A 139682-nucleotide genomic window follows, 5' to 3' on the forward strand; every position below is an offset into this window, starting at 1 on the left:
GTCTTCGAGTGGCAAGACGACAAGATAAATCTCCAAGAATCGAGTAGGATCGCTGACTATCAAAATGAAGAGGAACACAAGTTTTGTAGCACTTCGCCACAACTTTGCAGTACTTGTGGTGTGAGGGTCCAGCTCAGTATTGTGGAAGACGGTACTGCGCGAAAAGCGCCCAGAGGTGGTACTGTTCCAGAGAGCTTGTGGATGCGACTGTTACGCTGTGAGCAGACGAATAGGAGTTCTTGAGGGAGGAGTCTAGCTGAAACAGTTACTGTACAGCAATCTCACTCACAATACTGTCACTGTTGCTTCAAGATGGTGTTGATAAATTGTGATAATGTGCAATGATGTGAACCAAGTCTCTCTCTCTCTCGTTCTCTCTCTCTCCATCTGTTCCACTCACTTGCCGAAGGTATGATACTGTTCTGCTGTCCCCAAGTCCTATGCTGTGAGAATGTGAGGTGTGAACAACATATGCAGGATGAAGGAACAACATGACAATAATAGAACCAATATTGCAAATAATTGTATACTGATGTGGTGCAGAATTACATGTAGTCTTTCTGGTAAATTCATCTGAGTGTTTTGCGTATATTGATACAACCGATATTCTAAACTTTTTGTGCCTGCAGATATGCTTATAACCTCGAACACACCCAGGTTCAAAAGACTTGAATTTGCATAGTTAAGGATGAATACTTTTGAATACGTATGCCTATACACACGCTTAAGAATACCCCTCCTTTCACCTGTCTTTCTTTCTCCCTTGACTCTCTGCTCTGTGCTGTCCTTGAAAACCCTACTGCAGGCACACTGTGACTGGAATGCAAAAAGGTACAAAAAAAGCTATATTTAATAAAAGACTACAGGGTAACGCAGGTACAGCTTTCTCATGGATCACATGAGGTCACTCATCAAAACAACAGGTTCAAGTTTAATGAACAACGATTAAGCTTTTCACATCCTTTATATTTGCTTGCAGACATGTACAGTATGATTGCTGAAGTCGGCCATTTACTTCTAAATTAGAGTTTTATACTGTTCAGCTGACTGACGGAGAACTAAAACCTTGCTGCTTTTTCTTAAAAGAAGGGATCCGTCTATCATGCTGGGGTGTGAGTGTGAGAGGTTTGGCGCACACCCCTACACACTCTCACACCTTTTAATCACTCTTGTTGCCGTGGCACCCCCTGAAAAGGAAAAACTGCCAGTTGCAAGGTTCACTTCCACAGTGTATGTAAGACTGTGAAACAAAAACAGAGGTTGTATTTAGCCCCAAAGCTAGTAGCTCTTAAAGACAGAGGGGGATGGCAAAAAAAAACAAGTGTGCAAAAAGAAATAGAAAGACTATAATTTTCGCGCTCAGCTGCTGCTCATGACCAAGAGAGTATGTGTGGGGGAGATGGGGGGTTAATTATGTGAAATGACTGGTCTGCAGCCCTGGGATGCGCTGTTAATGGGCTCCGTTCTAATGCACCTTATATAATGACTCAAATGGTTTCCCCAATTTCTGAACAATACACTGATGGTTCTTCATGCTTGTGCTAGTTTTATTTAGATACATCTGAATAGCTTGACAAAATCACTGTTGTGTCTGGAGTTTAAATCTGGCCTTGTCCTTTGCGTATTAATGATCCAAATGATGACGTAGGAGAGAAAAAATACAAAATACCTGTTCAATGACCAAAAGGCAATGATGCCTCTTATCTTAATCCACCTTCCCCAACCGTTTTTGTGAATGCCATGTGACGATGGGCTCTCATCTGAGGCTTTTTAAGCCATTCTGACCTCGCCTGTCAGAGCCTTTGCCATCTGTGTGTCACAGGTGTTGCTTCTATAATTATCAAATATACTAGATTCATTACTTTCTGTAAAATTACTTAACAGAGGGTCAGCCCCAGTTTTGATTTAATTAACTAAAAACAGGATTGGCCTGTGAAAAGTGTATATTAAAACTACATTAAAGCATCGGGAGGTGAGGCATTTTGTGGAGTATTTGTATTGATATAATGCACTATAATGTAGCTAATGAGGTCATACATGATACTATACACTAAACAGCTATCTTCTTTCTCTCTCTCTCTCTCTCTCTCACACACACACACACACTTGCCAGATATTATCTATTGAGTGAAAGGTCTTACACATTAATTTGGAGCTTATTGAGTAGTGTATTAACTATAGAATGGACTCTTTCTGTAAAACCCAGTGAAAAAAATGTAATGTAATTATGTTATTATATCTTGTTATGTTTGTAAATGTTATGTTTAAAGTAATATAAACATAAATCAAATCTATAAAATATTCTGTCCCTGGTACCAACAGCATAAGCCTTGCAACTGATATCATCTGCCAGAATGCATTTTATGCAGACAGTAACCCTACCGGGAGCCCCATGGAGTGTTTGAGCTGGATTACCCCTATCTCAGTCTCCATCACTCTCCAACCCCAGGACCAGAGACTTTTCCTCTCAGATGAGGGTGCCTATGTTTAGCCCCATGGCATTCTGTGGTCATGCCATATTTTTCTGAGCTGAAGGGATTGATTTGTAATAATCACAATGGGTAGGGGCACAGTGGGGCCCCCAATCAATTCAGAAGTTAACTCAATGGAATGGGAGATTTTTTGACAGTATGGCCATAAATCTTAAAAGAGACATGTTTTTGGTCACACACAGAATGGCTCTAACTGAATATCGGATTTAAAAACAAGTATAAAAGGCCATTATTGATTACCATGAGGTGGAGCAGAGACGATTGACTCACAACTGGAGAGTTCAACAGCTTTTTTTCTATAAGAACTTTATTTTTGGGTTTCTAAGTTAAGCTTGTGCGAATGACATCCTGGCATTATTGTTCACTGTCTAGCAGAAGGCAGAGTTGAGGTGTGAATAGTAGATGCACTATTGCAGAGCAACGCTGAATATGTAATTCTTTCACTGCAAAGAAAATGTGATTGCAAGCAAATAAAAGGCTGATTATGACTCCCCTTAAGATTAATGTTCTGTCATATCTTATTATGTTACAGATACATTCCAGATACAGAAAATGGCTTCCACATAATCTGAACAAAATAACAAAGCATACTGCCTGTGCAATGTAAAATCCATAAAAACTGCCATCTGAACTAGATCAAGCAGTCATCGTGACGTTTGCAAGTGAAGGGGGTGACATCCTCATGAAGGTAACGTTTCAGGATGTTTTGAGATCTTGTCGGTGTACGAGATCTGTCAGGCACACATTACTAGAAGTCACACTTCACTCCTCGCAGGTTTCATCACCTCTCAAAGACTGAGCATGTCAGAGAGCAATTATTTTTAAAACGTGTTTTCCTTGACAGATGTGATGGTCCCTGCATGATAAGTGTGAGAGGGGAGCTGCCTGCCAGCAAAACTCTACTATAATCGCTTACAGTACTCTAATACACTAGTACAGTATACTACATGTGTTACCATGATCTGCTCTCAATCCAGTTTTGAGGAGCCATGGCTGTGACTTTTCAGAGCATTTCAGTAGATTGCAGAACAGCTGTAGAAAGCAAGAAATTCAAGCAGCCACTGCAACGAACGCACATCGACCCAATGTGAACCATAGCGTACGGGACATGCTGTGCCACCCCACGCAGACTGTCTGCTGTGGAAACGCAGCGGGAAGATAGATAAATGTGTTAAATGAATCTCCTAAGAAGCCGTGTCTGTGCTAATTAAGTCAAGCTAATGAGATGTTTCAAACCTCAAATCCCGGCAGGTCATCTTACTGATGAAATACGGGGGACTAATAGGCTACCTAGTGAAGCACCGCAATATAGGCTAGTTCTCAAAAATATACCCAAAATATTTAATACGAGTTTTAAAGCCAACTCCAGGAACTATTTTCTCAATCCGTATTTCATCAATCTACTTCCACTAGTACACATTTGTGATGAAAGTGGCGATACAATAATTTAATCTTGTGTTAGTAATGTCGTCACAGCCAGAAATCCAGAGTTAAAAATAGAGTACCACAACACATGGAAGTAAATAACATGCTACAAGTGCACTCTGTCCATCACGAGAAACATTTAGTTATAAATGACAGTGATGAGCGCGAGTTACTCTTATTCCTGGGAGCCCCTCGCGTGTCTACTGTCATGACGCATGACCAGCCCCCCTATGACCGCGCGGTCGGTTCCGCGGCTGGCGGTCATCCTCTCTGTGCACCAGGCAGCGTTAATGAGGCTGCAGACGAGAGCTAAAAACAGAACACAGCGGCTCTTGCTCCCCCGCCTCGCTAAAAGCATTTCCACGCAAAACTTACTTACGCTGAGCTGGGAGCCTCTCCATCCCAGTGAGCTTGTGCGCAGGCACACAAGGGCCTCTTGCGCCTTTGTGGCCACACTGGTGGAAATGTTTTAGGGGGACTGTACCCATTTCACAGCATTTTAAGTCTCAAAAGGAACATACCTTTGTAACTTCTGTCGCGTAGGGTCTCCTTTCGCATAGAGATAAATGTTACGACCATGGTTTTGTCAGTGGGATGACACATGCTAAGGAGTCTACTATTTGAAAAAAAATACAAAAAACCTGACATATACACTGGTTTCACTATAGGCATTGCATGAACGGAAAAGCAAACAGACAAATCATAGGTGGAAAGGGACTTGGCATATTGGAATAGATCTGCAACGTAAAGCTGTCCCTGGGTTATTAATAGAACCCCTGCGGAGTTGAGCGTTCAGCATCCGGAGTACCCAGGGATGTGCTCTAATAACCCTTATCTAAACCCTCGCTAATGATCCCATGATATGAGCAGCAGCATACCTTTTTGTGGGTATACACAGGCTTACATGCAATAGATTCTTGTGTACAAAGTTTGGACTGCAGGTGTCTAGAGATTATGAACAGGATCAGATGTTACTGTCTAGTCATCTTCACAAAAGGGAATATTTTACTTGCATGTTAAAGAATTTATATAGGAAGGCCTAACCAAAATCAACAGGACTCAACAAGTCGTTTTAAAGCTGCTTGTTGGCTGTAACAAGACGTTTACCATATAAGCAGTAAACTGAATCCACTCTGATTCCAAGTATGATAGAATGTCCTAGCCCTGCTGTACTAAATTTGCACAGAAATGGACACAAACACATGGTCCAATATCCTATAAATAATCCTGTGTCACAAAGGCATGACTCATCTGTTATTTGTTCTGATGTAATAAACTTCTAGCCATTCCCTATCATTCATATTGTATTAGGGCTAAATTTGCTCTTTGGGTGCATCTGGCATAAAGTGGATACGTATGAGTCAACTCTGGTGGTAAGTGCTGTTGTTTGCTGGTTCTTGCTGTTATGTTCCTTAAGCACCGTGCCTGTCACTCTCAGCAGTATTGGTGTGAAGCTTAATTTGAGGTTATGTGTTAATTTGACTTGATATGATGATGATATCGTGCCATTTAAAGAACATGGAAAACTAGTACACCAGGCCCATTCAGGGACATAAGAAATAGACAATAAAATAAAAAAAATTATGATTATTGACACAAAATATGAGATATACTATATACACAAAAGATCGATGAGATATACTAAAGATGCACCACATATGGATGTTGTGAACTACAGCAAAAAGATCAGCTCTGGCTTCACATCGTATAGCACACCTAGCCATTTTTAGAGATGCGCCTTTGACAAGCCACAATAAAGCACAACCACCTGCCTTTTCTGGGAAAGTCTGCTCTCGGCTGATAACTGATCACAACGTGTGATCAGTGCTTGGGTCAGGGAGTGGGAGGCTGGGACGCGGTGAATTCCTCCGGCTTGCTCCCCTCTCCCCTTTGATGGCAGAGGGGAGGCAGCTGGCTCCGTAAAGTGAGCTGGGGCCCAGCCAGGCCCAGCATGAAAGCAGTGGGCCCAAATCAGGCTCTGAGCCACAGAGGTGTGGTGCTAATGCTAACGCTAACGCATCCAAGAGGAGCAGGGGGAGAGATTGCCCAAAATGGCTCTGTCTGTGTTGAGAGCTCATGCTCCAGTTAGCCAAGCAGATTTGGTGAAATTGAACGCCTTGAGCTTGTGCTGATGCTTCAAATGAATCACCCGAGAGGAAACGCCCAAACAGGAAAGCTGAATGGAAAAATCTGAAACACCTGTAATGCAGTGGAACGGATCATGAAACGCAATGCTGTGCGCTAAAAAGTCATGACTACGTGTTTAGGGTGTGCTGAACTAGTTCCTTTCTCAGAATCCAGCTGGCACACAGACAGTTACAATTTTCTGTTTCATTTCCAAGAGTCTTTCGTGATCTTTGTACACAGCCCAAAATAGACCATGCAACACCTGGCCATGCCTATAAATAAAGGGACCACTTGCTGTTCAAAGGTGAGGTCTTTGGTCTTCATTTTGCCCGTGTCTTCCTCCTCTATGCCAGCCCTGCTGTCAGAGCAACTCCACGCCTGTCTCTGTTCCTGACATGTGGTGCTTCAGCTCCAGCTGAGCCTAAATGAGCAGGGGATCAATGCCAGCATTCCATCCAACTGACATTTTATTATAACAACAGATGGAGGGATGGAGGGAGGGATGGATGGAGAGATGGATGAATGGCCAGATGGATCACAGATTATGATTTCAGCTTGTAACATACATGTGCTTAAAATGGATTGTTTCCTTTCAGGTGCCCTATAAAGATATCCAACCCAGAGCCACACAGGAGGGTGGGCGTCTGATCTTCTCCCTTATGGTTTCTCACTCGCCTCACTGGACAGCACAGAGAGACAAGGAGATCTGGTCCTCCCACACGAGCAGACTCACAAAGTGGAGGATTCCACGCAACCCCTCTTTCATCACGTCAAACGTGAACAGCCACATGGGTATATATACACACGCACACACCCACACACATATAAACACGCACACACACACAAACACACCCACACACATTTAAACACGCACACTTTCATCACATCGGCCATTAATCAATGACTGGCTTTCCACCCACGGCCAGCACAAAGCCCAGAGAGTGACCACAGAGAGCCAGCCTGGGGGCTGCCTGGACCTCTGAAAAACACAAAGTAGCAGAGTATGACAAGGGCAGCTAAGGGATAAGGGCAGTGAGGCTAAAGCACACACCCATCTCACTGAAAGGTGCAGACACAGACACAGACACAGACACAGACACAGACACAGACACAGACAGACACAAACCAGTGAGGAAGGGGTGAAATAATTCCCCCTTACAATTGGCTGTCTAATTACAGTGTGCTGCTTCAGTTATTTTTCCGATCCGTGCCATTGTTTAGCACAGTCAATGCAGAAAGTGAAACACATCTGGGGAATGTTATGTTATTTCATTTGAACGGGGCACATTTTAGCATGTTATGTTAAAGAAAAACAGTGAATATTTTAAAACAAATAGTTAAGCTGAATGAATTAAGAATGTAAATGAAGAAAGGCTCTTCTTTTGTTGTTCAGAATAATTATACACATTATGCTTTGCATTGGAAACATATGGCACAAAAGCATTGTAGTGACACAAAAGCACACTGGAAAGGGAGCAATGCTATAAATAAGATGTTCTATGGAAAAAGCCTTGATTGTTGTTTTCTTTGTGTTCAAGTGAGTAATGTGTTGTGTGTATTTATGTGTGCTAGTGTGCATGAAGGGTGTATTCCAAAGGCTCCCTACGGAAACCCATCTGTGCATCTTTGTTAAGTGGTATCCACTTGGTTGTGGTTGCTATGTTACCTTCTTTGGACTTATGATGTCAGAAGGCGAGAGAAATCCCAAGGACATATTTAAGTGATCAACCATTTTGTTCAATCTGTAAATGATGACTGATCCAAGGAAATGAAATGAAATGGCATTTCGGTCGGCATACCAATGTCTTGTCAGGACCTAGCTGAATGACTATATATGTATTATTACCATCTTCTTGTCTACACATAGCACTGTGACGTTCACTGAACTCCATCCCTAGAGACAGGGAATGTACCGACCAAACCATCTATGCCTGGTATGTCTAAATTGGCCCAGCTTTCACATCCATTACCAAGAATTTCTTTGTAGTCTCCAAAGGAATCTATGGCAACCAGAATTCTGTGACATTCATGAGGGCTGTCAGGTTCAGGCACTAACTGATTATCAGTAGATTCTGTCCTCTACCCATCTCTGTATCATAAAACCATGTATAAATGTTCCGATTTAGGACGAATTTAGGACATATTCCGAAACAAATTCTCATTCTCATCCAACATTTTAATCTATTCTATGCTATGATAATTCATATTCATGATATCTCATGATATCTTTACTGTAATTGTCTACTAATTGCCAATTGAATTTCCTGTTTTATTTCACTGTTCATCAAACTTGTGATGAGGGAGTGGTGATGTGTTGAAGGGATGCCAAGAAGGAAACAAATGTGGTTCAGTGACACGTGCTGAGCAGTGGCCCTCATATGAAATCAAATCCTTCTTCTCCTGTTAAGTCGAACCCCACCATGTCCTGACTGATGCCTCCACAGAATGTCCACACATCAGGCTCTGACCCATGCCCCAGTGGCTTTCAAATTACATTTCTTTTCGAATTTCAAATTCTTTCAAATGTCGCAGTCATTAGGTTTACACAGAGCAATTCTAGGACTTGATCCTTTCTCAGGGAGTTCATCAACTTCAGGAAAAAACTAAACATCACACCATAAAATCAGTTAGACAGGATATACTTATTCTCATACCTGTAGATTGGAAGTGAACCGTATGAATTGTTGGTTGATAAAGAGAACATGTTTAGCAAAAAATAGATGTAAATGTCCTGTTAGTCAAGTGGACAAAGATGAAACAACCACCATCCTTTAGTAGGCCAGGTGTTGAACCACTACCCCTAGTGGTACAAGTTCAACTATGTTTGTGCAGCCGCCTCACACATGAAACTAGTTCACCTACAATCATCAAATGTGAAACTAGTTTGTTCTCAGACAAATCCTGCCCCTAAAATCAATTCACGCCTTTTTTAGTCACTTCAGCTTGGGGCTGGCTCTGGCTTTTGGTTCAAAACCTGGTTTTGAATGTTCAGATGTGTGAAGACACCCTCCCACTCAGCACCGCAAACAGAGGCAGACTACATTATCAGATCGGATGATTTGAACAATTCATAACCTCACAATCATCTCTCCGATGCCGACAGATTATCTAAGATTGTGAATATTGCATGAAAGTGACCCCAGAGGTCGCTATTTATAGGTTCCCTAACTTGACATTGTGACACGTGGCTTCATTAAACAAACTCTCCACAGACATCTCCCAGCAGCTAAAATAGACAGGATCCGCTTCCTAGAGGTGAGGAGTGACAAAGTAGGCCAAGGACTCACAGAGAAAATAGACTCAGAGTTGCAGATGGCCTGAATCAACTCAGGCCTTCAGGAGAAAAAGGGCCGCACAGAGAATGAGGTTAACTAGAATCTTCAAAGTTACTGATACCTCCAGGGAGAGAGGGCCTAAACATGACTGAGGGAAAAGGGATTGGCATGGCCAGTAGCAACAAGGTGTATCCTCATCCTTGCCTCAGGAGAAATATCACGGCTCTGCAGCCCCATTCAACATATGAAGGGAATGTCAGGCAGCTCATTCCCGTAGCTGTGACTTTATGTTGCACACACAGTGCTACAGGTAGGGAGCACAAATTAGACAACCATGAGGGTCTTTAGGATTGCATTTCTGCCATCTGTAGAAGTATATTATTAAGCATATTGTCTCTTAAACTATACAACCTTTAATGTGAATATTAATGCCTATATAGAGGACCCAGGACATGATTTTACCCTTGCATTGAAACAGGCTCTATTGGTATAAGGATTACACCACCTTGTGGCCGCAGGCTATCACTGCAGGCTAAAAATACAGTGACCCACTCTTAATTAGTCTCTCAGAGACTGCCCTTTATCAGAGTTGTGCAAGACTACACAGTCTTCATTTCCACTAAGTCGTTTCACAAAGCAAGATAAAAACAAGTCCAATGAATTAAAACAGCCAATTTTATTTACCCACAAATGCAAAGATTTACAACAACATATTCATTGTTGACTAAACAAAACATAATTTTCACTGCTTCATTCCCAGTAAAAGATGATAGGTCCAAAATAGTTGAAACATAGTCAAAGCTGCCTTCATGATTACAAAGCAAAAAGTACTTTACAATTCATGATCAGTCTTGGTAAAACTATGAAATACCTTCATATTATAGTTTTTGCTTTGCAAATCATCCTAATGCAACTACAGATCAAAATATATGTTGTATTCAAGTTTCTAGTTATCTTTTCAAGTTTTCTGAAATAACTATGCAGTTCTAAACCAACATGTACCACAATGAAGTCAAACAGGGCAGGCCTGGTTCAAATGATCCAACAGTCTCACACCTGCCTCATACAAACTGAAATGATTTCTTCTGAGGCATCCAGAAGTAACAGAAACTCAAAAGCAGTCAACAGGAGACTGTTCATGAAGTTCCATTACATGCTGCTCCATTACATAACGTGTGTTTGCACAAAGCCTCTTCCAATGAGAATCCAGGACCCCAGGACCCCAGGCTATGTCCTCCATTCCTTTCATTCAGAACATATCATGGGGATCTCACTGTCACTTTAAAGCATTCTCTGCTGACTGGTTTGTCCAGTGGCGTTTTCATGTGTACTCCTGTGGACTAGAACAGAACAGACTTGCACAGAACGGTTTCGAGTCCATCCATATTCTTGATAAACTTGCCTGATAAACCTTATTCAGTCAATTCAGAGTTTGGCAACTACCTAATGAGACCTATTAGATTTGATGAAGATAATTAAATATCCCAAGGTAGAGGATTGGCAGACAGGTAGGTAAGAGCATATTTCATGTGCAGGTACCTGTAACATACAACACTATAGTTCTAGTTGCACACCCTCAACATGTTTCAGAGGGTAGTTGTATTATGGTGATAGTTCCTCGTTAGCATATGAAAAATAAGCCATTCTGACTAAATTCCATTTATTTAAAAACAAACTCAACCATATGGTTGGAGTGAAATGACTTGTATGTTCTATAATGTAAGATGAATACAGGGCAGCGGGCTCAGGTTATAAATGTCACATCTCAAAGGTTACCACTAAATCACACCGCGGAAGGAACCTTTGGTCATATGGAGAGGCAACCGCTTCTAAAGTAAGGCAACAACAGACCAGACCAGACCAGACACAGACACACACAAATTACACAGGCTTTTATGTTGTCTCAACAGCTTCTTTTTTTTGTCATGGCACACATGCAGTTTTGCCTACATACAAACCACAAAAGAAAATCTCCACATTCTCCACAAGGATAACCCCATGGGCTGACTACACAGGCAGCATGACAGCAGCACTTCTTAAAAACAAACGGCACATCATTCACTCCGTACAATAAGTGTAAATACATATACATATATATGTATATACATACATCATCTGCAGAACTCAAGCCAAAGAAAAGAACAAAACCATATTTTCTTTCCAAACACCACAGCAAACAATATGGGTCACATTTGACTGATGTCCTGCTCTAGGTTTCACTGTCCAGGTCTGAATTCTTGTAGGCAGCAAATGCTTGAAATGTCAAAGGTTAAATTCTAAGCTTTCAGGATCTACACATGGTGCATATGAAGAATAATAATGTAGAAAACATCCCAAATGAAGGATAGGGAAATGGAGATTGGATTAAAATATGTATGCAGCGTTTTGCAGACAAACTCACCGTGGTTGGGCAAAGTAAATGGATATAGCATCACAGCACTCATCATTTCTGACTACACTCTATACAGTCTGTAGTTTGTATATACAGTTTCAAGTATGTGTTTTGTTTTTGTTTGGTTTTTCTTAAAAAAGGGGGGAACTCCACAAATAAAATAACATACTGGAGGCAAGAAAAGGAAAATAACGCTTTCTTCCGATTCTGAAGGAGGAACAAAAAGAAGAAAAACAAAATGGTCATCAGTCACTGATTTTGTAGGGCATCCTCAACCTCAGGCATACTCAAATGGGTCTCATCTGTCCAGACCACCTTGTCAGTGCTAGGGAGAGGATCTGCATCACGAAGAAGCGATTAGAACCTAACTGCTATGCAGGACTGAACTCTACAGTGAATGATGGGGGATGGGATGGGATGGGGCATGACCGGATCCAGTCCAAACGGCTGGGCAGAAACAAACTGAAAGACTGGCGCTGTGACACCTCCTTCCTCTAAGGATAATCTGCAGTCGGAGGGTATGGAAGGTGGGACAGGGAGTGTTGATCAAGGAAGGAGAGCAGTCCTAGCCCCCGGTTCCTGTGCGGCATCCTAGAGCTTGGGAGGGGAGGGGAGGGCCACAGTCAACCCGCCGGAGAAACGATCAGTTGAGTTATTGGGTTTCTGTGGGAACAGAAGCAGAAACAGAGAGCACATAAGGCACTGGCTGAGCTTTACTGATGAGAACATACTGCGCTCCATGCAATGGACGTTTTTTTTTTACTATTCACATGGCAATTCATTGTGCAATTGCCATGTTTTTTTACCCTCTTTAATCAAATGGCCATGCATATACGGCGAAAGAGCACTCCCAGTCATTACATGTCATCCAGCTCTTTTGGTGTCAAAACTCAATTGAGAATGCAATATCAGTCCTCTCATCAAGGCGGGTCTTCAGTTAGGATGTCACTTCCTCATTCACTGACTTGGTTCACTTGAAACCATTCAAGGCCGAGTCTGCGATTCTGGTGAAAGGTTGTCGATACTAGACTCAATTGCAATCAAATTACAACCCACACTTCCAGGCTTATGAAGCACCGTGTTGATTGGTTGGCTGGCTGGCTGGAATTGTTAATGGCTGGGTCCGAGCCACTATGCTTCCCATAGAGTTTTTTGGAGCGCACACACACCAAACAGATAGCCTAGCTAGATGACTGTTAAGAGCACTTCGTTGAATTTTACAAAGTGTATTGGATTAGATTTGCGGACTGTACTGCTTCCACTTTGTATATTGCAATGCCGACTGCAAAATGCATTTTCAAATTGCACATTGAATTGGCAATTGCAACATGCATTGCAATTTCAATAGAGGCCATAAAAACGTACCCATAAACACCCACACTACATATACCTCTCCTTTGTTCATAATTTTGCAAAGCCCAAATGTATTATATATATATATATATATATATATATATATATATATAAATAAATAAATAAATAAATAAATAAATAAATAAATAAATAAAGGCTACTTATGTACACTCAAAACATTTCACATGCATGAAACTTCCTGAAGCCTAAATTCTCCTAAATTAAATTAAATTAAATTAAATTTCCATTAATCTCATTACATCTTTACACTTCTAGGCCATCTGGTCGTGGAGGTGGGACGGGGCTGCTGATTTCCGACAGCTGGAAATCCACTCCTCTGCTGCCTTCAAACAGGTATGCCTCCTTTGAATATCATGCAATTATGGTAACCGCTCCGGTTAAAGCTTATGTGGTTGTTATCTACCATCCACCAGGACAACTGGGTGACTTCGTCCATGAGCTGGACACCCTGCTGTCATCCATCCCTGAGCATGAGTGTCCAATACTCATCCTTGGCGACATGAACATCCACCTAGACAATCCCAACTCAGCTGACTTCCGGACCCTGGTTCACTCTTTCGACCTACAACAGGTCCCCACTCCTCCAACTCACAAAGCAGGGAAAGAGCTTGACCTCATCCTTGCTCGGAACTGCACCACGGACAACCTAACGGTTACTCCTCTGCACCTCTCGGACCATTTCTTCATTCGCTTCGATGTTCGGCTCATTGAGCAACCCTCTGTCCCCCCTCCGATGGTCTCGTTCCGGTGCAACCTCCGCAATCTCTCTCTCACCCACTTCTCCTTTCTGGTTTCTTCTGGTCTTCCACCTTTATCTACTTTCTCTTCACTAGGTGTCAATGATGCCACAGAATTTCTCTGCTCCACTCTGAGCTCATGCCTGGACAGTTTGTGTCCACTTTCCACTAGACCTGCTCGATCTACCCAGTCTCATTCGTGGCTGAGTGATCCACATCGCGTCTGTCTCCAGGTCGTGCCGCTTCGCGCTATACAACCCCAGCAAAATCAGGCCGTACCTAACCCAGTATGCCATCCAGCTGCTGGTGCAAACCTTGGTGAGTTCCCGCCTTGACTACTGCAACGCCCTCCTAACGGGCCTGCCGGCTTGCGTGGTGAAACCACTACAGATGATCCAGAACGCGGCGGCGCGTCTGGTGTTCAACCAACCGAAGAGGGCACACGTCACCCCGCTACTCATTGAGCTCTACTGGCTGCCGGTAGCTGCTCGCATTAAGTTCAAGTCACTTATGCTTGCCTACACAGTGCCTGCTGGTTCTGCTCCCACCTACGTAAATGCTCTTGTAAGGGCAAATGTTACACCCAGGACGCTTGCAAGCACGGCAATCCAGACAATCCTGAGCAGGGGCGTCCCTCTCTACCTTCAAGAAGCTTTTGAAGACCCAACTCTTCAGAGATCACCTCCCTTCCTAAACTGGCACCTTGACTAGTGCTTAACTTGCACTTCAGCAGTTACATTCCTGCACTTCTTTTTCTTTCTATGTCGTTTCTCTATTTTCTTATGTAAAGTAGTATTTATTGTTACACCAGGTTTTTATTGCTCTTGACTGTTCTCTCCCTTGTACGTCGCTTTGGACAAAAGCGTCTGCTAAATGACTAAATGTAAATGTAATCTTTCAAAACTTGACTAAACTGTCCTACTAGGAGGACACAACTAAACATGGAAGGTGTGCTGCACAACTTACATGGAGGGAGGATCTGGGGCAGAGGACACAGCCTACTTCATTTACACCGTGTCTTCGTCCTTCAGGACGAACTTCTTCCTCAGAACCTCAGAGATCAGGGAGGCCGAGTCCTCCTCTCTTAGCGAGGTGCATCCCCGATTGTATCTACTGAGAGGCAGAAGACAGAGTTGCTATGCATTATCAACACAACTTATGGAAATGGTCAAGTACACATGCATCATTAGATGCATAAGAGGACACACTACTGTAGCCAGACTGACCTGTCCTTGCTCATCTTCATACGGTTCATGTCCTTCAAGATGTCCCTGACGTCAGCAAAGCTGGTCGACTTGGACAGCGACACCGTGTCCTCCTCTGCCTCCCTAAAGTCCATGCTGGGTCTGTCGAGGTCAAAGGTGGCCGAGGCAGTCATGGAGACAGGAGGCATGGGGTCGGGCACCAGCTCGGACACATCCTCCTCATCTGGATCCTCCTCCTCTTCTTCCTCCTCCTCCTCGGTGACGTCGCTGATGACGAAGGATGCGGTGGGGTTGGGCTGGAAGGCGGCTGCCTCAAAAGGGGCCAGGGAGAAGCCCACACTGGTGTCATCTGGCGACAGGAGGTCTGGGGTCAATGGGTTGGAGCCTGAAAGACACGGGTCACATTTTTTACTTGTTGTTTTTATAATTCTCAGCATAACAAACCGTTTGCTAAATACTTTCAATAATGTTCACACTCTCGAAGATGTTTTTTTTGTTCAGTTGTTTGTGACTGGCTGATGGTCACTAATAGTGATATCTTTTTGTTTCCAGGAAGATTTTTAGTATGACTGGCAGCGCTTCTATTGCAGGAAAACAACATGAACAAACACTGTGTAATCAGTTCCACTAAAATCTCATTGAAAAAAGCGGCAAGACCCCTGCACAGTAAATGAAGACCACCAAGTGTCCAACCTGATTCAGTTGCAACAAGCTTGGCGATCTGTGCCCGCAGTTTGCTGAGCTCATCCTGCAGTGCTGTGGTGCCTTTCATGGCCGTCACTCCCGGCTTTCTCAGACCCTCCATGCGCTTGCCGGTTGGTCGAAAGTTGGGCACAGAGGAGTTCCTGTGCAGCACCAGGAGAGGTGTAGGTCTCCACTCGTGTCGCAGAGGACGTGCGTCGCTCCTGATAAATGGGGAGATAAACATACACAACAGATCATGATGTCATGATGAACATCAGATGCCTGCAGGCGAATTGCAAATAGTTGATCCCAACTAGACATGCACATGTCTTGTATAATAAGCAAAGAAGCAAGAGGTCTGCCATCCAGCGAGGACTTGGCAGATGCTTTCAGAGCGTCACATACCGTACTCTTGCATAGGTTTCCTCTTCATCAGCTACAAGCCAGGCAATGTCGGCCAGGGTGGGGACCATGGGACCATCCGAGGGTCGCAGAGGGGGGAGACCTGGGAGTTCCTATAGGGGGAAAACACAGAGACTGACTTAATGCCGGTCAACAATTACAGTAGAAATTCAAATAATAGTGCAACACTGTCAAAATGTACCTGAAAACATGCACGGGTGGGTGGTTTGAGTGCTAGAGTTGAGCCAATTCTTCTCACAACACTTCGGGTTGATCCATGTGGCTTATTCTGCCAAATGGGAATCACCTCCTGAAAAAAAGGATAGCGTTAACACATTACTCTTCCAATGTCAATTATTTCAGATACTAATGGTAAGGGAAAAAAATGTATAAACTGTTTCAATGCAGCAGGAGCAATTGGTCTTCTTACCGCCCCAGAATCCATGTCGCACGGCTGTATGAGAAGTACAGCTAAATGTATGACCCTGGATGTCTCTAGATGTAATTTTTCGCTTAGCAGTTACTGGTCATGTCGGAGAGTATGGAAGTCAAACGTTCTTCAGTCAACGACAGCTGGATCAATCAACGTCGAAGAAAAACAACAATATAGGTTACTTGTAAAAGAAACTAACTGTCAGTCAAAGAAAACACTAACTTGTTTCAAAATGCAGCTTTAGCAGCATTCTCCAGTAAAACAGGTGTAACAGTTGTTATAAACACATGTGAGTATGCAGAACAATCAAAGGTTAACGTTAAGCCTGTTTAGTTAGCTAGCTAGATAAGTTAGCTTTACGAAATTGCAACAATTGCTGGATAGGGATAATGCATGCCTTTGAGTGGAATCTCAACCATGGAATTATACGCCCTTGACTTATAACACTGTATAAAGTTAAAGACCTTTAGCCTCAAAATTGTAACCACTAACGTTAGCTTGAAATGCATTAGATAACATTAGCTTGCTAGCCAAAAAGCTAGCGTCTGTTCAGCTAGTCAACTAGGGCAGCTAACTGTCCTAAACCATCAATGGTGAAAGCTCCGGTCACACATTCGCCATAGCACATATCCTACCGTTGATAAGTATCAAGTTATTCTGGATAAACTGAACAAGATTAATCATTACAACATAATTACAACATTGTCGAATATATTTAACGTTGGACGTGCAACGTAGACTATCGATAGCTCACGTTTAATTAACGACCCTGTAAATAACTGTAACGCAAGCTAAGCTAGTTGTCAAAATCTGCTAGCTCATTTAAAGCGTCTTGGATAGATAGACAGAATAGTGGACACTGTATTGCAAATCACTGAAAACAGCAAAGACGGTACTTAATAGTATTGATGCCTTCAAACAATTGTAAAATTGTGTGCTCTTTTTTTATTAAGAGCCTTCATAAGATGCATTACTTGCTATATACTGTTGTAACGTCACTAATTGTAAAGAGGAAAAAAAAAGTTATCTGCTAGCTATGATAGCTATCACTAGCTACATTAGCAGGTCAGGCAACACAAACAAACTGCAGAACGTTACAATACTTGCTGGGCTAGCGATTGCATTTCCTCCAATAACAAATATTTACCATGCAGAAACTGTATCAATTGAAAGCGTTAACAAGCTATGGTTTAACACACGTGTCCAAAAGACGTCTGACTTCTGTCCTATTTGATCTATCCTCGGTTGCAAATTTCTCCCCTTTTCACCAGTGATACCCGTTGTCCTCGTTAGCTGCCTTATCCAAAAGACAATTATTTCATTCTATCTTCTGATTGGTTACTGGTTTTCTCACAACATTTGAACTACCAATAGAACGCGAGGAACTACGATTGTGGAGGTTCGTCACAAAGCTGTGACCTCTTCCAAAGGTTGATCAAAACACAACAAAATTCTGTTATATTGTGGCTCTCCCGCATCTCTACATGTATTTATGTGTGATGAACTAGCTACTGAAATTAAATTGAGCTGTAAATGCATTTAAAAGGCTTGGTTACCGTTTTTGTTTCAACAACAAAATTGTCAGCTGCAAATATACTACTATTGACACTATTACTAGAAATGTACTACTATTTATACTATTTTGGTGGTTTGTATGTTATTTGTGTTATAATCCTTAGAAATGCGGTTTGGTATGCCAGGAATTCGAATAAATCCAGCTCTACATATGCTGTGTCTTTAAAAGATGATCAGAGGGGCGGAGTCTGTGTACTGAACTTAGGTGTCCACAGGCGGCTAGGCTATGTATTAAAAAAATCACAAAACACCGCAACATGGGGCGCATAATGACATCTGTGACAGCAGGACACTTTGAATAAAACATAAGGTCAGTGAATGTATATTACATTTTCTCCCCAACACTGTCTTTGGTGAATGTACATTACGATGTGATGCAAATCTCTGACTCGTGTATTAGGAAATGGGGTGCATACCAACATTTGAGGCAATGAATAAACGATCTGTAAAACATCTGATTCATGTAAACGGAACTAAACGGAATTACCGTACATACGACGTTATATGGAGAGCTCAGAATATATTGTTTGCAGGTCCCACAGAAAAACTGGCTATGGAATTTTCTAAATGTTCTAGATCTGTAGGAATTTGAGCTTGAATGCTAGCTACCTCGTCGCAGCAGACGACATAGGCTGACTTTGAATTTCATGATGTATAACGTCCTCATTTAAACTGTTCTATTATACTATACTACTATACCCAACTGAGAGGCGACTAGGAGATATGAGACACGACTGGGCCTGTTCACAAGTTAGCAAGAGGCTTTTTGCGAAAGAGAAAGTGAATTATACAGTGGTTAGAATCCAGTATTTCTGACGTGTGAAGCCTTAACAATGTGACACTGAGTCGGCCTAGAGAAGAGTTGAGTCAGCCTGCATGAGACTATGCCTCAGTTCATTTCACTCTGACTGTACTGGGTGGGGAAATACAGGCTGGATTTGTCAGGTACAGATTTTTGTGGACAGCAATAGGGCAGTTTACTCTTAGGCAGTTGTATGTGAAATACCATATGTAAATATATCCTCTCTCTTGTTTTCAGCTATATGTAACAGGAAGGGAACATGGGTAGAGATGAAGAAGAAGAGGGATACCTGCTGAATGTTTTTAACTCACTGCTACTGAGCATATAAGCAGCCTGTTCTGGACTAGACCTTTTTTCATGGATGATGGATCGGCAACAGCCAAAGGACAAAACTAGGTCCGGCTACTTTGGGAATGTCAAGAACAGGTAAGGACTGTGATTAACTAAGCAATATATATCATTATTAATATGTGTAGTGGACATATCTGTAGTGTTGGTGGTTCAAGCCACGGGAGGTCTGTAGATTTTTCTGTACTCTCTTAGTGTGGCGTGTATAATAAATTGAGCTGCTCAATGCATTTTTTTAGTGAGTAGGGAGAAGACTACTCCTTTCTTCTCTCTCTCTCTCTCTCTCTCTCTCTCTCTCTCTCTCTGTGTGTGTGAGCACCATGAAATGTTTTGACCGTATGTGCCTGTGTGGACTCACTTGTGGGCCTAATAAGGATAAAAAAAAATTGGTTCTGTGTGTGCCTCGATTCTCATCGTCACACACAGAGCTCTGTGTTCAGAAGTCTGTGCTGCAGGTGCCCCGAAGCATTAGCAGGATTGATTTGGCATTAGCTGCGCAGTAACACTGGATTAGGTCCTAAAGAAAAGTGTCAGAGTCAGTTTTGACCTCTCTGTAAGTCCATGGATGCGTTGGCGCATTTGCATGAGGAGGAAGTTCAGTTATAGGAAGCAGCATTCAAATGAGGGTATAAAACTATACAGCTTCAGGGGTGCTGATATTCACTTCCCACAAGGAGCAGATGTTCCACAAGCCAACATCAGGTATTAAGGGTGATTAACTTAAGAATGTTGACAAGATTTATTCCCTTGTGTTCTCAGGTTGGGGTCCAAGCTTCCTGCCGGTGTTAGCCAGCCTCCGGGGTTCAACCCAGGTCCATGGAAACCAGCATCCAGTAGCACACAGACCCAGACAAGGCCACCCAGACAGACCAGGGACACAGCAGCACACAAAGATGCTGGAGCACCCTCTCACCATGTTCCCTTCATCCGAAACCCCCGACTGCGGCAGTACTATCTCAACGGTAAGGGGGTGGGGAAGAGTGACTAGAAAAAAGGGAAGCTCCTTTTTGGAGTGGCAAAAGTTGCGGATGTAAGCAGTGTATCCATCTATTGATTCTTCAAAGCACTTACCTTCCTCTTGTAATGTGCATTTTCAAAGAATACTGCAATTGTGGAGGATGGGGGTTGCATGTCAAAACGAGAGTTGGGGAAATGTGGGGAATGTGTTGTGTAATAATCTGTGTCATTAATCATAAAAACGTCAGAGGAATGTATGCACGTATGCAATGTGAGACGTGCTAGAGATAACCCTACCACAGGCCTGAGATCTGCTCTAAAATATGTCTGTGCAAACACACACACACACAAACTCAGAAATACACGCACAAACAGACACAAACAAAATCAACAGAAACATGTGACTTCGCTTGTCAACTATGAGTTACAAATATATAATAGCACAAATGTCAGAGAAAAAATACAGTGCCTTCCCGAATTATTGGCACCCTAAGTGAACATGAGCAAAACAGGCTATGAAAAAATGTCTTTGCTGTTTCTCCTCTTGGTCTTTCACTTAAAAATATTCACAAAAATCTTACCTTTTCATAAAAGTAAAATTATGGAAAGAAACATTTTTTTGACATTAAATAAATATTTTTCTCCAAAACATGTGTGCCACATTTATTGGCACCCCTAGGAAATCTTATTATTAAAATCTAACTGAAGCACATTTCCAGTCATGTTTTTCATTTTTAAGTTCACCTGTTTGATTAGGAACTCTTAAGTGGTCAACCAGGTCTTCCTGTTTCACTGGGCTATAAATATGAGGTGACACAAGCCAAATTCCCTTAGTCATTCATCACTATGGGAAAGACCCAAGAACACAGTGAAGATGTGCGACCAAAGGTTGTTGAGCTGCACAAATCAGGAAATGGACATAAGGAAATCTCTAAATAGTGTAAAATATCCATTTCCACTATCATAGAAATAATTAAGAAGTTTAAAGCGACAGGAGATGTTAAGAATCAGCCTGGAAGAGGACGTGTGCGTACATTGACCCCACGCACCGTGAGGAGGATGGTTCGACTGGCTAAAGAATCTCCAAGGATCACAGCTGGAGAATTGCAGAGGTTAGTTGAGTCTTGGGGTCAGAAAGTCTCCAAAACTACCATCAGACGCCACCTACATAACCACAAGTTGTTTGGCAGGGTTGCCAGAAAAAAGCCTCTGCTGTCAATCAACAACAAACTGGGACTTTCAATGGGACCAGGCTATATGGTCAGATGAGACCGAAATAGAGCTTTGGGCCGTGGTTGGTCCTTCCACCAGGACAAACCCGAAGCACACCTCAAAATCTACACAAAAATGGTTCACCCACCGCAGAATAACGGTTTTGCCATGGCCATCACAGTCCCCCGACCTAAACCCCATAGAAAATCTGTGGGATGAGCTGAAGAGGAGAGTCTACAAGCGTCGACTTCGGAATCTGAAGGATCTGGAGAGATACTGTATGGAGGAATGGTCTCAGATCCCGTGCCATGTGTTCACCAACCTCATCACGCATTATAGGAGAAGACTCAGAGCTGTTATCTTGGCAAAGGGAGGCTGCACAAAACATTATATGAAGGGGTGTCAATAATTGTGGCACACATATTTTTTTGAAAAATATTTGTTCCATGATAAGAATGTAATGTTTCTTTCAATTATGTTACTTCAATTAAAGGTTAGATTTTTGTGAATATTTTGAATGAAAGATCATGAGGATAAACAATCAAGAATTTTTTTCGCATCTCCTTTTGCTCATTTTTACTAAAGGGTGCCAATAATTCTGGAGGGCAGTGTATATCAGTAAAACAATAAATTAAATTACAAACGTAAATTAAAGTATACTGTATATAAAAGAATGTAGGTTTTCAGGTTTGGATGTTGATCAAACATCTTGAATTACGAAGGTATAGTCAGTGTAGGAAGAAGGACTTAAATCTGTGTCAGTGTACCTCTTAAAAAGCCTTTTTGAAAGTTGTTAGCTCATGCGGGAGTTTCAGTTCCTTAATAAGCATTCATACATTCATAATGTCTTTCATGTGCCTGGGAAGAAGGCCTTGTCTGTTCATCTGGTTAAAAATCAAGACCAGGCCAAATAGAAGAAAGGTCGGCCCAGAGGGACGTGTAGATCATACACCCTAAAGCAATCAGCCTGTCAGGATCAAAGAGAGAATCGGGGGAGAGAATAGTAGCACAACAGCAGCATACGGGGATTGACAAACCTTACTCATGTTCTGCCATGTTTCTGCACTTTGCTGTCACAGAGTCTGCCTGTATGCTGGAAAAAGCAGGAGCCAAGACACCAGAGGGAGCTGACTGCAAGGGAGGCGACACGGTGAGTTGCGTTCTTTGCAGAGGTCGCCTGTACACTCCCTCTTACTAAGCTTTCCCACCCTTAAGATAAGAAACAGCAGCCACCACAAATATTACTGGTCGTGATTACATCATGTAGGGATCGAAAGGCTAGCACAGGGAACTTGTTCAAGGGTCAAAGACTCAGTGTGCTCATGAGGTACCTAAAGGAGCAGACATTGATTTCCAGTCATCATGGATGTACACCATCTGTTTCTAAAACTTCACAATGTCTTCGACAGGAGAGCGCTACACAAGAAGGCACTGGTAAAAAATAAATTATACTTTATGAGGTCTATGGTCAGTTTTGTATCATGTGGACTGAGTGAGAGATTCATCACCCGTTTGGGCATTGGCTTGAGGTTAGCTGGAGGCTTAATTTACACTTAGTGTTCTCTGATCATCTGTAACCTACTTTAAGTGACTTCATGCCATTAGTGAAATAATTCATATCTAAGTTGAATTGCCCTACATACTCACAATGAGAAAATACCATATATTTGTCCATGAGTTATTTAACAGAACTGAAGCCAGTTCAAAAGTTATGAGAACTAAGTAATGTTTAAAGTAATGGTTAAATATTTATGTCTTTTGCTTTTAATGTAATATATAGTGTGTGCTCATTTGGAACTGTGTTGATTATTGGATGGAGTTTAACACAGAGAAGCTATCTTTTATCATTTGTATGTTGTAAATTATGGGATTGTTGTACCTTATGTTTGTATTGTGTACATCAGGACCTGAAGTGGACTAGAATCAGTTACAATAGGCAAATCCCTGACACACTTCCGAAGTGTGTTAAAAAAAACCTTTTTATCTTAGCAATGGGACATTCACCAACCCTGAGTAAATGTCTTTGATCTATAATAATTGATGACCTACACCTTGCACCATGGGTAAAAAGACACACACACTTACAGTATATATTTATTAGTTTACATATGCTCATAAACAAATATCTATTTTTGAGTAAGAACTTGGGCATTTCTCAATATGGAGTGTGTCTAGTACGGTCTCCCGTCTTGCGAATTCGGACCTGGCCAGTTTAGCTCGGGAGGACGGGAGGATGTGGCACACAACACAGTTCTCAGCTCAGATTGGTTCTAGAGTCTAACATGCATTTTCACTTCTATCTTCACTATAATTGATATTTAAAGTACAATGAAATACAATGAAAACATATACGATAATACATCATTCACTTAAAAATGTTGTATTAAAAAAACATTATATATTCACAACATTATGTATTCATTGCCTATAAAAGGACCAGTGGCAAGAATAATTGTGGGACTTCATAGTTATGGTGGAAGTAGTTTTTGCTGAGGGACAGAACAACAGTTGTAATACAAAACTGGTTTGTTCCTCTGCTGCCAGTGCTGCTACTTGCCTCTACTTTGTGTGAAATGCGTTCTGAGATATTTGACAACACAAGCCCACACAAGTCACCCCCTTATGTATCCTTGATTTGAATTTTAAATTTTTTTTTTAAGAATCGAGAACACTTCCAGGTATTTGTACTTGGCTAAATGTGAAGTTGTGAATTGGAGCAGTACTTGAGACAGATTCACAAGTCCATGGGAACGCAAGTGCAGAGAACACATATTGAGAAACACCCCTTTGTTCCTTTCCAGACTGACCTAAATCAGGCTTAGACATTATTTAGGCCATTCGGTCCATCTGTCAATAACAGGCCCTAGGGGAAGGTAACTGGCCAACGTTCAGGGCTGGTCAGTCAAGATGGCATCATGCACGACTATAAATATATATTAAAAAAAAAACTAACACATTATAAAACCGTAATTACTCTAACATAAGTTTATGTTACATTATGACATAATATTTATTTTTTTACAAATGTGTCATCTTCATTGCAATAAGTATAGCCCTGGAAAATCGCTCACTTACTTTTTATTTTGACTGTATGTGAAGCACAGTTCGATACTTGAGGCCAGGCATTCATTGTATAAGTGGTACATTGTGCTAAGACTTGAGGGGCAAGATTAGATATTCTAGGGTAATATCAGAACTTATTTCATGGGTATAAATATCAGTGAAGGTTTTTTTTCTAATAATAAAAAAATTATGTTTGTCTTCGGATACTATTGTTGATTCTTCTTATGCTTGTCAACAGATCCAGCATGATGACACAGTGTTCAGCATTGACTCTCAGTGTAATGCCAACATTCTGAACATGACAGAAGATAGCAAGCCGCTGTCCTCCACATTTACCCCTTCACAAGTAAGAACACATCGGGACCCTCCAACTTCATTATCAAGTGCATACATTTAGCTTCTACTATCGTTCAACACGTCCTGCAGTGTAGGGCAGGCGTATGTTTTTTTTTGTTGTTTTAACTTCTTTTTATTTCCTTTTATCAAATGCAGTCATACAGTACATCACATCCAATCATTTTTAACATGAAATGAAGTTCCACGGGTACAAGTCTTAGGCTAGTGGGGTTAACAGTCCATGGATGTCTTGGGCCCCAGCCATCAGGAGCCAGGCATATCAGCATTGAGTAACACATTAACATTGTCCACAAACACAATACATCACACATGACATTACATTAGGACAATATTCCGAAAGAGAAAGAGAATGGCCTGCAAATGTCCATTGCTTAAAAGGAAAAACAAAGAGAAAAGAAAAGAAATATATATATATATATATTCTGCTTATCATATCAAATGGAAGTGTAGAGCAATGGGGGACCAGTTGCAGGCGTATGTTTTATCAGCACTTTCTAGAAACTGGGCTGTGAAAGACCTTCAGTTGTTTCAAGTGATTGTTACCATTTTGTGGGTTTCATCTTGGGTTTTATTAAAACAGATAAGATGGCATGGTAGTGTGGTAGCACTGAGGAAGTGAAAGTGCTCTGCCCCACAAATAGCTTCTCACATTTACATGGCTTGTAGATCAGTCCCCTCCAGACGCGACCTGGTAAACAGGCCATAGAAAGGCTTCAGAGAGAGAGAGAGAGAGAGCGCGCGCTAGAGAGACAAAGGGGATGTAGGAGTGGCCAGGAGCTGAAGTGGGAGAAAGAACACTGTATTTCAGACATGATTTCAAGGTGTTTTCGTGGGTCATGACATCTCTCCTCTTCTCTTCTCTTCTCTGGAAGCTCTGTGTCCCTGAGAGCAGGCCTTGTGCTCTTAGCTCAGCCTCCCAGGCCGCGCAGCCTGAGCGCAACCCACATCGGGGCCTGGAGCTGTCCGCGGATCCCCCTGCGGCCTCCGCTTCCTCCTGCATGACCCCCGTCTCTCCGTCCACGGACGCGGAGTACGACAAGCTCTTGGTAAGAATTTTCTGGAAAGTCATCATCAGTGGTGTAGGTTAAGACATCTGTCTGTAAAAAGACTAACGTCTGCCTGGCTCTGCATGTACTTCACTCTTGAGAAAAAGGAAGGAAATGGACTTTAAATATAGGCAACGGCAGCTAAAGAACCGTATAGAATGGAAAAAGACGAGCATTCAGTCCAGCCCATATCGGCAGTGTTGGTTTGGACGGTCTTGACCAATGAAAGTGCTCTCTCTTACATGGCAGCGCTGATTTGATCTGAAATTTGCATGCACAGCCACTCAGCCCTGTGGAAATGTGTCGGGTCAGTTGATCCCCATATGAGAGGATAAAGTGGTTGATTTTCTCAGGACGTGGAGGCTGTGCCAATGCCTGATGGGGAGCTGTGTCTGCTGGCTCTCCCACCGGAGTGCTCCCAAGGGGAGGGGCCCAGCTCCATGCAGTACCTCAAGCTGTGCAGCCGCTACATCACGAACCGCAAAGTAAGCACATCACACTTCTGCAGTATGAGAAAGTCAATGGAAAAAAAACCTACAATATTTGAAGAACTGTCTCTGGACTACATTTCTATACATAGGTTTGTTGTGCTAGGTGATTTTCAATGACGTTTGTGCTCAACAGCCAATCAAATTGCAACCCTCCCTTCCATGCTCCTGAAGCAATGTGTTGATTGGTTGGAGCAGTATATGGCTCTGTCAGAGCCACTTTCTTTGTTTTCCCATTTACAGAGCCAGGACTGTACCTTTAAATGTAATTTAAAAAACATGTTTAAAAGGTTACAGTGCTTGTAGCACAATGATGCTTTTAGAAGTCCCGCTCCAAACAAAGGGATTCTGTGGTTTATTTGGCGCTGTATAAATCTGAGCTTCTGACATCCTTTTCTTCCCCCAGGGTGTTGTGTCTGGAATACTGCTGGTGACATCCAATAAGATCTTCTTTGACCCTTGCAAGACCCACCCACTGGTGATAGAGCATGGCTGTGAGGAGTACCTGCTCTCCTCTACTGTGGACAGCCTGGCTTCAGTCTCCTTCTGCTCAGACATCTCCCACGTGCACTTTACTGACTCAACACAGAGGTTAGTACCATCAGCACCAACACACAGAGATCAGAACCACTGCGGGCCTTGGGGTGTTCTTTGGGATAATTCTATGCAGCAATGACTAGTCCACAATGACTGAATATTGTTTCTGTGGCCATTACGAACATTGCTGTCACGTTTATGTTTGTGGTTGTTGGAGCTAAAATGATAATCTAATATTCTAGATGGAAAGGGAAGAGAAAGAAGAGTAAAGGTGAGAAGAGCAGTACCAAACCTCACCACGGGGAGGTGCAGAGTACTGTCTCTCAGCCCAACAAAGAGGCCTCTGACCTCAGGCTGGCCCTGGGGATCAATCGGGAGGGCCCGGAGGGCGAGGAGGGGGGCGGCGAGAGCCGGGACATGGCCGAGGCCGAGCAGCAGCTGAGCGGGAGCCCGCTGGAGGGGCTGGCCCTGCAGACGAGCGGGGCGCTGGGAGCAGCCGTGCTGAGTGGCGCCGCCGCCACCTTCTGCTGTGGAGGGGAGGAGGTGGGCAGCAAAGAGGTCTTGCAGAAAGACACGCCAGAACAGCAGCAGCAGCAGCCGGGTTTGAAGCAAAAAAGAGCAGGTGAAGATTTTGATTTTGTACAACATCCAAATCTGTGCACAAATCTTTAAGGATTACAGATTTCAGAAGGTTCCTGTTAAAGCTTTTGTGGACAGGAAAAGGTTCCTCAGACCTGAAACTTATAGTCATAACAACCCAAACAATACTCTTTTTTGACAGGTTGTATTTTCAGGTTGTGTATGATGTGGCTGTTACAGTAAAGGTACTGTATATACTCACTAACTTTCCTCTTCTGTCTGTGTTAAGGCTCTAGACCCTCATCAGAGAATACGGGAAAGCTGATGTTTGTGCGCTTCAGACACCAACAGCCTTTGCGGAAGAGGAAAGGCATCTCTGGCCTGGAGATCAGAAAGCCCAAGACTCCACCCCCAAGGGATTTATGGTTTACTCTCTCACAGGAGAGGTAACTGACAAAACCGCTGTCATCTATTATTTCCTTTCGAAAAATGCACAGTCACATTTCACCACATGTGCACAACTCTCATTCAGCTGTTCCTCGTTCCTCCATTTGAGTGTTGTCATTTTCAATATCTTCAGTCTCACGATTAAACGATTGTCATGTTTTCGGTTTTAATTTAAACAAGTATCAGTGTCTGGCTGTCACATCATGGAGTCTAGTCTATGAGTAGGATATGGACATTTACTATGAGAACACTGAGACCTCTCCCTCAATGCTCTTCACTGTAGCTCTGACGAGCTGTATGCATACCTGAGCCAATGCAGGCCGGACCTGTGTTTACTGGAGGGTGGGGGGGACGAGGAGGACGAGGAGGAGAGGGACGAAGAGGACTTTGTCCTGGTGGATAACAGAGAGCCTCAGCCTGACGAGGAGAGGGAGGAGGAAGAGGAGGAGGAGGAGGAACAGGGCTCAATCGCAAACAGCCGAGCAGGGGAAGACTGGGAGGTAAGTCACTCCGTTTCTCGTGCTAAACGATCGCAGAAAAGAAATGTTCTAATGTGATTTGCAGTCAGGGGGAAAACAAATGACATAGTGGGGTGGTGAGGTTTGGCATTGTGGTAATGTTGTGCAGACAGAATGGAATGCTGGTTATGTCACTGGTTGACGTTGTGTTTGTGTGTGTGTGTGTGTGTGTGTGTGTGTGTGTGTGTGTGTGTGTGTGGCTCTGTTTTCTTGGCAGATGATCTCTGTGGAAGATGAAGGAGCTCGGGGTCCAGTAGTTGTGGATAAGGAACCTGAGGGACTGCGTGAGATTGTGGAACAGAGCCGCATTCTGGAGGCCTCACATGTCCGAGAGGTAGGTGTGCGGTGGCAAGAGAAAGAGCAAAGAAAGTTTGTGAAAAAAAGGCACTTATTCGAAAAGACTGGAAAAACAAACTTGCAGTTGAAACTTGCGGCAATGATTTATGCCTGGCTCTTTAATCTGTAAACCCTTTTGACTGAGTTCGTCCTCAACACACGTCACTCCTGGTTAACCGTCAGACCTCTTGATGTAGCCCAGAGCATACGTTAACTATCTGGAGAGTGACCATATCCCTGCCTTCCGCAGCTTGCCAGTGAACTGCCCCCTCGGACCGTGGGGTACACGTGGCACCTAGCCTACAGCACCTCACGCCATGGTTTCAGCCTCAAGTCCCTCTACAGGAAACTTAGAGGCATAGACTCGCCAGTCCTCCTAGTCATCAAGGACTCCAACGATCAGGTGATATCTTTGTCTCTAGAGGACCTTGTGATATTTTGTATCAGCTGGCATGTGTGAGGAACTGAAAAAAGGGATCTGGTTTCAGAATCTGTTTCAACTGTGGACCTCAGGTTCAGCTGATTGTGTGTGTGACAGTTTATAGATAAATGTTTGTGAGCATCAGCTGGGCCTGATGTGTGATGTGTGATGTGTTCTGTTTGGGTTTCCCCCTGGGGTTTTCAGTCAAAGTTTTTTTTGTTGGCTTACATAATGTTTTGTTTGTGTGTTGCAGATGTTTGGCAGCTTCCTCTCTCATCCCCTGAGACCGAGTGACAAATTCTATGGCACTGGGGAGACTTTCGTTTACTTGTTACACCCTAGGTTTAAAGTGCGTTAACTCATCATCTAGACAGCTGTCATGATTATTTGATTTGTTTTTATGTGAGTGTGAAGAAATAATTGAAGCAAAACTAGCAAACTAAATATCCTCAAACAACAATGTTCACATTAATATGAAAGACCTCACTTGCAATGAGAGTTGACAGTTTGGTAATGTTATACACCTACTGTGCTCTCCATTCCAATTAGTGTTTCAAGTGGACTGGAGAAAATTCTTTCTTCATCAAAGGAGACCTGGATTCCTTTGCCATCGGTGGAGGAAGGTATATCAATTATTTGATCTTTTTTGCAGGTATGTTAAACTTTATTTTGTATTTCTTTATTATCAACATCACTGAGTACAATGTTTTCCATTCCCCCAGTGGGCATTTTGGTCTTTGGCTGGATGAGACCCTGTACCTGGGCCGAAGTAGCCCCTGTTCCACCTTTAATAACTGCTGCCTGTCTGAGACTGGTGACTTCCGCATCATAGAACTGGAGGTGTGGACATTCTGCTGAGGTCATCATCGTTTGGATCGCCTGGAAGAGGACACGATCTCTTGCTCGGATCAATGTTCTCACAGAAAAAAACTCTAAGGCACAGGCCATACTGCCTACCTCACCTGTGCGTGATGGTCGTGCAACCTCTTGCTTTTCATTTCGCCGCCTATGTTAACGGGTTAGAGCAGCCACACGGCCTGCATCTGAAGCGCGGCTTGAGCCCTGCGGTGGCGGCGGCAGCAGTGTGGCATCTAGAGTTCCCATGCGTTGCCTATTTTTCACGTGTGAGGCGCGCAGTTCTCAGCGAAAATAGTCAATAGAATAGACAAATCTAGACAGGCTGGCAGTAGCAGCGCCACAGCAGCAGCGTAGGCGGTGTGGACACAAACACACACGCACGAGCGAGCTGCAGCAGTTCAGCGAGGTAACCGTCGTGCACAGGTGAGGTAAGTGTTATGGCCCCATCCATCCATCTTTCATGGATGACTCCCGCCTCTCCTCCATAGTCATCCCCTGCAAAATGTACACTTTTACTGTCTATTGTCAAGGTGAATAGATTCTAATATTTATGTGAAGTAACTGTATGCTGTTTCCTACTCAAAGTGAACATATGCGACGTTTTGAATGGCCAGATTGCTCTGGAGATGATTTGGCTGGGGTGTAGGTTTCTTTTCTGTTGTATGAAGAGCAGGTCTGTTCTTTCATTCTTTACGCCCTGTCACTGCAGCCTTAGCAAACAATCTTAACTTCAGACATCGGTACTGTATATAATATTGTATAATAATGAAACTGTTGGCTCTTCTCTGTGGGATATTAACAGCCGATTGCATGCTCTTGCTCCATTTGTGCCACACTTGAACTTCAGTGATGCAACAACTGGACTCATCTTCCATTTTGCACATAGACTAGTGTACATGTTAAGTCTCAAAGAAACCAGGCAAAACAAAAGACTTCTAACAGTGGAAAACTACCATTCTTTGGGAACTCCACCACTAACTTCAACGACATGATAATCCGCAGCTTTTAATATCCAACAGTTGGTTTGCATTAGTCACCCTATAATTCCTGTTCATTTGGCACTGAATAAATAAAATGGACAGTGGTTCTAAATTTACTGTTGAACCCCTTTCTTTTGGCTAACAGCAGAGTCTGAAGCACACACTCAAGGTTACATTTGAAAACGTCAACATTTATTCAGGCCACAATTTTCATGTCTGCTCGTTGGCCTCCTCTCTGTGGGAGAAATACTCACCAGTTTTGTTGTACTGCCTACGTCAAATTATCCAGACGGAAAACACATCCAAGAAACACTTGGCAGCAAATGTTTGTCCAAACATTATTCCGACAATTGTGAAACCAGATGTCATAAAAAAGTAACATGAAAGTACATTCCTTTCCAAAAGGAGCCTTTGCATATGTAGACACTTTAAAAAAAACAGTTGTGACCGCCTTTTCATTGTATATAACTTTACATCGCTATAGTTTTCATCTTTGGTTTACTTAAGACTTAGCCGGTCCTTTATTGCAGAAAATGTCATATAGATTTACACGGTGAGTCGTTTTAAGCCCTGTGGTGTGTTAAACAACAAGCCTCTGCATTGCTCTCCTGTACGGACTGATGACTCCCTTGGGGAAGAAGGGAGGTTAGCGCTTTCCTCGGCTTCAACAAAGACATCAGGCCGGGCCCCGCCCACGTGGGCCTTTCGGGCCAGGCCGTCACAAATAGTTCAAGCTCAGAAAGCATCAACTCCACCTCTGGACCAGCTCGCTTTACACACACTGCCATGAAGATATGCCACAGAATCTATTAACTATAAATATTACAAATAGTAGTAGTGGTTGCAGTAGTTGGGGGGAAAAAAAATCATAAATAGCAGAAAAGCTCAAACTATTTGAGCAATAGATATTATCCATGTCCATTAAAGTTAGGTACTGCATTGCCATTTGAGTGGTCTATAAAATGTGGGATTTTAAAATTTAACTTGGACGTATATTTAATGGACGGATATAAAAACAACCCCTTTTTAAAACTGATTCTACTGACAGCATCTGGACTGTTCACAGGCAAAAGGTTTAACTCAGGCAGATAAGTGTGACGAACCTTAACTCCACAAAGTTTCAGAGCATTCTTTGGGCCTTATCTTTGATTTAGTACTTCAGATGGAGGCCACTCTTTCTGTAATCAGGTCACTTCCTCTTCTTCACCCCTTGTCCTCCCCAACACCTCCTCTCCCACATACATACAGCCTCTATGGAAAGTCTTTAAGATTCCAGATACTGCTTTGCCTTCTCCAATCCTTCTTGAAGGAAGCGAATGTAAGTAGAGGTTGAAGGATCCTCAAAACCAGCAGAGAAACTAAATGGAGCTTCATCTTCTGGCTTCATAGATGTCTGATCCAGAAAATTATTGGCATTTATATGATGGACCTGGAATATGACATAAAAGAGGTATTTGTGTCTGCTCAATCATATACCACAGAATCTGTGGTACATTTGATGATACATTTAAACACATTTTACTTATAGGGCTATATTTTCAACAATATTTCCATCATTTGAGTACCGTAAACATACAAAACATTCCAAAGACAGAATGGCCGGTAAATGGGCAGTTTGTCACTCACCACTGTACCGTTGGGCAGTGCTACGATCATCTCTACTGGGAAGTTATACTTCTCCAAGTGTAATTGGGCCTGCTGACTCAAGACCGGATTAGTCACATCAGCCTGAGAGGGAAAGACAAATTACAGGATAAAGTTAATGAAAACCAGACAAATCTGTTGGCAAGGCGAGTGCTAATTGATTAAACTATTCCACATTCCAGTGGTACTGGACAAAAACAACTTGCGATAAATTATGCAGCTAAATTGTCTTCAGCTTCAGCTACATATCTTCAGTTTCTGTGACTAGACTGTGACATACTTGCAGGTCCTCCAGCTCCTTGACTAAGGACCAGCTGCTAACGAAACTCTGGTTCAGCAGGGCCAAAACGGGCGAACTTTCCAGGACTGTCTCCCGGAGAGTTCGCCCCGAACCTGTGATGATAAAGAGAGAGAGAGTAGGACACATTCTGTGGGTTCAACAGTTTAAAATGGTTGGCACACAAAATCTTAACATAGTTTGGTCTTTTAGTCAGTTCCATCAATTTAGTAGGTGAATTTATCACAATCCATAGTGTAAAACTTTCAGATTCAGATTACATTTTTTATGAAGTGATGTATATATCTTAAGGACATGTATGTACAAAAACCACATGTACAGTTACATGTATTACCTCAGCAGGACTGGTCATCCAGAGCACCCCAGAGAAGTACGGAGTGGACCAGCTTCTTCTCCGCCTGGGCTCTGCTGAAGGCCTCAGTGAAAGGCAAATATGAAACCTGATGTAGGATAAAAGCAGGACATCTGATGAAGCACACAATAAACTGCCATGAAAAAGACAAAGCAGTCTGAAAAGATATACAATAATGAAAGAAAAGAATCTTCTCTTGTATCTGCAGTACATTTACGAGATTTGTTTGGGGTTCAGTGTGTCACAAATATGCAATAGATTTCATCCAAACATACCTTTTTAAAAGGATAGAAGGTGACCTCGATGTTTCGTGTAGCCTCCTCTCTGTGGATTTCTGATGTCCAGTTGATCTCCTCAAAGACAAACTGAATGGGCTCACTGCCCTCTTGGCGGCTGTCAATCACATTGCCATTCTCATCTTGAATGACTGTGGGAATAGATGGCCCTGTTGCTTGAAGTTCCATCTGAAGACACACAGTTAACATTTCTTTTGCAAAACTTCTTTTAACATTCCGTCAAGTATTAAAAGGTGCCCAATCTAGGTGTGACGTACGTAAATAAAATCACTTGTTTATATTCATATTTTATAACCAAGTTAAGTTCAAGCTCCTTCTGGCTTACTGAACATGACATTTTTTGAATGTTTTTAAAGCCACATTGTTTATGTCCCAGGAGATGGATGTAATCACCCCACTTAGTTTTGTTTATCTGTAAGTGTGTTCTGTGTCTGTCTCTGTGTGTGTGTGTGTGTGTGTGTGTGTGTGTATCAGACTAGTCCCCCTCCTGACCTAAAGTGTGACGCCATCTGTTTTTCCTAGTTAGTTTAAATCAACAGCATGCTCATCAATTCACTTATATCTAAATTAAAAGACAGAGTTCGTGTTTGCCAGGTCCCTAACCTGTGGCAAGTATCCTATATCCACTTCCATGTTACTGGCCTCGTTGGCTCCATACAACCACTCCATGTCCACATTGAGGGACCTGTGAATTAACAGACCTGTCAGTACATACACATAATATACAAAATGTATGCACCTCTACTGGTTTACTCTGTCTATTGTAACTTACCGGTCGTTCGGCACATGAAGATGGAATTCACGGACATGGGAGGAATCTCGGGCCAGAATAATGTTGCCAGTGAACTGTCCCGGTGTGAACCAGAATGGGAAGTCTGGGACTTCATTCAGCTGGAACTCTGCATGAATCCTGTGGTATGCACAAAAAAAAGACATGGTTAGGGGTTGTTGAATGAACAGAATTACTTTTCAGAGAAGCATATAATCATGAAAACCACACAGTAGACTGTCTACCATCTTTAGGGATACTGTTTTTCATTCAATGGTAAAAAAAGGGTCAGAAATGAAGACCTGACCCAGACTAATGAGATTTCAGACCCACTGAATGTATAAGTGAGCCAATGTATAAATAAACCAATGCATTTCTGTGAGTTCTGAGAATATACAAGCTCCTATAAAACTTCCTTTTTTTCTCCTCACCTGAATGCAATGTCGTAGTAGAAGTCGCTTACGGCCCTAATACTGGCCACAACACCCTGTGGGGCAAAGCGGGATTTGACAAAAGGCCGCGGATGGAACATACTGAGGAGAGAATGAATGAACACCTGCAAAAGATAAGATCCCAGCAACATCAGTATTAATGTTGAATCTCAATGAAAGCCGAAGAAAACATTAATTGACCACATTTTTCCTAAAGTATTTCCCCTCAGAGCTATACCTCTTTGCCTCGGGGTGGAGGAGGAGTGTAGCGGTTGTTTGGCAGATATCCAGTGAAGATGTTCAAGTCACTTGGAATGATCCACCAAGTGTCACCCACGGCCTCCTTATTCTTGGGTGGCAGGAAAACTCTGAACTGGTTGGCTGAGAACGTGCCGGAAGGCACAGCAGGAGCCTGCCATGAGCGGAGCCCGCTCAGCGACCTGTGAGTGACCTGCCACACATCAACAGTTTGACTACATTTGTACAGAGCACAGTGAATGTATAACAATGTATATTAGACAAAATTGAAATGACTACCATTATACTCATGAGCCTACCCCTAAAAAGCCATCTTTGCTCTTGGTCATAGAGTCCATCACCAAGGGCTGCATTTTAGCCTGCAGGGTTATGATCTCTGCATTAGGATCATCGGGCACATCCTCTTCATAATCAGGAGGCGCAGCAATGCCTGCAATTAAAGTGTAACTGCACCCTTAAATGTGTTTTTCGAGCTGTAAAATAAATTATGACTGAATTGTAATTAAACACATCAATGCTGGTGTTAATATCGACAGAATTCGTATTTTTATAAACAATTGGCATTCTATGGGTTGAAAATGGCTCCCCCAGCCCCCGTCCTGAGAGTGTGAGTCTCATTTTCATTTCCTGATTGGGACTCATCGTTCACTGGAGTTTAGGCTCAGAGCTGGGGGTGAAGTTGCACTCTAAGCAAAATATTAATGACTTCTGAATAATTCTCGGGCCATTTAAAAAGAAAAACATACTTGTTAAAACGCTGAGGAGTGATCTACTTACCTGTGAGCTTTTCAGCTATAGGCTTGAACTCCTCAGGACTGAGGTACAAATCATGATCAGTGTCCAATGACGAGAAGATGAAGAGGCCATCAGCTCCCAATGCTTTCAACCCCAGTTCCTGGAGTAGTCAAAACAGAAGCACTCTGACTGACCATTTGCTACAAATCTTTATGGTCCAGCAAATTTCAATAGGGCACGTGCTGTTTTCAAAATGGGGCACAAAACACACTCCAGGCAATACAGCAGTGTTTCCCAAAATGTTCGAACAGCTAACATTTTCAATTTAATTGCATCTATCATTTGTACTTTAAATAAAAAAAACAGATGTCCATCAGCTGTTGATAGCTTTTCTTTAGCATTGTTTATCTGTTTGAACAGCTTAACCTCTTCAATTTCATCTAATCAATCAGTTTTTTATGTTAAGCCTTATTGATCAGAGCCCTGGTCGAATCAAATACGGTTTTATGATTGGGTAAGTATCTTTCCATTCTTTGGATCGTTTCACGTTAGGCTCATGTCCGTTGTAACACTTAACACTTGTTAATAAAAAGGCTAACTATTCCTTCTAACATATAGTTTTGACGGAAGGTACAGGACATATTATACAAGTTAAGAAAAGCCTATGAACTAATTATCAAATAGTTTAGATACAGGCTACTAAGAGCACTGACATACCTCATCATTTTTAGTAGTTAGTTGGTTGGCGTTTTTTCGCCCTCAACCAGTTCCACGTTTTGGTAACCACTGCACAGTAAACTATTTCAGATTATTCGAAAGGGCAGTGAAATTGGGTAAGGCTACATATGTTACATTTACATGCATAGGCCCCATCACAATCCAAATTTTAATTCAGCGAAATCAATGCGTGCAGAGCTGCACATATCCAATGGAGGAGGGATTCTGGAAACCCCTCATCCACAAGACCACAGTGCATTTGGCTTCTCCGGCAGAGCTGCCAGCGGTTACAAATACGGTACACCGCCACCCAACCTCTTGGGAACGGGGAACCATTGCGGGGGCTGGGCACAATAATTTGTAACAAGTACGTGGCATTGTGTGTAGACTCTCTTTGAAGTAGCGGTACTGAAGCATTAACGAAAATGTCACCTAGCTAACGTTATAAAAACACACAACCGTAAAATTGTGCATAGCGAGAGAGCGCAGATTCTGTTACCCAAGATAACTGGTTTGCTTTACAAAGCCAATGCTTACAATTAAAACATTTAGTTGCTTTACACAACTGGCTGTGTGCGAGACGCAAGGTTTACAGTGCTTTCATCTAAAACGTCAGGTTAGTGATGGACAACTTACATGACGCTGTTTGAGCTGCTGTTCCTGATAATATTTATAACCGACTGCAACAAGGGGTACAGCGATTATTATAAGTAGACTGGAAAGACCTCTACGAAACCGTTGTAGGCTGGGTCGGTTAATCGCACATTCCACCCTTGAGGACGCCTGATCTTCAACCACATCCTCCGGGGCCATTGCATTTTCCTCGGGTGCTCCTTCATCCACTTCCGCGGACATCCTTGTTCTTCGGACTATCTCTCCATTGCACTCTGGGCCTCACTTGACTCCTACTCGTAACAGCCGTTCACAACACACATTACGTATCAAATCTGTAACTCCGTTACAAGACCAGACGCCTGGCTGATGTTCCGCTGTTTCTAGCAACTGGTCTGAAATCTCGCAGCCTTCCAGTTTTCTCCATTCCCATTGGAAGTGGAGAAGCGTCTGTGCTCAATGGGACAATTCTTAAAGGGCCAGCACATTCTTAAGTATCGCTTACACACGCTTGAAAGGAGCTCTTTACAGTTTCCTTAATTTCTGTTGTTTGCAAGCTGGAAGTAGTTTTGGACCAGATTTCAGAATGACATGAAAGTAAATTAGCCAGAAATATGAGAACTTTACTACAGGTTTCACTTTACTTGTAAGAGGAATGTTATCCTTTACAATCTGATGTTATGCATTTTATGTATTCTATTTTTTATCTTAAATTATGTTTTATATTTATTTGATGTCTATTTTTATGTGAATCTCTGTGCATGTAATTTCTTTGCTGTTAATCACTTTGAGCTGCATTTTTTTGTATGAAAGGTGCTATACAAATAAGTTTATTATTATTATTATTACAATGATTGATTGGCTGTAGCCAGTTTGTATGAAAGGTGCTATACAAATAAGTGTATTATTATTATTATTATTACAATAATATATTGGCTGTGGCCAGTTTGTGATCATTCTATGTTAACTCTCATTACTCTGGCAGAAATCTCATATTTTGTAAAGTTTTAAAAGTTTCTCAAATGTATTCATTGATCACCCACTCATTTTCAATGTGATATGCATTACAATAGAGAAGTTCATTTTTAACAGTGAATGCTCTTTAAGTTATCAAATACGTTGGCATTGTTAACATCTTGCTTAACTCACTGAGCGTTAGGAGCACTACTTATCCTGAAGCTACAAACATTTGACTTCATCAGCAAAATCACACATCACATCTTACTTTATTAGCCAACACCAACAAGTCTCCATACAAGTTTGTTGGATTTTAATATGTACACGTATACATCGTCCATACCATTACAAATAGTCCTCCAAACACGGTCATAGGCTGAAAGCCTACGTTTTCTCTGTACACCTGGATCATTACGTCCCTGCAGCACTAGATCACAGGAGGCTCCACGGCTTGCTTTAGATTCTCTTTAGTCCATGTCCTCTTCCACTGGCTGGGTCTGTACCTCCACCTTTTTGTGGGGTATGTATGATCCCATTCCAGCAGCTCTCTCAGCCTCCGCCTGTGTATACGGCTCATCTCTCAACTTTTTCAGTCTGTAAAAGCCAAAGTGAGACATTTCTGTTACCTTACAGCAGTGGTTCTCAAACTTTTTCTGTCATTCCCCACGTTGAACAAGGGGGCCTTTTCAAGCCCCACCTGTCCCTCATCACTCCAATAAAATGGTAGGCCAAGCTTAAAATTGTCAAATTTATTGAAATAACCTCAAGCTCTAAATCTTAATCATTAACAAATAACATCAGTTCAGAAATCGATAAAATAAAAGTTCAATGGTGTCAATCCTTGCCTCAAATGGGCTGAGAAAAAATAAAGAAAAGGGGCCTATGCGATTGTGTAATTGTAGGCCAAGCTTACAATTGTCAAATTTATTTAAATAATGTCAAGTTAGCTCAGCTCAGCTGTCTTTATCGCCACTGGTACTGAATCGCCGACCTTTGTATTTCGTGTCACAAATGTATCCATAACGTTAATATTAGCCTATCGCTCACTACACTTTCATGCTCCGGGAAAGGTTTTTTTCATTGGCCTGCTGCAATTAAAACGCCGGAATTCGCGCACCATGGTCCCAGGTCGCATTTTAATCCCGGTCCCCCTTCTAATGTTAATACAGTGTTGTATAATGGTGCGGATCCTTTGAGCAGCACGTAGGCTACAGGGTGAGTGTGGTAGGGTGAGAGAAACAGAGGGAGAGAGAGCGAGTGAGAGAGAACGGTGATGCACACGGATAAATCAGATGTAGCAACCGGAGCAAAGTTATGTTGCTGTAACGTTGAATTCTGTGCAACCAGTGTGGAGAATAAATCCTCGGACCAAATCAAGTTGCCATTTATTTGCTCATCAACCGCAGAAGGAAGGAAAAGGGAGTTAACTCCGGAGTTTAGAATATAAAACACTTTGGCCCTGGAGCAGAAAACAAAAGTCTTTCCCTATAATCTCCGACTACGGTCAGGGACAGGGGAGGAAAGGTTAACAACAGGCTAATAAAAAAAAAAACTGATTTGTTTGATTGAGTATGGGGGTGGTGTATGATCATTATTGTCTATAAAGGAAGGCATTGCTACAGATCAGGGGTAAAACTAAATCTCCCGTTCATTGCGTCCATTCGCGCCCCATCTGTCTCGTCTCTGCGCCCCGCCCCACACTTTGAGAAACGCTCTCGTACAGAGACTTAGGGCTCTTTGCTATGGATGCTATGGATGGCCTGTAAGAACTTACCTTTTCTTGTGGAGTTTGGTTTTAAAGTGCTCTTTCATTGATTTCAAATCAACAAAGTATCGTCTGTGGACACAAAACAAGGTTAGTATCAAGCACTGCTTAACAGGTCAATTCTGCTTTTTCCCCTCCTACGTGTCAAGTTGGTGATAGCCATTGGTGTAGTTCAAGCAATTAATGTCTCTGCTTTCAAAAACATATCAAACTCTTGTAAATATATGCTAAGCTACAGTACATTCCTGGAGTAACAGTACTCTTTGAAAACATCATCATCCCTAACATGGGCTTCAGTTACTCTAACTCCAAGGTGTATTTCAGTCTTTGATTTGTATATGAACACAATGATTTTGTGTCGTTTCCTTTATAAATTTCATTGAGTATACAATTAAGTACACTGAAATGAATATAGAAATTTGTCAGAGCAATTCTGATTGTCATGGTCAGTAAAGTTTTGCTGAGGTAAAACTGACCACTGGACACAGTGGGAAAACAACCACTTTAATACCCCACTGGCGCATGTCTTGTCATCTGACCAGGTCAGTGTAGACATGTGCAGCAGTCCTAAACTTCTTTCTTCAGGGAAGAGGATATGTAAGGCCTACTTACGCACAATGCAGACAGTAGTGTTGCGCACAGCCTGTGACATCAAAATCTACATCTTGTTTCAGCAGCTTGGCTGCTTGGTCAGGTCTCATATCAGTGTGGATCTGGTCAAGGTCTTTGGTTCGGCGCTTGGTCTTCCATAATTTGGAGATGTTTTTCTTCTTGTCGCTGTTATGATTTCCAGACTGTTTGGACTTACCCATGGTTACCCAACATACAAGCTGTTAAGAGAGGGAAACAGAAAGAAACAAACCATCATGTAGTTATTTCTGCTGTTCTCATACTTATGTGCCACGATCATCTCAAAATGACAGCATATCAACTCTTCAGGTGCAATGAGTAACGTCTTCTTGAAGGCATCTGCCACGCTATGGAATTCCGAAAACAATTGTTTGAATATTATCGGTCTCCTGCATAACTCGGTTTGTAAGTGTCGAGCGTATATTTAATCAGTAACTTTGTGACATGCGCCAATCTTATCGCCACGGAATTCCGTACCAATAGCCACTTCGTTTCTTGAAAGCAACAGTAGCAATATAAGTGAATGATAACCGTTTTCTGTGTAAAGTACAGATAATATTACAAGATCCAATTCCCACACTTGTCAAACCCGTCGCGTTTAAGTCCGTTACCAATCGCCTATTACTTGCGTCTGACATGATTTACTTTAATATATTTCTGGCTAACGAGGTTAGCATTTCTTAAAGGAGTTTAGTTACATTGTGGTAAACAATTGCCGATCTAAACAAATCTTCGTACGGTAGGTGATTGCCAATTAAGTGATTGGTACAAGATTGAGGAGTTATTGATCGACCACTGAGATAATAATGTTCACAGGTTGAAGTGTGGTAACAAAATTATTTCGAAAGCTGCCTCTTGCAAAGTTAGCTGATTTCATCTGCTACATTTAACGAGTTGGGTTTGAGCACCTCGTATTTAGCTATCTCTATAACATCTCCAGTACTATATGAAAGCAGCATCAGCAACTATAAAATATTAGATATATTTCAATCGGATGTTCACAACGTCTTATTTTATAAATAACTTTAAAGCTGTCCATGTAAGAATGTCTTACCAACCTCGGTAGCCAATTTCTTTCCTGTTCACACGTGTTTACAATTCCATAATATTGCTTCCGGGTCAGATTGCAATCACGCAAATATCCACTAGAGGGAGCGAAATAAAAGTTTAATGAAAAGCAGGGTTTAAAGTATGGTAGATTGTGCGTAAGGTGAATTATGGTTTGTTGTCAAAGATGAAATACTTGCCCGAAATGTGAAACCCGAAATCACAATTACATTTTTAAACAACACTAAAAGTGTGGTATCAGTATGAATCTCGATCTTTGTTTTAGGTGTCAAACCTATTATGCATCGCTAGAGTCAGAAATAAAATTCATAAACGGCCAGAAACAGGGAATTGCACAGCAGCCTAAAAATCTTCTAAAGGTCTTTTATTCATGACTCAAAAAACAACAGCACTAAAGTACTGACAGTACTTTTTAATTACATTTATTAAATTGTCGTTTACGTCAGCTTTTTAAAGATTTAGAGCTATTTCACGTGAAGAAATTACAAAGAAAGATTCAGAAAGAAAGAAATAGCTAATACTGGTATATTTTGTTTAGGCGATAGCTTAATGACTTTTGCGACATGTAGCTAGTTTTATAGGAGACTGTCGTATAGCTCATGTGTTTTTTTTCTTTATTATTGACTGCTTTTGACACGTGCATAAGCTTTGTGCTTCGAATGTGCATGAGCTTTCAAGCCCGCTTATTACGTATATGTTCTCTCCATCATCCAGTCCAAACCTAAAATATCAAACCTGTCGTTACCACATGTGTTTGTGTCTTCCGCTCCCGCATGCTCCGTTCCGTATACCTGGAGTAGTCTTTGCCTGTCTATGATTTTTGCAGCCACATGACGCCGTGAATGCCTACGCGCTGTAGCTTTCAGTGAAGATGGCGGATGGTGGTTTAGAACCGGAGCCCGATTGGGCCGATCAGCTATTGCACACCGTCGAAGACACATTTCTAGTTATGGATAGTTTGCAAGCTACACTACAGCGACTCGAATTTGATCTTCGTCAGAAAGACATTTCGGAAAACTCGTCCACCGAGTACTGCAATAACTTCTGTCAGGTACCTGCTTTGTAACTGTAACAGAATGTGACCCCAGCTATGTTTTCGCGGAGATGCTAGCTGGTTGGGGTAACGTTAGTGCTAACTCTGGGGGAGGGTACCCCCATTTGGGCCGTAATAGCATGAAGTGGGGGAATGTAACCCAACAAGACACTCTAACATACCTAGGTTTAATTGCCTTTGGGAGCACTACTGCAATGACACGGGGATATGTTCTTCATAGTTTATATTTTGTGCCAAAATGTTCGAAGAGTTTCACAGAGAGGGCAATAAGGGAAATGGAGTTCTGTTTTTTTACTCAGCTAGCTTGCAAGCTAGTTTGCTAGTGTTCTTAGCCATGGAAGAAGAGGCTGCAGTATTGACCAAGCAGGCTAATGTTAGCTATTTTGCTAGTGAAGTGAACGTTGCCGCAATTTCGATTCGGTATTCCCCCAGACATGGTTGTTATTGTTGGGTTACTATACAGTTGATCACAGCCTACCTTTGCCCTGGACGGAGCAAAGGAACATCTAGTTAAGTTCTTAACTCAGTGGCTAACTGTCTGATGTGGGGTGGGGCGAGGCGATGTACACAAGCGGTGGTCTTTTGAAGAGGACGATTTGAAAGTGTAAATATTTTCATGCCCAGCTACCTTAATTACTACTACACTGATATTTAAGCATGACTCCTTGAACAGAAGTGTGCATTCTGCCCGTGCATGAGATTAGACATATTTCCCCACACCAGTTAGCTTTAGTTAGTACATTTAGTTAGAAACTATTTCAAGTATGCTAGTACCGCCAGTGAAAGTGGAAACGTTACTTATACACAACAGGATCAGTCTTCCTCAAACTTACTTCGTCTGTGGTGACATCTCGAGTATTTTTAAGACGGAAACGCGTCGTACTTTGGAAAGTGTTTGTTTGAGCCTTGGATGCTGGCTTTAGTAAACACTCAGCAAACTATATCACATTGAATGTGTTGGATTTACCAATGCTATTACGCGATTTTAAAATTATGGTCGTTTCTAAAAGGAAACGTGCCTCGTGGTACTGAACATATATTGTTTTAGCAATACTTTTGTACAGACATGTCAATACAGCTTGTTAGAATTTGATATGCTTAAAAACAGAAATCACAATACTTCAAACGCATTTTAAGCAGCCACTTTATTTAAGTATGTTATCAGTACAAGCCCCCCTCCCTCCCTTGAATACATGACCTTGGTCTACTAGCCTATTTGAACCTTGCAACTCAGGGGGTGGTGGGGGCTTATTAGAAAGTTAGGAGGCTTTGATCCAAATGTATTCACCATTCGAATATAACGAGTGGCAAAATGTCATGCAGAACAATTCATTTTACTGTCTGACTTCATAGATTTGCAGCAGGTATATTGGTCAGATATGTGCTGTCAGTAATGTGTTGTGTTGAGTAACAGCAGGATAAATGTAAGATTAGGTTAAAACTTCCTGTCCAAATTATCAAGGTAAGAATCTGCTTTTGCTTTCACATTGCTGAAATGTGGTGCCTTTAGACATGTTTCCTGTTGTTTTTATACTCCCCTGATATTTTCTATATCCCTGGTAGCCCTTTGGTCAGGCATTCTTCAGATTTAGGTTGTCCGAAATTAATTAGACTAGCCCAATTTTGAAAAGACCATTTTCATGTGGTACAGTTGATATATGTTTCTTGCCTGGTATGCATGCTGTGTAGGCTAATGTTCCACTGTTTTAAGAATTAACATAGGCTGCGAGGTCTAAGAGAAATATTTTTTTTTCTCTTCTGATCCCGACTATGGTTGCATTTCCACTATGTCTTTTGTAAACTGTTGCCTATAACCTTCATATCATGTCGTGGTGTAAATTCAATGTTCTGTGAGATGTACATATTTGTCTGTTATGTGTGAAAAACCGCATTGATCTCCGCTTTTTTGGTGCACTAGTTTGCATGGAATGCTGTTGTGGAATCAAACACAACCTGATTAGTACCTTTCCTATTAATGGTGTACTTCCCAGCGACAAACAATCATGACCAACAACTTGTTTATTCAGTGGGCAAAGTTTTTCCTCCTAATAGCAAGTCAGAAGAGTAGAAAAGGTGAAAAAGGAGGGGATTTTATTTTGCTAAGAGGATCATTTCTGATAGCTCATCAGACAGGGCTTGATTGTACCAGGACGTCGGGCTAGGTTCTGTGGCATCTGTTCACCTGGGGAATATCAGACTATTTTATTTTGACCGTTAAAAGTTTCATCTCCTAGAAAAGTGAAGAGACCTCATGTTTGTGCAAACTGCTAACAGAATCCAGGGAGCACAATAAAGCCACAGAGACTGAATCAGCAAGTGGTGATGTCTGCACTGAACACGCACATATCTGACAGGGGAGTAGAACAGTGTGATTTATATTTGGCCAGTTCTGTGTCTGAAGTGCAGAAAATGTGTGTTTTTTTTTTTTTTAGGTATGTGAGAGAATTGTCAGTGATGCAAAGGTCTTCTCTGATGAGCAGCTGCAACACAAGGGTTCAGCCAACATTGTTATCCAATGCCTTGACAGCACTTGATTGGTTAATCCTAAAAGCCGTGCTTGCTGAAGGCAAGTTCTATTTCTCTTTCTGAGTTCAAGAGTGAAGCAGAGAAAGCTTCTGGCACATGTGTACTCTCGGCAAGGCATTGCAAGATATTTTCATGCGATAAAGATAAGTTTCACACTTCACACTCGGTTGTTATTTTTGACCTGGTATCATGTCATTACATCTAGACATTATACTCTGTTATTTTTGTATTGAGTAGAACTAAACCCAGTGTATGTTTGAAATCCTTGTTCTTGGTAAAGGCTGTAGGACTGTAGTTTAGCCAAAGCACTAATGGCCATTTTGAAGATTTTATCATTGCTTCCTCCTCCATAGTAATTCATTTCACTAATTCCATCAATGGAGCATTTGCACATTGCACATGCATGTCCTACTCCAGTTACCTCTTCCCCACTCATTCTTCAAACAGTGTTTGAACATTCCTACATTGTCTTCATATTCAAATGATAAAAGAAAATACAAATAAGCAGCTTAGTGAAAGAGGGTGTTCCAATATGATGGGCAACCAGCATGCACACACATTAGGCCTACCTTAACAGCAGTGCCAACAGTGATGATGAAAAGCAAGTACAAAAGGGCTTCACATTCTCTTAATGTTTGCCAACAGAGCTGGAAAGAGTAGCTTGTTACAGTGGCTATTAAACTGATGTTGCAGAAGCTGAGTTGGCAATTTGAAAAATGTTTCATTTTATTTGCATATTTGCAACAAGGGAATCGGTTTTGCAAATAGGGAAAACAACATGTACTGGTTTTAGGCTAACTGGGAACTAATCAAAGGCATTACTACTCATGGAGGGGTATTTGAGCTTTTCATCATGATATTCGTTTTGCCTGGCATTATCGCAAAATTGGTATTTTTAGCATTTCATATTATGCGATAAAGTAAGGAACCCTTCAACAATGACCTAGGTTTGACTTTTGACATGATTTCCTTCAGTTAAAAAGGTTACCCTCTCTAAGACCTTGCGTAAGTGTTGTGTGGATTAGAGAGCTGGGCGTTTGCTCACTCAAGGGAGGAATAGTTCTTCTTTATTGTGCTCTGCATTCTGATTGCATAAATTGACAGCGCTGCATCTTTAATGAGCCAGGCTTTGAAACAGACACAGCTTTATTTTAATCATTTCGCCATCTCCTTCTCGACAAAAGTCCCTTTTTTATAAAATGTTCTTCTGCCTCTCTTTGGCCGTAAAACAAAGATGTAGGTTGCTCAGTTCCAACATCGCAGTGGCAATTAAAAGGCTGTGTTAAGTCTCTAAAGTGCTGTATTTTGCCTTTCTGTGGGTATTGAAACATTAATAGTAATGTGGAGGATGATCTCAAGGGGCTAATAGTTGGCCCTCTAGGCTATATCACAGCAGCAGGATAAATTTAGCCTCCCCCTTTCCTCCTCAGCTTCCTCTCTATAATGATTGCACACTAGGGTATCACGCCAGAAGTGGTATATATAAATGTGGATGTATATTGCCAGTGGTAGTCAAATGGAAGCAACTGGGTGTGCTGTGAAGCTCAGGGAGTGCTCTGTGAGGAGTCTCAGGGGTCCAATCAGGAGCTCGCAGACAGATGGAGAGGTTCACAGGCAGAGCTGTGGAGGAGGCATTCCCTGTCCCTGAGGAAGCTGACACAGGAGTAGGGGGTTCCTAATATGGTCAGGTTAAAAAAGCTTATCTGACTGAACCTCCTTGACCTATTACCTGTTTTGAAGCGGCAAGGTCACTTCCAATAGAGCACAAGTGAAAGAGTGATGAAGTATTGTAGAATTTATTTTGATGAATATAATCAGTTACGCCAAGTTGTCAGGAGCAGAAGAAAGATTATAATTGTGAAATTCAGAAATGATCCTTGTTGATCACTATTGTTGTTTACCATCCTGATGCAGTTGGGATAGTTATTGACTCAAAGTAGCATCACTCTGAGAATGCCTGTAATGGAATTCAGGAAAGTGGTTGCTGCTTGCCTATGCAGGGCTCCAGGTGGCAACTAAAATGGTTTCACTTTGGACTCCAGACTGCACTATCTGGCAAAGATAACCACACGGTGGGTTCCCACGTGCAAGGTCATCTTACTATGCTTTTTGCAAACGTTTGGCTATACAATATTACAGATGTAGCACACGCATACAAAGCCAGAAAGGTCAGCACTTAAGAAACAAAGGCATGTGATTACCACAGATACATACTTAATTATAGTCAGTGGCCAATGCGGCAAAATTGTTCATTTTCCGACCATTTCATTCCGCGTCAGTCGCCAGTGGAGACCTTCCCCCAGGTGAATACATTTCCTTCAACTAGCTGCTATCCTAACGTCATGATGTGGCGGGGATTGATATTAGAGCCTGTCCAATTGTGCAAAACATTATAGGGACTTTTTAGACTCCTTTTTTTGTTAGTTGTTAATAATACAAGTTTTCACTTTGAGTTGTGTTTACAAGTTGAAGAACTGAATTATTATTATTATTTCATTCTAAAAAACATCTGAAGGAAAAGCGTTTTATTTTAGTGTTGATCTGATATGACGACACAACACATCCCCCCCCCCCCGAATGTTGCAGAAATGAGTGTCTTCCTTGGGCCTAGGGACAAGACAATCTGAAAAAAAACTTTGATTTGGGCTAAATGGCCAATGGCTCCTAAGGATTTTCTTTTTGTCTGGAGCACTGCTATGCAAATGGAGACAAAGGATTTAATGTAAAGTTAATTTCTGTCTTATTTTCTGCCAGAAACTAATGGTATGTAGGCTTAAACACTAATGTATCACCTTTTTCTTAACTTGAATTTGTGCGTTAGGGAGTTTTAACTGGCTCATATTTTGTTCTATTTTACTAATCTTAGAGTACACTAGCTAGGAGGTCTTAGTAGGATTAAGGTGAAATGATGCTCTTGCCAGTGTTGTCTGATTTGTATTGCGCTTGCTGTCTTCGGTCTAGTCACAGGGGCGAAGTGAACAAAATCAACCCCCCCGGCCTACGACCCTTACTAGTTGAAGATTCATTTGAATTGACCCTGACTGAACGGCGTATTAGCAAATTTTGTGGAAGGAAATGACAAAGTTCCAGTCCGCAATGCTTTAAGTAGTTTGAGTCATCCGTAGATCTGACAACGGGTGCGGTGCATGTAACACACAAAAGTGTCCACGGTGCTAGAGCAACAGTGTGCGGTGGATTTCATGCCCAGCTTGTTTTTCTACTCCGTGGAATGTCTACTGTACTGGACTTTTTTTTGCATGTGTTCTCGAATTGACCCTGTTAGATATAAGTCAAGGTTTAAAGCTATAACAGGCAGATCCTCTCAGTTCCTCCTCCTGCTCCCTGTCTGTTCTTCCCAGACAGCTTTTTCACATCCTTTTACCCTATTGAGGCCCAATCCCCGGGGTTCTCTTGATTTTCTGGTCGGTGAAGGTGTGAGGATCACTTGGAAACTTGATTAGGGGCAAACGTTGTAATTCTACCCAGGTAGCTCAGCCTCTGAGATGTATGCTTCAAAAACAAAAATGAGACATTGAAATAGTCATATTAACTGATGTTTTGCTGTGAAGTCTGTCCCCTTAATATGAAGTAATTCAAACAACTTGACAAGGATATCCTTTTCTAAAATAACTTAAAGCAATATGACAAGGTTGTTTTTGTATGCATACTACCTGTCTTATTCAAACATTTCGCTCTCTGTTTATGTATAGGTGCTGATGCACTATGCTGGGAGCAGGAACTCCGTGGAGCATGGTTTGCCACTGTTGGAGGTTTACTGTCTGTCCATCAACTGCTTTGCTGCTACAAGACCACATCTGACTTCTGAGTCGGACAGTGTGGCCCTCGTGTTGAAGCGACTAGCATTGTGAGTGAAAACAAAACCGTGCATTCATTTTTCCATAAAGCCGGTCCAGCTGCAGTGTCGGGATCTCTGTGTTCACCTTTGACTTTTGTTTGATGTTTTGCCCACAGAAGTTGCTTTGAGCTGCTGTTGTCTGTTCCTGTAAGTGATGTCCCTTACAATACATGGATGCAGTTCCACCACTCTGTACAGGTGTGTGTACTAAACTCTAGATCTGGTGTTTATGTTAACTGCAGAAAGAGGATGACTACAATTTAAAGCAATTGGAACATTATTATTATTATTATTATAGTAGTTGTAGAAATAGCTGTTGTTGTTCATTTTCTGTTAGCCATACTATCCCAGTGGGGGGGGGGGGGGGGGGGGGGGGGGGGTTGGGGTGCGGCACGGTGCGCGGCGTGGCCAACGACACAAACGCTTAAAGAAATCATGGTGTGCATGTGTTTCTTTTTATGACAGCAGTCAATATAACAACTGAACAATTATTTTAACTGTATATTGAACTAAACATCGTCTTTTTATGACCATTATCCACAAAATGTGCAGCTTTTATCACTGCAGTGTATCTTTCTGGGCTTCTGGAAGAAAACATTTTGAGATATTTGCGGCCTAAAATTCCTGATTTCGCGGGAGCTTTTCCAAAAAGTTGCGATGAAAGTTGTTAGTTTTAGGTGTTTGTTGCAATGAAAGTGCCGAAACAAGTGAAAATGGCGATAAAAATTTGCAAATCTTCCTCTGTAAATATAATATTTGTTGAAAAATAACTGATTAATAAACAAACATTAATTCATCAAGAACAAAACCATTGAGAAATCGTCCTCTTAATAACCTCACCAATATGCCAAACAAAAGATTACCAGGACTACAAAAATGTAGCAAAATAGGCTTTACTTATCCACAACGAAGTTCAGTAAGACTGAATAAAATGTTATGAATGTCTCAGCCTTCATATGACGAAAAGAAAACAGCCTGTGTCACTATGATCTGTCTCGTCATCTGACGTCCTGCCTGTGTTTCTGCCGTTCTCATTCTATGCTTATCAATCTGTTTTGCTATCCTTGTTTGTTTATTTTATCCGTATAGGTGTTGATGTTCAATTTCATATATTAATTTAAAGTCGTCCAAATTCAAGTCATCCATTCTTCAACACTAGCTGCTACCTTATCCTCAAACAGAAAGTAACGTTAAATCTCCATGGCAACAGCTCTTGAGGGTTTGGGAAATAATGGGATTTATTGCTTCCTTCATTATTCACAGCAAAATAAATAATTTTCATTACATTTCATAGATTTATTACCAGACTCTATGTAAAAAGGGCCACGCACAACTCTCGGAAAATGATAAAAAATGGAAGCCAGATCTATTTCTGAATTTTCGGTGCGGACATGGCTGTACGTTCTGTTTCCACATCTGTTGTAGCCATTCTCATTGGGCCTCATTCTCGACCCTACCTAGGAAAAGATCTCCGCCTGGATATGTGTTTTTTAAAGCTTAAAAGTGTCCGTAGCTGTGCACTGATTCTTAAGCCCAATTCTGTCGCTGGTGGGAGTGTGCTCGCCTGTGTGCGCGCACGTGTCTGTGTGTTTGTGCACCGTGCGCGATACAGAGAGCAGAGGAGAATTGTAAACGCGCGACCATGTAGAGACAGAAATTACATGCCGTCGTGTAAATAAGACAAATAACATAAGGCTATTTATTTTGTTTAATAAAAGAACAAGCTATAGACCTGTTCTATAGGAAAGGTAACCTTAAATGACTTCCGTTGTGATCTGGCGCTTTATAGAAAATAAAATTGAACAAAATTAACTTGACCTTCCAGGGGGGGCGGGGGGTGCCCCCCTAATATAACGGTAGGGGAAACACTGCTATCCACTATCACTTCGACTGTAAGCTTGTTTTAGTTCAAGTTTTGTGTGTCTGCTCAGGTGGCCCATGATTCCTTGTTGCAGTACGGGAGCACAGACCTGCAGGCTCTGCTCCAGATCACACAGGCAGGGGGGCCGTGGAACCTCCCAATCCTCATTGACCTCCTTACTGGCCAGCCAACGGATACTGAGGAGCGTAAGTATCATCTGACACAGGCTATGCAGACATATTCTGACACAGGCTATGCAGACATATTCTGTCACAGGCTATGCAGACATATTCTGTCACAGGCTATGCAGACATATTCTGACACAGGCTATGCAGCCATATTCTGTCACAGGCTATGCAGACATATTCTGACACAGGCTATGCAGACATATTCTGTCACAGGCTATGCAGACATATTCTGTCACAGGCTATGCAGACATATTCTGACACAGGCTATGCAGACATATTCTGGCACAGGCTATGCAGACATATTCTGACACAGGCTATGCAGACATATTCTGGCATATCTGACACAGGTTATGCATATATGAAAGGAACATGACCAGACTGTTTTCCCACTCACTGTTTTTCCCTTTTTTTGTTTCAGTCTGTGCCTTCATTGCCTTAGAAGGAGAAGGTTTCATGGAAATGAGAATCAAACATCTAGAGAAACTTGGAGAATTGGAGAAGGCTTTGGTTCTGCTCAAAGCCTGTGCGAACTGCACCCTCCTCACCAATTACACCGGCTTCCGGCAATCCTTTGTGTCCCAGCTTTGCAAAATGCTTCCTAATGATGATGCCATTTTGGAGGTACATGTTGTTCCTTGTGTTCACCTGGAGAGAGCAAGGCTCCACCAATAACTGAAATTGTGAACTCAAAGCTGTGTGTGTGTGTGTGTGTGTGTTTGTAATATTCATGCAAGTGTCTTTGTTTTAATCGAAACCTCTCTGAATTTGAATGTGTCAGATCTCCAGACTCGATGGCAAAGATGTGCTTGATATTATTTGTAATATGGAGACAGAAGGGGATGAAAATTCTGCCTACATTCTGTGCACCACCTACCTTACGCGGCAACTGCAGGAAGAGAGCCTTTACTGTTCTTGGTGGGTTTACAAACAATGTCTTGGAATGACATGGCATTATGTATTTTTTCCGTAAAATAAAGTGGGGTTTGGCATCACAATTAGTCTATTTTAAAGCTCTGACTGTGAAGGTACATCATGTAGGCAGTGTAAACTAGGCAATTTTCATTTTGTTTCTATCTGTTTTCTTCTATCTTCTGTGGAATGCAGGGAACTTACCCTTTTGTGGAGTAAGCTACAAAGAAGAATAGATCCTCCATTGGAAGCATTTCTTGACCGTTGTCTGCAGTTTGGTGCCATTACCAAAACGGCCTACCATCTGCTCTTCCTGATCCAGGTCGTCCAGACTGAGGTGCGTTTTGAGAAACCCTACCTTCTTGGCTCAGTCTTTCACTGATGCATTATTGCTTAAACTTTATAGTTGTCTTTTGTGTCCTTTTCTGCAGGCGTTACAGCTTGGTCTGCCAGTATCAGTTGAACTATGTGTCAAAGCTCTTCAACTCCCAAGTCAGGAAGACACAGACACAAGGACTGCTGTGTGCAAGACTGTAGCGTGTCTCCTGTCAGAAGATCTGGAGGTACTCAGGGCTTGTCAGCTGACAGAGTTTTTACTAAGGCCCTCTCAGGACTCGCTTGCATCACTTGAGGAGCTCTACCAGCAGCCTGATCAGAAATATGACGAGGAGAATGGCATAATTCCAAACTCGCTGCGCTGTGAGCTGCTTCTTGCACTCAAAGCAATTTGGCCTTTTGATCCTGAGTTCTGGGACTGGAAAACTATCAAACATCACTGCAACGGGCTACTGGGGCTTGAGCCTGAGGAGGAGGAAACCGCACAAGAGTTGGATCTCATGCTAGCAGCAAAAGACTTTAATGAGAAGGAGGAGGACGGAAATCAACAAGATGAAAGGAAAATAAAGGATTTGGAGAGAGAAGCTGTGGAAAAATGTGAAACAAATGTGCCAGGGATCAGCAGCATTGGCCACAAAGATGATAACCAAGAGGAAGAAAACATAAAAACAAAAGAGGGTCTGAGATCACCTTCAAAGAAGAAGACGGGCATGTCAGAGAGGAGTCTGCGATGGCAGAAGTACAAGTTCTGTTGCCAGATATGCAAAAAAGAGGTGATTGAGGCCAGATTCCTCCACCATTCCAAAAAACACGAAGAGAACGGGGTGTTCACCTGCCCTGTGTGTCTTCAGAAGTTCCAAGGAAAGCAGGAGTTTTCTCCCCATATCAGCATGCACACACAAATGCCAACCCGTGGACGACCTCCCCAGAAGAAGAAAAAAGTGAAAAAGAAGGTGGATTGGGAAAAAGAAATGGATGATGACGAAACTGATGACTTGGAACCTGGTGAGATTGCATTAGACCCATCTTTAAGAATGTATTATGAGTCTACACATGACCCTGATGTGCTGGATCACATTTTGGAGCAAGAGGCAGCTGTGCCTAGAAAACAAGCTGACCAGGATTACATCACTTTTGACTACATCAACACTCACTTTGCATTCCAGGACCGTGAGGTATACACATGCCCTGCAACGAACTGTTCAAAGAACTTCAAGCTCGTTAAGTACTTGAATGTGCACCTGAAAGAGCATAGCGATAGGGACCCGAATGTAAAGCACTATTTGGAAATGAAAGTCAAACGGGAGAAGTGCAGTTTCTGCCGCAAGCACTTCATGACTGCCTACCACCACCGTAAGCATAGACGAGTCCATTTTGGAGATCAGCCATACACGTGTATAGTTACCGGTTGTGAAGCTCGATTCAGTGCCATCAATAAACTTGTTGAGCACAAGCAAAGCCATGGCTTCCAGCTGAGATACCAGTGTGAACTTAAAGGATGCAGTGTCTCCTTTTCTGATCTTGGACAACTTTACCATCATGAAGCCCAGCACTTCCGTAACGCCGCTTACAACTGCACCAGTCCGGGATGCAAGAAGTTCTACTACTCACGCAAAGAGTTCCTGAAGCACTTAGCCACACATGGCATCACATTCACTGAGGATAATTTTGAGATGCAGAGAGAACGACAGCGTCACCTTGGGGATGCTATTTTAGAAGAGGAAACCACCCCCAAAATGCCTTGCAACTCAAATGCTGAGTCACCAGAAGTCGTCAATGGTTTACGGAAAGACACCTCTTCCCCATCGGCTTGCTCCTCGTCCTCATGTCCGTATGTGGACAACACGGATTTTAAGGGCTCTGTGACAAATGTTGCTGTGTGTTTCGATGGGAAGAAATTCACCTGCGGTTTTGAGAAATGTCGCAAGACCTTTTCTAAAACTAAAGACATCCAGAGGCACCTTAAATGTGTTCACCCAGAACAGGTGAAGGTGGAAAAAAAGGGAAACAAGAAAATGGACAAAGACAAAGACAAAGAAAAGGGCTTAAAGAATGACATAAAGACTGAAAAAGGTGGTCAAGATGTGAGTTTAACATCAGTAAGCCCACAGCCTAGCCATGAAAAAGATATCCCATGCACCCAAATGTGTGCTGATCCCAGCACTACCTCTACAAATCCTGCCCCAAAAGACTCTTTGACAGACATTTTGCTAAGCCTTAGTCAGCTTAGCCTACATTGCCCTTCCTCCAGAAAAGGTTTATGCGATCCACTTCTTCCAGCATTGGGTGCTCAAATCACACCTTTGTCGTCTCCACCTGCAAACTCCCCTTCCAAACCAACCCCTGAAAAGACAGAATCAAAATCAGTCCCATCAGTAGAAGCAAATAAGCAGCAACTAAAAACTGAACCAAATGAAAGCATTCCGACAGTCTCTCAACCTCAGACATGTAATGTGAGCAGCTTCCTCATCCAGCCCACAACCAAGCCTTACACGTGTGATATTAAAGGCTGCATCTATCAGAGTGTCACTAGCATGGCTTTAAAACGTCATTACCTGACCAAGCACAGTATCTCCAAAGAAGAGGTGAAAGGGTTGGAGAAATTTAAAGCTGAACTCAAGTTCAAGCCATTCAAGTGCCACCTCTGTCCCAAGGGCTACAGAGAGAAGAAAGAGTTAAGAACTCATTATCTGCAGATGCACAATATAAGTGAGGCAGTGGTGGATCAAATGAACTGCTCTGTAAAGAGAAGAGGTGAAAGTATAGTCCAAGACTCCCCAACATCCAAAGTCAGTCAAAAGCAGAACTCCCAAAAAGACACAGTAGAGGAAGACAAGACGGCTGAAGTACCTGTGTGGCGACCTCGTTTGCAAAGACAAAAAGGGTTAGTGTTAACAAAGCTTGAGTGTGAAAATGATTTCGCACCAGACGAGCAGAAGAGCAGTAACCTTTGCAAAGATCTACCACCTTTGCAACAGGACCACAGTGAAGATGAGGTCACAAAAGAGGGAAGAGGCAGCCGGCGTCTAGTAGCAAAAGGCAACCTCTGCTACATCCTGACGAACTACCATAAGCCCTTTCATTGTGTGCATAAAGACTGCAACTCTGCCTTCACCAACCAGAGTGGCCTGGTGCGCCACCTGCAGACTGTACACCATTATAACCGCTCGCAGCTGTGTCTGGAAGGGGATCAAGATGTGGATCAAAGTGCTGGTGTGAAGAAGGAGCCGTCTAGACCACATAGCTTCTCCTGCAAGTACAATAACTGTGGGAAGCATTTCCACAGCTCGACAAGTCTGTGGAGGCATCATCGACGGGAGCACTCTGCAAGCAGAAAGGTATCCTCAGGGGTATTGCCCACATCAAGGCCTCTCAACAGGTTACAAAGAAGGGAATCCGTGTCAGAAGAGCCCATACCACGGTTCAAGTGCACATATGCCAACTGCAATGCTAGTTATCATCTGAATAGCAGCTTGTTGCGTCACACAAACCATGAACACCGCAACCAAAATTCTCTGAACCAGACTGCCCAGAAAATGCCATCGCCATTAGTGCATTGTAAGTTTGAGGGGTGTACTCGGGTTTTCTCCCAAAATTCAAACTATAAAAAACATGTATTCTACAGGCACTGTGAGTATTACGACTCTGTATTACATCTTGAGAATGCTAACAAAAAAGATGAGGCAGCCAGTGGATGCCAAAAGAAGTTGATTACACTTTCCCCTAAACTACCTCTGCGACATTCCTTGAGATTCAGCCCAAAGTCCCAAGAAGCCATCCAGTCGGAGGAAAGTACTGAGGACAGTTTGGAAGAATCAATAAATGAAACCGTGAAAGAGGAGAACAGTACATCAGAAAATTCTCCCAGGAGACAACTAGTCTACCGCACTCATGAGGAGGCTTTGCAAATGTGCCAAGACCGCTGCATACCTGTAGCCTATCCCTGCCTGGTGCAGGACTGTAACTCTGTTGTCACATTGTTAAGTAGCATGCGCCGTCATTATTTGAAAAGCCACAAAATGTCAGAAAATCAGTTCAACTTGCAGAAGGACAAACTCGTCTTCAATGCTGAACAACTAGAGGAGCTCATACAAAAGAAATCGGCATTGGTCCTTCCAGATATAGTACGGTCCCCCACTGGAGTCCTTAAAATGGAATATCAAGCAGAGCCTGGCAATCCAGGAGGTCCATCTCTTCCCATGAGCCTTCACACCATCAAAACGTTGCAACAGGAGGAGAGGGACATAGTTGTATTGTCAGACAAGCTGCCGTCTGACAGTAGTATACTAGTTGATGCAGATAACTTGCTTTATGGAGAGACTCCTGGACACACAGAGGCACTGCCCGAAGTTCAAAGCAGCCACAGTCAAGAGAGCAGCCTACCACAATGTCCGAGCCCTCCTCTGGTGCAGGCTACACTCGTAGACCTCTCTCCACCACCCTCTCTCAGAATCAGTGTTGATGAAGGGTTTGACTCTCCAGGGAATGATAGTGGCAAATCAGTTCAACTTCCTATTACACCTGCACCTTCTGTAACTGTGCCTATAACTCCACCGCGACAGCCTCTCAAAAGAAAAAACGAGCTCTCTGAATCTCCACAACCTTTGGCTCCTTCCCTCAACTCAAAAGATTTCTCAACTCTCAGCCCCTCCCAGCAGTCTTTTGATTTGGCGACCTACAAGCCAATAGGTTTTGAATCCTCTTTCCTTAAATTCATTCAGGAAAGCAGGGAAAAAGAGGACATTGAACCCATCATGTCTGAGCCATTAAAACGGCGCAGGAACTGCTCTGTTAAAGAGAACAGTCAGAGGGGACTAAGGATCACCCGCAGCAGACTGGGCAGGGTGTCACCATTTAGGCCCTTATTCTCAGACAGTGACTTTCATTGTATAGAAAACCTGCACTACATCTTGGACCGTGCTCTGACTGGTTGTGGTGATGATCAGGCAATCAAGCAGCTGCAGTACCTCAGACCTGTTGTGGTTCTAGAAAGGTCAACATTGTCTTCTTCCTAGGTAGATCTCTTGCCATCTCATAATAAATACATATTTTATTATATTAGTTTAAAACAATTTGAACTCTTCATCTTTCATAGTAAGGAACACTCAGATTTTTTTTTCTACTGTAATATTTTGGTTCCAGTTAGTTGCCAAACTATCAATTGGATGTACCTTAATTGCTTTCAGATGTGTGTGTGTGTGTGTGGAAGAAGAATTCTAATAAAGACTGCCAAAAAAGAAAGCATAGATGTAATCTGAGTGATGCATACAGCATTTAGACTCTGCCAGATAATTCAGATTTTGTATAACCCTACTTGGCATTTTTAAAACCACATGCCATCTTGAGTGACATTAAAAGGGTTCTTTAACCATATTTTTGAAATATGGCTGCAACATTTCATTGTGTATTTTCAAGGAATGTCCACAGTATGCTTCAAAGTGTAAGCAACAGCCAGGCTCCATATAATGCTCCACACAATGCTGGTTTGGGTGTAATGTAGTCTTTTTGCTCTCTTTTTCACACATGACTGATGTTTACTGCACATGGATTCATCCTTGATTGAGTATTTGGGGTTGTGGCTGAAACAGCATATCACATGTGGAGTGGATGATAATCATACATGTCAGAATATAGTGTGCATGGAGGTAATGCATTACTCATTTTTTTTACATATCTGTTAGTAGTCCCAAGTGTATATGAGGGCTTTCTCATATCTCTGTAAATAATGTCTGAGGCAGTTGTTGATTTTTGTATATTTCAGTATTCTAATAAACAGTTCTGTGAAATTCTGCCAAACCAATGCTTATTTACCCTTAAATTGTATAAAAAATGATTTAATTATTTGCATACTATTGAGCCCTAAACTTCAACCAAGGTAATATTGTGAGCTATGCGCAAGAGATAATTATCTTAAGCAAACACATAGGACCATGTTCTGCGTATCGGATACTAATCTCGAACAGATCATTTGTGTGTGCAACATAAAATATTACCATGTTTTGGGGCCCCAAAAGCTCAATGACCGTTTGCCAATGTTTACTTTTTCACAAGTAAACTGTCACCATGTCCATATTGAGCAGAACATAAAAAGTGTGATTACAAAAGTGGTTTATTTGTTAAAATAGCTTATGGTCAAAGTATATTTTGTCAGTGAGAATTGGGTGTTTATCTAATATCACCACTATGTATGTTCACGGGCCAGATCAATTGAAACAGCCAGTCAGCCACAGACGCTAACAATACAGTACATGGTTTTGTTATCTCATCTCAGTACAGCTTCCTTGGTAACACGTGGAAAGGAAACCCTTCATGTTCAATTATGCTCATGTTTACGGGCACGGTGGCTCAGTTGCTTGCACTGCCGCCTCACAGCAAGAAAGTCATGGGTTCGATTCCCGCATGGGGCGCTGTTGGCTCTGGGGGGCAGAGTGCACCGGGTGGGCGATCTCCCAGGCCTTTCTGTGTGGAGTTTGCATGTTCTCCCCGTGTTCACAAGGGGTTTCCTCCACTAGGGACCCCAACAGAAAAAACATGCAAAATAACAGAACACATGTCCATCCCTGACCAAAGATGGACAGTTCACTTCACTTGGTCCCCGGGCGCTACAAGCTGCCCACTGCTCCTGGGGGTCCTTGAGGAAGGATGGTCTAGGATGGGAAAAAGCAGAAAATAAATTCACCGCGACCTCAGGCCTACCTGCGTGTGTGTCCTGTGTCGCCTCCATATATGCACGTGTGTGTTCCAGTGTGTCGTGTGTGCCATTAAAAACCTGACAAAGGTCTTAATTATTGTTGACAAGATACTGATTTTAACGGTCAATGCGATGGTTTGTAAGCATTTCACTAATGTGTGATTGAGGCAGCCTGCATGTCTACTTCTGCAGTTCTCCTCACCATCTGTGGTGTTGTCCTAGAAACAACAACTTGCTGTGTGAAGACCAAATACATTTATACTGGTGCCTTATTCTGCCAGAGCTACACATAAAACGATACAAATACATAAACATAACAAAATGTCATAGAAATTGTGAGTAAAGAGGTGGAGTTACTAAGTAAGCATACCTCATGGATCACTTTATATCCTGACTTTTACAAGCAACAATGATGACACACCTACGTGTTTGAAAGGCTTCATGGTGAGCTGACTCGGACTTAACTCTGCCACACTGGAGGTCCACTGATTAATGTGACCTTGCTGGTTGGCACTGGTGCCATTTTTACTTGTAAAGCTGCAAGAAAAAGGAAGCATTTTTTAAAAAGCAGGCCTTATGTGAAAACCAACTACTAAACATGTCAAAACTATTCAGGTAGAGTTTGAGGGGTGTGATCACTAATCTTTCCACTAAAACTCCCATTGGAACTGAACATTTGTTATGGGAGCCAATGACTTCATGTCATTTTAAAAATACATATCTTTCAAATCATTATACTATTCATTTTTACATCTAGGTTGGACACGTAGGAAGGTCATGTAGGCTTCATGATGTGGCGGTTGCACTGTAGGACACTTTCTGATATGGATGTTGCACTGTAGCAACATGGTTGCACATGGATGTTGCACTGTAGCCTTCCTTTGACATGGATGTTGCACTGTAGCATTCCTGCTACAGTTCCACTGTTTGACTGGTGAGAGGCAACAGAGACAAAGCAGATACAGTGTGGGTGGCTGCAGGAGCAGAAAATATACATGCATTGAACATTATTCACTAGGTGGCGCTACTGCACAAATGAGTCATAATTGAGCTAGGGTACATGCATTTACAAACATTTTTGAGACATTATTCTCTACCTACATTTTGACTACTTTAACGATTTAAATGTAGCCATCGACAATTGTGATGTTAGCATTTGCCATAATAGACAAAGAAAATAATGATGCTTAATAGTTAAACTAAATGTAGACCTGTGCCAATGTAGGTACAAATCATTGCAAGAACCCGGATGATGTGTTGTTGCTTCTCTGATTACAATTACAGTTAATGTTTTGATTGATCTTAAAGTCCTCATGGCTATACAAACAAGTGGTAAACTAAAATAATTCTACTGCTTACCCATTAATGATCACATTTTTGGTTATTTATCAACCATGTTTTGAGATTTCTTTTAAAGCAGTTGCATGAGGTTGATTCTCTCATGTTCTGTGGGAGATGGTTCCATTCCCGGGCTGACCTAACTGAAAAAACCGACTGTGCAAATACACTTTTTTTTAAAGGAATTTCACAGTCTCCTCTTGCTGCCCCTCGAGTAGCACTGGTTGCTGCTGTTCTAAACTTGACTAGGCTGCATAGTGGTGTGGGGGGGGGGGGGGGGGGGGCAGGTTAAACTGGATTTTAAACAGCAGTTCTTAAATGTGATCAGGTTGTCCCAACTTTAAAGTCTGTACTTATGGAGGACTGAACAGTGATGGTGTGATTTAGGTTTTTTGTCAAGTATTTTGAGAGCCTGTTTGTAAAGAGACATGACTGGTTTAAGGGTAGTGGAGTTGGCAGCAGACCAGGTGGGTAAGCAGTAGTTGAGATAAAATCAGCGAGAACATGTACATTTTAGCAGCCTCGGTGGACATGTGATTTCTAAAATGTCTAAAGTTGGCCAAGCTGAATTTTTAATTTTTGCATATTTTTTTAACATGTTTTTTAAAAGTAAGTTGATAATCGATCAAGATACCAAGATATTTGTATTCCTTCACCATCTTGATTCTTTGATCAGAAATAAAAACATCAGGTTCAGTGTGAGACTTGCTGGTTTTAGAAAAAAACATAGCAACGGTTTTGGAAGTGTTAAGCTGAAGACAATATTTGTTTCACCAGTCAGACACATCAACCATGACATTTGTAAGTCTAGCAGCGACCACGTTATTCTTACCCCACCCAAAGATCACAGTGTCGTCTGCATACATCAGAACCTTACAGTCTTGGCATACGGATGGTAAATCGTTAATATAAAGACTGAAAAGAAGTGGACCCAGGATTGAACCTTGGGGAACACCTGTAGACAGATTTTTGAAGTCGGATAATACGTTGTTTATTTTAACACACTGAGTTCGAGTTGATAAGTATGATTTAAACCAGTTGGATGCAGAAGAAGAAAAGTTAAACTGATCAAACTTAGACTGAAGTATGTTGTGGTGACCGTGTCAAACGCTTTCTGGAGATCTAGAAATACTGCACCCACAACTCCTCCTCTATCCATAAGGGACTTGACCCTTTCAATAAAATAGACCGTTGCAGTCTCGGTGGAGTGATTTGATCTAAAACCATGCTGCATGGGGTGTAAAAGCTGATTAGAGTTAAGATGATAAATGAGTTACTCTACTGCTAATTTTTCCAAAACTTTGAACATTATGGGAAATATACTAATAGGTCTGTAATTGGCTGCTGAATGAGGATCACCATTTTTAAAGGATAGGAACTATAACTGCAGGTTTCCAGTGTTCTGGAAAACACCCATGTTCTTGAGAGAATGACAGGTTAGCAATATGGGTAGTAGGCTTTTTTAACAACAGGCTGAAATATTAGGCTACTTTTGATAACAATATTGCTAAATTTAGATATTTCCTTGTTTTTTTCATTGATTTTGCATTTGTAACCTAAATGTACCAGTGCTGTCAGACATGTTTGACTTTAAACTGCACTCAAATTAATTTACTTAAATTATAAGTGTTTATTGTATCATCCTTATTGTATTGAATGTTACGGCAACATAATTGTTTAAAAAAAAAAAGAGGCTAGGAACTGTCGGTAGAGGATGGTAGCCCGTTGATTTTGTATAGGGAACACATTTGACAGCTGCACAAGTTTGTGTAGAATGAAAACGGGAAGTACCTTTGAGAGCATGAGTTGTCATTGTCAGTCTGATGCCTAATATCACAACTCCTGCGCATAAGGTTGAACTTAAAACGCAACCGTAAACTTTATATTTATCTAAAAATAGTATCGGTTTGGTAAAGAGCAAGAGACACTTCTTGCAGCGGGACCCTCAGCAATACATTACCTTGATATCACAGCAAGCTATCATCTAGCTAGCTACCTATGATCCCAACAACAATGTTGCAAACCATAGTGGAGCTATCAGTGGAGGGTAAAATATTTTACGCCGTATTGCTGTTCTCATGGGCGGTCTATCTATGGGAAGCTTATCTTGCCTTCAGACAAGTAAGTGTCCCGTTAATTGCTATGAGATGTTACATCAACTCCGTTATCTGATAGGTTTTTAGTAATGTTACTCAGCAAGCTACTTTTAACTTAGCCTTATGCGTTTCATAATTCTTCTTTCACCCGTTTATTTGCTGCCTGTCGAAATTGAAGACCAAGAAATCTGTTCATTACATGTATTTTATCTTTCTTTTCCTCCATAGCTTCGTTTGCTACCCGACAGGGGACTGTTTATTACATTGTGATTGATTACTTTATACACCGATTGCCTAGTGTTGAAAGTATTCTGTCGCATCTGCATTAACATGTCTTTGTTCGATTTAGCGGAGAATATACCGGACAACTACGCACGTACCCCACGAGTTGGGAAAGATCATGGATGCAGAAACATTTGAGAAATCCCGTCTTTATCAACTGGATAAAAGTAACTTCGGTTTCTGGTCAGGACTCTATTCAGAGGCTGAGGGTACGGTGAGTACATGCTTCAACGTATTTAAAATAAAATAATGTCCCATACCAACACTCTGGTGTTATAGTTTGAATACACTGGAAGGAAAGTAGTCAGACATAGAAAGTCACTGTGCTGCAGCACGACTACTTTTAATAAGAATAATGAATTCTGTGGTTATTTGTCTCTGTCTTACTCACTTGTTCACCTTGTGTGTGTGTGTGTGTGTGTGTGTGTGTTTTAGATGATTCTTGTGCTTGGTGGAATTCCCTTCCTCTGGAGTATTTCTGGATCTGTTATGGCACGCTTTGGCATGGGTTCAGAATATGAGGTTTGCCATTGACTTTTTTTCTCAGCACTGACATCTGCCCTAGTCAGGAGACTGTAGTAATTTCTGCCAAAATAATATCCCAAATTGATTTTCACAAATAACAATGTGTGTAGCTGGCAAACTCTCTTCTGTGGTCATGGCCTCAGACACTAGTCTCATTTAATTTAAGTGAGTTTGGTCCATGCTGTAAAGACTTGTATTCCATTGCAGTTGCTTTCTGTTATAACACATTGCAAACCTATGTGTCTGATTACCTAATGTCGTATTCTCTTCAGATTTCCCAGTCCCTGGTCTTCTTAATGCTAGCAACCCTTTTCAGTGCCTTCACAGGCCTTCCGTGGAGCCTCTACAATACGTTTGTCATTGAAGAGAAGCATGGCTTCAACCAACAGGTTAGTAATTATTACAGTTCAATTATTACATTAAAATAATATCGTATTTCTCTTTGAATTCCCATTATTACTGTGTGACAGTAACAGTGTCTGTTTTTCTCGAATGGTTATTTTCGATACTTGAATTTAACAATCTCATAAACTATGGTACTAACTTTGATGACATTTTACCTGTTCGCCCTTAACAAAGATATTCATATCTTATTTTCCTAGACCATTGGTTTCTTTCTGAAGGATGCCCTGAAGAAGTTTATGGTGACCCAGTGTATCTTGCTGCCAGTCACCTCGCTGTTACTTCACATCATTAAGATTGGAGGGGATTACTTCTTCGTCTATGCCTGGCTTTTCACCTTGATTGTCTCTCTGGTCAGTCTTTGACAAAAAGTCATACACTGATGTATATAGGTTCACATATTTAGAATAAAGGCCTTTCCCTAGTGTCAGTGGGTACTGAACCTTTAGATATTACCTCAAATAGCTGCGTTGATGCATGGGTAAGCTATGTGTTGAGTTCAAAAGAAGTGAATCTCAAGATGTATCACCTCCTTGTTGTTCGTCTTTGTTTCATTGTTTTTACTTAGTGTTTATGCTTCCTTCATTGTTTCTTCAATCCATCCTCCATTCAGGTGCTTGTAACCATCTATGCTGACTACATCGCGCCTCTGTTTGATAAGTTTACTCCTTTGCCAGAGGGTGAACTCAAAGAGGAGATAGAAAGCATGTCCAAGTCCATTAGCTTCCCTCTGACTAAAGTTTATGTGGTTGAAGGTACAGTTCTTGACTTTACTTTATCACGAATATAAGCACGTCTCTCTTGTTGGATATTTAATACTCATGCCTAGAAATGTGTCTTAGTTATTAGATCATATGAATTAATATGATAAGCAGACGTTAAGCTGTGCTAGTGCTGATTATTCATGTTAAATATCTCCCTTCGAGTGCGATTAGAGTTATTTGAGGTGTATGTATTATTAAGGCAGTCTATAGTCAGGTCTGTATTTAATAATACAATTACAGCCAAATTCTAATGGTATCTAGTCAATCAGAGTTTATTTAGAATATACTTTTTTGTTTGTTTGCTTGTTTGTTTAGATTTAGCTTCCCTTCTAGTTTTGTATGTGTTTAACTAATGTATTTATGACTCTGCTCCTGGTTGTATATTTTTGACTCTGCTGTTTCTTTGCCCTTTTAGGCTCCAAGCGTTCATCCCATAGTAACGCTTATTTCTATGGTTTCTTCAAAAATAAGCGCATTGTGCTGTTTGACACACTTCTAGAGGACTACTCTCCTCTCAATAAAGATGGTGAGGCAGAGGGTGATCAAGGAAAGGAGAATTCTGTGCCAGAAGAGAGCAATGCCAAACCAAAGGTTAGAAGCCTTCTAATCTCATCCATAAAATCCAACTTTCTGTGCATTTTATATTGTCAAGGTGATGATCTTTTTCGTTTGTCTTAATCCAGATCAAGAAGCAAGGTTGTAGCAACACTGAAGTTCTTGCCGTTCTTGGACATGAGCTTGGACACTGGAAACTGGGTCACACTGTGAAGAATATAGTCATTAGCCAGGTGGAGTTCAAAGTTATGATAATGTGTTCAATAGTTACCATGTTTATGATAATCATGCCATTTAAGACATACTGATAATTGTGTAAATGACAGGTAATTGTTTCATCTTTTCGTCTTCTACAGATGAATTCCTTCCTATGCTTTTTTCTGTTCGCGGTCCTCATCGGTCAGAGGGAGCTCTTCCTTGCCTTTGGTTTCCGTGACAGCCAGCCCACCCTGATTGGGCTCATGATCATCTTTCAGTTCATCTTCTCCCCCTATAATGAGGTAAACTGACACCCTGAAATGTGAACTTGTAACACTGGAAAGATAACTACAGAAGAATGTAAATTCATTGTAATTATGTATAGCTGTCTAAATTGAATGTGTGCTAACATGCAAATACTGCTAAGCTGTGACTGCGGAAGTAGGGGCTTGTATGTTTGTCATCTACCTGACTCCTTCCTGCTACATGTCGCCCTGTTAGCTCCTGTCCTTCTGCCTGACGGTGCTGAGCCGCCGGTTTGAGTTCCAGGCCGACGCCTTTGCCAGGGGCATGGGCCGCGCCACTGAGCTCTACTCTGCCCTCATCAAGCTCAACAAGGACAACCTGGGTTTCCCCGTGGCTGACTGGCTCTTCTCCATGTGGCACTACTCTCACCCTCCCCTGCTGGAGCGCCTCCGGGCCCTAGGGGGACCCAAGCAGGATTGACGGCACCTGAAGGGGGGACGGCGTCTGTCAGGCACCCCCAAGGGCCTCTGTCGGCCCTTGCTGGCACTCTGACAACCTTTTTGTCTCCCGTTCTCTTTCTTTCTCTGTCATTACTTGTTATCCCTCAATTTCACACTTCAGTCCCCTGTGTTTTTTTTTTTTTTTTGTTCATTTTGCATCACAAACCAGTGTACAGATCAGCCTAGGAGGGGGTTGGAGAGCTGATTAGAGAGCTGATCTCTTCTTTGCCCTCTGCAAAGGTTGGCGCCACGGTACCTCTGATGTTCTTCACAGACCTCAGGGTGCCTTTTGCTCTTGTGTGTGTTCTTGATGACATGTATGTTTATTTTGCATTACATTTTTTTTTCTTTTTACTCATGAGGTTGTTTTCATAAAACAAATCTTTCCAGCTCATCCAGACATTCCTATTCCTTGTTTGTTGGAAGTTCTGCCTACTTCTGGTATAACAACCTGAAGTTCACATCTTGACCTACTTATAAAGGGCAGGATAAAGATGTGAAATGTACCTTGTTAGTTTGGAGACGTGTGGGCTCCCTAATAATGGTAATCATCAGTTACCAGTTACTGGAATTAAAAGGGACAGAGTGAGGATACCAAAAGCAAAATCCACTAGACATGACACGGGTATGTTTTATGACATTTACAGGTTATGTCTACCAACTCAGTGAGCGGCAGAGATTTCCTCTTTCAGTCAAATCTTATCTCCACAGACCAGACCTTGTCCTTGTGCACCTGCTCAGGCAGTGAAGGGATTACAATGAGCGCTTTTAAGTTTTGCAATAGCCAGTGATGATGATGACGCAAAAGAAAAGGTTAGTTTTCAGTCATTTCAAGCATTATTTTTAGAAAATGTATTTGACAAGATAAAAAAAAAAAAGAAGACAAGTGGCTGTAAATATTTAATTTGTGATTTCAAACAGTACTTCTGAGACTGCTGAGTCTGAACTATTTAACTATATTTGGAAATTCTGTTTAAACTGTGATTGTTTAGTTTCTTTGTTATTAAACCAGTGCCTGGGTGTGTAAGATGTGAAGCGACGGTTGGGGAAATGTTGAGGAGGGTTATGGTTGTTATGGGTTACTAATTGAGAACAGATCAGAGATCAGTTTTGTAACCGTCTTGCTCAGTGCAGAAGAGTTTCTCTTCTTCAGGCACTGTATCAGGACCAAAGCTAGCACCACTGAAATTGTGCATGTCACTCTTTAGGGATTGGCTGGGTAGGTTGGCTGTTACCCCATGTAGCTTGCTTTGGAAAGTGTGACGCTGAAGTGGTGTTTTTTTTCTGCATTGGGAATAAACTACCCACGTGAAACCTGTTTCCTCTATGATTTGTGTGTAGTTTTCAGGCACTTCCCAGTGTATTAGGAAGTTATTTTGACCCTTTGACATAGCCAAGCTCTGAGAGGGCTCATGTTTCACCCGGTTGGATTTCTAGGCTCTCGGTGATGCTTACTGTAGGGACTCAAAGCAGGACTGGTAAACCTGTATCTGTGTAGTGAGTGACTGAAAAAACACTAACGTCAAACCCACGTGGGCATTATCGTTGTACAGTCTATATGTTCTACTTGATGTAGGGCTTACCCAAGGTCATTAGATCCATGTTACACAGTGTGGCTTGTAATCGACTTACAGGATTGTTGAAATCTCACGGCCTGTAGGCGCCTTTAGAAGGGACTATTGATTAAATATCTGATTAAATGCACCAGAAATTGAAACAGTTTGTTGAACATATCTTTGAAAGTGATTACTAGCTAACACTGCTGACTCCAGAATTTCTTTTTTTTGCAAACTTTGGGGCTTGTGTACCCATTTAGAGAATTTCCTTTTCCTTCCTGTTATGCATAAACCTGCTGCATAGGCCATCACATTTAACCTGTATACTAGGCTTACTACTTACACTATTAACAGGAATACCGCCATTTTAATTTCTTATGTTTCAGGATCCACTATTCCCAAGTGTAGGTTTGTGTGCAGACCATTGTCACTGCACACAATACCAGTCAAAGCTGCTGCGTGAAGATCAATGTCCGAACCATTTATTTCTGTGCAGGGCTGAACACAACCAGCCACACCACACCACAAAGCCATGTCCACACTGTGCAGACTGAGCTGATCTAGGAATTCTTTCTCCACACAAGAAGAGCCTATGTAGAGACCAGTTATTCAGGAAGGGTCTTGTGTGCAGTGTGAACAAACAGAACATAAAAAGAGCATTGATTATAGCATCTTTGCTGTGCGAAACTCATTCCATGGATATTAGATTAGCTTAGCTTCAACTTAAGTGTCATTGAGCAGAGTACTGGTACAAAGCCAATGAAATGCATTTGGCATCTAACCAGAGGTGCAAAAGTATAGTATTATTTACAGAGTTTAAAGTGGACAGAGCTGAATAGGGGAGTGTATGTACAGTATACATATAATAAGGGTTGTATGTATATTAGCCATATAGACAGTTAATACATAATGTGAATGTAATGAATACATTTAATGTGAACAATGCAAAAGGTTCAGCCTGTGAAATAATGAGCAGAGTTCAGCAGTCAGCTTCAGGAAAGAAGCTGAGACCTGCCAGATAAAAGAGAGAAAAAAAGTCCATGGTTATTGATTATACTCCCTTGCAGACGTGCACACGGAAACTGTTGTGGACACCATGGATACATAGTTCTTATACTTTGCAGTCTGCTTTGAGTCATGCGGACCCTCATGGATGTGCAGAGTATAATCAAGCCGTAGGCTGGGATGCTTGATCATGCTTTTCGCCTTGCCCAGACAGCGTTTATAGTAAATGTTCTAGGTGCCGGTGATCCTTTGGGCAGTTTCTAACACCTGCTGCTGGAGTGCTTTACAGTCTGATTAATCTTGGAGATCAACGTGGAGGGGATCAGTGTTGAATGCTGAACAGAGGTCAGTGAACAGCATTGTGACTTAAGAGTTGGGACTGTCCAGGTGGGTAAGGGCAGAGTGGAGTGCCGTGTGTTCCTCTTCACATGCAGTGTAAAACATGGGGTCAAAACCATCATGTTGTCACGTGTCAGGTTAACATGGATTTAGCAGATAGGAGTGACATGGGAATCGATGTGCATCCTGCATCTTTTAGACTTTTCCTCAACGTAGAGGAAGAATTTAAGAGTTGTACCATGCTACTACAATTCCACCATATAGGGTTAGTGTGCCCTATGTTCCTTCAGTTAGCCAACACAGTTTGTCTACATCAGTGGTAGATTGATGGCTTAAAATGAGTGAATAATATGTGCCACAAGTGACCCAAACCTTCTAAGGTTGTTGTTTGCCAGCCATCAACAGAACAGAAGACTAAAAAAACATTATTTGCAGGCGATTGGGAAGATGAGCGAATTCATTTCACAGGCTACGGAGGTCTGTGTTGAATAGGGGGGCGTGGCCGGAGCGGAGTTCAGCACAGACGTGACATTTTCTCAGTGGTTTTGTTTTCTAATTAATGCTTGTTCATCGTTGCGATCGTTGTTGTGTTTATAAGAAAGAAATACAGCCTTGCAGGACAAAATACAGGGGAATTTGGGCGATTTTGATGCACAAAATGATGTTTCCGTCTGAAAGTTGCAATTCTGTTTCAAACGGTACATTCTGCGAATTCTCCCCGCGTACCCCAGTTTGGGAACCGATGGTCTACATTTTAAAACGTACCCAGGGACACTGTCGACAGGCCTACAAAATGGAGTGGAAACACCTCAAAGATTCAGCAGTTTATACTAATACCACACATTCATCAGAAACTCACCAAAACTAGTATTGGATGGATTTAATTAACCCAATTCAATAAAACCAATTACTGGCCGAACCAGAAATTGAAACAGCGGGTCTGCAACACTGCAATCAGAATGTTGCGACAAAACTACACGGTGCACGTGCGATTTTGGAAGATTCGTGAAATATCCCCTACGTAGGGGGTGGGGGTTTCCGGATGTACCATTATTTAAATAAATCACTTGTAATTGATTGCTGAATCGTTTGTCAATACATGTCCATCATATGGGGCTATAAAATAATAGCTTACATAATTAACAACGTGTAAAAACATTCTCTACTTATTTTTCACGCATTATTTGCGATCTATAATTCGGGCTCCCCTTGTGTGTGTGGTTGAGTCCAGTGTGCCAGTGAAGCAAGGGCACGCATGCATGTTTTCATCAGACTGTGGTGACGATATGGCGAGATTCTTACAAACAAACTTTAGAAATGTATTCGCCAGGCAGTTAAGGATGTCATCCGATCAGGTAGGCTGGACTTAAATGAAGCGTTGCTAGACGTGTTTCTATTTGCTCTGTAATGTAAAAAAAAAAAAAGTTAGTTTCCCTATCGGTGGCATTTGAACAAAGTCCAAAACCTGTTCATTGTAAAGATATTAAATTCAAAGTCAAACGCTACAGGGTATGCAATGCAACGCTGTTTCTGACAAGTACAATAACTACGCGTTCAATGTGATTCAACAAGGTCATTGCATTAAAAAAAAATACACGCACAATTAATAACCGTGGTTGCATTTATAAACGTAATTTAGCCTGCTTTTATCGATAGTCCATTTTGATCTTTGACGCAGTGGTGTAGCCTACTGCCTGTTTGGCGTTTAGGGTCAAATCTTGATGTGCAGCCCTATTTGAGGACCGGTGAACCAGCTAAACAAAATGTAAATAGTTTTTCTTAGACCTGTCTGCCTCATTACTGGCCCTCCGATCGATGATAGCAGACAAATCCAAGGCTGAATTTCTTTCCCATACACCCCTGCTATGACGTAGCCCATAATTCATACATTCTCTGACTACAGTAAAGACGTGCTTCTCTGTGTAATGTACAATCTCACTTTAGATGTAGGCTTACTTGAGATTAACTCTGTTTGTTCTCGTCCAAGAGGTAGGGGGAACGTTTGGAAAGAAGCAAGCAACGAAGGAGGAGATGTACTTTAAGTGAGTAGTTCTGATGTCTTATTGAAATTGATTGTATTTGTTATTTTCAAACACTGGTTTACTACTGAACATCAGTGGGTGTGGTGTCAATGGAGCTGTCATTTGGGTGGCAGTTTTAAGACGTCAAGTTGCCTTGTTGCAAGACGGTTTCGTAGTTTTTTACTTTTAAAAGGATGGTTTCCTTTTGACCTCATTAAGAGTTGTAAAAATGTACAATGACTTATTATCTAATCTGTCTTCTCTGTCTGCTCTGCAAACATGGAACGTTAATAACTTATCCAGGCGTAAAGAGAAGGAACAGCTAGCTTCTCTGAAGCAGCACCACCAGGAAGAGATAGACCATCACAAGAAGGAGATAGACCGGCTGCAGCAAGAGATCAAACGCCACGAAGGGAAAATCAAAGAACTGAAAGGCTGAATGTGGTTATACAAAAATGTTGGGAGCTCCTTGTGCCTGGACTCTTGCTTGTGATGCATGATGTTCCCTACCTGATTGTAACTTCAATGTACATATGGATTATTAAAATGATTGGTTGAGCTAAATGCAAATGTCTCTCTCTGTAGGACTAAAATCAAAATAAAACATAATGGTAAGCTATCCATGCACCTTTCCACAGTTAAGTCTTGCATTTGCTGATACCCATACCTCTTACATAGACACCGAAATAAGCAAAGGCCTAAGTTATCCATATTTCCCTTTCTCAAGTGTAAATTTCTGCCTTCTAGTTTCCCCCTTTGTACAAGAATCCTCAAGATGGTTGGCGCTTGTGAATATGACTCATGTGAGTGTGGCGCTCTGCAAACTATCCCTCTAAGCCAACCTCCTCGCTCTCGACCACGCTACTATTAAGTGGTTGAAGGATGCAGACATCCTAGTCTGAATTGCAAATCAATTTTATATCAACAATCTTGTAGTTTTTCATCAATTCAGCTATATTTTGAACTAGTTATTTTGTGTTGCCATGCAAATATTGAGTACAAATAATTATTTAGATAAAGCAGTCTGCCATATATTTACTTCTAAAAGGTCGTAAGTCGTTTTGTTATTAATAGTGTAGAAAATCATGGTTGTAATACAGTGGTGTGGTGAACATGAAGCAGTTTTGCAAAGACAAGTGTCATGTAGGGTCAGGCAGAAAGGCCTGTGTGCAGAGATTAGTGTCTTGTAAGGTCAAGCAGAAAGGCCTGTTCCTAGAGATGAGGCTTGTTTTCGAAAACAGGCCTACAGGTGCAGGCTGTAGGAGACAGCCAAGCATTCATAAGAGGGGTCTCAGGATAAGAGATGCAGACAAGTCAAGGGCAGACGAAACCTCCCAAAAAGTTGCAAATAGGGTCTCTGAAACATTGGCAAGGACACCAACCTGCTCTCACAAGTCACCATTGTCTTAAAATGTGAGCATACATTTTCTGATTGGTTGAGCTTGGATACGTTTTGGGTTCTTGATTGGAAAAGCATAGTGCACTAGTTAGTTTGTGCACTAGTTTTTTTTTACAGAACTGCTCCATGGACAACCACTCAGATTGAATGAAAAGTCTGCAAGACATCGCATTCGGCTTCTGACTCTCATTGAAGTATCAACTTTAAGATTTGAAGAGGTTGTTTCGCTACAACAATAGCTGGAGAACCGTCTCCCTAAAAAGTAGATTCTAAACGAAAGCTGAGATATGTCATTAGTGCTCATGTTGCCACCTCTGTAGCGGCTTACTTCTCAGCCTAGTGTGTTACTTCACTAGATGGCGCTAAGCCAGATACATCGGCGCCGTCCTCTTTCAGAAATGAAAAGAGGAAGAAGAACTACATTGTCACTTCCCGTTTGACCGAGACTCCTCCCTCGCCCCTGTTTATTGTATATATATCATGTAGAGTGGTCTAGAATTTCATTTCCGACATCATGGCGGTTCTCTATAATAAGGTGTGTTGAAGTCGTGAATTGCTTCTTTTAAAATGTATAGTGTTAGTTAACCCGCACAATTGAAGTAATTATTCAGCTTCTGGAAAATTTGTGTAAAGGTTGTCAAGACTTCAACTTTTAAGAACTTGACTTATTTTATTGAAATTAAGGCATGTGTCCCAGCCACGTGTACTGGGAACATGCACCAACGAGGGAGGTTAACGTTATTCCTGAATCCGTCACCTGTACTAGTACATCGATGTGATTTGGGTTTTATAGTACGGCCTTCAATGCAGTTGAATTTTCTTATAAGAAAGTTATTAACGTCATACGACTGGACATGAGAATAAGTGAAGAAACGTTAACCTCATAGCGTGCTATTAGATTGTCTGACTAGCCAACTACTTAGCTTAGTTAGCTAACGTTGTTTAGCCTAGGTAGTACGTTACGGTATGCCCTGATCCCAGTCGTGGTTAAGTGGAGACAACGGTAACCCTCCTCTAAAGATAGTAGTGGTAAATTGAAGTTCAGTTAAGAAACTTAAAATATCTGATCTGCATAGCGAAGGTATTGTTAATAAACCGTGCTGCAAGATTGTCAGTGACCCAACTTGTCTTTGTCATCATGGCTAACGCCAGATTCTCTTTTCTGGGCTTGTCAGCGTTTCCTTTTGCTTGTTTTGTCAATGATGATTTTTATCACTAAATCTTCGAGTTTAACGACCATGAGAGTACAACATGCACTCCCATCTGAGACACCAAGCAGGGCGCTCAGTTTCAGAAGTGTGAAGTGCTTTTACCATGCATTAAGTTGTCCCACATTTGTCCATTTCTTAAGGTTCTTATCGATGGCCGGGGCCATCTCCTCGGGAGACTTGCTGCCATCTCTGAAGTACGTCTCAATGGGTGAGTACAAATGTAGAACAGATGAATAATGAATCATATGTGCCACATTGTATATATTATAGTCCAATTTCTTCTGTTGGTGTAGTTAATGGCTCAATATCTTAATGCATTTTGATGTTGCCTAGACTTGTATTGGTTCTGAAAGAATTGAGGTCTTAGCTTGAAAAAAGTGCCACAATGCAGAACTTTGTTTGTAGTTGGATACCACTGTCGGTGATGTTTTTACCCATCTTGTTTGAGTTTACCATGAAAACTCACATGCACTACCATCTGAGACAGTAGTACAGGGATTAAAGTATTCCGGCACCGTGCCGGATTTCCGGCGTGCAGCGTTTGGCTGGGAAAAAAATTATTTTATATATATAAAAAAAAAAAACACATCTCTATCATCACCATCACTTTCGAGTTTATGAGTTCGTCTGCCAATGAAATGAGAGCAGCACAACTCTCCCGCTCTCAAAATAACATTATTAGCCAATCAGAAGTAGATTGAGGCGGGTCGGGAAAATGTGCTTCAAACGCCGACTTTTCTCTATCGCTCTGCCTAGCGTAGATGCCCGAGTAGAGACATCACACCAAAGGAGAGTAAGATGGAAAGTAAGTTCATGAAAATAAATGGCGTTGGGCATGGATACAAGAGATGGGAAGGGAAGGACAGTAAGCCTTTTGGTAGCTGGTGTAAGAAGTTAAGAGAAGCAGGTGCCTGCTTCTGCACTTTGTGCTGGAGAAAGCTAATATATGCAACTAGCTCTCCAACACACAACGCCTTTACCGGGAGCAACATCCACAGCTGATGTACCGGCATCAATAACTGACCGTGTGTAAACTGTCAATATCCAATCAGCATGCCGCTATTTTAAAACACGGCATAACACCAGAGTTTAAAAGAGGTATTTCGGAAAAGCAAAAAAAAACGGCATGTTTTCCTTAAATGTCGACGAAGCCACCAACAAGTACATAGACAAAGTCCTGTTTTGTATTTATTTCCCAACATTAAAGTTACCAGTTCTTGTAACATTTTAATGTTTTGTTATTTGTTTTATTGATATATTTTCTAATAACAAAGTAATTATGGAAATGTTGCAATATAAAACTACATTATTATCTACAGTTCACTGTTGCACTTTAACAGTTTAAAAAGTAAATCGCTGTCCTTTTTCATATATCCTCAATGAAATGGTTGCAAATCAAATCTTCTTCCACTGACATACCCTTATAACATGTCACCTTGTGATTGTAGGTCATCTTGTAACCTTTCAAGGACAAAGCTTAGCAGCAAAACTTGATATCAAAAGAAATTGTGAATGCTACATGTGTTAGTACCATATTGTAGTGAGGTGGAGTACTATTGCTGACCTTTCTTGGGATTGCAGTTTCAAAAGTCCCACCATAATCTGCAATCATTCATTTCTAAATGTTTTTTTTTTTTTTTCCCGACCCTGCGAATGTGTCCATGCCACGGGACACACCCCCCCCCCACAAACACACACACACACACACACACACACACAAAAAAAAGTTCAGGCTCAGGATTTTTTTTTGCTTTAAACCCTGAGTAGTATTGTTAAAGCAAGCTGTGTTCCAAATGCTGAATATGTCCACTAAGCAGTTATATTTTCTTCCAGGCCACTAAGTGATTGTGAGATTCGAGGGAATCAACATCTCTGGAAACTACCGTAGCCATAGTACTCCTAGCAGGATATTCTGGAGGACTGTTAGGGGTGAGTACATATGCATGTTGAATTGAACCTACAGCTCTACTTTATTAAAGGACACGACATTCCCCATGCTGTGATGAGCATTTATCCCGAACCTGACTGTTCTGATGAAACATTTACGGATCTGACTCCTGAGCTTGGCTGGAGTGTTAATGTTTGCAAAAAAGGGAGACTTGGGTGCTGGAGACTTAATTTGACTTACCCACTTGAATCTGACAGGTATGCTTCCTCACAAGACCAAGAGGGGACAGGCTGCTCTGGAGAGGCTAAAGGTGATGGGATTCCCCCTCCTTATGACAAGGCAAGTGACTGCTTTGCTGATGGGTTGAATTGATCAGGAGTGCCCAAGCCCAAACATGGGTGTACATCCTTTGAGATGTTTTTAAGTGTAAAAATGTTTGCCGGGGTGGGGGGGGATTAGCCGCATAGCTCATATCTGAGAAGGGCCCCATATACCCTTTCCCCTAAACTCTTATTTTTGGCCAGATTCTGTCACTCGCCGCCCCGCCCCCCCCCCCCCCCCAGATTAGTAAAAAAAAAATTGTAAAATCACAGTAGCCTACGACTTGGACATTTGATAGTGAAATTAATAAAAATCATTTTTTTGTATCTGTTTGATAGGTCTATGTTGTAACAGGGTTGGGAGTGTAACTGAAGTCTACAAATACATTACACATACATACATCAATGTGGCAAACTCTATTTGTGAACCACTGAATGTGAGCGGTTGCTACGATGATATTGAGTTACTTCATTACCTTTTGGCTAGCTGGCGTCTTGACGTGCCTGTCACTCAAGTGGGCAAACATTTTGCCTATAACGCTAGGGGATGTATTTCTCCCGTGATTTTGTTCAAAAAGGTCTGATTCCATGCTGAACTGAGAATCGGTTTTTCTTACCTAATTCTGCAGTTCTGTCTGTTTTCCGCAACGCAGAATTCATAAGGCACTTGCATGAGCAAACTTGGGCACTCCTGGTGTTAAAACTGTTGTCAGTGATGATCCCTAACTTTACCTACCTTGTTTGAGAACATATGAGAACTTTCAAATATCTGAGACAACATTGCCTTATAACTGTGTTTTGAAGGCATGCTTCATTTATGAGAAATTAACTGTCCCTATTTTGTCAACAGAGGCAGCAGCGTATGGTGGTCCTAGCCACTCTTAAAATTGTGCTCCTGAAGCCTTCGCGTTAGGTAAGTCATGTAACCTGCATGGTTATCCACTGACTTATAAAGGAACATGGGTGGATTTGTCTGTCCTAGTAGTTTTTTAAGTGTGTTGTACGTCAAAGAGCAATGGTTTAATTGTGCAGCTTCAAAACTGCATAGTTTTAAATCCCTGCTTTGTTTTGGTTCATTGTAGTTTGCCCTCCTTGGGTGCATAAAGTTGGCTGGAACTTCCAGCCATTTCTGGGCTTGACAGCGTTTCCTTTTGCTTGTTTTGTCAGTGATGATTTTTTATCACTAAATCTTCGAGTTTAACGACCATGAGAGTACAACATGCACTCCCATCTGAGACATCAAGCAGGGCGCTCAGTTTCAGAAGTGTGATGTGCTTTTACCATGCATTAAGATGTCCCACATTTGTCCATTTCTTAAGGTTCTTATCGATGGCAGGGGCCATCTCTGAAGTACGTCTCAATGGGTGAGTACAAATGTAGAACAGATGAATAATGAATCATATGTGCCACATTGTGTATATTATAGTCCAATTACTTTTGTTGGTGTAGTTAATGGCTCAATATCTTAATGCATTTTGACGTTGCCTAGACTTGTATTGGGTCTGAAAGAGTTGAGGTCTTGGCTTGAAAAAAGTGCCACAATGCAGAACTTGGTTTTGTAGTTGGATACCACTGTCGGTGATGTTTTTACCCATCTTGTTTGAGTTTACCATGAAAAAAACTCACATGCACTACCATCTGAGACAGTAGTATTGTTAAAGCAAGCTGTGGTCCAATTGCTGAATGTCCACTAAGCAGTTATATTTTCTTCCAGGCCACTAAGTGGTGATTGTGAGATGCGAGGGAATCAACATCTCTGGAAACTTTTACCGTGAAGTACTTGGCTTTCCTGCGCAAGAGAATGAACACCAATCCCTCTCGTGGACCATACCACTTCAGAGCTCCTAGCAGGATCTTCTGGAGGACTGTCAGGGGTGAGTGCATGTTGAATTGAACCTACAGCTACTTTATAGGACATGCCTTTCCCCATGCTGTGATGAGCATTTATCCCGAACCTGACTGTTCTGATGAAACATTTACGGATCTGACTCCTGAGCTTGGCTGTAGTGTTAATGTTTGCAAAAATGTGAGACTTGGGTGCTGGAGACTTAATTTGACTTTCCAACTTGAATCTGACAGGTATGCTTCCTCACAAGGCCAAGAGGGGACAGGCTGCTCTTGAGAGGCTGAAGGTGATGGGATTCCCCCTCCTTATGACAAGGCAAGTGACTACTTTGCTGATAGGTTGAATTGATCAGGAGTGCCCAAGCCCAAACATGGGTTTTCATCCTTTGAGATGTTTTTAAGTGTAAAAATGTTTGCCGGGGCAGGAGTTATCCGCATAGCTCGTATCTGAGAAGGGCCCCATATACCCTTTCCCCCTAAATTCATATTTTGCCAGATTCTGTCACTTTTTTCCCCCCTAGAATATTTTTTTTTTTAAATTAATTTCACTATCAAAAATGTCCAAGTCATAGGCTACTGCAATATTTTATGCAAATGTTTTATCTGTATGTGATAGACTTATGTTGTAACAGGGTTGAAAGTGAAGGGTAGCAATGCTGGTATAACTGAAGTTTACAAATACATTACACATACATACATCAATGTGGCAAACTATTTTTAAACCACTGAATGTGAGCGGTTGCTACGATGAGTTATTTTATTACCTTTGGCTAGCTGGCGTCACTCAAGTGGGCAAACATTTTGCCTGTAACGCTAGGGGATGTATTTGTCTCCCGTGATTTTGTTCAAAAATGTCTAATTCCATGCTGAACTGAGAATCCGTTTTTCTTACCCAATTCTGCGTTTCTGTCCGCGTTTTCCACAAAGCAGAATTCATAAGGCACTTGCATGCGCAAACTTGGGCACTCCTGGTGTTAAAACTGTCTTGTCAGTGATGATCCCTAACTTTACCTACCTTGTTTGAAAACATATGAGAACATTCAAATATCTGAGACAACATTGCCTTATTACTGTTTTTTTGAAGGCCTGCTTCATTCATGAGATTAACTGTCCCCCCTTTTTGTCAACAGTCTCCGATGGTGGTCCCATCCACTCTTAAAATGTTGTGCCTGAAGCCTTCACGTTAGGTAAGTCATGTAACCTGCATGGTTATCCACTGACTTATAAAGGAACATGGGTGGATTTGTCTGTCCTAGTAGTTTTTTAAGTGTGTTGTACGCCAAAGAGCAATGGTTTAATTGTGCAGCTTCAAAACTGCATGGTTTTAAATCCCTGCTTTGTTTTGGTTCATTGTGGTTTGCCCTCCTTGGGTGCATAAAGTTGGCTGGAACTTCCAGCCATTTCTGGGCTTGACAGCATTTCCTTTTGCTTGTTTTGTCAATGATGATTTTTATCACTAAATCTTCGAGTTTAACGACCATGAGAGTACAACATGCACTCCCATCTGAGACATCAAGCAGGGCGCTCAGTTTCAGAAGTGTGATGTGCTTTTACCATGCATTAAGATGTTCCACATTTGTCCATTTCTTAAGGTTCTTATCGATGGCCGGGGCCATCATCTCGGGAAACTTGCTGCCATCTCTGAAGTACGTCTCAATGGGTGAGTACAAATGTAGAACAGATGAATAATGAATCATATGTGCCACATTGTGTATATTATAGTCCAATTACTTTTGTTGGTGTAGTTAATGGCTCAATATCTTTATGCATTTTGACGTTGCCTAGACTTGTATTGGGTCTGAAAGAGTTGAGGTCTTGGCTTGAAAAAAGTGCCACAATGCAGAACTTGGTTTTGTAGTTGGATACCACTGTCGGTGATGTTTTTACCCATCTTGTTTGAGTTTACCATGAAAAAAACTCACATGCACTACCATCTGAGACAGTAGTATTGTTAAAGCAAGCTGTGGTCCAAATGCTGAATATGTCCACTAAGCAGTTATATTTTCTTCCAGGCCACTAATCGATTGTGAGATTCGAGGGAATCAACATCTCTGGAAACTTGACCGTAGCCATAGTACTCCTAGCAGGATCTTCTGGAGGACTGTCAGGGGTGAGTACATGTGCATGTTGAATTGAACCTACAGCTCCTACTTTATTAAGACATGACCTTCCCCATGCTGTGATGAGAATTTATCCCGAACCTGACCGTTCTGATGAAACATTTACGGATCTGACTCCTGAGCTTGGCAGGAGTGTTTTGTACAGTCAAAGAGCAATGCAGTTCTGCAGCTACATAATAAAACCATAGTTTTAAATCCCTGCTTTGTTTTGGTTCATTGTAGTTTGCTCTCCTTAACGCCTGGCGCATGAATTTGGCTGGAGGTACCAGGCCATCGTTGGCACACTGGAGAAGAAAGTCAAGGCTAAGCTTCACTATCCCAAGAAGACTGATCAAGCTGACTAAGCAGGGGGAGAAGAACGTTGGGGGCAGGATTGCTCAGTAAACAGATGTTCTGAAACTGTATGGTGTCCCTGTGTGAAGGGTTGAATGGACAACAATAAAATTGAGTGAATTGCGCCAAGCTGTGAAGACTTTTATTCCATTGCAGTTGCTTTCTGTTATAACACATCGCAAACCTGTGTCTGATTACCTGATGTCGTATTCTCTTCAGATTTATCATCGTCGTACAGTCTACATGCGGCAAACTTGATGTAGGGCTTACCTAAGTTCATTAGATCCATGTCGTACAGTGGCTTGTAATCAACTTGGACGATTGCTGAAATCTCACGGCTTTAGGCACCTTTTTAGAAGGGACTATGGATTAAAACTCAGATTAAATACAGCTGAAACTGAAACAGTTGGTTGAACATATCTTTCAACGTGATAATTAGCCAACACTGCTGACTCCAGAATATTTTTTTCGCTAACTGGGACTTGTGTACACATTTAGAGAATTTATTTTTCTTTCCCGTTATGCAAATTACTGCTGCATAAGCCATCACATTTAACCTATATACTAGGCTTACTGCTTACAATATTAACAGGAATTCTACCATTTTAATTTTTTTATGTTTCGGGATCCACTGTTCCCAAGTGTAGGTTTGTGTGCAGACCATTGCCACTGCACACACTTCTGTGCAGGGCTGAACAACCAGCCTTGCCACATCACAGAACCATGTCCACTCACAGACTGAGCTGAGCTAGGAATTCCACACAAGAAGATTTTGTGTAGAGACCAGTTATTCAGTAAGGGTCCTGTGTGCAGTGTAAACAAAGTGCATTGCAAATGGCAACTTTGTTGTGCAAAAGTAATTGGGCAGAGCACTGGTACAAAGCCAATGAAGTGCAGTTAGCATCTAACCAGAAGTTGGAAAAATAATATTGACGGCATCACTTGTGAGTACTTTACTCTATCTTACAGTATAATGTACAGTGTTAGACTGGTAAGCAACATGGGTTATACACATAGTGGTAAAGTGAACAGATCTCGATAGGGGATAGTGTGAATAGTATAGACTTAAAATAAGGGTGGTATGTACATTATCCATATAGATATATGTACTGTTTGTTGTATGCACAATCTAAATAATAGTAATGTGAACAACATGAGCAGTTCAGCCTGTGCAAGACTGAGCAGTGCAAATATAAATATACTAAGACTGCAGTAATATGTACAATGCTGCTTAGTGCTGTGGTGTGGAGTTTAACAGTCGCGGCTTCAGGGAAGAAGAGTGTGCAGAGCATAATCAAGCCGTTCGGATGGGATGCATTCTTGACCATGCTTTTCGCTTAGCCCAGACAGCGTTTATAGTCAATGTTCTAGGTGCCGGTGATCCATTGGGCAGTTTCTAACACCTGCTGCTGGAGTGCTTTACAGTCTGATTAAGCTTCGAGATCAACTTGGAGGGGATCACAGTGTTGAATGATGAGCAGAAGTCAGGGGACAGCATTGTGACAAGAGTTGGGACTGTCCAGCTGGGTCAGAGCAGAGTGGAGTGCAGTGTGTTCCTCTTCACATGCAGAATAAATCATGGGGTCAAAACCATGTTGTCACATATGCCAGGTTAACATGGATTTAGCATATAGGAGTGACATCCTACATCTTTTAGACTACTCAACGTAGAGAGGACATGGTCTTATTCTTGTAGGAGTTTTGGGACAGAGTTGTACCACCACAATTCTAGCATATAGGGTTAGTGTTAATAACCTACAGCACTCATAGGCATGTTATGTGAGGCAGAAGACCCATGTCACATTTTAAATAGTTTTTTTTTTTTTCCACATGACAAGCCAAGACATAATTTGAATTACTCTAGAGATGACATAGCCGCCCCCTCATGGGAGAGGCTTTGAGGTAGTCCATGATCCATTAGCTTCCTTCAGTTCCCTTTCATAGTTTGTCTAAAATGTTAAACTTACCCAGACACAATGTCAACAGGCCTTCAAAATGGATGCCTTTGAATTAAGCTATAGATCAATGAGGTTTAATATGCGTCTAAAAACATAGACTAACCCACAACATAAAAGTTCAGAACAATTCAGCAGCACATACCATTTCATACCAGGGTTATAATTTCTAAGATTCAGCAGTTTACACTTATACCACACATTCACCGAAAACTCACCAAAAACTAGTATGGGATAGATTTAATTCGCCTATTTCAATCTGTCGCTTGGATAACCCAACCACTAACCGAACCAGACTGCTACCAGATTTGGGTGGCGGGTTTGTAACAGCGGTTCTGCAACACCGCAGCCAGAATGTTGCGACGGCACTACATGGTCCATATGCGATTTAGCAAGTTGCGTGAACTTGCCCCCTACTGATGGTTTCCGGCTGTACCATTATTGAACTAAATCACTTGTATTTGATTTCTGGACCGTTTGTCAATACATGTCCATCATATGGGCCTATGAAATAATAGCCTACATAATTAACAAAGTGTAAAAACATCCTCTAGGTTCACGCATTATTTGCAATCTATAATTCGGGCTCCCCTTGTGTGTGTGGTTGAGTCCAGTGTCTATTTTAGAAGCAAGGGCACGCATGCATGTTTTGATCAGTCTGTGGTGACGGTATGGCGAGATTCTTACAAACAAACTTTAGAAATGTATTCGCCACGCAGTTAAGAATGTCATCCGACCAGGTAGGCTGGACTCAAATGTAGCTTTGCTAAACGTGTTTCTATTTGCTCTGTAATGTAAAAAAAAAAAAGTTACAATTTATTTTCCTTATCGGGGGCATTTGAACAAAGTCCAAAACCTGTTCATTGCAAAGATATATTATATATACATTCTACGTCAAACGCTACAGGGTACGCTACGTTGTTTCTGACAAGTAGAATAACCGCGTGTTCAATGTGATGCAACAAGGTCATAGGAAAATCTGCATTTAAAAAATACACGCACAATTAATAACAGCGTCAGTTATAACTATAGTCTACTCTCATCGTTAATCCATTTTGATCTTTGACGCAGGGGTGTCGCCTACTGGCCATTTGGCATGCAGGGTCAAATCTTGATGTGCGGCCCTATGAAACACTATGCAACAATTTGACACTTGAGGTGTGGTTTTATAGGCAACTAGTTTTGGTACCATCCTCAAATTAATTTTGATAGCATATGGTCCTGTGAAGAACAGATAAACACCTGTGTCTTCCCCACTAGCCATCCAAGATATGCCCTATGTAGTTCTGTGTAACGGGCTGGAACCCCCTGCAAAAATGGAAGAAAAGCTTTCACACGCATGACGCTGCCAGCTATACTGCCAAAAGACACCATTTAGTGTGTTAGCAAGCTTCTATCAGTGTCAGCTGGGCTGTTAGTGGCGTTTGCAAGGTTTTTGCATGCCTTTTAGGTAGTTAGCTTACTAGTTTTGGAACAGAACTCCGTATTCCTGCTTTAAGGGCCTGTGAACCAGCAAAACAAAATGTAAATGTTTTTTCTTAGACCTGTCTGCCTCATTACTGGCCCTCCGACCGATACAAGTCCATGGCTGAATTTCTTTCCCATACACCCCTGCTATGACTTAGCCCATAATTCAGACGTTATCTGACACAGCAAAGACGTGCTTCTCTGTAATGTACAATCTCACTTTAGATGTAGACCTGCTTGAGATGAACTCTGTTTGTTATCTTAGTTGGGTGAGCTTGGCAAAGGTGCAGGAAAAGGTGGTGGTGGCGGAGGCTCCATTCGAGAGGCAGGGGGAGCGTTTGGAAAGAAGCAAGCAATGGAGGAGGAGATGTACTTCAAGTGAGTAGTTCTGATGTCTTATTGACATACTGAACATTTTTGTAATTCGCGAACACTGGATCACTAACTGAACATCAGTGGGTGCGGTGTCAATGGAGCTGTTGTCTTGGTTGCAATTTTAAGACGGTCAAAGTTGCCTTGTTGCAAGACGGTCTCACGGTTTCTAGGTTTAAGGGATGGTTTCCTTTTGACCTAATTGGGTCACAAAAAACGTACAATTGCTTATTGTCGTATCTGTCTTGTCTGTCTGCTCTGTGCAAACATGTAACGTTAATAACTTATCCAGGCGTAAAGAGAAGGAACAGCTAGATTCTCTCAAGCAGCACCACCAGGGAGAGATAAACCATCACAAGAAGGAGATTGACCGGCTTCAGAAAGAGATCAAACGCCACGAAGGGAAAATGGACGAACTGAAAGGCTGAATGTGGCAAAAACACGAAAAAGCTGGGAGCTCCTTGTGCCTGGTTTCAGACTCAGTGATTGCTTGTGATGCATGATGTTCCGTACCTGATTGTAACTTTCACTGTACATATGGATTATTAAAATGACTGGTTGAGATAAATGCAAAGGTCTCTCTGTCGGACTTATTACTTTGAGGTTTTCTGTAACATGATTAAAATAAAAAAAGAATGGGAAGCTACACATGCACCTTTACACAATTAATCTTGCATTTACTGATATCCTTACACCCATGGCCGGATTATAAGACCATCGGCCCCTGGGTATGGACGTGTAAAAGCTTCTTTTTTTTTTTTTTTTCAACAGCACGATAACTAAATTCACCTGTACCTCAACAGGATTGACGGCGCACATACACATTTTCTAACACAGCGCAAGTACACTCAATTAAAGTAAACAGCGAATTAACAAAATACACTGCTTTCAACCACAAATAAAATATACATTTAAGCCACCTCTAGGGGAGAGTGGGGTGATTTGTGCCAGCGGGGAAGTTGTGCCACCCCCTGTTTCTAGGGAACCATAGAAGAAATTGGTCATGTGACCACACATTTTTTAAGTCAGCCATTTTACTCATCCTGCAAAGAAGAGAGCCTCATTGCATGAGAGGTAAGCACGTTTTTTGCCTTCCAAAATAAAATTTCTATGATCAAGGTTTTTTGATTGTTGTGTCTGAACAGTTATAAACAAGTTTGAAAACATTTCACACATGTTTTAGTGCTTTGGTAAGCTACACTATGACTCTATGACTCAAAAGTGCTGGATGATGCATTTTTTCCAAAAAGGTGGGATTGGGGTGATTTGTGCCAAAGAGCCTGGGTTAAGTTGTGCCGAAACATATTCTTTTATTGTAATTGTACTTGTATTCTTACATCACATCAGGTTTCAGAATGACAGGCATATCTTCGCAGATGAAGATTATGCACCATCAATAATAACAGACAGGCCAAACCCAGAAGAGCCCTCCACCAGTGCTGCTGCTGACCTGCCTGGACCATCACATGAGGAGCCAACCCATGCCACAGGTCTTGAAGCAGGTCTAGACCCTGGGGAGCCACCCACTCTTCCGGAACCAATTCCAGAGCAATCATCAAGTGACAAAGCTGGTTCTTCTGCCCATTTGGGTTATGTATCTCCAGAAGCCATACCCTTGCCAAAAGCCACAGCAAGAAGGCCCAGAATGAGAAGAAAGAAAGTAAAATCAAAAATCGTGACCGACACACCTGAGAAGATGGAGCTGGAGAAAGCACAAAAAGAAAAAGAAGATAAAATGGCTGAAAAGAAAAAGAATGAAAGGCAGAAGAAAAGGGCTCTCAAAGAATCAAATCAAACTAAACTCATGATTGACGATGATGAAGCAGAAGATGACCTGGAAGAACACACGCGACAGGGAAAATGAAAGGGGTGAAAAGGAGAAAAGGAATGAAAATAAGAAGAGAGGGGCTCTGAAAGGGTCCAAACCAACCAATCCAAAAAAGAAAGTGGTTTTCTCCAGTAGCTCAGAAGAGAGTGACATGTCCATTCCACTTAACGACACCACTGACTATGAGAGTTCAGATGTCCAGAATGATGATGGTGGTGACAAGGATCTGTCTTCTGGGGACTTTGTCATTGTGAACTTTGCAGGCAAAACCAAATCCTACAACTGCGTTGGATTGTTTGAGAAGGTTGATGGTGCCGACATCAGTGCAAAGTTTCTAAAGCGAAGTAGTTAGAGGTCTGTGGATGGAAAGCCCATCTTCACTTTCAAAGAAAATGATGAAGAAGTCATCCCTAGAGAAAATGTGCATAAGAAACTACCCACACCACAAAAACTTGGTGGTACAGCCAGAAGGGAGCAGAAATGTATATTCCCCTGTAGCATCGACAAGTGGGATGTTATGTAGTAGGCCAGATCTGTGAAGAGAATTGCAGTCAATTTGGTCTTCATTTGAATTTCATTTTGTTGTGTAAATGTAAATTACCTTTAAATAGAATTGCTTTTTTTTTTTTCATTTGAACTAAACTTTGTTCTGATGTGTTCATGAAGCCCTAGGCCTTGTTTAAGAAAATGGACCTTTGATGTTCTTATGTGGCGCAATAGGCTTGTAGAAAATCGGCCTTTGATGTTGTAAAATAACTTTAAATAAACCTTAAATGAGTAATTTTGTATTTCATTTGCCTAGCTTTTATATAGCATCACAGTTTCTGAGATTAAAATATACTGTTTTACTTCAATAATCAATGGCACAATTTACCCCAATGTATTCTCTCTAAAGGCACAACTTACCCCGCACCGGGGGCAAGTAGTGCCACAAGACCACTTTTTTTTAGAAAGCTATATTTCTTAAATACTATATTTCAGATCCAAAGTGAGTGTTCCCAGGGATGCACCACATCCTGAAATATATGTACATATTTTAGTTGGAAGCATTACTGTCATGGCCTCGCTTTAAAGTCACTTTAAGTAAAAGCTGGCACAACTCACCCCACTCTCCCTAATATTAGAAAAAACAAAGTCTAAAAACAATTGACAGCAAGCAAAGTTAATAACAGCGACTTCACGCAGAGGCTCTGGCTTAGGGGCCCCCTGACCTCATGGGCCCCTGGTCCTGGGCCTGGTAGGCCAGTTCGGTAATCCATCCCTGCTTACACCTCTTACATAGACACCGAAATAAGCAAAGGCCTAAGTTATTTATCCATATTTCATGAAATTCCTCCTTTTCTCAAGTGCAAATTTCTACTTAATAATTTTCCCCATTTGTGCAAGAATCACACATCGATTTCATATCAACAATCTTGTTTTTCATCCAGTAGGCAATATTTTGAACTGGATCATGGCTTCAGCTCTTTTGTGTTGCCATGAAGATATTTGAGTAAAAGTAATTACGTAGATAAAGCAGTCTGACACATACATTAACCTTCTAAAAGAGAAGGTACGTCGTTTCGTTATAAATAGCAGGAGAACCGTTCCCCTAAAAAGTAGGCTTTAAACGAAAGGGGAGAGATGTCATTACTGCTCACTTCTCAGCCTCGTGTGTTACTTCACTAGATGGCGCTAAGCCGGATACACCAGCGCCGTCCTCTTTCAGAAATGAAATAGAGGAAGATGAGAGACTCGTCACTTCCCTTTCAAATGAGACTCCTCCCTCGCCCCTGTTTTCTACCGTGGGCCAACCCGTCTGTCTTTCTTTTCCGACATCATGGCGGACCGCTTCAACAAGGTGTGTGAATGTCGTGAAAAGCTTCTTGTAAAATGTATAACAAGATATATAGTGATAGATGGCCCGTATCATTTAAGCGATTATTCAACTTCTGATGCACTTCAGTGGAGTGTTTTCAAGACTGCTACTTTTAAGAACTTGTGATATTTCATTGAAATCATGGCGTGCGTCTTAGCCCACGTTTGCTAGGAACATGCAGTAAAGCATGCGTTATTCCTGAACCAGTCACCTGCATTAGTACATCGATGTGATTTGATTTTATAGTACGGCCTTTTTCAAGAAAGTTATTTAATGTTATACGACTGGACGTGGAAATAAGTAAAATAACGTTAACCTCATAGCATGCTGTTAGCTTGTCTGACTAGTGAATTACTTAGCTTAGTTGGCTAACGTTAAGTTAAGCCTAGATAGTTAGCTACGTATTGTTAGGCCTTGATCCCAATCGTGGTTAAGTGGAGACGACGGTAAAGTTCCTCTAAAACTAGTAGTGGTAAATTGAAGTTCTATGAAATTTTAAATGTCTAATCTGCATAGCCACCAATATATTGCTAATGCTGCTGCATGAGTAAACGCTAAGTTAAGACTGAGTTACCCAACTTGTCATTGTCATCTTGGCTAACGCCAGCTTGTTTCCTTTTGCTTGTTTTGTCAGTGATGATTTTTATCACTAAATCTTCGAGTTTAACGACCATGAGAGTACAACATGCACTCCCATCTGAGACATCAAGCAGGGCACTCAATTTCTGAAGTGTGATGTGCTTTTACCATGCATTAAGTTGTCCCACATTTGTCCATTTCTTAAGGTTCTGCTTATCGATGGCAGGGGCCATCTCCTCGGGCGACTTGCTGCCATCACAGCGAAGCAGGTCTTGCTGGGTGAGTACAAATGTAGAAAAAACGAATGATGAATCATATGTGCCATATTGTGAATCCAATAACTATTGGTGAAGTTAATGGCTCAATATCTTAATGCGTTTTGATGTTGCTTAGACTGGTATTGAGTCTGAAAGAGTTGAGGTCTTGGCTTGAAAAAAGTGCCACAACGCAGAACCTGATTTATAGTTGGATACCACTGTCGGTGATGCTTTTACCCATCTTGTTTGAGTTTACCATGAAAAAAAACTCACATGCACTACCATCTGAGGCAGTAGTATTTTAGTAAGCAAGCTGTGGTCCAAATGCTGAATGCCACCCAAGCAGTTATATTCTCTTCCAGGCCACAAAGTGGTGATTGTGAGATGCGAGGGAATCAACATCTCTGGAAACTTTTACCGTAACAAGTGTAAGTAGAATTTCTTGACACATGTGTGTTTTATGAGTGAATGTGTGGTCAATTGTGTATTAAATATTAATGTTTTTTATTTTTATTTAATAATAGTGAAGTACTTGGCTTTCCTGCGCAAGAGAATGAACACCAATCCCTCTCGTGGACCATACCACTTCAGAGCTCCTAGCAGGATCTTCTGGAGGACTGTCAGGGGTGAGTGGATGTTGAATTGAACCTACAGCTACTTTATAGGACATGCCTTTCCCCATACTGTGATGAGCATTTATCCCGAACCTGACTGTTCTGATGAAACATTTACGGATCTGACTCCTGAGCTTGGCTGGAGTGTTAATGTTTGCAAAAAAGGGAGACTTGGGTGCTGGAGACTTAATTTGACTTTCCCACTTGAATCTGACAGGTATGCTTCCTCACAAGACCAAGAGGGGACAGGCTGCTCTTGAGAGGCTGAAGGTGTTTGATGGGATTCCCCCTCCTTATGACAAGGCAAGTGACTACTTTGCTGATGGGTTGAATTGATTAGGAGTGCCCAAGCCCAAACATGAGTTCATCCTTTGAGTTTTTAAGTGAACTTTTTGGCGGTTCTGCAGCATAATTCAAAAGGTTTACATATTCATGAGTAGAGCCCTATGAAATGGTTGCCAGATTTCGGGTTCTGCTTTTTCAGTTTTGATCAATTAAACTATCAAATGTCCATTCTAAAATGTACCCAGAATATATACTACTGTGATTTTACAGTTTGTTATCTATGATTGACCTATGTTTTAATAGAGTTGGGAGTGTAGGGTAGCAATGCTAGTATAACTGAAGACTACAAATAGATTTTCTCTTACTGTAATGTTAAAAAAAAAATGATAGAATGAAAAACTGCAAATGTATGAAGCGGGTCGTTACCTTCCTGTTTCTGTTGACAAGATGTGCAAGTATGCCACTTGTGTTGTGATGGTATACATGTACATTTTAGGTCTCATGGTTATTCTAAGACTATTGAAATGCTGCTTCAGTGGCCATTTTTAGTCTCCTATGTTAGTCTAAGAGAGAATATTTCGCAATGCATTTTTAAACTACAGAACACAAGAGGTTGATATGAGCTGCAGAGTTAGTCATTTCATTCACATTGTCTAGCTGTCTGGCATCTTGATGTGGCTGTCACTCAAATTTACTCTAAATCCCCATAACAGCATTGAATGTGATTCACCCGTCACTTTGTTCAGAAATGTCAAATTCCATGCTGAACTGTGAGTCTCGCTAAATTCATAGGGCCCTACATGGGCAACCTTGGGGCACTCCTGGTGTTAAAACTGTCTTGTCAGTGATGATCCATTACTTTACCTACCTTGTTTGAGAACATATGAGAACATACAAATATCTGAGACACCATTGCCTTATTCCTGTGTTTAGAGGCAGGCTTAATTCATGAGAAATTAACTGTCTTTTTTTTTTTTTTTTTTTTTCAACAGAGGCAGCGTATGGTGGTCCCAGCCGCACTTAAAATTGTGCGCCTGAAGCCAACACGCAAGGTGAGTCATGGAACCTGCATAGTTAAGCACTGACATATGAAGGCACATGGGTAGATTTGTCTTGGCGGTTTATTTTTGTGTTTTTATACAGTCAAAGAGCAAAATGTTTGCATTTTCTGTTTTGCAGATTTTAAGCTGCACAATAAAACTAAAGTTTTAAATCGCTGCTTTGTTTTGGTTCCTTGTAGTTTGCCGCCCTCGGGCGCCTGGCGCATGAGGTTGGCTGGAAGTACCAGGCCATCACTAGCACACTGGAGGAGAAGAGGAAAGCCAAGGCTAAGCTTCACTATGTCAAGAAGAAGACTCTGGTTAAGCTGACAAAGCAGGCGGAGAAGAACGTTGCGGGCAGGATTGCTCAGTACACAGATGTCCTGAAACAGCATGGTGTCATTGTCTAAAGGGTTGAAAGGACAACAATAAATGTTTATTAAAACGACTGCAGTGACTAGTATTTTGTTAAGCCACACAAGCGATTGTGTAATGGAACGAAAACCTTTACCGCGTTGGCGAAGTTTGTAGTTGCTCGTTTGGCATTACATATGGTTGGCCATCTTAAAGGAAGAAACTGAATTGTATTACACCCAGAGGTTAAAGATGGTTCAACTAAGTATTGTCCGTTATTAGACATATGAGGTTGGTTGCACCAATATGCTGTAGTGCCCAAAGCCGACTTGTAATTTGTGTCCCTTCCAGATGCAACTGTCAGGACTGTATCGGGCCTCCCAGTTCTAAAAGTACCGCACATTTGGTGGATTCTTTTAATGGTAAAAATTGCCTGTCGCCGATGGCGACTACATACAATGTGTCCTTGTACAGGAAGGTGACTTGTAATCCAACGTTTCTTTCAAGTTTCTTTATAACGGTATCCTCAAATAATACTCCAAATGCATATGAACAGCAAGGATCTACAGTCTTCAACATTACTTATACAGCACCCAAGGTATGCTCCCATGTCCCAATTCAAGACTCGCAATTGTTGGAACATACTTCGATTCTTTTTCTGATACCTCAAAGCCCTGAGCATCACTTTTGGAAACCCCGTATCACCAACGTGCGCGTACCCTTACGCTGGGGTCACGTTGACCGCGAGAGTCGTGCACGAGCGGCGCCGTCTGGCATCTTGCACGGGGATCAATTGTCAAATATATTTTGTAAACTGGCAAAGAGTGATACGTTTTGTAAGGAAACGTTGACTTAACGAAAAAGGTTTTCCTTTAAAACTGGGGTAAGTAATCGTTATGACCAGTACCCGTTTGCTTTTGCGGTATGTCTGCCTGGTTTTAGCTCAGGATTTGATCAAATAGCTAACGTTAGCTAGCTGATGTTCAGATTAGGCCGCATTTAATCAATAGAAGCACAGACAAAGGTTTTTACCTTGGTTTCATGGTCTTTGTCTCCTACATGGCGCTTTGCATTCATACATTAAAAACCTAATAATTGGTTGCATGGACGTCTTATGATAAATGTGGCACAAAGATGTACCGCTACTCAGCTAAGGAGGGGGGCGGAACGGTTTGTGTATTTGCTAGTTTGAAACTCGCCCGTGCGAATGGGGCCACTGTTTGGGACATACCATACGCGGATTGTCTGAGCAGGCGCATTTATTGACGTTAGCTGTTGTCAAACTTTCAGACGCACGTCTAGTGTATGAAAGAAAACTGGGAAATGTCATGGGCCAATGCCAAGATCAAATAGCCATACTTCACTGCACATAAATAAGAAAAGCCATACATGTAATAAAAGCTAAGTCTCCAATGTAATTTAAGAATGAAAGATTGTTAAGAAGGAGCGGTGTTAAAAGTCAATAAAGAGTGTTGGCACCAGAGATTAGCACCTAGCCTGAGTTGTTTGGAAAATTCTGTCAGTGGTTTAGGTGAGTGTGCTGTGAGTGTCTGTATGTTTGTGGATAGGTAATTTCACCTTTGTCATGTATGGATGTGATTATGGCATATCATAGGTTCAAAACTGAAGATTGTCACTGAGCAACATGAAGCTACGTCTTAACACGTTTCTGATGTGTTGTGTCAAGTGTTCATGTTAGAATGATAGGAATGCATGTGTGTATGCAGTCAGGTGTCCTTGTTTGCACTGTGCAGTGTTTTGGCGGCAGGAGGTAACTCTGTAAAACTTGGTCCCATTGAGTTTACTCTTAAGGGGAATTTAGGAATGTTGTTCTGAGTCCTGTGGTGTCATTGATGAAACATTGTTTCATAATAACAGCATCCTTGTCATAGCCAACATATAGCTGTATCACATTTCAGTGGGACGACTCAAGATGCTGAATTGCTAGAAGGGTCTTGAACTTGAAGGTGGATAGTGAGTTTTTTTCCCCCCGGTTATTGGACTTCAGGAGCATGGCCGCGGAGGTGAACGGCAATTCGGCTCCAGTCAAGGAGGACGAGGAGCCGATGGACATCACAGTAACACACACAGAGAACTACCAAACGCTGATCGATGCAGGACTCCCCCAGAAAGTTGCGGCAAGTCTTGACAATATCTTTCAAACAGGTAAGCCTTCCCTTGGCTCATAAGGCAACCTTTCATTTACTAAATTCTGTCTTATATGCAGGTTTTAAATGCACTACATAATAATTTACACCCTTCTTTGGTTCTCTCAACATCTTTAGAAAAACAGAATGCATTTGAAACTGGGTAGTTGTATCAGTCCTCAGGACTACAGGACTAGTGTCTTGGAAAGGGGGTGGCACTACGTCGCATTTCAGTAACTCTGTGGAGTGCCACTGGACACTCGGACATGGAATGCATGTCCCTGTTTAGATGTGCTGTTATTAATAGATGAGCCATGGTGGTTGTGGATGTTTCCTAGGGCTGGTGGCCTACGCTGACCTGGATGAAAGGGCCATTGATGCTCTGAGAGAGTTCAACGAGGAAGGAGCCCTGTCGGTGCTCCAGCAGTTTAAAGAGAGCGATCTGTCCCATGTGCAGGTCAGTCTGGCCAGGAGCTGGTCCTGCAGCAGATTGCTGCATAGATTTTGTGCTCCATGGGGCTTTGAGGCAATCTATTGATTTGAGCATCACCATCCTCTCTTGCAGAACAAGAGTGCGTTTCTGTGTGGTGTTATGAAAACATACAGACAGCGAGAAAAGCAGGGCAGCAAAGTCCAAGAATCCATGAAAGGCCCAGATGAAGCCAAAATAAAGGTGAGGCACTTGAGGCTTCCTTTAGGCTGTTATGCTGAACACTTTCTAAGTTGAATCATTTAAAATTCACTATTTAGTTGAAGTGTCTGTCTCTAAACTTGCTGTATTTTTCCCCCCAAAGGGTCTCCTTGAGAGAACAGGATACACTTTGGATGTTACCACAGGACAAAGGAAGTATGGAGGGCCACCACCAGAGGAGGTATACTCTGGGCCCCAGCCTGCAATTGGCACAGAGGTAAGAGTTTGCCATCTTCTCTGTCTCAAGGGAGTATTCCACATCTTGTCAGCCAATATGTTAATTATCACAATGATTTTGGCGTATCTGTCTACTTAGAACCTTACAAAAAAACTGTAGAATTTAGTGGTTTGCAGAAGAGGAGATTGTTTTTATGTAGGTTAGGTTAATTGCTAATCAGACAGTATTGGGAAGAAGCATTTCATGTGACTATTGTAATTTGTTTGTTTAGAAGTCCATTTCTGGACTTAAATATGAATGATACAGAAAAGTGACTTATGTTTTTTTTCTTGAAATAGTGACATTTTTGCTTTGTGACTCAGGTGTGACTTTTGCAAAGTAGAGTAAAGTTACATTCAGTTATTCTGGCTTGCACAAAGATTTTTCTAGTGTTTATACCTTCATTCAGTTTGAAATTTAGGTGAAAACTCCTGGTGACTCAGTGCAAAATTGCCATTCGTGCTAATTGGCAGTTTATTAGTGATGCACCAGATAAATAAACTCTTACACAGCTTAAAGATTTTCGTTTTAGTCAGATGGTGAATTTGGAATTGTCCCAAAGCACACACGTCCCAGTATTTCCTAAGCCATGGTTCTTACCGTCAGGTATTTGTGGGAAAGATTCCCCGGGATTTGTATGAGGATGAGCTGGTTCCACTCTTTGAGAAAGCGGGCTCCATATGGGATCTGCGGTTGATGATGGACCCGCTCTCCGGTCAGAACCGAGGATATGCCTTCATTACATTCTGCAATAAGGATGCTGCTCTAGAGGCTGTAAAGTTGGTAAGATCTGTTCAGCTATAACAAACAGTTAACAATTGTTGCTGTGTTGTCAGGTTATGGTTGTGTATCTGTTTGCCATATCGCATATCTCAGAACAACTGTTTGGCTTTCATGCGAAGAACTAAAAAAAACTTCTTTGTTTTGTTTTGTCTAGTGCGATAATTATGAAATCCGGTCGGGTAAATATCTTGGTGTTTGCATCTCTGTCGCAAACAATCGGTTATTTGTTGGGTCAATCCCCAAGAACAAGACCAGAGAAAGCATTTTGGAAGATTTCAGCAAAGTAACAGGTCAGAGAAAGATTTGTGTGATTTCTTGAAATCAGACATTTTTTTCAAGAATGATTGAAATTCTGTCATACTTGTATCTTTCTCTATCCTGTGTGTACAGTGCATGCACAAGTAGACAAAACAGATACACACAGTGATCTCATTTATGTATTAACCATAAATATTCTTTTTGTAATAAACATTTGTTGTTAGGTAGACAATTGAATTAGGCTTTTTTTTGTGGCAAATAAACCCGATTAAATCTGCACACAGAGCCTTGCATGAGTAGAGACGCTTCTTCATAGTCCTTGAACTTTTGCCTCATGTTTGTTCCCCCCATCTCCACCAGAGGGCCTCACTGAGGTGATCCTTTACCATCAGCCAGATGACAAAAAAAAGAACAGAGGTTTCTGTTTCTTGGAGTATGAGGACCATAAATCTGCCGCACAGGCCAGGCGCAGGCTCATGAGTGGGAAAGTAAAGGTGTGGGGTAATCCAGTGACTGTAGAGTGGGCCGATCCAGTGGAGGAGCCTGACCCAGACATCATGGCAAAGGTCAGATTCACTTCTTTCCAAAGGAAATACATCCTAAACATCACTGATGAGCTGTATGTTCCGTCTCATACACTCTACAATAGGTTTAGTCATTCAGGTGTGTGCAATTGCAATGCAATTTCAGTCTCTTTTTAGTTCTTGGTAAAACCTAATGAATGTAGCATTTTGCTTCTTGATGCAATCAAAATGATAATTTTCAGTTTTATTTACCACCAGTTCAAGACAGTGATAATAAAATAATATTCTGCGTCTGCTCAAATGAACAAGTTTGACTTTCACAATGCTGGACCGTCAACATAATATATCTAATTGCTCATGTCCCAGGTTTTGCAGATACATTGCTTAAAACTTAAATACAGACTTTACCGGGCATCTAACACATGGTACTAACATTTATTTTATGATAAGGTAGTATGAGTTGAATAATCTCAGCTAATTAGCTGAATTAGATTGTATTCGAAATTTTGAGACTTACAGTACCATTGAAACAAACTGCACTAGAGGTGGTAGTTCATTGGGGCTGTCCTTTGGTGTTTATCAGGTGAAGGTGCTGTTTGTGAGGAACCTCGCCACACCAGTGACGGAGGAGCTCCTTGAGGAGACATTTTCACAGTTTGGGAAGCTGGAGCGGGTGAAGAAGCTGAAGGATTATGCCTTTGTTCACTTTGAGGACCGAGATGCTGCTGTTAAGGTGAGCAGTTGACAAAGTCTCAGACATGAAGGCCAGGGGTTGTTGGGATTAATTGATTCAGTAGAGTGTTGTGATAATTTGCAAGTTATTCAAGATTGTGAAGTGCTAGTGGCAGCCAGTTGCAATAATTCCAGTCGATGTCTCATGTTTTTTGTGTTTTATTTTGCGCATTTTTCTGTCAAAATACTGTATACAGAAGGATTTATCACGCTAGTATGTACACTGTGCAGCTAGACGCATTTTTCCTGATACTTTTTACCTGGGACTTTTAACTTGCCAACGGGAGCGTTGATCGCGCTCTCCAGACCTACACTATTGCCCGGATTGAGACCCCAAATCCCAGACGAGTTAAAGAGGACATGCCGAGGATGCAGGGCTGGTGCCAAACAGAGAGCGAGGAGGAGGAAATATAAACCATTTCTCCCCTCGATTGTCATAGGGAATGTGTGGTCCCTGGTGAATAAGAGGGACAACTTCGGGACACAGCGGGAATATCGGGAATGCAGTATTATCTGTTTCACTGAGACATGGCTGCAGGAAAATATTCCGGACTCTAACGCCACCGTCCCCAGCTTTCAGACTGTACTGGCTGACCGAGATTGCAGGCAGAGCAGTAAGAAGAGAGGAGGGGATTGTAGTGTTTCTGAACAACGGATAGCGTAATCACATGCACCATCTTGGTGGCTGTTTACATTCTGCCATCAGCAGTTGCTGCCAGACTAATATAACACCCGAATTTACATTTACATTTACATTTAGTCATTTAGCAGACGCTTTTGTCCAAAGCGACGTACAAGGGAGAGAACAGTCAAGCTAAGAGCAATAAAAAAGCATGGTGTAACAATAAATACTACTTTACATGAGAATTAGAAAAACAACAACCTAGAAAAGAGGAAAAAGAAGTGCAGGAATGTAACTGCTGAAGTGCAAGTTAAGCGCTAGTCAGGTGCCAGTTAGGAGGGGAGGTGCTCTCTGAAGAGTTGGGTCTTCAAAAGCTTCTTGAAGGTAGAGAGGGACGCCCCTGCTCTGGTAGTACTAGGCAGTTCGTTCCACCAACGTGGAACTATAAATGAAAATAGTCTGGATTGCCGTGCTTGCACGGACGGCAGTGCCAAACGACGCTCACTAGACGAGCGCAGCGTCCTGGGTGTAACATTTGCCCTTACAAGAGCATTTAGGTAGGTGGGAGCAGAACCAGTAAGCACTCTGTAGGCAAGCATAAGTGACTTGAACTTAATGCGAGCAGCTACTGGCAGCCAGTGGAGCTCGATGAGTAGCGGGGTGACGTGTGCCCTTTTCGGTTGGTTGAACACCAGACGCGCCGCCGCGTTCTGGATCATCTGTAGTGGTTTCACCACGCAAGCCGGCAGGCCCGTTAGGAGGGCGTTGCAGTAGTCAAGGCGGGAGCTCACCAAGGTTTGCACCAGCAGCTGGGTGGCATACTGGGTTAGGTACGGCCTGATTTTGCGGATGTTGTATAGCGCAAAGCGGCACGACCTGGAGACAGAGGCGATGTGGGCCGTGAAGGTCAGTTGGTCATCAATAATGACCCCGAGGTTTCTTGCTGTTTTGGATGGAGCAAGAGATAAAGAGTCAGTATTGATCTTGATGTTGTGGTGGATGACCTGTTTGGCTGGGAAGACCATCAGTTCCGTTTTGGCCAGGTTCAGCTGAAGGTGGTGATTTTTCATCCATGTGGATATATCAGCGAGACAGTCCGAAATCCGCGTCGAGACCGTGGTGTCCTCAGGAGGGAAAGACAGAAACAGTTGAGTATCATCGGCATAACAGTGGTAGGAAAAACCATGCGAGCGGATGATAGGGCCCAACGAGGTGGTGTAAATGGCAAAGAGAAGTGGTCCCATCACCGAGCCTTGGGGCACCCCAGTGGTGAGGCGGTGAGGTACAGACAGATGACCTTGCCATGACACGTTGAACGAGCGCCCAGTGAGGTAGGATTCAAACCAGGAGTGCGCATTGCCAGAAATGCCCATACTTGACAGTATGGACAGAAGGATGCGGTGGTTGACTGTATCAAACGCAGCTGATAAGTCAAGCAGGACGAGAGCCGAGGATTGAGCTGCTGCTCTAGCTGTTTTTAAGGCCTCCATTACAGACAACAGGGCTGTTTCGGTGGAGTGACCGCTTTTGAAGCCAGACTGGTTCGGATCGAGGAGATTGTTCTTTGACAGGAACTCGGTGACCTGTTTGGAAGCTGCCCTCTCAATGGTTTTAGATAGGAGCGTGAGAAGTGAGACCGGTCGATAGTTTTCCACCTGAGTGGGATCGAGAGACGGCTTCTTGAGCAGCGGCGTTACCCGAGCCACTTTGAAAAGAGAAGGAAATGTTCCAGAATTAAATGAAGCATTAATCACCTGTGTTATTGCCGGTAAGACGGCAGGCGATATGGCTTGAAGGATGTTGGATGGGATGGGGTCCAGCGGGCATGTAGTTGGACGGCTACCTGTTAGGATTTTGGAGACCTCACTCTCGCTGAGAGGGATGAAAGAAGGAAAAGATGAGCTATTGACGGTTGCGCCCTTAGGGGAGGGGGACAGTTGGTCGAACTGTTGCCCGATGGCTGCCACTTTCTCTGTGAAAAAGGAAGCAAAGTTATCAGCAGTGAGGTTAGTAGCTGGGGGGGGAGGAGGAGGGTAGAGCAGAGTTTTGAAGGTGGAGAATAGTTTCCGAGCGTCAGTTGCACCGTTGATTTTGTCATTGAAAAAAGTCTTCTTAGCAGCAGTGATGCTGGATGAGAAGGAGGCCAGCAGTGTCTGGTAGCTTGCAAGATCGTCCAGCGCGGCAGATTTGTGCCACTTTCTCTCAGCCGCTCTGAGATTGGAGCGCTGCGTTCGGAGGGTATCACTCAGCCACGAATGAGACTGGGTAGATCGAGCAGGTCTGGTGGAAAGTGGACACAAGCTGTCCAAGCATGAGCTCAGAGTGGAGCAGAGAGCTTCGGTGGCATCATTGACACCTAGTGAGGAGAAAGTGGATAAAGGTGGAAGAGCAGAAGAAACCAGAGAGGAAAAGTGGGTGGGAGAGAGGTTGCGGAGGTTGCGCCGGAACGAGACCATCGGAGGGGGGACAGAGGGTTGCTCAATGAGCCGAACATCGAAGCGAATGAAGAAGTGGTCCGAGCAATGCAGAGGGGTTACCGTTAGGTTGTCCGTGGTGCAGTTCCGAGCAAGGATGAGGTCAAGCTCTTTTCCTGCTTTGTGAGTTGGAGGAGTGGGGACCTGTTGTAGGTCGAACGAGTGAACCAGGGTTCGAAAGTCAGCTGAGTTGGGATTGTCTAGGTGGATGTTCATGTCGCCAAGGATGAGTGTTGGACACTCCTGCTCAGGGATGGATGACAGCAGGGTGTCCAGCTCATGGACGAAATCACCCTGCTGTCCTGGTGGACGGTAATACGAATACATGCCCCACATGACAAAATGACTTATGACTTACTTTATACAAAGGTGAGGAATGCATACAGCTCCACAAGGCCTGCGCAGACCAGCTGTGTGGTATTTTACAGCAGGTCTTTAACCTTACCATGAGCCAGGTTCAAGTGATGTGAAAGATATCCTGCCTTGTTCCAGTACCTAAAAAGTCTTCTCCATCTGCCTTCAACAACTACCGACCGGTTGCCCTAACATCACACATCATGAAAAGTGTGAGAGACTGATCTTGGCCCATCTCAGACCTCAGGTGAGCACCCCTCTGGACCCACTGTAGTTTGCCTACCACCCCAAGGTTGATGTTGAAGACGCCGTCACCTGCCTGCTTCAGCAAGCTCATCTTGACAAAGCAGGCAGCACTGTGAGGATCACGTTCTTTTATTTCTCCAGTGCCTTCAACACGATCCAGCCTACACTGCTGCATGAGAAGCTCCAAAGTCCAAACGATGCAGGTAGACACCTCCACAACCTCCTGGATCATTGACTACTTGACGGACAGATCACAGTTTGTGTGAATGAGGGGAGGCGTGTCTGAGCAGGTGGTTAGCAACACGGGAGCACCACAGGGGACTGTGCTCTCACTTTTCAGGCTTCCTCAGATGGCTCCATTTTCAGATGACTCTGCAGTTGTGGGCTGTCAGTGGTGGACAGGAGACAGGGAACAGGGAACTGATGGACCCCTTTGTGGCATGATGTGGGAACAACCACCTTCTCTTAAATGTGACCAAGACAAAGGAGATGGTTGTGGGTTTTAGGAGGACTAAGCTGACCACTATTTCCATCAAAGGAAAAGAGTTGGAGGTGGTGGAGGTCTACTGATACCTGGGTGTTCACCTGGACTGGACTGGACTGGAAATATGGCACTGAGACTGTCTACAGGAATGGTCAGAGCAGATTCTACTTTTTGAGGAAGCATTCAATGTGTGCAGCAAGATGCTGCAAGGTCCTCTACCAGTCTGTTGTGGCAAGTGCAATTTTCTTTGCAGCCATCTGTTGGGGCAATAGTATCAGAGCCGGTGACTGTAAGAAACTAAACCAACTGAAGGCTGGCTCTGTGCTTGGGGCTGCTCTGGAGTTGGTTGTGGAGAGAAGGATGTTGCACAAGCTGCTCAACATAACAGACAAGGAGAAAACAGTACAATACCAGCATTTTTTCCAACATACAATGCAACCGCAAGCAAGCTGAGAGTTAATTTCGTGAACAGTTGCATAAATGTCGACTGTAATTCGGAAGGGGTGTTCCTAGGGGTAAATGTATTTAAATGTTACATGTTGAATGAGTATTCATTAGCTACTATTTTAAATGTGCAAATGTAAATCTATTGCAACTTGTTTCCAGCAGCAGGTCTGAGAAAACATTGATGGCCAATGAGGACATTTTGTGGAAAGAATATTAGCCATACCAATAGCATTTTTCTTTCTGACAGGTGCGTCGCGGTGGTACTCGAATTGCCTTAAAACATTTAAAAACAAATTTAAATCAGGAATTTAGATTAAAATATTCTGTTGATAGTCAAAAATGACATCTTCCTCAATTATCTAACAACCAGGTAATTGGTCGACCCCTAATATTACAATTCATTGTGAAGAATTTTAAATCTCTACATTTTGTTCCAATCATAAGTTTTTCTATTTAACCCCAGAGTAATCTACAGGTACCAGTACATGTAGCTAGTTTCAGCAGTGACATTTCGATTAACATAATTTGAAACTATAGGTATGACCTTGACTCACATACGGTGCAGATAGCAGAAAGACCAGTGTTTCCCCTACCGTTATATTAGGGGGGCGCCCCGCCCCCCCAACGGCACCCCCCGCCCCTCCTGGAAGGTCAAGTTAATTTTGTTCAATTTTATTTTCTATAAAGCGCCAGATCACAACGGAAGTCATTTAAGATTACCTTTCCTATAGAACAGGTCTATAGCTTGTTATTTTATTAAACAAAATAAATAGCCTTATGTTATTTATCACGACGGCATGTCATTTCTGTCTCTACATGGTCGCGCGATTACAATTCTCTGCTCTCTGTATCACGCATGGCGGAGTTCCGCCACTATGCGCACAAACACACACACAGACACGTGCGCGCGCACACACAGGTGAGCACGCTCCCACCAGCGGACAGAATTGGGCTTAAGAATCAGTGCACAGCTACGGACACTTAAGCTTTAAAAAACACATTTCCAGGCGTTCATGAATCCAGCGATCTTTTCCTAGGTAGGGTCGAGAAAGAGGCCTAATGAGAATGGCTACAACAGACGTGGAAACAGAACGTACGCCCATGTCCGCACCGAAAATTCAGAAATAGATCTGGCTTCCATTTTTTTAATAATTTTCCGCGAGTTGTGCGTGGCCCTTTTTACATAGAGTCTGGTAATAAATCTATGACATGTAATGAACATTATTTATTTTGCTGTGAATAATGAAGGAAGCAATACATCTGATTATTTCCCAAACCCTCAAGAGCTGTTGCCATGGAGATTTAACGTTACTTTCTGTTTGAAGATAAGGTAGCAGCTAGTGTTGAAGAATGGATGACTTTAAATTGGACGACTTTAAATTAATATATGAAATTGAACATTAACACCTATACGGATAAAATAAATAAACAAGGATAGCAAAACAGATTGATAAGCATAGAATGAGAACGGCAGAAACACAGGCCGGACGTTAGATGACAGGACAGATCATAGTTTTTTTTCGTCATATGAAGGCTGAGACATTCATAACATTTTATTCAGTCTTACTGATGGTCCTTTTGTAATGCCAACATGTGCACTTCGTTGTGGATAAGTAAAGCCTATTCTGCTACATTTTTGTAGTCTGGGTAATCTTTTGTTTGGCATATTGGTGAGGTTATTAAGAGGACCATTTCTCAATCGTTTTGTTCTTGATGAATTAATGTTTGTTTATTAATCAGTTATTTTTCAACAAATAATTAAATTATAATTACAAAGAGGACAATTCGCAACTTTATATCCCAACTTTCACTTGTTTTCGGCAATTTCATTGCAAAAAACACCTACAAATAAAAACTTTCATCGGAACTTTTTGGAAAAGCTCCTGCGAAATCAGGAATTTTAGGCCGCAAATATCTCAAAACATTTTCTTCCAGAAGGCCAAAAAGGTAAACTGCAGTGACAAAAGCTGCACACTTTGGGGATAATTGTCATAAAAAGACATGTTCCGATGTTTAGTTCAATGTACAGTTAAAATAATTGTTCAGTTGTTATATTGACTGCTGTCATTAAAAGAAACACATGAACACCATGATTCCTTTAAGCGTTTGTGTCGGTGGCCGCGCCGCGCACCGTGCCCCCCCCCCCAAAGCTGTAAACCTAGGGGAAACACTGAAGACTGTTTATTTATTTTTTATATGTGTTGTTTACCTTATCTTATTGGAATGTGTTATGTTCAGGCCATGCAGGAGATGAATGGGAAAGAGCTGGAGGGTGAGGAGATTGAGATTGTTCTGGCAAAGCCTCCTGATAAGAAGAGGAAAGAGAGGCAGGCACAGCGACAGACCACCAGGCCAACGGGGTGAGTACAAGGCCAGGGAGCTATTCCAGACAGCAGGTTTAACCAACTCTTACCTTAACCCTGAACCCGGACTGCATGAACCTTCCGTTCCAGAACAGAACAGAGTTTGTTCAATCAACTCTGAGTATGTTCACTCTGAATTAATCGTGTGCCTGACGACTATAAAAAGCCATCATCGATGGAGCTCCGATACTACAAGTCACCATGGCAACCGGCGAGAAAACAACATTTAACCACACTGTCTTTTAATATTAGGCTTCAGGTAAAAAAGTGGTGGAAAATTATATAATAATTTTTTAAATTATAAAATTTGATTTAAATTTGAAAAATGGTAGTTCTTATGGAATGGAATCGATTTGGAACCTCAAAGTCCTCTCCTGACGTATACGGCTATGCTAATTAACGTAGCTACCACATCAATACCCCATGTCCCACAGCTGCTCAGCAAGAGGGAGGAGATTGAAAGAAAACCTACCAGCGAGCAGGTTAAGTTACCATGGTAACTGATCCAAAGTTGGACTAACCTCTCTTTCTGGAATTGACAACCCAGAGTTTCCCTCAGAGTGAACAAACTCAGTGTTTTCACAAAATCCGCTCTCTGGAATACCCCCCAGGTGATGGGGGTGTATTCTGTAACATGTAAACAGAATAAGCCCACAACTTGTATTGGCTGTCATTGCCTGATATAATGCATTTCAGTTTAACACACTATCACCTTAATTTGGTTATTTACAACATCTAAGCACAAATTGATTTTTATAAGGTATAGTGCCTTCAGCCTCAGTGACCTTGTCACTTTAAATTAAGTTCCTGTAATTAATACAGTGGACCATTGCTACCTTCAGAGTGTCATATTCCTGTTGTTACATTGTCTGTATTTTAGATTTAGGAACTACAGTGTCAAAGAAATGATAGTTAGGGAAGCCTAATTTGTTTCACAGCTGGTGTATTACTTGCTTATATACGATGCTATGCCTGTTCTGTTGTCAGGTACGATGATTATTACTACTACCCTCCTCCACGCATGCCCCCTCCAATGCGTGGGCGGGGCCGTGGAGGCCGAGGCAACTATGCCTACCCACCCGATTACTACGGTTATGACGACTACTATGATGACTACTATGGGTATGATTACCATGACTACAGAGGCGGCTATGAGGACCCATATTATGGCTACGATGATGGCTATGTTGTAAGAGGGAGGGGTGGTCGGGGGGCCCGGGGGGCCCCGCCCCCACCCAGGGGTCGTGGGGTCCCACCTCCACGAGGCCGAGGGGGCTACTCCCAGAGAGGGGCTCCAATGGGTGTGTCCAGGGGGAGCCGAGGAGGCCGAGGGGGGCCCCTGCCGCAGCAGAGGGGCCGCGGGCCTCGAGGGACCAGGGGGAATCGCGGGGGCAACGTGGGCGGCAAGCGGAAGGCCGACGGCTACAACCAGCCCGACTCCAAACGCCGGCAGACCAACAACCAGCAGAACTGGGGCTCCCAACCCATCGCTCAGCAACCCCTGCAGCAAGGTGGCGACTATTCTGGTAACTATGGTTACAATAATGACAACCAGGAGTTTTACCAAGATTCTTATGGGCAACAATGGAAGTAGCGGATTGGCAAAGCTAAAGGAGTTTTAAGAGGAGATTAGGAACATCGATTGATTGGCTTTCAATCCTTCACCCTTTACAATCAAATTATAGGACAAAGGAAAATTCTCATTCAACATAAAAATTGGCTTAACCATACTTTCTGAAATATGTATTCATTGCACCATCACTATGGATATAAGTGTAAATACACAAGCTTTCTGAATATGTTTTGATCCTTTTTTTTGTTTTTGCTTGTGGTTACTTGGGACATTTCTGGCTTTAAATTCATGAAAACGCTTCTTTAATTTTCAAAACGTTTTATTTAATTTTTTGTTGGTTTGTGTTTTTTTAAGCCAACATCTGACATTTTTAAAAGGTGGACTATCGTTGAGAAAAAAAAAAAAACCTGAGAGCATCCAAATCATGAGACCCTTTCACAAAAGTGACTGTCCACCGCCCCCCACCCCTCACTACCTTGGACTTTTTAATTTCAGATTTCTAGTAGGTCATCATAGGAATTTGCTTGTATATAAAGGCTTTTAAGTGAGACTTTTATTTACAGTTGTGTTGCAGAACAAAAAAAAAAAAGTATCCGCAGACAAGAGGAAGAATCCCGTTTTCTTCTTGTACTGGGATGGTAACGCTAAAAGTGTATGTTTAGCATTTGTAGAGCTAGGCAATATGTGTTTTTTCTAAAACTGTTTCAAGCTATTTCAAGCATTTCTCTCTCAAATTTGCCCTTTTAGACAATGGGTCTGGCTTACTAGCCAAGGCAGTTTGTTCTTTGATGTGTTTGTATTTATAACTTGTTCTTGTTACATTTCAATAAAACTCAACCATACATCATTCAATTACCAACTATTTCAAATTCAGTTTTGTTATGCCATATCTTGATTTGACTAATTGTGACACCAAGGGTTGTCTCGACAACGTGAGTAATCCATTATTATCAAGGTCATGAAAACTGAAATGCCGTTTTTGATATTAGAATCTAAGGGCAATTTTCATTTGGTCATATACACGAAAACGTACTATTAGTGGATGAGAGGATAATTGGAAACACCATGTGCTTGAATGGACACAGTTTTGAGTCTTAGAGGATTTAACCCTTTGCTTTCCAGCCATCACTCTGCATACTTTTTTTCTAGTTAGAACTTTTTTTATTTGTGTTTGCTGACACCTGAGGCCCCCCAACTGTGCCAGTTAGTATCTGTTCACTGAATTTGGCTGACATTTTAAGTCCCATCTCCAGACCCCAACCTTCTGGCAACCAAAGGGTTAAACTTCATTAGCAAGACGAGGCATTAGCATCTCCTGCGCTTTCTTTTGTTGGCAATGATAAGAGCAGTGGGTGCTCCTCAGCCCAATCTGAACCAATCTCACTCTCTGCCAGAGTTTCCTGCCTGTTAACTCCCTGCAGTTTCCCATAGTTCTGTTCATTCCTGTCTGTACCTTTGATTTCAGCTCTCTTTTCTCCCTTGTTTGGAACTAAACGGTTCTATTTGTTTTGCTTTTATTTAAGTTTCTTCTTTTATTCCGAATCACCCAGGTGAAGACCCGAGAGCAGCAGCGCGTGAGTGAGTGAGGAACACACCTGTTCTCGGCTGTGTTCTTCTCCCCCCCCCCCCAAATCAAGGGTGAGCCTGGTTTACCTCTTCACCGCTAAACTGGAGCTACTCTCACAGTGTCCAGCTCAATGGTTTTGCTCAGTAAAATGAAGCTCAGCTAAATGAATAGGCAGTGGGTACTGAGGCCGATATGCTGGTAAATTAACACTGATGCTGTCCAACCTGCCAAGATATGGTGATGTTTGATGTTTGACCAGCCTCATCTAAGATATTCAGAGACATTACAAGGGAGGAGACAAATCACTTAGGGAAGAATGAATGGGGGAGTCTGTAAGGCCAAAGATGCTGGATCTGTAGCCAGATGTCTTGCACTGTGTTATAAAGAGGCAACCAGATTGTCGGTAAAGGCATAACTGACACTTCACCTCACCTGAACGTTTATTTCCAGTATTACCATAGCAATAGCTGCACAGCAACATTTTGCGTATGCTCAGTAAGCAAAACAACGTGAAACATAAAATCTTTTTAGCCTTGATTCAGCGAGTATTGAAACATTTATGTGATTTAATGTCGGTTTTAAATGGTGATTCCAACTACGAACCTTTAAGGTCTGTTCGACCATTTTATGTGGAGTTATGAGTCTCTCCCCATTCATTTAGATAGGAGACTGATCTTGTTTGCCCCGAAATAGCTGCCCAGAGGCGTTGCCAAGATAGCTGCCAAGGGGCAAGACTTACCTTTCGGACATAGATCAACTGGTCACATGTTTTTTTTCCCCAGCATCTAGTTAAAGAAGACAGGATTGTCAGTATCTGGTCTTAGTAGCCACACTAAAATGAGAAATCATATTGGCAAACATTCATTAAACTAACCAAAGGGTGTGCATAGGTTGCCTTGCCATGGGTAAGTAAAAATGAGTAATCGACACTCAAGATTTGTCAAGAAAAGGTACATTAGATATGACAAAACCTTTCCCTCCACAGAACAGAGCATCCCTTTATGAGCAAAACAGGAAGAATACCTCTTTCCTCAAATGAGGAATTTTAACCATTTTGGGTGGCAAGAAGTTTCTCGTGAGAAAGGCCAGCACTCATATGTTCCCTGTCCCTTGTGATAAAGACAAAGCTGTTTTCATTTTAAGTTATGCTGAATGAATAGGTCCTGGGCTGAAACATGAACTTGTCTTTCCTCGTAAGGTGGAGAAGTCTGAGCAGTAATAACAACATCGATTGCACAATTGGCTTTCCTATGATCTGTCAAAGAGCATCAGGATGACAAAGATCAGAGTTCGTCACCCACAGTAGACTGCAGTAGCGCACACTGTTGTAGTAACACACTGCAAATATTGTGATCTTGTACAATTACAACAAGTTAACAATATCCAAAACTTTAATCTTGAGAAGACAGATAGCGTGGTTCTATGCCTCTCTCATGGTTCCTCAGAGATATCAAAACACCAAGTGTAACTTCCAAAGATAACGAAGAACGTCTTTGGCATCCAAAATCTTAGTATATTTACAATGCAAAACATCTTTCGGAATAGCACATGACCATGTTCGCTTCTAATTGAAACCCACTGTCAAAAAGAGGTGCTGTCCTCAATTTTTTCTTTATTCACAGAATCCTTTAAATGTGTGTAAAGCACTTTGATCCTATGTTGCCAATAAAACTATTTGTAGTAGTCATGTAGCACTTACACTTATTAAAAAGTCACTAGCGTCCATTGTTTATGAGGCCACTATATATGCATAGCCTTTGAAATACTGAATTACTGAATTTAGTTTGAAAGTGGCAGAGATTGTCTTGAGAGGTCGTTGATAGATGACCTGGTGAACAAATGAAACTCCAGCAGATGGTGGAAGGTCCTTGAGACCAGACAGTGCCTGTACTCTTGTCTGGAACAAATCTCGCTGAATAGTCCTCGACTTTGATTGGGTCTGATTGGAATCCACACTCACAAAGAAGAGTGGTCAAATACATTTTTGTTTTGTTCGTGCATTCCCCCCTCCTCACAGAATCTTCAAACAGCTACATACTGCCCTTCTGTGTCCACATTGGTGGGTCTGTGATATCCAAGAAGCAACTGTTTTTTTTTTGTATTATCTTAGTCCAGCCAGTGCCTCAGAGAACCTTTGAAAAAGATGCATTTTTTTTTTAGGCCACCCTCTTCAGGATGAGGGAATATAAGAAATATGGAATGAAGTGGGTTACATGTTGTCCACAGGAGCCATAATATCTTTGGGGTTTTGTGTACAGTCCTTCTAGGAATTGTAATATTTGAATGTATATATTGATATACTGTATTAGAAAGCGTTTGCAAGTTTTTACAATTTTTTTATATCATCTGTTGAATCTTGATCTGTCAACTTGCTATATTCCTGCCATTGTGAATATTTGTCTGTGCAATGTTTTTCTAAATTCATGAAATCCAATTAATATGTGGAGAATTATGAACACTTGTTCTTGTTTCATGTCAGTAAATCTGTCCTTCTACTTCAATCCTGGCCTCGCAAACAACATGACAACAAACAAACAAACAGGAAAAACAAACAAACTACATCACATTTTTAATCTCCAATCAGAGCCATTGGTCTGAAAACAACCAAGTGAACAAACAACAACAGATATAAAAAAAAATATGCTTAATTTCAGATGACCTTCAGGACAAACCGTGTAAGTAGGGCATTCTTGGGATTTAACTCCTTGCTTTTGTCACCTAACTTATCTATTAGGCCGCGTGCTTGAACTGGCCCCCGGCAGAGTCTTACGTCACGGTGTGGACTCGCCAGGTGGGGCCGCACTGAAGACATGGACATCGGGACAGTGTTTTGGTAAGGAAGTCCTTATGCAAAAAAAAAAAAAAAAAAAAGAGAAGCGTTGCACTGTTCTTTCCCTTCTGTTCCTGCCTCCCCAGCCAGTCCCCTACCCCACCTTCCCATTAACACCCTCTGTGATCCAGATGAAAGGAATTAGGAATGTTGCAGAGCGCCTGGAAATCCCAGGAGGGAATAGAGCAGACCTCAGAGACCATTTTGGGTAAGATGAAAAGAGAGAGAAATAACTCTATTGTCCCTCTTTTCTCAGTGGCACAGAGGGGGTGGGGTGGGGTGGGGGCTGGGTGCCGAAAATGAATCAGATCTCTGCAGACTGCGTTAATGCTCGCTGTGTGTGAGCCTGGGCTCAGATGGAGTTTTGGGGGGGATTTGGTGGTGGTGCTTTATGCCAAAGTTTTGGCCAGCGGCACGCAGACGGCAAGCATCTCGGGTTGCTATGCTTGTAAAGCGAGCTTAAGGAATTCTTGCCAGACCGCAGAAGTACAGTTGCTCAATAAAAAAATGACAGAAGGGCAAACTCCAATGCTTTGATTGACATTCGTAGACCAGCCACTAGGACCGCTTTTTCATACTCAACTCCCCTCTCCACTGTGAATTCCAGTCACAGCATTTTTTGCTTCTGGCATTTGCCAGTGTTGTATTGATAACAGTGGTATTTGCACATACAGAAGTAATGCTTTCCTCCTTTTCCCCTATTTCACTGTTCCAGTATTCTGTTCCAGTGAAATTGAGTGACGATTGGAAGCATTACTCTCCTGATTCAGACCATTTCCATTAAAGCTCTTGCTCCTGCCTATCAGATTTGTGCATTTCTCTCGCTATGGGCTGTAACTGGTTGTGGATTACAGATGATTCACAACTTTATTCAGTGTTTATTCTTATCCTCGACTGAGTTAATGAAACTCCAGTCTTAGATTACCAATGTAGGTCAGTGCTTTTCTGAGACAGAGCAGTGAGAGGAGAGGAGAGGAGACACATTGTGAAGGGCAACATCATTATGCATTTTTGCTCCATGTATATAATAAAACGTTTCTACATTATTACGCTGAGGATTTTTTAGGCACAATAGCCTTTCCCACAGGGTAATTTCCTGGACGACCCTCATACTTAATGATTGATTGGATTTCATACCCACAGTTTACAATAAACCACAGCAACGTAGATTTGAATGGCCTTATATTTGACCGGTACAAGCAGTGTGTCTCTCTAGTTACCTTCAGTAGTAAATACAGACATTGATATGACTAAACGTGCAGTGCTTTAAAATCTATCTATAGCACAACTAGCAGTAGATTACAGAATCTGTGCTCTTGCCTGGCATTCTGTACTGCTGTCAGTAGTCAACACCTAGATGGCAGTCTGGCACATTGGTGCATGTGTCTAGACAGCTGCACAAGGACTTTAACACAAACACAAATAAACAGGACAGCGCTTTTTCATTTTGTGTTCAAGCTAACATTTCAGCTTTAGCAGTTGCTCCGTATTAACACATAATTTTTTCCACCTCACCTGTAATTCATAGCAACTTAATAAAGTTTTTATAAACTAAGCATTTGTGTGTTGGGTTTGCTTTCTTTTAATATACTTTAAACAGTTTAATTTATGTGTTTAAAGAATCAACTGACTGTAAGTGCTCCAAGCGATTTTAGCATTTATTGCCAAAGGAATCCATCTATTCTACTTTCTACATGGGCAAAATAATTGGCTGCCACTGATGGCACATTTCTTTGGACTTTCTGATTGGTCAGTACAACTGGACCGTGCTAAGAAGAGTCCATGTAATATTCTCCAAAAAATACCTCTTACAGTAACTTTAAATTGATGACTTGAAATGTTTCACCTCCCCACTCAGAGATTCCTCAGCAGTACTCTGTGCCCTTGCTCGATGTCGCCACTTGAGGGCACTGTAGCTATTTCCCTGTGTCTTAAGCACATCGGCACCCTTCAGCCCACCGCAAATCAAGCTGTGATCTAATCTGTCCTGTGACTGTGAAGTGATAAATATTGCTAACAGTAGTTGTCATAATGGAAATCCTTGTGCTGTGAATGTTTAAAACTTGGTGAAATGTGGGTGTAATGCGAAAGATTTGTGATACCTCATCAAGAAGGGGCCAGTAATTGAGTCTTACAAATCGTCAGAGTGCTGAAAGGGTCATCATCCTATGAGAACTTATGGGACATTTAATTTGAAAGGGGTTGCGCCTGAAATCTGCACACAGCCAGAATTGGCCGATCTTGATGTGTTTGTATTTCAGATTGACACTTGGAGCTGGGTTATCCAAACCCACGTGGCTTCTCAGAGCCAGATCAGTTCATAGGTCGTCCGAGTTATTCAATCAGTGAAAAGTACTGGGTTGAATGCACTTCCTGCAAGGGCATATGAAATTTAAATGCAGAGGAAAGTCATATATTATTCAAGATGTTCCCATGAAAATCCCACACTAAGTGACAGCAGCTAGAAACCCTTACAAAATGCACGTACCAGTCAGCCTTCATTGTAGTGCAAATGAGTATGGTGCTCAAGGACACTGGCATTGTTCAGTGAGTGCATTTCTGCACTTGTGATTTAGTACAAGAAAAAGGTTGAATATCCTGAAGCAATATGAACAAGGCTGCAAATACAATGTTGCTTTGTTTGTTGGACAAGTATATGGATAAAATGTAAACGTATACGTCAGGTAATAGAATGTTCTGTCGTCATACCCAGAAAATCAAGCAGAACCGATCTCAGAGCTGTCCTAGAGGATTTGTAACTCTTAACTAGGATCCTCTATATAAAGACATAAAAGCAGAGCCTGCAATAGTGTTGAGTGCTGGAGAGAAGACCAGAAAAGGGATCGTCATGATTACACGCACGACTATGCGTTTGCATATTGATCCCCCTCCCTTTCATTTAAGTGGTTCCAACTGCGTTAAGGCCCCCGTTGCTTATCTTTCAAGTAATTACGCTCTGTGAAGGATTGAGCCTGACACGCTCCCTATCTTGGCGTTTTGCAGCAGCCGATTTCAAAGCAGCCAAGAGAGAGAGGATGTGCGCTTTGAACTGTTGAGCAGAAAATGGAGTGGACATCATGGATGTGTGCTGGCTTCTGCTGTTGACTGCCTTTGAGTCATATTGGTTTAAGAGAGGAGCGTGCTATTGTGGGTTTCGTCAACTGCTGTGCTGGTAGCCAAGTCTGAACCACCCACATTTCCCCTCAGGTCGCATCTGTGTGTACATCACTATGGGTATTGTGTCTTTTAGCTTTGTGACCATAATTAATCTTCTGTTTTATAGAGAACATTTGGAGAATGTGGTCTTACCACACTTAAGTTCCTGTAGTCTTTTCAGGTCATTGAGGATACGTTTTTATTGTGTGTTCTTTTTTCACTTGTAGGCCTAGGCCATATTTGATAGTGCCTGTCCAATTAAAAGGGTATGCAGTTTATCTAGTTCAATCAGGAAGTCCTTGACTCTATGGCTGCCTACGATAGCCAATATTATTTGCATACATACTGTATAGGTATGATTTTGAAAACTAAGAACTACTGTATGACCATCTGAGGACCTTCTACCTTCATGGCCATCATTGGCAGGGAAGAAAGCTGTTCTCAGGATTCAGTGGTCTCTAGAATCTATATTCTATAACGTGTTTATCATGAAATGACAAGATTCCGATCATCTTTCACAAGCTTCCATGCCACGTCACTTGGTTGTCTAGTAATCTTCTCCCAGTATCTTCCATATAAATAATTTGGATTTTCAGCTGAAGGTCGCCTCCCTTGGGTTGAGCCACCACTCAAGCCTGGAACACTCTCCTTTCTCCATCCATTCTAGACGTGTCTTTCAGCCACACTTCAAAGGCACTTATCCACAGTAAGCCCCATCCATATCAGGACTGCTGTATAGTGTGTATGCTGTTGGCAGTGTGCCAACACAGTAGACTTTATTCCAAGATTTTAGCTGCGTTGGTGCACATTGGTGGTGGTCTTCTGAACTGCTCATTGAAAACTGGAAGTATTCTCATAGGTTAGTAAAATTCAAGGTCTTTATGGTTGTAAGTTTTATTACATATTATTAGTCTCTTCAGCACATTTATGTGCAGATGGCAATTAGCCAAGTTTATTGGGGCATATGGTTGCCTGTTGAAGTGCACCAACAGGAGAACGTGTTCCACGTCAGCGCTCTGTGTATGCAGAACCAATTCTAATTTATTATGAAGACTGTAGGCTAATAGGTTTCCCTGAATGGGAGGGAGTGTTCCGAATTTAGAAATTGATTTTTGAGCAGAAAGCCAGGTATTTTAAAATGACTAGCAACAGAGGCCTTGACAGTAGGTGGGAGAGCAGTCATTCCTCAACAATGTACTGGGGGGAAAAAAACACCTTGGTGCATAGCACACACAGCGCTAAACATACTAGAGAGAGCATTTAGATGGAGCCATTAGGTTTCGCTTAAATGTTATTTGAGTGGAAAGAAATGCCTCTAGCTTTCATCAGAGCGGATGTTGGGAGCTAATTTCACAGGTATTAGCCAGTGCAACCGGGTATATACAGCCATAGACCCTCCCATTCAACCCATGGTGAAGGGTGGCTGCGTGTCCTTGATGGAGGGAATTGATCTGCATCTTTTCCTCTTATGGCTGACGGACAGAAGCTAGCGAGCGATCTTTTCTTCTGTGGAGAAAAAGAACAAAAGACTTCCCCCGACCAAGGCCATTTAGATGGATGCGGTGTGCTTCCATGGGTTCAGCCGCAGAGGCCAACACATTGTGGGAAAAGTTGCCATTTAGCGCGCACACTCTCTTGCTACCACTTCCACCACTGACACCCCGCAGTGCTTTTAGTAGAGCGTTCATTTGATACCTTGCAACAGGGGTGATCTCTCGTGGATGCTGAGCTTCTCTCTTGACAAGAGATTAGCTTTCGCCCAACCTCATCCCTGAGCCTGCTTAGTATCTATGGTTAACCATTACATGAAAGCAGTTTGCGTGGTGAACCAAAGCTAGGGGAGAAGAAGCTTTTATCTTCCCTACCTTGATTGTTTAGCTGTCTGATCTATTGTATTAGGTTTGTCAGAACCACAAATCAGGAAGTCAGATGTGGTGAAAATCCTGGCAAAATTCCCCATCAAATCTGCGCTATTATGTAACTGCATACTGCATACAGAATTATCCTCAAGTTGTCGGTACGACTGTGAACAACCTCTAACCCGCCTCCAGCTGCTCTGACTCCTGGTACAGGATACATTTTTAATGCTAGCACGTCCACGAAGCTCTCTAAAGCTTAGCTGTGAATTTCAATTATGCCAGGGGTTACATCCACGAAACCCTACTCACTGTATTTCATTTATCACACAGAATAATTTCAATTTTTTCCTGGTCAGTAAGTGGTTCAACCCACCAAGGTTTTCTTTTGAATTGTTGCAACATTACAATTGAATCTTAAAAGGGCTGTCTGTCTATCTATGCTTTGTGTGACTCACTCAGCCGTGTCAAGATGCAGTCTGGGATTGGATGGCTTTTAGAAAGGCCAGAAACTGATTATGTTGCCGTTAGATGGTTCTGGAAAGTGTGGTTTAGGTGACAGACGGGCTGAAGAAGAAAAAAAAGAAAAGATGAAAAAGCCTCTCCTCACTTGGCGGACCTGTCCCCTCATTAAATCAGCTTGTCCTCTGGTTTTGTTGCTTTAATTGGGTCTGCGCGTCTTTGTGCTGCTTTTCCCTGAACTCGATGCTAGCTGTGCCTGTTTGACCCTGTGCAGAGATGCACACAGCAGCAGCATCTCTCTCAATAGCATCCTGTAAACGATCCACCTCAGATTGCACAGAAACCTGCTAAAAAGGCTCCCCTGACGTATAAAATCAACAGCATATAAAAGATTGGACTGCATTTTGATTTACATATGGCCTCTTTGCAGTCTCTAATGAAGATATTTTCCTATATTCTAAAAAGATTGTCATGTCCAGAATTATTGGTTATTAGATTAACGGTTAACGGTGATTCATGTGTAAATCCTCCTGCATTGGAATGAAGGTACATTGTTGCCTACTCCAGAAACCTTCCCACCCACTCACATACTCCCACCCCAACACACAGTCACACATGCTATCAGCAGAGCAATCCTGAACACATTTTTAAGAGACTTTGTGCAGTAGGGTTGGTAACAGATTCGAATGGAATATGTGGTGGATCTTGAGTTGGTAGGGAGAAGGGAGATGTGGAGATCTTAAGACCAATAAAAAAGAATACTAGGCTATCTATTGCAGAGGGGGGGGGGGAGAGAAATAAACAAAACAGAAACAAATCCATCCCATTGCCACCAGGCAAGCATCCACAGAAATCATAATGAGAGACGTAAACACAAAAGAGGATATATCACGCATAAAGGATGAAAGTATTCAGTGGCGTGGGCTGTAAGCACTGGGAGTGTTGTATAGCACTGATTACTGCTGGTGGCATTTGGCTAAACTGTAGCATTCGTCATAGAGCTGATCATACAGTGTAAGAAGGGAGATGATAATAAGGATTTATCCAGATGAAGTGGACAGAGTCGCATTGGTGACTTCCTCAGTAGAAACCAGGCCGCAGTGCAGCCGTTATAGGCTGGAGCCTAACCACGCTGTACATTTTCAATTTCTTTCTGCAGACATGCTGGCCTGGGAAAAAACAATCTGGAGCACAAGACAAGGACATTTAGAAGGCAGTCCCGTTAGGGGTGAGCTGTTCGATCTGGGTCACTCTTAAGTGCTTTAGAGGTGCCAATGGCACAATGAGGGTATTTACAGGTCATTTTCCCATTTTAAAGAGAAGCCCCTTAGACAGCCCTCCACCGCCTTTTCTGTTAGCTCCTTGTCATCTGTGCGGACCTCTTGTCAAAGATCATCAATGGCTTATTGGCGTGTACCTGTCCATCAATGTGAAATTCCCAGTCTGGGTGTTTGAGTGAGTGCTTGTCTGACTGTCTGCTTCCCTGCCTCTCTTTCAGGGTACATACATGGCCTAGTGAAGAATGCTTGCACTGTCCATATGTAGGCTATAATGTGAATAGCGTGACCAGATTCTCATGATATGACAATGAGTCCTCTGGGTGCTTGTCAGATGTCATGTCACACCTATCAACTCACTCTGACATGACAGTCCCATTAAGCAGCCGGCCTTGTTTACATGTCATCCCATTGGACCTGCGTTGTGTCTTTGTCCCTGTGTTGCATGGGGGGCATAACTCCAGCTGCACTGCAGATCAGTCACCACGGGGGGTAAATATGTTTTTCATTTAGACACCGTACTGTGATCCAAGTCAACACTAATCATCGGCAGCATCATATACAACAGCACAGCGCAGTCAACTCCATGACTGTCATTGTGGTGACGTGCACATGTATGCCTATGTGTTTAAAGGGACGTTAGTTTAACATACTGTGGAGGAGGGAGAGAGGTGCCCTCCTTCCTGGGGGGGTGAAAGTGGTACAGGAGGTAGAGAAGTCGTTTAGTAATCAGAAGGTTGCTAGTTCGATTCCCTGTCGAAGCATCCTTGAGCAAGACACTGAACCCCTAATTGCTCCTGATGTGCAGTGTGTCATCAGTGTAAATGTAAAATGTGTATACATCCTTGTAAGTCGCTTTGGATAAAAGCTGCTAAATGACTAAATGTAAAATGTGCTCTGCATACAAGAGAGCAGAATAATGACACTACATGATCGTCTAAAGTTCAAGTAATCAATTGCGCTAGTCCAGGTGCTTGGAGTATCTACCCATACTGTCAACCTATTGACACAGATAACCAACATTATCAGTTGTTCCTGTGAGAGCAGTCCAGTGTGAAAAAAACAGGCATCTCCACTCCACTGACCCTGAAGCGCATATTATTTGGAGCCGCACAGTTACAGTGCAGCTTAGTGGGGAGTTACACTGAAGGCATTAGTCTTTTATCACAAGTGCAGTGAGCCACTGAGCTCCGCGCGGAGGAGCGAGACGTTGTGCTTCTGTGGATGGGAGAATGTGTTGACAGTGAGACCCGCACCGCCATAAATCATCCCTAACGTGTGTACCTTGGGGGATTATCCCTCCCAGATTTAGCATAGATGCATATTCCAGTTGTGTGTCATTTGCGACACAAACGACATGGAACACGAGTGCCTGAGAGAGAGATGGACACAGTGGTCTGGGAAAGAAAGTTCTTGATTTTGAAAAAAAAGAATGATGATGATCACAATCGACTAATGAGTTTTCCAGGCTCTTAGGGCATTGATTTTTTTCTCCCAGTAACATGCTGTCACGAATGCTCTCAAGCAAGAAGCCTATCGGCACCAGATTTGGTGTTAACACCCTCCAAAAGGCCTCTTTGGGTTGCCTCAGGCAAAATAACCCCTGGCAATATGCATGGTGGCCTTTAGGAATAGCAACAAAAGTGAAAAAATTAAAACCTTGTCAGTAAAGCAGCAGAAGCATAGTTATCACATATAAGACTCTCGTACACTCTGACTCTTCAGTTCTTCACCCAGCGTCCTCCAGCTAAGTTGTTTACTGTTTTTGTTTTTTTCGGGTGTTGTGATGAACAACCTCTAACTCTACGGGGAAATTAGCTGATTTGTTGCCATCACGATAAATTGAAAAGTTTTGCAGGAAGACCGCAGAAATTCAAGATAAACATAGGGATTAGTGTCCTCAGAGAAAGAGAGAGAGATAGAAAAAGAGAAACAATATAAAAACAACAAGCAACTAACAGCTATAGCCTTTTCAATTTGCCCTAGCTAAAGAGTAGCTTTTTTGTCGATCTGATCTTACGCTCTGAAATAACCCTCAGGGTCACTCATCCGCTCAGCAGAGTCAGCCTTGTTTAATGAAGGAGAGAAGAACAACCACCACTTTTCACGCCTGCACATATTGCACCCCAGTCACTGTCAGAGAGGGCCCATGTTAGACTTCACTGTTCATGCTGCTCTTAATTAGAGGATGTCCAGTCGATGGGATCTGGAGCCAATTGTCTGCTGGCTGTCCAAACAAGTACAGAAGGGGGGGGAAAAAAAACTCCAAATTCAACTTCCATTCTGCTTGCTCTATGTTTTTTTTTTTTTTTCATGGGGTAGTGTCGGGTTTGTTTACGCTGGTGAAGTTCATCTGATTCCTCCAAAAATAAAGCTTGACAATGAGAGACAAACAGAGTTGCACGTAGCCCCTAAAGTCCTGAAAGGTGGGAAGATAAAGTTGTTATCTTGTGCACACAAGACATGATTTCCCCTCAAGATAATAAAGTTATTCCCACAAGAGAATAACATGTGCGTACAATGTAAAAAATATTACCTTTAGGGTCTTTAGGGGGTCAGTAAAGAAACTTGAAATATTAATATTTTAATGAAAAAACAGCCCAGCATAACTTGTGTGCACAATATAAAAAATATCACCTTACAGGTCTTGGCTGGATCAATAAAGAACAAAAATGACAGCCCAGGGTATTCATCTATGAAAGAAATAGGTGTGCTCAAACTCACAGCTCCTCTTCATCAACTCCTATTCTTATTCTGTTCTCAGTTCATCTTCTTGGCAACAAAATGGTATTGGGGGCCTTCCACCCCAAGTGTTTCTATGTTTTCCAAGGATCAGTCAGGGTCATGTGCAACCTTGGGATGTAACCATAAATATTTGCTTTTGTTGAGCACAGACAAAATGTTTAATTTCTTGTGCTAGTGGTTAGTAGGCCTCATAGAATGAACAGAACACGTGCTTATCCATAGCAGCTAGTCACTGATCACACTTTACTATGGCATGCCGTAGGCCAGGGTGTGGGTAACCTGAATCTGAAGACTGTGAAAGAAAAAAAGTATGTCTAAAGCTGCAAACATCACTAATAGGTCAAAATGAGCATATATTCATGTGTTTACCACAAAATGGCTGTGGTTGGCTATTTAGGATTATTTGGTACATTAGCTTTGCATTTCCATTCCAATAATGCAGTGTCTTGATGCATTTGTGAAATTATAGAACTACTACAATAAAGAAAACAGTTGACAAGGAGAGGAGCATATCTTTAATTTTGTTTTTGAAGTCTCAGAATAGCTACTCTGATATACATGATTCTTTCATGTATTCACCTTCCAAGAACAGGTATCCACAGCTTACTAGATCCTGAGCTCCCACAAAACTAGCTGCTGTAGTGGAGCTCTGCTCTGCTCTGCTTTCCGCAGCAGTTCTGAAACCGCTCTCTTTCTCTCATCCCCAGACGGATACTTTTCCGCAAATGCAGTGTGCTTGTCTTTGTACATTACAATTTTGGTTGTTTGCTAACTTCTCGCTGCATATCAAACATTCCGGTAAGCCAGCAGAAGTGGTGGTGAAAGCAAGTGGATCTGGCCATGCACTGTTCAATTCTCAGTTTTCCTTTTGAAGATTTTGAATCTATAGCTAGCTTAGGAAAACACCCACTCAGGCCACTGCTACCGAGTTCGCCGCCAGGCCGTGATGAAGCATATGACGCACATTTTAGTTGAAGTGTTTCTTTTTTTTTTTATTCAGTGTATATTCACAAAAATCGTACCTTTTCATTGAGGTAAAATAATTGAAAGAAAACTAAATGTTGCCATTAAATAAATATTATTCTCCAAAACATATGTGCCACAATTATTGGCATCCCTTAATTTAATGTTTTGTGCAGCCTCCCTTTGCCAAGATAACAGCTCTGAGTCTTATCCTATAATGCGTGATGAGGTTGGTGAACACATGACACGGGATCTGAGACCATTCCTACATACGGTATCTCTCCAGATCCTTCAGATTCTGAGGTCAACGCTTGTAGACTCGGCTTCAGCTCATCCCACAGATTTTCTATGGGGTTTAGGTCGGGGGACTGTGAAGGCCATGGCAAAACCTCTGCGGTCGGTGAACCATTTTTTGTTGATTTTGAGGTGTGCTTCGGATCATTGTCCTGCTGGAAGGTCCAACCATGGCCCATTTTAAGCTTACTGGAGGGGGCTGTTTTCATTTAATATCTGCTGGTATGTGATGGAGTCCACGATACCATGTATCCTAACAAGATGTCCAGTGCCTTTGGAAAAAAAAGCCTCACAACATCAAAGATCCGCCACCATACTTCACGGTGGGTGTAACTACCCGCTGGTTATAACTAATAAACATGACTCCACGCTTCATACTGATGTCCAACTCTTCTCATTTAATGTCTGGAACACCGTGAAAACTGGACAGACAAACAAACAATCAACAAAACAAACAAACCCAAAGTTTACACATAGCATCACAAACAAATATACATATTCCATTTAAAACATAGTACAGATACGTAAATGCATTACCGTGTTCGCCTGGAAACCAGCAGTAGATTTGATTGGGAACTTAATTAGTGCGTGTTCTCTCAGTCTTTCAAGTCCGATTTGCCCTTGCCCTTCCAGGTCATATAACCAGGTACGGTCACATGACACAAAGGGTCGCCAGACTAACGCACAAATTCCTTTAACCACCAGCAAATGGATATTATCTTTGCACAACAACAAATTCAATCACAAATTCATAAATAAAATGATTCATCAATCTATGCAATTTAAATGTCCATCACCTAAGGCCATATCTTGTCAGCTGATCCATCAGGGTCAGCTACAGTGGGTATGAGGGGCTTTTCTGTATGGCTATCTTTCTGTCTACGCCAAACCCACCTTTGATGTTTGTTGCCAAAAAGCTTTATTTTGGTCTCATCTGACCATATAACTCGGTCCCATTGAAAGTCTGACTTACATTTGGCAAACTGTAGGCACTTTAGTTTGTTGTTGATTGACAGCAGAGGCTTTTTCCTGGTTGAGACTTTCTGACCCCAAGACTCAACTAACCTCTGCAATTCTCCAGCTGTGATCCTTGGAGATTTTTTTGCCAGTCGAACCATCCTCCTCACGGTGCGTGGGGTCAATGTACACACACGTCCTCTTCCAGGCTGATTCTTAACATCTCCTGTCGCTTTAAACTTCTTAATTATTTCCATGATAGTGGAAATGGGTATTTTCAACTGTTTAGAGATTATCTTGTGTCCATTTCATGATTTGTGCAGCTCAACAACTTTTCGTCGCACACCGTCACTGTGTTCTTGGGTCTTTCCCATAGTGATGAATGACTAATGGAATTTGGCCCGTGTCACCTCATATTTGTTTGCCAGTGGAATAGGAAGTCATGGTTCACCTCTTAAGAGTTCCTAATCAAACAGGTGAACTTAAAAATGTAAAACATGACTGGAAATATACTTCAGTTAAATTTGAATTATAAGATTTTTCTAGGGGTGGCAATAATTTTGGCACACATGTTTTGGGGAAAAATATTTATTTAATGTCAACAGTTTTTTTTTCTTTCAATAATTTTACTTCAATGAAAAGGTAAGATTTTTGTGAATATTTTGAGTGAAAGACCAAGAGGATAAACAGTAAAGACATATTTTTTCATAGCCTGTTTTGTTTTGCTCAAATTCACTAGGGATGTCAATAATTGTGGAGGGCACTGTACATATATCAGCAGCAGGTCTACTAGCTAGCGCCTCAAGGTGAATCTCATGAGATACAAAACTATGCTGTATGTGTTTATACTTTTAAATTCCCAGCAGGGAGCACTTACTCGTGGTGGACTGAATACGATTATACCTAATATTACAGAAATAACAGAATTGCACATCTCTTGTGAGGTGAGAGTGAAGCTCTTGGCAGTGCTTTCACCCAATCGTATCACATTTTGGAGTCACAGAGCCATTTGGAAAGGCAAGGTTAGGGTGAGGTCAGAGGGAAAACATGCAATTATACAGGCCCCAAGATTGTCCTTGGCAGCTGACAGAGCCTGAGCATCCCGGCGCGGAATCAGTGGGGGTGGGGGTGCTTCAGTGCACAGGCATCTCTCGGGCTGCCCGCTCTCCTGCCATGGCACAGCTCTCATGCTCCGGCGCCCAAACGTCCCTTAAGGTCGGACGGGGCGCTGAGATTGGGGCAAAGCAAATAGAAGTAGACATTTCAACCCCTGTCCTCCATCACACCTCAGTCCTCTAATGGCATGCCAGTTTAGGGATACATAACTTTAAAATAGCAATGGGGAGGGGGGGAAGCACATCCCAAGTGGCATGCCGTGCCGCCATCATCCCACCGCCTGTTATGACAGATACTCTCCCATTCTGCTCCGTAAATGAGTGGTTTATTTTATATACATGTGAAGCCTAATGTTCAGCTGAGTCTCCAGGTCATTTTCCGAAGCTTGCTATTTGCATGGGATTTTGTATTCATGAGGCTTCCATGACACACTTCCCTGGTTGTCTTTTAGCCTTTGGCTCCGTCTGTGCGAAGAGAAGGAGCAGGAAGAAATCCGTCCCTTGGAGGATGAACCTGTAGGAACGAGAGCATGCCTGTTGGCTCCCCGTGGTCATTTCGGCATCATGAAATTGTTCGAAAGTGAATGGTCACTTTGAGCCCGTATCAGTTCCCTTCACCAGCCAAGAGAGAGAGCTGTTCCTCGAGAGACAGTATCTTTTAATGCGTGTTTCAGAAGCTGCCGTCTGTGAATAAGAGCAGTATTTATTTATTTCATTTCCATTCTCACAGATTTAAAAATGTCACCTTTTCATATTCCTCAGCACCTAGAGCTGTGACGGGAGCCCTTAGGTGAAGTCAGATGAAGTCAGAGGGACAAACACGCTCACATGCTTTGAAAAAATATGTGCACTGTTCTTAAACCTTTGGACAAGTGTACCAGAATGTTGGGCTGTGTTTTGTTTTTCAGAACAGTAATTGCTGGTGGCTAAACGGCTTTGCTTCACTGGAGAAAAACATACAAGCAAATGTGCACAAACTCACACACACACACACACACACATACAAGTAGCCTCACTTGCCTATTCCCCGGCCAGCTCATCCCATCAGGTGCTTGTGAGATGGTCATCCCAGGGGAACGATTAGCTAATTATTAGTGCTGTCAAACGATTAAAATATTTAATCGCGATTAATCGCATTTATGTCATAGTTAACTCAAAATGAATCGCGATTAATCGCAAATTTTTATCCATTCTAAATGTCCCTTCGTTTATTTATTTTTTTCATCATTTTATTTTTATTTGAATGCCCTTATCAACATGGAAAAGTTGATTGGCTTGCTTTATGCAAATGTTTTATTTTATTGAAAACCAATATTGCCAAACAGGGCGGTACAAAATAAAATTATAAAGTGCACATTTCAGGTAAACAAGGACTCAGCCTATAGTGCAGTTAAACCATGGCTTAATATTTTCTTTTTTTCAAGTTGGCTGGGAACATAGCAGTCAGGCCTCTTATTTCAGAAACATTGAACCGTAACAGTTAGGCAGTGTTGTGCACGTTCACACCTCTCATGAACTAGTTCAAAGTTCAGTTCATACAAGTAAACATGAATCGTTCACGTTCATAGTTCACCATTTAAATTCTGAACTAGTTCATAGTTCAGTTCATTTTCATTTTCGGAAACTTTATCAGACAGTGTGTAAAAATCCCGCACATAATAATAAGGTGGATCGGATGTAGGCCTACTCGCTGAGTCTGCGTCTCTGTTTTCGCTTTCACTTGCCATTTTTATATTGACACAGAGAGCTGTTGCCTTGGAATACGTTGCTTGTTTGGTATACATGTGTGTGCGATGATTCATGGGTAATGTAGGGCGAAGTCGAGTTAGTTGGTTTAGGTATCGCAGAAATTATACGGGTACTGTTATAGAGGGGGTTCGGGAAATGTGTAATCACTGAGGGTCATCCGATTAGAATGGAAAAGAATGGAGACTTGGATATTCAGTTTGATTCTTCACTCTTTGTATTGCATTAACAACAATGGGATAAATTGTAGGTGGGTGTATGTTTGTATGCGTGTGTGTGTGTGTGTGTGTGTGTGTGAGTGAAAGTAAAGTACAAACAGAAAATATACATTAATACACAGCCCTGTAGTAGCCTACCATTTAAATAATGAATTATACAGGGAACTAAAGGTAATAATTTAACCTCTTCAGCAATGTCATGCTACTGGCTTAATCTCAGATCAACAAGGGCATGTACACTAAATGAAAGACCGCTCAAAAGTTAGCATAGGTAAACCCTGTAACACTCGTATTTGTACATTAGCAGCTTATGCTAAGCTAGTTCACGAACAGTGCATCATGCTAGATTAATTAAGTGACAGTGCTCGTAACAATTATGAGAAAGCTAAACTATAACAAACACATAATGACAAGGTAGGCTACAAAGTCAAACTCACGTGTACATGGACGCACACAACTTCAACAAAGTGCAACGTTCAATTATGTGAAAATATGCCCGAAGTTAACTGCTACTCCATCTAAATATGCCGTGAAGCGATATCAAAACATTGTTCCGTGAGGAGTGGAGTCACATGACCAACGCAATTACCAAATATGGTCATTTACCGAAACATGGTCTGTCTGGGCCATTTAACGACAGGTACAGAGCAACGACATGGTACAAGCATTCGATTTAGACAGCGTCTTTCCTCAGTAGGCTAGAAGGAAAACATTCCGTAATGTTTTAGCTAGACCTCAGATAATATGAACGTGTTCGTCGTTCAAATTCATTATTTGGCATGAAGTTGCGTTCAGTTCATCGTTCTCATAAAAATGAACGTGTTCAATGAACGCGTTCTTTTGAACGCGTTCATGCACAACACTGCAATTAGGTTACCAATAAAAGGTAAGCCTACTACTTCTTTACTTTCAGCCAGCTGCCTGTTGACATTTTCAGACAACAGTGAAGCTCGCTTCTTTTGCACAACACAACTTTTAAAAGTAAACTTTCCATTCAGAAGCTTTTTATCATCCATTTCGCCGTATCGCGCTCACCATTCACTCAAACCGTAACGTTCGCCTACTACACAGTTTGCGAGGCCAAAAAGAATGTTTATCTAAAAAAAAATAAAAAAAAAATAATAATAATTATTTAAAAAAAAATTCGCGTTAATCTCGCGATAAAAAAATTAACGGCGTTAAAATGGGTTTGCGTTAACGCCGTTAATAACGCGTTAAACTCACAGCACTACTAATTATGCTTAAGGCAAAACTTGTCCTCAACAGCAGATTCTATTTTAGTTATACACACGAAAAGATGTTAAAGTCACATGAAAGTACTCATACACAACAACCTAGCCTAAGTATTATAACACCTCAGGGAGCGCTAAACAACAAAGATGCCTTTGTGAGCATTTCACTGGGTTTGTCAAGTGGACACCTTCCTTCAGCAGTTTTTCATTGAATTAGGCCCCCGACACTTTCAGAAGGCTCAACAGTGGTGTCTGGTAGTCCCCCCCCCCCTCCATACTCACAATGGGTTAGGTCAGGACACATGTCAATACCAAAGACAACAACAGATACACCTCGAGCATTCCTGAGGCTTCCCCTGAATGCCAGTCCAACTGGGTTCTTCAGCTATACTTCTCAACATTATGCCGGTTCATCCATTGCCCTTGTCCTATTTAAACTTTAGCCATTGTTCTCAGTTGACAAAATTAACCACTAACCACTGAACCAATTCGGTCACTCTTGTGACACTATATAGACCACCTGGCCCCTACACTGAATTTTATCTGAGTTTTCCAACTTCCTATCCACCTTGGTTATAAACTCTGATAAAATCCTCATAGTGGGAGATTTTATTATCCACATGGCTATTAAGGATTTAGGATCGGGCTATTATATAAACACAGACAACTGTTTTTTTTACATGATTTAAAGGCTGTGTTCTTTGACACCATTAAAGATTCAAAAAAGGAAAGTTCTTGTGTTCACTCGTAGCTAGATAAGTCCTCTGTTTATCCTTTACAAATTAACAAGCATTAAATAAACATGATCAAAACATACAAAGTTGGCAGCTGGCAAAATAATGTATTAATTTACATTGAGTGCTGTGGGGTACCTTAAAAGTGCCTGATTTTTACTCTTAAAAAGCTGTACAAAGTCTGATGAAAGCTACAATTTATGACCCTATAATTATACTAATCCTTATCTATTTATTCCAGAAATTTTCTAAAAATGGAGTTAGTACCTTTTTGAAAAATTGTAATCTCTGGACCAGTGGTGAGTCGAAATCCCCCTACTTTCCTGATTTTCATTTGTATAGCTCACCGGTATTTTATTTACATGTGAAAGCCTCCCCTAGAGGGGGGCTGGGGGGGGTCAACCTCGGGTTTCAGAGTGGACACTTTTGAAGATGCAACCCTTACATCATCATGTGCACAGGTGAAAATGTATCTATCTGAAAACGATGACAATACGGTCCCAACTTTATCCAATCAATTTTCATCCTCCGCGAAGGCTGAGCTGAGCCCTTCAAAGCCTCCACCACGTCCTCAACAGCAACTTATAGAAAACCAATATTTGATTGTCATACACATCATGATTGGTCTGTCAATTTGTTCTGTTTCTATGACTAGGGTGAAATCTCTCGGAAAAATCAGTGGCCAAAGCTTTTTTCTGGGTTTGTTGATATGAAATGAAGCTAAATGCTAACGTCTTTGCACAGGGTACGTTCACTTCACTTCACTTCACTGGGGAAATCTTGTTCACCCAAACCATGTTTTGCTGATGTTCAAAAATAAATTATTTATAGTATTTATCTCATCTGGTAGTGTCATTGGTTTAATAATATTCTTGTTTTGTTGTAGGCTATAACTTGGCAGCATAGGTTATGGAAAAAAAAATATTTTGAAACTACCTAGCTGGCAACAGTATTTTCAATAGTTTTTGCATTTCTGTGTAGACGTGAACAAACTCTCAAACTCTCCAAAACATTGTCACGTGGACGCAAATCCTTTTGAAAACACAAAAGAAAAAACATTATGTTCAAAACACAACATCCCAGGCTCGTAAAACTGCCAGAAATTGAAACTCCACATCAATTCCTGGCAGTTTTCTGTGCTGCTTACAAATTCCTGTTAACCTGCACTTCCATGCACAAATCCCAAACTTGAAGAGCTTTTCCGTTACCCCCCCCCAATTTGGCCGTATCCATGTTTATCCCCTTTCTTGTAGTCAAAGCCATGTGGTCTGCCTGTGAGTCATCTTCCACCCCTGCACTTATTGACTCGAGGGGTATTCTATTAGTTTGTTCTTCTGTTGCTTAGTTCGGTGCATTTACCTGTATTTACCAAAGATGCTGCTGCTATGGGTTGCCAGCCTAAAGCAGCCCCAGTGAGGTCTATTCCCTCCTGCCTACTGTCTTTCCAAGCTGTCACATAGTCTTTCCCTTGAAACTAATCTTCAATTCCAAAGTTAGAAAGTCACTGGATATATGCAATATTTCAATTACTATATTTATTTTTATTAGGGCCATTGACTGCTCATGGAAATACTTGATAGACATCTTTGAGTGGTGAATATTCTTGTAATAGAATACATGTGCCATGAATTCAGCAAGATTTTATGGAAACTGACTCTGACATATTCAAGCTCTAGACTGTTCTTTTTTTCTCCAGACTGCAGCTGAGAAAACATCAGGGCAGCTCTCCTCAGACAATATGAGGGAAGAGATGCTGTTTGGTGATAGTCACTTTGCTTTCGCACAGACAACCTCCCCTGAATGTCAGTGTTTTCCAGGTTGGGCAGCTGGTTTAATCAGGTGCCATGGAGGGGATTAATAAAGTAACAGCTTATTAAATTGTCCAACAGGGACAGTCAGCAGCCAATCAAATAAAGCTGCTTCACTGAAAAGAAAAAAACATTTAAGACTCACTCTCAGCAGTATGTCTCACATTATATGTGTTACCTCGCAACATAAATCTACCCCATAGCCTATGGAGAGCAGTTGCAGTGGCACTTGCTTACCATGCTATCCGGAACATTCTGATTCATAAGCACTCCAGTCCTTTATGCCCCCCATGCATGCAATATGTGTCAAATGTAACCCCCCCTTCCCCCGAGGCTCCAATCTTCCCCTCTGCTAAGCAGTATGGCAGGGGGACTCAGTGGCAGTGGTAAAAGGACTGTCTCCCCATAGGACTCCTGGGCATGGAGAGACTAGCAGTGGGGACTACTTTACAAACAACACTGCTGACAGAGAGAGTGAATAATGTATCAAAGAGAGAGAGAGAGAGTTGGCCACCAGGGAGATTAAAAATCAGCTCACCGCTTTTAACTGTTTTTAAGGGGAGGATGACCCAGTGACAATCAAATCTAGGACAGGGTTTGTGACCTTGCCTGACTCGGAAATCTCACTCAGTGGCACAGGGTCTTGAGGAGGAATCGATTTCTATGTAAAAATCATTAGGAGAGATAATGACTGGCAAAAATGAGAGCTTGTGAGGTAGGAAATTAAACAATGGTGGAATAATGAAGTTAACACATTGCCATTTTCTAGCACATTGGTTGCTTGTTAGAATTTAATTATGATGATTCTATTGATTCTTGCAGCTGCCTAAAGAAATAGTGTCATCCGTGGAGTCACACAGACTGATAAATCAGAAAGATTCAATGTCGATCTAAATCTGTGATAGTTCAGCTGCCCTTAGGTTTCCAAAAATAACGCCATGCAGCTGGTTAATTCCAATGTGTTAGAAAAGAAGACAAACACATTTTTCCATTTCTCAGTCAGAATACTGAAATAGCTTCTGTTAAAATTAGGCCACACCAAGCTAGTTCCTAAAACAAAAATGTAAGATAAAACCCGACCTCGTGAGTCATCTTCTTTGCTTTAGCTTTTTGTATTGATTTTTTTTATCAGCGTTATTCTCTTCCGATGAGTGATTGGCGCTGTGCAGGTGGCCAGCTGAGGCTGAGCAAACAAAACAAGTCTGTGACGAAAAACACTACCGAGCTAGCTGGTCCTGTCGTCAAACAAGCTGGCAGAAAACAAGAGGCTGGATAAGTGATACAGAGAATGAATAAAGAGGCTGCTGCTTCTTCTTGTGGACCTGTGTGCGCAGGAGGGCAGATGTGATGAAACAGACAGGTAATCAGACTGCCTTTCATGTCTCTCTCTCCCTCTCTGTCTCTCTGTGTCATGGACCCCTCTCAGGGGGCAGGAGGGGGAGGTCAAACCCAGCAAACACTGGAAGTGCACAGCAGCAAGTGCATCTCGGTTCAGGTGGTGCTGGAAATAACACAGGTATCCATTGTTTCATTTGTCTCCTGGTTCCAGGAGGGGATATTAAAGTAATTCCTTTTCCAGTGGCCATGAGGTTAAGGGAACTGCCTCTGCTTCTGAGCAGCCTGGGAGGAGTTAATGATGCAAGGCCAATATGCTTTCTGATTAAAAGTTGTAGTCAGTAACAGCAGTTGTTGAGGAGAAGTCGCTATTGCCATGAAATGCTGACCACTCTTTATGTTTATCTGTAATAAACAAAATCATAAAAATAAAGTATATGAACCAAATGTGTTATTGATAGACATCATTTTAAAATCAATATTATTATGTGAAACCTTAACACACTGAGCTATTGGAATTGGGTTGGCAAGACGTCTCACTACACCGTGGGTAGATTGCAGGTGAATGACATGACATCCAGGTCAGTATAAGGTTTGCCACTGAACTTGGATGACAAGAGTGCAGGGCAGGCTGGAGATGAAACACAGATACTTGTGTCATACTGCAGTGAGAGCAGATATGATTTGTCACACAGAAACAGGTCCATTAGGAGAGAAATGACTTCCGTGCTCGAGGTGATGGCTTTTTCTCCTCCGAGCCATCACTAAATTGAAAGGGAAATGTTACACACATGTCGAAAAATGTCAAATGCATCCTACAGCAATGTCCTTTTCCTCCATATATCTGCATACATTCTCTGAGCTATTTAGAATGAGAGACGTCCTTGTGTGGGGGGGCACAGTCTCCCTGTCGTCTCATCAGTGCTGGAACACTTACAGGGTGCAACTGAATGTAAATGTGCTTGACTGTGTAAGTGAGAAGAGTGCCAGGCACTTCTAGGTTGGGTGTTGCCTTATTCCTGTCACACATATATAGGGGAAATAAGCCTCTGGAGGAAGGGCCGTCTGATCGAGGTGTGACAGCAGGTTTCATTTCATGTTTTATTAATAACTTTGTGCTCCTGCTACATTCTGTCCTCCAATTTGAATGTTTCAGTCGCCATGCAGTATCCATAGCTGTCCTCGACATACTGCATGCTCAGGGCAATGCAATTCCCTTCTCGGTCAGTCATTAGGTCTGTATCATTTTTTTTACACATGGCTGTCTTCAGATGGATATCAATTCACCAAAATGAATTGGATGACCTTAGAATGTTTACCTCTTAACCACCAGTGCATTTTCTATGTAAGATATGATTATATTTTGGCCATATCATCAGTCCATTCCCTGGACATGTTCATACGCCAGAACAGCTACTAAACATGCATGATGTATATATGTACATTTTATAGCAGCACATACAACCCAGAAGTGACAAGTGTATTGCATCCCTCATGGAGACTTTAAAACATGCCTTGGAAACATCCGTGGCTTTGGGAAGAGAGGCCACATTTCATTCCTTCCTGGGCACTGTACAGGTCATGATATTGATGGAATTTTTTTGTTCTCGCAGTTTTGATTTCAGGGTTTTTCTTTGAGGTGCTGCCGCATGTGCACCGCTATGCTACCCCCTTGTTGGTAAATGCTGTTGGCATTAAACCCTATTGATTTGCTTGAAGAACATGTTTCTGGTGTGGCATAGGAAGCAATTTCTTGCCCATAGTGTATGCAGTGTCTTTTACTCAAACATACAGCAGTTTCAAAGGGAGTCTAAATTGGATTAAACTCTGCCCATGGTGGAATGCTATTGTATCAAGATAGAAGATTCTAGTGGTCAGTAGTGTGGCTCACAGGGATGAGCCTGAGTACTCATGTCACGCAATGCACAAAATCACTATACATTCTACTGAAGTGAAACTTCTTGCTTGTAGATTCTAGATCATGATTTCCCAGTTGGATTACAACAGTAATGAAGTGTTAAGATGAGATAAAGGCTATGCTTCAAAATAAGTACACAGAAAAACACAACCCTCACTGCATAGACTTGAGATTCTAAAAACCAAACAAAACAAAGAAACAAAAAAAAACAGCATGTCCCTATCAGAGTCTATTTTAAGATATTGATCTCAGTCTTTTTAGATACAGGATTATGGCGTATGCATGCGGTATCTTTAGGATATTTATTACATGTTATTTATTACATTACATTCATTTAATGTTTCTGACATATTCTGCTTCATCACAATGATGTTGCATTTTCTTATGTTTTCCAAAATGAACAGTTTCATGAAGCCTCTAGGAGATGTCTGACTTTGAAATTCCACTTTGTGCATTTTCCACCAAGTCATATCAGATTCCTTCACCAACATGATCTTTTATTGACAGATAATCCCTCCATTGTGAGAGAGCATTGTATGTGCTCATGTGTTTGAGTGAGTGTCTGCTAATCTCCTTTAGCGTGCCTGAAATGGCAGTCAGTGAAATGTAAAATGTCACATAATCCTCTTTCTGATTTTAATCTGCCTCAACTGACATAACTCACTTTTAAATAGCATTCATTTAATTAATTCATGTTTTAGCTGGCTAATTTTATGTTTCAATAAAAAACTATGCCTCATACATTGTTACAGTTTGGAGGATTATAGTGGAGCATCAGCTTCTATTTTAACATTCTTCTATTTTCCTGCACTGTAATTACGTTATATTCATTTTATATTTAAGTATTACATTTTGCAGTATTCGGCCTATCTATTTTGCAGAGGTGCTTAGTACTTATATAACACTGAAACAGTGATGTAATTTTTCTATTCCTGGGTTACAAAACCCTGGTTTGCAGCCTTCAGTTGAATGCCTTCACCTATGCCTTGCACTTTGAATCTGAAGACCTGACTTAAGACCAATGTCTACAATACACTCTGTGCTTTTGGTATTTATTAATTCATGGTGTATTTCTGTAGCTTTGTTTTGTGACAGAATAATGATTTCTAGACTGTGGAACATATCATATATATTTAATGTTTCAGAAATCTCAGAAATAAATGATGATGGTGAGCCTTGACAATTCTATTACACTATTTCTATAAGACTATCACCAGTAAAAAGAAATGTCTTCATCAGGGCTGGATCTTTTCCAAGTGCTGTTGTGTGGGGAGTTATGAAATATTTCAGCCAGGACATTTCTTTACACTGCCTGCAGGGCGATGTGGAGTTTTGACAGAAATAGAACCTGATGGTCTAACACTGTAGGAGAACAGGTGCAGTACAGCAGAACCTGACTGTCTAACACTGTAGGAGAACAGGTGCAGTACAGCAGAACCTGATGGTCTAACACTGTAGAAGAACAGGTGCAGTACAAGAGAACCTGACTGTCTAACACTGTAGGAGAACAGGTGCAGTACAGCAGAACCTGACTGTCTAACACTGTAGGAGAACAGGTGCAGTACAGGAGAACCTGCCTGGAAAGTATGAGTCTGGGCTCCTTGGGAATGGAACTGCTGATTCTACGGAACAGTCTACTGACCAGTCAAACAATGAGTGGAGTTAACCTCATCACTTCATTTTAAAACTGTATTCCTGTACCATGAATGCAATTGAAAAAGGTTGGTTACATAACTCTTTCTCTAATTATCGTTAACTTAAACAAAGCTAAAGAGAGCTCACAAACAATAAAAACCCTACTTTGGAGAATTGAGTGGGTGACCCTCTCTCCCCTTTACCGCTTTTAAATGTCTTCATCAGCACGTTTTTAATGAAAGAAACCGTGATTAAACCCAAAGGAGCCATTGTCAAATTCAGCTGACAATGTTAATTGTAAAAGATTTCACCAAGATTCAAAATGTGCTCAGTATTTTGGCAGAGGGTACTTTATTTGGGATATCAGCGGTTGGAGGGCTAGAGTAGGTATTTGGGAATCAAAGGCTTCCTGGCTTGAATCATATTTCACATCTACCTACTAATGTATCCTTGAGAAATGCACAGAACCCTGATTTGCTCCCAGTGGCCATAAACAGGGTCAAGCACGGTAGTCTCTGACATTAGTATGGAGGTTTAAAGCCTGAGTTCTAAAACATTTGAAGTACTCTCATGGTCTGTAAGTGCCATAGAAAAGCAACCCATATTTTTGAGATTTGCAGCAGGCTTTTTACAGCCTTCTAACAAATGCACACTGACCCTGATAAAAACTAGATGTTAGCTACAAAAGTAGATCCAAAGTAGTGTTAGCGAAATTGAAGATGGTTCTGGAGTGCAAGTTTACCATGAAAATATAATTTGACGTATTTGAAAAATACAAAATATAGGGCTTATTCATTTGGTAGCCTGTTAAGTTACAGGTCTATGCATTCATAAAATCTAATGTGTCAAAGTGGCAAGTGTACAGACACCAGTCCTTTGGCCTTGTGAATGCATAGTGGTGATATTAGCTTGCTAGCTAGCAAAGGTAACTTCATGATAAAGGAAATGGCTGATGAAGTTCTATGGCAGGATGAGCAGCTGAATAATAAAGGTAGTGTGTTGTAATTAGGGCAGATGTAGGTAAGACAGTTGTAATAGGGTAGGTGTAGGTAAGATAGTTGTAATTAGGGCAGAAATGAGTACAGAAGTACAGAAATGATGGTGGACATCCCTCTTCTGCTTTGCTGCCAAATCCACTACATGACAATGTTTTAAACATATACATATATTATATACATACATATATTACATTTTCAAGGCATTTTCAAAGTGATGACAAAGAAGCTTCACAAGGCAAATACAAGAGCACTTCATCAACTCTGTCCATGACTGCCTTGAAAAGCTGTGGGCATGAACCAGTTCCCAAGCCCAAATATATAAGGAAAATAACTTCAGCCTTAACTGAAACTGATCGCCGATGACTGTGAACACCAAGGCCTCAGTTGATTGAAGGGGATTAATGAGCAGCTTGAAATAGGCCAAGAAACATCACTGAAGCCAATGGAGGAGCAAAGACCTGGCAAAGACCACACCATCTGGCCCCAAATCTCTCAGGAAGTGTGGCAGGGTAAACAAGAGGAGTAAGCAGGGAGGCATCTGGCGGCCACAAGCGTACCAGAGACGGCATAATCTCTTCTACCTGGAGCTGGAGTTTCTTTCAGCCGAGGTGAGAATATGACAGAGCAGGAAGTGATGTGCACCATGGATGATGAACCCCTTCCACATCACCTGGTCACAGTGTGACAGTTGGTATTCCAGCTCTCGGTAAGTGGGTCAAGGTGGCCCCATCCAGTTTGTGTACAGTACAGTTACCCCAGCGACGTGGAGGCCAGTAAGTAGAACACCACAGGGTTCTGCTGGTGATGACCAGTTTCTCAGATTCGGTGCTGCTGTTTTTCAGTGCAGCTGAGCAACCCCTGTGGATATGAAGGCCGTGCCATGTTAAGTCATAGCTCTCTGTATGAAAACGGACCTAATAGATTGTAATTGTAACGTTTTAAAGTAAAAAAAAAAACATTTGGGACCTTTGGCTTGTCAGATTTTAGCAGTGGCTCCAAACCCGACATGAAAGCGTTCACCGTATTTATGTCAAAAGTTTCCAGGCTTTTCCTTAAACCCTGCTGAAGGCCAGGATGAAAGACATTCTTCGCTATATTAGACGTCTCGGAGGTGTTGAGTAACCTTAACATAGGTTGAAATAACACACACATAAAGACAACCTAGGACATGACATTCTGTTCGCTCTGTAGCTTTATGCTAAAGAACAAAGGCTAGTCTTAATTAATACTCATACATGCTTTTCATTAAATAAAAGTAATGCATTTTCAAGCCCAACACCTACTGGATGAACGCTTGTTGAAATTGCACATACTCACATACAGAAATCTTTGTGGAGATAATTAAAAAAACGTACATGCATTTGTTGAAGTTGCAGTTCCTCTAATTGAGCGTTGTTCTAACTACACTAAGGTCACGGACTGGATTGAAAGCATTAATAAGATACGTGTGCCCGCTGTGCTGTGGTTCGCCGGGCTGCTGCTTAATGAAAGTATAAAGTGCAAAAGGTCAAAAGTCTCAAAGCCAAGAGCATTAGTTATCGTTTGCATCAGAGCTTGAGAGGTGCTGTGGGCATGAGGATGTTTTTATGAAATGGAGCCTTTCAAAAGAAAAGACATTTTTTGCTGGAAGCCACAAGACCTTTCTGTTGATACTCTCCGACACCCTCTCAGAGCAAAACTGATGACCTCTTAAACTTTTCGCAACTGTCTCCACATGGACGTTTCCTGGCCCGCTGGCCTAGTTGACCTCTGCACCTTTTGACACTTTATCCAGAAATACCTGTGCTGCTGTACCGTTTATCAAGTTAATGGCTGGGGGGGGTTGTTGTATAACATGTTTCTTTAAGTCAGAGAACAAGAATGGTGCAACCTTTTGCAAAGGATTCAGGGTTGAGCCATTTCTTTCAGTCATTTTATCAGTAGGGTTTAAATGCTTAAGCTGTAGCTCTTATAGAGACCACAGTCTCTTGATTCATTATTATACAGACAGTGGCTGATGTATTCCCGCGGCACGTTATGCACGGAATGCCAGGAATACCGTCTTTTCCTTCCTTAAATGTTAAATGTGTTACAACGCTTTCTGAAACCAAGGTTAAATGAGGACTAAAGGTGACATGGACAGGATTCCTGTGTAATGGGTACTTCTTCTTTGCAATGGATTTAATTACTGTCACACGCGTGTGTGAAAGTGATTGTATTCACGTGGTTGGTGTGTTCTGTGTGATGAACTGGCATGTTTTAATTAACTGTTAACCATATACATATTATCAGTGAAAACAGGTGTATCCATATAACCACAAATAATCCAAATTATTTCCTCCACCAGCTGGTTTCTATGGTGTGAATGTACTGGTGTTGTAAGGTTCGCCCCATTGCAATAATCATTACTCATACTGGTGTCATGGGAAACCTGATTCCCTAGAGAAGGACAAGGTCAGCCTTAACAACCATTCTATCACACGCTGCCCTAATGACAGTCTAAGCGTGATTAAGTGGATTGCTTTGGAGGAGGAGAGGGGAATCATCATGACTCATCTCAGCACATGAATACTGAACACTGCCGTCCCATCACCCCGACTGAGGTAACTGATATCACCCAGAGACCCGACCACTGGCCCCTGTCTTTAAACTTAACATTTTTAATATAAACACTCTTGGCTGTGTGACTGTAATTGTCACTAATTAGGCAGGACTGTTGTTGTCAGATGCCAGAGAATTGAAACGTGTTTTTTTTGTGTGAGCTGGAGCGGTTTCGTGTCCTCGAGCCATTGGGAGAAGACCCCAGCTTCATGCTGCCCGCGACTGCTTCAGCTTGTTTGCAGAGCCTCTGAAGTTATGCAGCAATGTACTGCAGTGTGGCTTGTTTCTGCTGCAGAAACAAAGAACAGGCAGCGCAATACTGTACGAGACTCCCAGCATCATCAGCATCTTTTATATGAAGACTCATTCACATAATGTTCTGAAACAACAGTTTTGTTCAATATTCAAATCAAATCAAATCAAATCAAACTTTATTTGTACGGCGCATTTCATACAAGGAGGTAACACAATGCGCCTCATAGTAGGAAAGAAAGGGGGGGGGGGGGGGGGGTTACAAACACTTGTAAAAAACACACAGATTTTCTAGAGATAAATAAACAGGAAATAAAATAAACTTACTGATAGGTGAAAATTCACCCTAGTTACCTCAGGACTCCGGAGCTGCATATAAGTATATTTATTAGACAAACAACAATTGCAATCGGGCTCACTCCCAGCACAAGGCTGAAAGTGAAGCAATGATAAACACATCGCACAAGGTTTATATAGACAGAAGTTGAGCATTCAGCAGGGAAAACCACGTGGTGGATTTCTCACGTCCGAGGCAAGGATGGAAGTTTTGCAAGGTTGGAAGAAGCACAGTTCGACCCTTCTTATCTCTTCTGGTCTAAACATGCTCTTGTACATATGCAGACTAAGTGGCACCTAATATTCTAAGTTACACACGCACACAGAAACACAGAAAAGCCATGTTTCTGTTTTCATAAGCACATGATTCATACAAGGAATTAATAATAGAAGGCACTTGATTATTATATTCTTAAGTCATTAACAGTGTTTGGAAATTATCTCCATCAGTCCCTCCTTTTATCCGTTTCAATGGATAATTCAAAATCACAATCAAAATCACAATTAAAATTAAAATCAAAATCACCTTTCGTCAATTATCAATTTCAATGGATAACTTCAAAATCATCACTCTGAGCTTTATCACATGGATTTTCGGAACAGAGATCATTACTGAGCATCACTCCATATCATTATAAGTTAATCATTTAAAATGTCATCATATTTCTCATCACACATTTGTATACTTTGCATTTGTAGGCCAACATAGTGAATGTCGACTGTGTGTGTGTCATTAGCTCGCCTAGGCTTCAGATAACATTCGAACAAGGCCTCTTTGCTGTGTCCTTGAAGGCCCTGTTTCCCATCAGGCATCCTGCAGAACACATCAGCTGTTGAATATTACTGGGCAGGAAAATGTCTAAACAGTCTTTTTGTAGAAAGTGTGTGGGCACTCTGGTTCACCCATTTCCACCACGGATGATCTTATAGGCCCCATCGCGGACATTTGACCAAGACCGTTGCCTGTTGTGATCAATATGTTAAAAGTCCCAAAATGTAGAGCAGTACAGTTATGATCAAAAGTTCCACACATTGTTTCATTTTCCCCTTGTAACTCCCCATGACTTCACAGAGATAGGACCGCCCCGCCCTCCCAGTATCCACTAGGCTCTTTTACCCCACTGGACAGTGTTGTTTTCTTCACCAGGTTTGAGACGAAAAATTGCCTAACGCAAAGAATCCCCTTTGTAGCTGGACTTCTGTCACAGTGGCCCGGCCTTGGAAAACTGTAGAGGAAGACAGCTCCTATCCTCTGTCTCTTTCTAAGGAAGGCTTACTCGTTTACAATGTGTTAGATGTATCCAGGTGGCTCTCTCCGCTATTTTGACTGTGGTAGATGTTGACAGTAGCACTTTGTATGGTCTGTCCCACTTGGGCAAGTGGCAGTGTTTTCTTTTGAGGCTGTTGATTAGGACCCAATCTCCTGACCCAACCTTGGTTTCAGCCTCACAGGTTCCTGCGGAGCACAGAGAGTTCTGAGAGCATTTTGCTAATTCACATTTTTGCCATATATTCTGCAAATGTATATTCAATCTCTTAGTCTGTTTCAGCAAATGGTTTGAGAGTTTAGGCAGTGTAGATTCTTCCATACATCATTTCAAACAGTGATAACAACATGCATGCTTAATTTCACTAATTTCACTCTTGGATTTTCAAATTGCTTTCAATAGGTCGGTTCATTCTTTTCTACCAGTCCGGCTGACTGGGGGTTGTATGAACAGTGATTGTCTATGGCTAGACAATATTTCTTTCTTTCGTTGGGATTTAACTCAATAAAATCAATAATGAATGATTAAACATCTTTCTCATGAAATATAAAGTACAAATATATGCTTACTATCCCCACTTATTGAGGCATGTTTTCACCATGGCTCAATATTGCAGCATATCTTTTAATATTGTGAGATCTAATTCTTCAATTGTGCATGTGTCAGATGGTTGTTGTAGTTTGGCCTGGTTAGTGGCCTTGTCTGCTTTGTGGTTTCCCAATGAAACCGGGTCTTTTGCATGTGTGTCAGTGCAATTAGTTCCGCTGCCTGTGCGGAATAGTGTGGAAGTAGTGGCTATGCGTTCAAGGTTTATTAGCTTGAACCATCAACAAACAATAGTTAAATCAGCTTCTGGAAAAGGCATATCTTGTAGGTCAGCTCTGGCTGACATAGTTTTTATCTGTCCTCTGCCGTAAGTAAAAGTGTAACTGGGTTAAATGTCACGCAGCGCTCAATATTGATATGAGGCTGAGTGAGCAAAAAAAAAAAGTACGCATGTGGAACTTTCAGTGTAAGTGTCTGTTTAGTACAATAGGAGCAGAGGCCTGCACCACCAAGGCTGCAGCCACTACTAGAATAGAATAGAATAGAATAGAATAGAATAGAATATATTTATTTGTCATTGCACAAGTACAACGAAATTGAGGTAGCAGCTCTCAGACACAAAAACAATAAAAATATAGATTGAACATATATATACATATTTACACTATAAAAACACAAGACATATAACACAACAGAGAGACAAATACAGGTCAGTTTTGTGCATTGTTAAGTGCTATGATGGCTCTGGGATAGAAGCTGTTTCTCAGCCTGTCTGTTTTTGCTATGATGGTCCTAAAGCGTCTCCCTGAGGGCAACAGTTCAAATAGGTGGTAACCAGGGTGTGTTGAGTCTCTGAGGATACTGTGGGCTTTTCTGAGGCAGCGTGTTTTATAAATGTCCTCAAGAGGTGGAAGAGAGCAGCCAATTACTTTTTGCGCTGTGTTAATGACCCTTACTGCTTGTAAACATTCAGACATTGCTTGGGCTACTGGATCTAGCCGGGTTGACTAGTATGCCACTGATATCAACTTTAAGTCCCCACTTATGCATTAACACAGATGTTATATAACCTTTTTTACAGTCTACAGTTTGTACGAATGGCTTTGTCATGTCATGGATGTGCTAGGACAGCAGAACTGACCAACAGTTGTTTTATCTGTTCAAATGCCTGCTTTCCATCTTCAGGCCTTTTAATAATATCTCCTGCTGACCTGGGCTGAGAATAAAGTAAACTCTGCAACATTTGTGTTTCTAACGCGTGGTTAGGAATCCATTATCTACAGAAGTTAGTCATTCTCAGAAAATACATCATTTATTTCTTTGTCTGTGGCTGAGGTGCTTTTTAAGATAGCTTTACTTTAGTG

General features: G+C 41.8%; 10 protein-coding genes, 3 long non-coding RNA genes and 15 other non-coding genes across 33 annotated transcripts in view; 24 read left to right on the top strand and 4 right to left on the bottom strand.

Annotated features, from left to right (window-relative positions):
- Positions 1 to 182, bottom strand: part of stac (SH3 and cysteine rich domain) — a 29244-nt gene extending 29062 nt beyond the window's left edge. For both annotated transcript variants that reach the window (XM_031580688.1, XM_031580686.1), the window contains exon 1: positions 1 to 182. This exon is cut by the window's left edge. The gene's annotated coding sequence lies outside the window, so the exon portion shown is untranslated.
- Positions 183 to 11190: 11008 nt separating this feature from the next.
- On the bottom strand, positions 11191 to 17856 carry mtfr1l (mitochondrial fission regulator 1-like). Of its 3 annotated transcripts, none has more exons than XM_012823819.3 (8): positions 17694 to 17856; positions 16544 to 16686; positions 16316 to 16423; positions 16117 to 16226; positions 15721 to 15932; positions 15049 to 15412; positions 14789 to 14932; positions 11191 to 12374 (listed from the first exon to the last, which is right to left on the bottom strand). In XM_012823819.3, exons 2-7 carry the CDS (start codon positions 16556 to 16558, stop codon positions 14830 to 14832), a joined length of 912 nt encoding a protein of 303 aa, XP_012679273.1. In that variant the 5' UTR covers positions 16559 to 16686; positions 17694 to 17856; the 3' UTR covers positions 11191 to 12374; positions 14789 to 14829. The 3 variants fall into 3 exon arrangements, with proteins under 3 accessions (XP_012679273.1, XP_012679264.1, XP_031436477.1); XM_012823810.3 differs by having other exon boundaries at positions 14789 to 14935; positions 17694 to 17855; XM_031580617.2 differs by having other exon boundaries at positions 14789 to 14935; positions 17746 to 17851.
- Positions 17857 to 18275: 419 nt separating this feature from the next.
- On the top strand, positions 18276 to 31182 carry si:ch211-15d5.11 (nuclear receptor coactivator 7). Its single transcript, XM_012822832.2, has 16 exons — positions 18276 to 18431; positions 19161 to 19349; positions 20031 to 20233; positions 22520 to 22590; positions 24742 to 24849; positions 25733 to 25906; positions 26260 to 26391; positions 26801 to 26985; positions 27174 to 27553; positions 27800 to 27956; positions 28241 to 28457; positions 28693 to 28809; positions 29062 to 29214; positions 29486 to 29581; positions 29782 to 29855; positions 29955 to 31182. The coding sequence occupies exons 2-16, from the start codon at positions 19285 to 19287 to the stop codon at positions 30088 to 30090; spliced, it is 2268 nt and encodes a 755-aa protein (XP_012678286.2). The 5' UTR covers positions 18276 to 18431; positions 19161 to 19284; the 3' UTR covers positions 30091 to 31182.
- Positions 31183 to 31240: 58 nt separating this feature from the next.
- On the bottom strand, positions 31241 to 37838 carry selenon (selenoprotein N). The gene is made up of 12 exons (XM_012822777.3): positions 37207 to 37838; positions 35896 to 36013; positions 35418 to 35548; positions 35099 to 35311; positions 34861 to 34985; positions 34433 to 34570; positions 34264 to 34345; positions 33640 to 33828; positions 33347 to 33452; positions 32995 to 33107; positions 32697 to 32798; positions 31241 to 32499 (listed from the first exon to the last, which is right to left on the bottom strand). The coding sequence occupies exons 1-12, from the start codon at positions 37423 to 37425 to the stop codon at positions 32335 to 32337; spliced, it is 1701 nt and encodes a 566-aa protein (XP_012678231.2). The 5' UTR covers positions 37426 to 37838; the 3' UTR covers positions 31241 to 32334.
- Positions 37839 to 38389: 551 nt separating this feature from the next.
- znf593 (zinc finger protein 593) lies at positions 38390 to 41692 on the bottom strand. 2 transcript variants are annotated; one of them, XM_031580847.2, is made up of 4 exons: positions 41593 to 41692; positions 40517 to 40734; positions 39914 to 39976; positions 38390 to 38733 (listed from the first exon to the last, which is right to left on the bottom strand). In XM_031580847.2, the coding sequence occupies exons 2-4, from the start codon at positions 40714 to 40716 to the stop codon at positions 38607 to 38609; spliced, it is 390 nt and encodes a 129-aa protein (XP_031436707.1). In that variant the 5' UTR covers positions 40717 to 40734; positions 41593 to 41692; the 3' UTR covers positions 38390 to 38606. The 2 variants fall into 2 exon arrangements, with proteins under 2 accessions (XP_031436707.1, XP_012678321.1); XM_012822867.3 differs by having other exon boundaries at positions 41589 to 41671.
- Positions 41693 to 42215: 523 nt separating this feature from the next.
- rlf (RLF zinc finger) lies at positions 42216 to 58128 on the top strand. The gene is made up of 8 exons (XM_012823231.3): positions 42216 to 42653; positions 48893 to 49047; positions 49155 to 49236; positions 50970 to 51105; positions 51506 to 51708; positions 51866 to 52002; positions 52192 to 52333; positions 52428 to 58128. Exons 1-8 carry the CDS (start codon positions 42474 to 42476, stop codon positions 57345 to 57347), a joined length of 5955 nt encoding a protein of 1984 aa, XP_012678685.2. The 5' UTR covers positions 42216 to 42473; the 3' UTR covers positions 57348 to 58128.
- Positions 58129 to 62111: 3983 nt separating this feature from the next.
- Positions 62112 to 67243, top strand: zmpste24 (zinc metallopeptidase, STE24 homolog). Its single transcript, XM_012823197.3, has 10 exons — positions 62112 to 62482; positions 62807 to 62953; positions 63175 to 63261; positions 63537 to 63653; positions 63867 to 64019; positions 64280 to 64421; positions 64846 to 65021; positions 65114 to 65218; positions 65342 to 65485; positions 65685 to 67243. Exons 1-10 carry the CDS (start codon positions 62360 to 62362, stop codon positions 65907 to 65909), a joined length of 1419 nt encoding a protein of 472 aa, XP_012678651.1. The 5' UTR covers positions 62112 to 62359; the 3' UTR covers positions 65910 to 67243.
- Positions 67244 to 70047: 2804 nt separating this feature from the next.
- Positions 70048 to 71414, top strand: LOC105896485. The gene is made up of 3 exons (XR_004165102.2): positions 70048 to 70184; positions 70819 to 70871; positions 71154 to 71414. It is a non-coding gene; the product is annotated as an uncharacterized LOC105896485 (long non-coding RNA).
- Positions 71415 to 72819: 1405 nt separating this feature from the next.
- Positions 72820 to 75878, top strand: LOC122133502. The gene is made up of 3 exons (XR_006152815.1): positions 72820 to 73668; positions 75294 to 75389; positions 75606 to 75878. It is a non-coding gene; the product is annotated as an uncharacterized LOC122133502 (long non-coding RNA).
- On the top strand, positions 73442 to 73522 carry LOC116223631. The gene has a single exon (XR_004165182.1). It is a non-coding gene; the product is annotated as a small nucleolar RNA Z195/SNORD33/SNORD32 family (small nucleolar RNA).
- LOC116223635 lies at positions 73875 to 73948 on the top strand. The gene has a single exon (XR_004165186.1). It is a non-coding gene; the product is annotated as a small nucleolar RNA Z195/SNORD33/SNORD32 family (small nucleolar RNA).
- On the top strand, positions 75455 to 75524 carry LOC116223639. The gene has a single exon (XR_004165190.1). It is a non-coding gene; the product is annotated as a small nucleolar RNA SNORD50 (small nucleolar RNA).
- Positions 75879 to 76372: 494 nt separating the features above from the next.
- On the top strand, positions 76373 to 76448 carry LOC116223636. The gene has a single exon (XR_004165187.1). It is a non-coding gene; the product is annotated as a small nucleolar RNA SNORD34 (small nucleolar RNA).
- Positions 76449 to 76536: 88 nt separating this feature from the next.
- Positions 76537 to 77833, top strand: LOC105896477. Its single transcript, XR_004165172.2, has 4 exons — positions 76537 to 76581; positions 76988 to 77032; positions 77383 to 77542; positions 77748 to 77833. It is a non-coding gene; the product is annotated as an uncharacterized LOC105896477 (long non-coding RNA).
- LOC116223650 lies at positions 76828 to 76909 on the top strand. Its single transcript, XR_004165201.1, has one exon. It is a non-coding gene; the product is annotated as a small nucleolar RNA Z195/SNORD33/SNORD32 family (small nucleolar RNA).
- LOC116223632 lies at positions 77240 to 77316 on the top strand. The gene has a single exon (XR_004165183.1). It is a non-coding gene; the product is annotated as a small nucleolar RNA Z195/SNORD33/SNORD32 family (small nucleolar RNA).
- On the top strand, positions 77597 to 77666 carry LOC116223640. The gene has a single exon (XR_004165191.1). It is a non-coding gene; the product is annotated as a small nucleolar RNA SNORD50 (small nucleolar RNA).
- Positions 77834 to 78496: 663 nt separating the features above from the next.
- LOC116223637 lies at positions 78497 to 78572 on the top strand. Its single transcript, XR_004165188.1, has one exon. It is a non-coding gene; the product is annotated as a small nucleolar RNA SNORD34 (small nucleolar RNA).
- Positions 78573 to 78946: 374 nt separating this feature from the next.
- LOC116223630 lies at positions 78947 to 79027 on the top strand. The gene has a single exon (XR_004165181.1). It is a non-coding gene; the product is annotated as a small nucleolar RNA Z195/SNORD33/SNORD32 family (small nucleolar RNA).
- Positions 79028 to 79380: 353 nt separating this feature from the next.
- LOC116223633 lies at positions 79381 to 79457 on the top strand. The gene has a single exon (XR_004165184.1). It is a non-coding gene; the product is annotated as a small nucleolar RNA Z195/SNORD33/SNORD32 family (small nucleolar RNA).
- A 230-nt stretch (positions 79458 to 79687) lies between these two features.
- Positions 79688 to 79757, top strand: LOC116223641. The gene has a single exon (XR_004165192.1). It is a non-coding gene; the product is annotated as a small nucleolar RNA SNORD50 (small nucleolar RNA).
- A 2772-nt stretch (positions 79758 to 82529) lies between these two features.
- atp5if1b (ATP synthase inhibitory factor subunit 1b) lies at positions 82530 to 84334 on the top strand. The gene is made up of 3 exons (XM_012823221.3): positions 82530 to 82661; positions 83654 to 83766; positions 84053 to 84334. Exons 1-3 carry the CDS (start codon positions 82593 to 82595, stop codon positions 84186 to 84188), a joined length of 318 nt encoding a protein of 105 aa, XP_012678675.1. The 5' UTR covers positions 82530 to 82592; the 3' UTR covers positions 84189 to 84334.
- A 2997-nt stretch (positions 84335 to 87331) lies between these two features.
- On the top strand, positions 87332 to 90669 carry rpl13a (ribosomal protein L13a). Its single transcript, XM_031580927.2, has 7 exons — positions 87332 to 87428; positions 88232 to 88304; positions 88645 to 88710; positions 88807 to 88908; positions 89114 to 89199; positions 90174 to 90233; positions 90422 to 90669. The coding sequence occupies exons 1-7, from the start codon at positions 87408 to 87410 to the stop codon at positions 90629 to 90631; spliced, it is 618 nt and encodes a 205-aa protein (XP_031436787.1). The 5' UTR covers positions 87332 to 87407; the 3' UTR covers positions 90632 to 90669.
- On the top strand, positions 88073 to 88153 carry LOC116223629. The gene has a single exon (XR_004165180.1). It is a non-coding gene; the product is annotated as a small nucleolar RNA Z195/SNORD33/SNORD32 family (small nucleolar RNA).
- Positions 88500 to 88577, top strand: LOC116223634. Its single transcript, XR_004165185.1, has one exon. It is a non-coding gene; the product is annotated as a small nucleolar RNA Z195/SNORD33/SNORD32 family (small nucleolar RNA).
- LOC116223642 lies at positions 88963 to 89032 on the top strand. The gene has a single exon (XR_004165193.1). It is a non-coding gene; the product is annotated as a small nucleolar RNA SNORD50 (small nucleolar RNA).
- LOC116223638 lies at positions 90018 to 90093 on the top strand. Its single transcript, XR_004165189.1, has one exon. It is a non-coding gene; the product is annotated as a small nucleolar RNA SNORD34 (small nucleolar RNA).
- A 610-nt stretch (positions 90670 to 91279) lies between the features above and the next one.
- Positions 91280 to 105349, top strand: LOC105896414 (heterogeneous nuclear ribonucleoprotein R). 2 transcript variants are annotated; one of them, XM_042709839.1, is made up of 11 exons: positions 91280 to 91458; positions 92495 to 92741; positions 93061 to 93179; positions 93288 to 93395; positions 93517 to 93630; positions 94237 to 94413; positions 94568 to 94703; positions 95032 to 95237; positions 95779 to 95928; positions 102793 to 102914; positions 103905 to 105349. In XM_042709839.1, the coding sequence occupies exons 2-11, from the start codon at positions 92588 to 92590 to the stop codon at positions 104509 to 104511; spliced, it is 1893 nt and encodes a 630-aa protein (XP_042565773.1). In that variant the 5' UTR covers positions 91280 to 91458; positions 92495 to 92587; the 3' UTR covers positions 104512 to 105349. The 2 variants fall into 2 exon arrangements, with proteins under 2 accessions (XP_042565773.1, XP_012678632.1); XM_012823178.3 differs by having other exon boundaries at positions 91284 to 91458; positions 92584 to 92741.
- Positions 105350 to 139682: the final 34333 nt, after the last annotated feature.

The sequence above is a fragment of the Clupea harengus genome, chromosome 14, assembly GCF_900700415.2.
Source record: "Clupea harengus chromosome 14, Ch_v2.0.2, whole genome shotgun sequence".
NCBI lineage: Eukaryota > Metazoa > Chordata > Actinopteri > Clupeiformes > Clupeidae > Clupea > Clupea harengus.

What these genes read in the sequence shown, in the direction of transcription:
- si:ch211-15d5.11 (XM_012822832.2), top strand. Translation starts at nt 19,285, where the DNA reads ATGATGGATCGGCAACAGCCAAAGGACAAAACTAGGTCCGGCTACTTT. An exon ending in ACTGCAAGGGAGGCGACACG is followed by an intron (nt 22,591 to 24,741) that starts GTGAGTTGCGTT and finishes GCTTGTCAACAG; the next exon opens with ATCCAGCATGATGACACAGT. An exon ending in CGGAGTACGACAAGCTCTTG is followed by an intron (nt 25,907 to 26,259) that starts GTAAGAATTTTC and finishes TGATTTTCTCAG; the next exon opens with GACGTGGAGGCTGTGCCAAT.
- atp5if1b (XM_012823221.3), top strand. Translation starts at nt 82,593, where the DNA reads ATGGCGAGATTCTTACAAACAAACTTTAGAAATGTATTCGCCACGCAG. An exon ending in TAAGAATGTCATCCGACCAG is followed by an intron (nt 82,662 to 83,653) that starts GTAGGCTGGACT and finishes TTGTTATCTTAG; the next exon opens with TTGGGTGAGCTTGGCAAAGG. An exon ending in GAGGAGGAGATGTACTTCAA is followed by an intron (nt 83,767 to 84,052) that starts GTGAGTAGTTCT and finishes TAACTTATCCAG; the next exon opens with GCGTAAAGAGAAGGAACAGC.
- znf593 (XM_031580847.2), bottom strand. Translation starts at nt 40,716, where the DNA reads ATGGGTAAGTCCAAACAGTCTGGAAATCATAACAGCGACAAGAAGAAA. An exon ending in CACTACTGTCTGCATTGTGC is followed by an intron (nt 39,977 to 40,516) that starts GTAAGTAGGCCT and finishes TTGTGTCCACAG; the next exon opens with ACGATACTTTGTTGATTTGA. An exon ending in ACCAAACTCCACAAGAAAAG is followed by an intron (nt 38,734 to 39,913) that starts GTAAGTTCTTAC and finishes TGGCTTTTACAG; the next exon opens with ACTGAAAAAGTTGAGAGATG.
- mtfr1l (XM_012823810.3), bottom strand. An exon ending in CCACCCGTGCATGTTTTCAG is followed by an intron (nt 16,227 to 16,315) that starts GTACATTTTGAC and finishes TTCCCCCTATAG; the next exon opens with GAACTCCCAGGTCTCCCCCC. An exon ending in GAAACCTATGCAAGAGTACG is followed by an intron (nt 15,933 to 16,116) that starts GTATGTGACGCT and finishes CCCATTTATCAG; the next exon opens with GAGCGACGCACGTCCTCTGC.
- rpl13a (XM_031580927.2), top strand. Translation starts at nt 87,408, where the DNA reads ATGGCGGACCGCTTCAACAAG. An exon ending in AAACTTTTACCGTAACAAGT is followed by an intron (nt 88,711 to 88,806) that starts GTAAGTAGAATT and finishes ATTTAATAATAG; the next exon opens with TGAAGTACTTGGCTTTCCTG. An exon ending in GCCTGAAGCCAACACGCAAG is followed by an intron (nt 90,234 to 90,421) that starts GTGAGTCATGGA and finishes GGTTCCTTGTAG; the next exon opens with TTTGCCGCCCTCGGGCGCCT.
- rlf (XM_012823231.3), top strand. Translation starts at nt 42,474, where the DNA reads ATGGCGGATGGTGGTTTAGAACCGGAGCCCGATTGGGCCGATCAGCTA. An exon ending in ATGATGATGCCATTTTGGAG is followed by an intron (nt 51,709 to 51,865) that starts GTACATGTTGTT and finishes TGAATGTGTCAG; the next exon opens with ATCTCCAGACTCGATGGCAA. An exon ending in GAGAGCCTTTACTGTTCTTG is followed by an intron (nt 52,003 to 52,191) that starts GTGGGTTTACAA and finishes TGTGGAATGCAG; the next exon opens with GGAACTTACCCTTTTGTGGA.
- LOC105896414 (XM_042709839.1), top strand. Translation starts at nt 92,588, where the DNA reads ATGGCCGCGGAGGTGAACGGCAATTCGGCTCCAGTCAAGGAGGACGAG. An exon ending in TGACAATATCTTTCAAACAG is followed by an intron (nt 92,742 to 93,060) that starts GTAAGCCTTCCC and finishes GATGTTTCCTAG; the next exon opens with GGCTGGTGGCCTACGCTGAC. An exon ending in ACCGAGATGCTGCTGTTAAG is followed by an intron (nt 95,929 to 102,792) that starts GTGAGCAGTTGA and finishes TGTTATGTTCAG; the next exon opens with GCCATGCAGGAGATGAATGG.
- zmpste24 (XM_012823197.3), top strand. Translation starts at nt 62,360, where the DNA reads ATGATCCCAACAACAATGTTGCAAACCATAGTGGAGCTATCAGTGGAG. An exon ending in GCATGGGTTCAGAATATGAG is followed by an intron (nt 63,262 to 63,536) that starts GTTTGCCATTGA and finishes TATTCTCTTCAG; the next exon opens with ATTTCCCAGTCCCTGGTCTT. An exon ending in TCTTCTCCCCCTATAATGAG is followed by an intron (nt 65,486 to 65,684) that starts GTAAACTGACAC and finishes TCGCCCTGTTAG; the next exon opens with CTCCTGTCCTTCTGCCTGAC.